At 35.7% G+C, this 144,179-nt stretch overlaps 3 protein-coding genes and 2 long non-coding RNA genes across 7 annotated transcripts; 1 reads left to right on the top strand and 4 right to left on the bottom strand.

Moving 5' to 3' along the window:
• Positions 1 to 7,393: 7,393 nt before the first annotated feature.
• On the bottom strand, positions 7,394 to 9,410 carry LOC135154365 (prostatic spermine-binding protein-like). The gene is made up of 3 exons (XM_064100507.1): positions 9,400 to 9,410; positions 7,695 to 7,920; positions 7,394 to 7,651 (listed from the first exon to the last, which is right to left on the bottom strand). The coding sequence occupies exons 1-3, from the start codon at positions 9,408 to 9,410 to the stop codon at positions 7,394 to 7,396; spliced, it is 495 nt and encodes a 164-aa protein (XP_063956577.1).
• A 180-nt stretch (positions 9,411 to 9,590) lies between these two features.
• LOC135154440 (uncharacterized) lies at positions 9,591 to 18,122 on the bottom strand. 2 transcript variants are annotated; one of them, XR_010293832.1, is made up of 4 exons: positions 17,991 to 18,122; positions 15,481 to 15,607; positions 14,182 to 14,344; positions 9,591 to 10,521 (listed from the first exon to the last, which is right to left on the bottom strand). It is a non-coding gene; the product is annotated as an uncharacterized LOC135154440 (long non-coding RNA). The 2 variants fall into 2 exon arrangements; XR_010293831.1 differs by lacking the exons at positions 15,481 to 15,607; positions 17,991 to 18,122 and adding an exon at positions 14,499 to 14,607.
• A 28,892-nt stretch (positions 18,123 to 47,014) lies between these two features.
• LOC135154441 (uncharacterized) lies at positions 47,015 to 59,907 on the bottom strand. 2 transcript variants are annotated; one of them, XM_064100586.1, is made up of 4 exons: positions 59,828 to 59,907; positions 50,499 to 50,617; positions 48,788 to 48,950; positions 47,015 to 48,088 (listed from the first exon to the last, which is right to left on the bottom strand). In XM_064100586.1, the coding sequence occupies exons 1-4, from the start codon at positions 59,883 to 59,885 to the stop codon at positions 48,006 to 48,008; spliced, it is 423 nt and encodes a 140-aa protein (XP_063956656.1). In that variant the 5' UTR covers positions 59,886 to 59,907; the 3' UTR covers positions 47,015 to 48,005. The 2 variants fall into 2 exon arrangements, 1 of the variants encoding a protein (XP_063956656.1); XR_010293833.1 differs by lacking the exons at positions 50,499 to 50,617; positions 59,828 to 59,907 and adding an exon at positions 53,893 to 53,914.
• An 834-nt stretch (positions 59,908 to 60,741) lies between these two features.
• On the top strand, positions 60,742 to 69,691 carry LOC135154442 (uncharacterized). Its single transcript, XM_064100588.1, has 4 exons — positions 60,742 to 61,059; positions 67,099 to 67,188; positions 68,429 to 68,584; positions 68,957 to 69,691. The coding sequence occupies exons 1-4, from the start codon at positions 60,957 to 60,959 to the stop codon at positions 69,241 to 69,243; spliced, it is 636 nt and encodes a 211-aa protein (XP_063956658.1). The 5' UTR covers positions 60,742 to 60,956; the 3' UTR covers positions 69,244 to 69,691.
• A 20,384-nt stretch (positions 69,692 to 90,075) lies between these two features.
• On the bottom strand, positions 90,076 to 97,579 carry LOC135154443 (uncharacterized). The gene is made up of 3 exons (XR_010293834.1): positions 97,443 to 97,579; positions 91,043 to 91,205; positions 90,076 to 90,352 (listed from the first exon to the last, which is right to left on the bottom strand). It is a non-coding gene; the product is annotated as an uncharacterized LOC135154443 (long non-coding RNA).
• Between the last annotated feature and the right edge of the window lie 46,600 nt (positions 97,580 to 144,179).

The following is a 144,179-nucleotide window of genomic DNA, read 5'->3' on the forward strand; positions in this document are numbered from 1 at the left end:
ACTTCTTCGATTATCTTTGTTATAAAAGAAAAAAAAAGTTCTACGGAGCTGGGGGGTGGGGGGGGGGCACTGCCGTAAATCCGAGCGGTGCACCTATTGTTCAGCGGGCAGGGGGGGGGGGTGATCTACTATGTCAGCCCCTCCCCGCTTGAATAATTGAATAGTATGACGTCACAGATTTATGCCAGTGGGGGACTCATTGATATCTCGTGTTCATTTAAGGGGCTTTTCTTTAATTCCTCTTTCATTCTCTCGGTTTCTCCCCAGCTTGCCGAGTAGACTGGAAGTCACCTCCACAAAGTATATTATTTTTGTATGCTTTGGCTCCTCTGTTTGGCAAAACCAGAATTTCATTCAAAGTGCGAGGAAGAAATATATATATATCAATGCAACTCAAAAGTTGATTAGCATAAGAGAATAAAATTATTATGCCAGTACTGATTCTAATAATAATTAGCGTACAATTCTGATAACAATAATATTGTTGATAAGAATAGAAGCGAAATAAGGACGTTATTAATTGCAAGAGGCCCTACGTTATGACGTGGTTAATACGTCAAGAATACAAGACGCTATTAACTTGAATACGTAATGACCTTTTACTGACCGCACAGAATACCAAACACCTGCGTTGCGGTTGTATAGCAGGTGAATGTTGTTTGTTTTCTTAATGTTCGTATATACATATATACACTGCAGGTTGCGTGCTTAATAGGGTTTTGAAGCATCATTGGCGCATTGAAGCGCGAAAATAAAGGATAAAGCCTTGTAAAGATATACATGTACGTTGGGCGAATTATTCTAGCTTAAAGGTCAAGTCCACCTCAGAAAAAAGTTGTTTTGAATCAACAAAGAAAAATCAGACAAGCATAATGCTGAAAATTTCTTCAAATTCGGATGTAAAATAAGATAGTTATGACATTTTTAAATTTTGCTTATTTTTCACAATATAGTTACAGTATATGCACAATTTAGTCACATGCATATGAGAGAATCGATGATGTCCCTCACTCACTATTTCTTTTATTTTTTTATTGTTTGAATTATACAATATTTCATTTTTTACAGATTTGACAATAATGACCAACTTGACTGAACCATATAGTGTTAAGCAATGGTAACTCCACATGTTCAGTGATAAATAAAACTTTGTTTCACAGGATAATGAGGAGAAAATAAGAATATTTCATATTTCAAATAATAAAAAAAAAAAAAAAAAGGGAGTGAGTGATGTCATCAGTTCCCTCATTTGCATACCCGACCAGGATGTGCATATAACTATTATGTGAAATTAAACGAACATTTAAAATGTCATAACTTTCTTATTTTACATCCGATTTAGATGAAATTTTCAGTGTTATGCTCGTTGGATCTTTCTTTTTTTATTCAAATCAATTTTATGTTGGGGTGGACTTGTCCTTTAAGCAAAAATGAAATCCAAACGGAAGTGTTAAGATTTTTACAGTATATGGTAGTTTGATAAATAGATTCATAAAGGGGGTCTCTCACAGTTTTTCCAGAATGTTTGCTCATCGAGTTTTTATCTCTGTTTTTTTTTTTGTCACCTGGTCTGAAATTGACGCATAACCTAGGACAAGAAACCGGTTGATATGTCATTGTTACGCTACAATAAATATTGCATTGTATCGGCATCAATTATAATAATACAAAAATAGTCGGTCGGCTTTGAGTCGTCGGGCAAGCGCTACCCATAATATTTGTTGTTACATAGAGTCTCAATAAAAAAAAAAAATGAATGAATATTACTGCCCGAAAGTCTGTGGTGTTTGTAGAATTATGATCAGGACATAGTGAGATCAAATGACATCGATAGGTCAAAGGGTCAAATGTTTCGATTTTTTTTTAAATTATACTTCAAGAACTATATGATCCCCATATTTTTACTGCCGAGGACTGTAACCCCCCCCCCCCCGGAAATTTACCCATAGACAACTACCCCGGATAATTACCCCTAGAACGGAGCCTATATTTTATCGTGCCAAGTCGACTTATAAAACGTTACATGTCGACATGGTGGGACATGAAGTGTACAAGTCCAGGCGAGAATCCAAATATCCCGCCATGTTGACACATAACTTTTTATAAATCGTCTTGTCAAGATAAACATCTCGCCATGTTGACACATTGAATTTATTGAATTTATTGAATTTCCACAATCGAAATAAAAGTGTACAAAGTAAGCATTTTAAAATGCAGTGAAGGAGATAACAAAAGTAAAATTACTTATCTAGGTTATCCCCTTACAAAACAACAAGTACACATAAAACATATACAATTATACATTTCAATGTAATACAGCAAAAAATCACTAAGTAAATAATTTACAATTAAACATAATCATGTATATACTCACACAAACACACACACACACCCACGCACACACTTACACTTTATACACATGCAGGAAAATCCTATCTCTTATCGCGCACAAAAAGTGCCTATATCTCCTTTTGAATGAGTTCAATGTTGGTTTTCTCTTATAATTACTTCAATATTGTTCCAAATTTCTGGACCTTTAAAGAAAATAGAAAATTTTGAGCTGTTTGTTCTTGTTTGGGGAAAATGATATTTGCTGGATGATCTTGTATTATAATTGTGAAAATCAGAATTGAATTGAAAATATTTTGAAATTTGAATGGGAATTTTTTTTCTGCAACAAAGATACATAAACATTCCAATGTTATAGAGCTTTAAATCATAAATATTCAAAATCTGTAATTGAAAAAAAGTGGCTTCGAGTGGGCAAGATAAGAGGACTTTGTAATGATACGGACAACCTTTTTCTGCAATAGGAAGAGTCTGTTTATATATGAGCTATTTGAATTACACCAGGCTATATTACAATAGTTTAAATAAGGTAAAATAATTGAACTGTATATAGTCATCAATATAAATTTTGGCAAGAATCATAATCTGTTGATAATACCAACTCCTTTGGAAACTTTGTTACAGACGATACCAATGTGTTCATGCCATGTTAATTTGTTGTCTATTGTCACCCCTAAAAATGTTAATGAAGATACTAATGAGATTTTTTTTATTCCCCATATTTACATGAAATTGAGTATCTAAATGCTTATTCGTAAATATCTTGTAATTTGTTTTTTCAATATTAAGTACTAGTTTATTTACAGATAACCATTTATCTAAAAGTACCAATTCACGATTGAATTTATCGTTTAGTAACTGTGGGTTTGTATGTGACATGAAAACACTGGTATCATCTGCAAACTGAATAAAATCAAGATGACACGATACATTGTATATATCATTCATATAAATAAGAAATAACAACGGGCCTAAAATTGAACCCTGGGGCACTCCACATCTGCTTCATTCTGTTTCGGAAGTAATATTTTTAACATATACAAACTGTTTACGATCAATTAAGTAGCTTTGACACCAATCTAATAACACACCCCTTATACCATAATTACTGAGTTTGTGTAACAAAATAAAATGATCGAGAGTATCAAAGGCTTTTGACAAATCAAGAAATAAACCCAACATAATTTCTTTCTTGTTAAAACAATTGCTAACTTTATGGATGAACTCAAGAAGTGCAGAAGACGTGGAATGCCCCGGTCTAAAACCATACTGATGTTCTGAAATGATATTACAATTTTTAAAGAAAGTCATACAACCTGGAGTAAAAACACTTTTCAAGAATTTTAGAAAAGACAGGAAGAACAGAAATGGGTCTGTAATTACTTACATCATTATGAGCACCACCTTTGAGAACTGGAATTACTTTAGATATTTTCATTTTATCAGGAAATACACCTTTAGCTATAAACATATTGAAGATTTTACAAAGAGGAACACAAATGACATGAATGACACGTTTAACAACAGATATGTGTACATTATCAAAACCAGGACTGGAATTCTTTTTCAATTTACAAACTATTTCAATTATTTCTTTAAAAGTGACAGGCGGAAAAATGTTTTTCACATTGTTCTTTAAGAATGATTGATAATTTACATTAGAATATTGCACATTTCCCCTTAAGTTGTAACCAATGTTGACAAAATATTCATTAAATATGTTAGAGATTGCAGATTCATTTTGAATCAAATTATTATCATGAGAAATTTCTACTATTTTCTTCCTATCTTTCTTTTTTGTACCAAGTATGTCTTGTAAAACATTCCATGTTTTCCGCATGTCACCCATAGCATTATCAAATTTATGTTTATAAAAGTTATGTTTAGCTTTTTTTATGTCATTGTTCAACTTGTTTCGAAACTTCTTATATTTTTCATGTCTATAAGCTGTTCGATTCTGAAGATATTTTCTATATAACTTGAATTTTTTATTGCACATAATACTTAGTTCCTTTGTGATCCATGGTTTATTTTGTTTACTCTTTTTTATTTTTACAGTTTTAATAGGGAAACAATCATGATAACATTCTAAAAATTGATGTAGGAAACAACTGTAACTATGATTTGGATCTTCATTAATAATCCATTTGATATTCTTGAGTTTATCCATAAACCTACCTATATTTACTTCACTAAGGTCACGTTTTTCAAAGGAATATGATTGACTTTTATTCTTTTCTTTTTTACAAATACTGAATATAGGTAAATGATCGCTGATGTCTGCAACCAAAACACCTGACATAATATGTACAAGTTTATCAGTAAAAATATTGTCTAAAAGGGAACTTGTATTATGAGTGGTACGTGTTGGAAAATATATTAACGAATACATAGAATTGATCATGAGAATATCTAAAAATTCGTCAACTGTTGCACTATTAAGGGAATTCATTAGATCGATATTAAAATCCCCAACTAAGAAGAGATCTTTATTTTCTTTATTAACAGATTCTAGAATAACATTCAGCATTCCAAGAAAAATAGGAATAGATTGAACTGGAGGTCTATATATTGAACCAAATACTGTTTTTTGTTATAAGTATTAAATTCAATGAAAATGGATTCTATACAATCATTATTCACATCAAGATCTTTTCTATGTATAAAGTTAAGATCATTACGAATGAAAATCCATACACCACCACCTCTTTTCTTTTCTCTTGATTTTCCAATAAATTTGTACCCACTTATATTAAATGGGATATCATCAGGTTTTAACCAAGTTTCAGAGACTCCTATTGCACAAAATGTAAAATCTAAAATACTAAGTAGAGATAAAAGAGAATCACCATTTGTAAATATACTTCTACAATTTACATGCATGCATGAAAATACATCTCTTAATTCATTCATCTCCAGATTATTAATGCAACTATTGAATTCCTCAGGTAAGTATACATGTAAATCTTTGGCGGGCTCACTATCACAATCTTCATTCAAACTTGGATATAAAAATTGTTTCAATTTAGAGATATTTACGCCATGAACAGATTTGCTTGAACTGACAGAAATAGGCATTTATCCCACAATACACATACATTCACACACCTATATACAAATGTATACAATAAATAGATAAAAGAAATAATAAGTAATTAGTAATAAGTAAGAAAATATGAAAAATAGGAAATAAGAACCAGAAACCTTCAACATACTTAAAAATGATTGCAAGCTATACTTCCGGATCAAACAGAGTTCCAATCTAATACATTACAAAAGTTCAAGGTCTTTGGTAGAGGTGATCATTTTTTTTTTATTTCATGTCCATTTGTAGTCTTGATGGAAGCAAATATCCTGCCGTCCAAAGACCAGGAGGAACTCACTTTTTGGTGCTTAAAAGTTTGTGACAAGAGATGATTGTTGTACTTCGTCATATCCTCCATCACAACTATCCCAGAGTTCTTTAACTTACTACGCTTCTTGATGAATTCATACTTGGTCTTATACGACATAAATTTCACGATGGTTGGACGTGGTTTGTGGGTTTCCTTGGCAGCGCTAGCATATGAGTTTTCATGTGTGGACTGGAGATTCTTTTTTCCAATGCGATGTGAGCGATCGATGTCCTGTGTAGAGATGTGGATACCAATACGTGATGCTACTTCTTGCACGACATTATCGGTGACTTCATTGGCATTTTCCTTTATTCCCAAGATTCTGATGTTGCTTCTCCTGGAGTATTGCTCAAGGTTGTTCAATCGAAGTGACAATTCCTCAACAGATTCTTGCGTAGATTGCATCTTTTCTTGGATTCGTTGGAGATTATTGATTTTATCATTAATTGATGATTCACATTTATGAATAACTTTTTATAAGTCGACTTGGCGAGAAAAAGTATCTCGCCATGTCAAGTCGATGGCATTTTAAAGGCTCCGTACTAGGGGTAATTATCCGGGGTAGTCGTCTATGGATAAATTTCCGGGGGGGGGGGTAACAGTCCTCGGCAGTAAAAATATGGTGATCATATAGTTCTTGAAGTAGTTGTCAGGGGGCGATCGGGATGTTCCCAACATTTCATTGGGGTGCTGCATGTATTATTTTCCATAGGCAGCACCCCAGGCACTCTGGAAGATGTGTAAAAATGGAAAAATGTAACCAAAATGACCTTTATTTTGTAGTGAAACCTTGCTATTCAAGTCTATATCAGCACCCCCAGGTAAAGAAAATCGTTCCCAGGGCCATGCATGTGGGGCGTGTGGATTTACATAAATTATAGAACAGACACGTTGTTAGCAATAGCAATGCGCTAACATATGCCTGGCTACAACCGGTAATGTGGAAGCGATACCTAATGTTACATTAATACATCACTTACACATTGAAATAAATGTTTTGACTTCACAATCCGGAATATGCGATTGGGCTAGCCCTGTTAGCGCTCTGTTAGGCTACCAAAGTTTCTTTGCGACCGGCACTGCTTGATACGACTTTAGAACCGTGACGTCATTTATGAAAAAAATGGCTTTCCATAAGATGATATGGTCTATTTTTCCTGGGTTGACTCCAAACTGCAGGGGTGTGCATTGACTTCTATCGACAGGCAACCATTAACATGATGAAGGATGGACAGCGGTACCCAAACAAAAAGTCTAATCCTCTTCCTGTTCAGTGTGGCCCATCATGATTCAAATCTTATTGGATTGAAAAGACCAACAGCCATTTCCAGCTGGGACTTGGTGGGAACTCGACTCCGGTTGTGAAGAAACACTGAGACAGAAAAGAGGTGGCAGTGTTAATAGGCTTGATTGGAAATCCTGGTACATAATGGATTGTAGATCATCCTTGCTTTAATTAGCAAATAATTTATAGATCAATTCAGATAACCTGAACAAAATACAGAAGCGGCAAACATCCCCCGCATCATCACCATTATCCTACACCTAATCAGCATCCCTATATCGCCACCACCACCATCATCATCACTGTTATCACTATTATCCTCATCATCATCATCATCATCATCATCATCACCATTCTCCTCCTCCTAATAATCATTTTCATCATCCTCCTCGTTGTCATCTCCATCAACCTCATCATCTTCATCATCATCATCATCATCATTATCCCCCTCCCCATCATCATAATCATTGTCACCACCCCCTCCACCACCTCCACCACCATCATCATAATCGAAATCATCATCATAATCCTCCTCCTCACCTTCATCACCATCATTATTATCATCATAATTATCCTCCTTCTCATCATCATCAATATCATCCTTCTCCTCGTCCTCATCATCCTAATCACGTACCATCATCATTGTTGTCATCACCATCACCAACAACAACATCACCACCACCATCAACATGATCATCATCATCTTCATTACCATCAACATCATTTTCATCGTTTTTCTCCTCCTCCTGATTCTCATCACCAACAACACCACCATCATCATCACCATCACCAACAACATCACTATCATCATCATCTTTATCACCATCAGCAACATCATTGTTATCCTCCTCATTACCATCATTATTATCATCATCATAATCAACAACATCACTATTATCATAACAACATCACCATCAACATCATTATCATCATCATCACCACCATCACCTTCATCATCATCATCATTATCATCATCACGCTCCTCCTCCTCATCACCATTATCATTATTATCATCATCATAACCAACACCATCACTATAAGAACAGCACCGTCAGCATCATCATCCTCTTCCTCCTCCTCCTCATCATCATCATTATTATCAACGTCATCATCACCGACAACATCACCATCATCATCAACATCACCAACAACATCATCATCATCATCATCGTCATCATCATCATCATCATCGCTATCATTATCATCATCGTCCTCATTATGACGGAAAATACAGCTACACAGTTGTAAATTTATCCGATGATGGCCATGAAGTAGTAACAAGGAGCATACATTTTTTGACGATTATTTTGAATAAGTGTAAAGTGCTGGTAGATTTGTATTTTGCGATTGATTGTGCACAAACAAGCGTAAAAATCAGACTCACGACTTGTTAGAGTGACAGGCTTAAACAACGTGCTTAAAATTTAAAGCAGCGTTTTTACAGTGTAAAGACAAATCAGACAAACAAAACGCTGACAATTTGATCAGAATCGGACTAGGAATAACAAAGTTATGGCATTTTGATAATTTGCATTATTCCGGTGAAACTGTTCCAGGCATGTCTTCATAAATATTCAATGAGCAACTTAATGATATCATATCCCTACTTGTTTTAGTTTTTTATGTTATTTTAGGAAATTAGGTTTATTCAATTTTTTGTACCAAGAACTAAAAAAAAAAAAGGTAGACACTTGCTTTCTAACTGTACTAGATATTCATCGCTGCAACTTATTTTACTATAGAAGAGTCACATTTTAAACATGTATGAGAAAATGAAACGATTATGATTTCGTGCAATAACAACATAAAAAACAGGAAAGTGGGGATGTGACTTCATCAGTGCACCTAATAAATATTCATGATGACGTGCATATAACTATTTTCACAAAATATTGCTAATTTTTTTAAATTCAATAACTTCATTATTTGTTATCCGATTTTGATGAAATTTTCAGCATTTTCTTTGTGAATTTTAGTCTATTTATTTAGATATAAATATTTTCAGCCCGGACCATCCCTTTAACCCATGACAGGAACCCTATTTAGATGCTTACTCATACTTTAGCAAAAATGAATCGAGTTAAAATTATATCTTAATTGCAGTTCTTTAGCATTACGAACGCGATTTAAAAAAAGTAATAATAAGTTGACTTCATCAAATGCCTGTTGAAATTACCAGAAGTATTTTGTTTGGAGGAAGGTAGGAGATTAACTCTGTCCAGACGGGCACTACACACTGATCTTTCCTCCGACCAAAACAGCATTTGTCTTGGTAGTGATAGGATAAATATCTTTACACTTTTAATCTATGCATTTACTCCGACTAGCATCCCTACACGTCTGACCAAGGCTAATGTGTTAACTACTAACGGAGCCGGCATGGAGAACATCAATGTGTTATATTGCATAAGTTATCATTAAAAAAGGTTTTATTTTAAGCTTACCGTAAACTTTGATTCATATCATTGTTCATATTGATGACAAAAATTAATGAATGAAAAATACTAGCACACACCCAAGAAGGGGAAACAAAACAAAACAAACAAATTCTTGCAGACACGTTCAGGATCTTTGTTATTTAATTAATATAATGGGGAGATTTTTAAAACACGTGCTAGCGTTTTTAATGAAATGAAGATGGTGTTTTCGGTCACTCTGTGTTTCATTATTTGAAGCGTCAAATGAAGATTTTCGGTCGATATTTTCCTTTCTGGGTTTCATTTTTATAACCAAAAACAGACAAAGGAGACAAGTGGAGCCTTGCAATGCTAACTCAATGTCTCAATAATGCCTTTAAAACAAATAACATGAATAAGTGAATAATTGGTTGAATGTAATTGAGACTGCGATTTTTCAAATAATTAATAAATATTTACAGGTTCTTGACCAATGTCTTATGCTTAACTTTGATGTTATTATCCTTATTTTTATGTTTATGTTGTATCGGTAATTTTTTATCCATTAGCTAGTTTACATTTCTTACAATAACTTTGTTTCATAATATTTTAATACCTATTTTTTATTTTGTAAAGCGCATAGAGAGAGGTTTTATCTATTATGCATTTGATCAATCTTAATGATCATTATTTTCATAATTTTTATTATTATTATTATCATTATTATTATTAGTAGTAGTAATTGTGAAATCTATAAAAAGATCATATACAACAAGGAAACGTTATATTCAAGGGAGAACAGAGTCTCCGTGATATCATGGTAATGTATGTATGTATGTATATATATATATATATATATTTATATATATATGCACATATACATACATTTCACTCCTCCAAACAATATTGAATCTCCCCTTACCCTTAAATGATTTTACTAGAAAAGATGATAAAACAAAATATTAATGAAGAGGGATTAAATTCTACGATGATGTCTATTTGCCAGAGGTTCTTCATGCGTAGCAGCAAGTGCACCAACGATGACACTCGAAACAGCAACCACGTTTTGTCTTGTCTCCAGCACTGCGTCTCACAACTGTTAAGTGAAACAATAAACAATGAAAACACGTAATCTAAGGTAAACATAAAAAAAAAGATGCAATATTACAAGAAAACAATTATTTTGTATCAGGCAACAAAAGAGCTCTGGGGAGCGTTTCATGAAATGAATTGTCGGATGTTTTATCCGACAAGTCCCATTTCATCCGACAGTTACCATAGTAACAGTACCTCTCAGCCAATCAAGATCAGAGAAAGATGTCAGATCTGACAACTTGTCGGATGAAAATGTTGATGAAACACTCCCCTGGTTTCATGATTTTGCCCTCATAAGAATGGGAGAAGAAATAAACGTGTCCAATGTGAAATGGGGAGGACGATGATTATGGGATTAAAGTTTAGCACGTGATCGGGAGGTTTACTTCTGCAAATGGATTTAAGTGCCTATCAAAACAAACAAACAAATGATAGCACCCACGATCAATCGGTAAGATTTGTGCTATAGGCACGGATAGCATAATTTGAAGAAAAAAAAACATGTGTTACGAGTTCACATTTTCGACCTTTTCCTCAGATCATCTTTAGTAACTGTTCCTACAGATGATCTGAAATAAAAGGTCGATAGATATTGCAAATATGAACTCATAAAACCTGACTGTATAACGACTATAATGACTCTAGTGTAGACACCAAAATCATATATCCAAGGTGTATTTCTAATGAACTATATTGTATGTTGTTTAGACCCCGTTTATGTAAGCCATCTTGGATTTTCAAACACATTCGACCACTGACTGCTAACTGTTCTTGTTTCTTGCCCTCGTGCATTCCTTGGCGCTTTAAACCAAAGTTTAGACACAAAACTTATATTCCCCAGATATTGAACAAACTATGTCCATTTAAAAGTAACATAAGACATTTTTTTCTCTATCTTTGGAAGCCATCTTGTTATTTTGGACAAATTAAACCACTGGTTGTCCTTGTGATTTGTCCTAATGTATAATTTGACCTTTAAAACCATAGTTTAGACACCAAAATCACATCTCCTAGGCCGATATGAAAATAAGCTATGTCTGCTTTAAGTATCAGCAGCCAATTTAGAATCAATTTTTGGAAACCATCTTGATATTGTTGACCTAATAGGCCACTAACTGTCCTTGTTACTTGTCCTAATGTATTATTCGACACCCTTGAAGCCAGTGATTTAGACACCAATTTCACATTTACCATGCCCGCTTTAAGTATCAGCAGCCAAATTAGAATACATTTTTGGAAACCATCACGGAATTTTGGACATACCAGACCACTGATTGACCTTGTACATGATTGTAATTCATGCTTATATAATATCTGACCCTTGAAACCAGTGGTTTAGAATTCGAAAACAAATTTCTCAGGCCGATATGAAATGAAGGATGTCCGCTCAAAGTATTAGCAGCCATTTCAGAATCTATTTTTGAAAGCCATCTTGGATTTTTGGACATACCAGACAACTAGCCGTCCTTTTAACGCGTCCCAATGTGTTATTTGACCCATTTTACCATGGTACAGACACAAAAATCATAATCCTGGATATTGAGCGAACTATGTCGGTTTTTTTAAAGTAACAACAGCAATTTTAGACTCAATTTTTTGAAGCCAGCTTGAATTTTTTCACAAACTGGACCAATGAATGTCCTTGTAACTTGTTTCAACGTATATTGACCATCGGAACCAAGGTCTAGACACCAAACTCATATCTTCCAGGCGAATATGAAATAGGTCCCTCTTAATTATCAAATCGCAACTTTAAATTCCATTTTTGGAGGCCATTTTGGAATTTTTAATCCACCATATCACTGACTGTCCCTGTAACTTGTTCTAATGTACTACTTTACCCTTATAACCATTGAATATAAATCAAATTAAAGTCATTTAAGTAAGTAATAGATGAATTGTGGATGTTTAGCATATGGTAGCCATTTTTGGCACCATCTTGGATTTTCCCGGTACACTGGAGTGCTTATATTCACTTTTGCCTGTATCAACAAGTAATTATTTTACCCCCGATAGCATGGAATATGAACCAAAATAGGATTCTTGGGTGGATAATGAGTAAGTTTTATCAATTTTTTTCAGTGAATGGACGCCAATTTGAAAATAACCATTTTCCCGGATGCGGATTCTGGTATATTCTTAGTATGTTATTCTCGAGGTAAAATAGTACCAAAAACCGTTGAAAACCCATTTGTTGCAAATAGCTCCGGGTAGGGATATTTTTGGTCGTATATTGACCCGTGTGTTTTTTGGCGGTGAACGTAGTTAGCGAACCTTAAAAAAAGGTGCTTCAATTGTTTAAAGGAAAATGCTAGTTTTGGTAACGATACCAAAATGAGTTCGTACAGAATCCAATGAAATGACCACCAAATAGTATGTTTGCATAAATAAAACGCATGTGCCAAAGGATTCTGGAAGAAATTGTGTAATTGCTGAGAAATCAGCAAATAAGCACAGGATTCGGGTAGAGCGTCGGGCCCGACGCTCAAAGCAATAATTATACACAGTCCCACGTGCGCTTATCTGTGTTGGGGAAGTTCAGTCTGAACATTATTCAGCGTAGATTTCAAGATTTCACAAAGTTCAGTTTATGTAACTGTACCAGATCTAGATCCTCGATGATATACTGACAATTAAGCCTGGTTTTACAGACTTTCTCATGAAATCAGTGTTTACTGCAACTACTGGAATTTCTCTTTAAATGATGATAAAAAGGGTATTACCCGTCAATAACGTAAACTTTAGAAGAATGTGAACAAGAAATATACAAAAAGAGCAAGTAGGGAATAAATAGTCAAGTTTTATTCAATGAAATCTCATTTGCTCACTGGTAAAAGTAAGATGAGAATGAAAACAAAAATAAGATAATGATTATCGGAAATAAAACCCCATATGAAAAGATCATAGGCCATCACAGTATAAACTGCCCAAACTGTGGTAATATCGCAATTAAAATGGATATGAAAAGGACAGATTTCGAATAATCTTTAAGATTATATTGAGAGATGATGCAACATTAATTTTGATATTTTTAGCAAAGATTAGTGTTTTAGTAACGGAATTGATTTGATAAATGTTATATGACTCATTGTACGTATTCGTGTTAATAAGTTATAATCATATTTAATGGTAATTGGAATCACACATTCGTAAATGGACGTATTATAACTAAAACTTCCATGATGCAGTGAATATAACCTTTGGTATAAGCTATACGAAGGGATTGGTCACGGCCAATATCTTGTAAGAATCGATTGAGCGCGGGAGCAGAGCGACCGCGCGAGAAATTGTGCAATTTTAGAATTGAGGCACTTTGAAAACATTCAAAGATAAATCCACACATTAACAGTAGTAGTAACCACTTGATGATTATAAAAATACGTTTTTCTATCTTGAAAAGTGGGAGGTATTGTACATGTCATTCCCCTCTCTAAAAAGTGTGGGGGATGTATCCCCCCATCTCCCCGGGATTTTTACCCTTGAACATAATAATATATTCCATAAATTTTCATTTTCTTTTTGTTTACTTGGTCACTAAAATGTTTTGGGGTCTATGGCTCGAAGCCCCTTTATCTTTACGTCAGTGGGGGAGGGGGGGGGGGGGTGAGACAAACACGAAATAAGAGGCGAAAACTGTGGCATGTAAATAAGGTTATCTTACCTCTTGGAATGTGAGCTGTAGAACCATCGTTTACCAAGTCCAATGCAGTTTGATCGATAGCCTCTTCATCGCCATTGATATCGATAACACGGGCACTCGTGTTCGAAACGAGAGCTACCAGTAGACATACGAAGACAATAACTTTGGGTGACATGTTTGAAATCTATGAAGGATAAAATACCGAAGAAGAATATTACATACATATATACATTTTTCTTTTCTTTCATAACATTGGAAAACATTGACATTATTCGGATACATTTGAATATGTATTGAACAGGTTTAGGATCTCTGTCAAAAGTTCATAATGGACTTACATGTGTACACGTAGCATAAATCTCGACGGAGACTGCTGCGATTGTCTGTTCTTTACCAGTTTGGTGCAGCTACATGAAATGTAAGCTCGAGGTACTATGGCATTATGCATACACTGCAAATCAAATACGAATGTTTTTAACCAAATACGTAAGGGATGAATAATTTCATATGACCATATATGGGAAAAATCAATTATCAGAGTGCAGTCAGTCGAAAACGAATATTGAAAAGACGCCATAACAATGCTTACAAGGCCACATTTGACTTAAAAAAAATTATGGTTCACGTTGGCAGTTGAATTGAATTGAATTTATTTAGACTAGTATAAAAAAGCATGTCTCGGGGAGACGACAAAGGTTAAATAACCCGTACAGGGGTTGCTCCCCGGAAAACCATGCAAAAATGAATATAACATAGACATTTAAAAGCACATACGTAAAACACATAAAATGATTAAACATAAAAAGTATTGGATGGGGAAAAAACGAATCAAGCGAATTTGAAAGATGAGAAAGGGTGTGAATATCAGCAAGAGGTGTGGGAACTGGCACTAGCGTACCTACGGGGGGGGGGGGGGGGCAGAGGAGGCAGACTGCCCCCCTGACGAGTAACAACCCATGCAAGGGACATATCCCTGCCCCCCACCCTGACGAGTCTTAAAGACCTTTTTTTTCTGCTTGTCAATTTTTTTGGCGGACGAATTTGCCCCCCATCGGAACCGAATCAGCTGCAAATTCATCCGAATACACGCATTCAGGTGGTTTCAGGAGTATTCTGTTCTCCCCCCGCGAGTGTGAAAAAATCGGGAGGGATTCGGGAGCGTTCGAATCCACCGAAACCATCTGAATCAGGCCATATTCGGGCAGAATCGATCCGAATTTATCCGGGATACTTCGGGTTTCGTGTAACCCTAGCTAAAACCCTATTTTACGCCGAGCAGAAAGACTTTGGCACAGATTACAAAAGTAAACTGATGCTCACCTAACAATTCGGCAACTTGCAACGTCTCCGATAAACCGACAAGTGGTACGAAACTCACGGAATATGAGAGCATTTGAAGAAAAATTGTCCAGTATATACTTGACCGTATCAAGCCAGTTGATAATACCTGCAGAAATTTCAGAAGAAAAATCAACTGTTCACGTGAAGGTCAAGTAAGAGTCAATAACCACGCGATACAAATATTAATTATTTCGAGTTCGCGAGGGCTGGCACGAAAGCAAAGATTATACTATTGAGCAATATCCTTTGTAGCCTTTGGTGGCGACCTGTTATGCCGCCAGTTTCATAGGAAAACAATCACCCGAAGAGTGATTCGTCTTTGAAATAGAGAAATGGGAATATTTCCAATTTCATTTTCTCACAAATACGTGGGAATTAACACATACCGAAATATTACTCAAAGGCTTGTAATTTGGTATATTATTAGGTGTATTATATGTAATACATTGATGTTAATGCAGTTTATGACATTTTTGTAATGTGTTTTATTATGATCACTGCATGTTTTATACTTATTTCATTTTTTATATTAATGCTTTTGATTGTGAGCTCACTTTGTTAGTCTTCGGACTTTTTGATGAGTATATTTTAATAAAACCGAATTGAATCTGAATTTGAATGAGGAGCAAGATATTTCTAGTCGTTGCCTTTGTGTACGTTTGAACTGAATGTTAGGAATATTTTAGGAATATGATCTATACAAATAGAAAAAAAAGACATTAGGCATCTTTATGACATGGGTTATATGTTATGCGATACGTATAATATCCTTCATATTCCGTTTTATGAATGCAAACCTTACCATCCGAAAAAAATATATATTTTAAAAATAGTAACACAGTGACATGATGCTTATTGCTACTGTCTATTGCTACTTTGATCAGTTGATCGTATATCGTTAAAAAACTAAATTTATCTCATTTTCTCAAATGATGACTGGACAAAATATTACAGGAAATACAAGTTCAATAAAAACATCAAACATAATACACTTTATGCGCTCTTCAGTCATTGTTTGTGTTTGTTTTTATTTCCGTCATAAAAATACATAACAATATATATACGTGTAGAGAGATACAAAGAGTAACATAAACATACATAATAAAATGAATTCTAAACAATACTTAAAAAGGAAAAAGAATGATGCTTGAAATACGTTAAGGAACAAAAGACAAAAGATCAAACTTAAGACAAAAGAAGGTTGAATAACCCAATCATGTTCATCTGCACCAATTATGTGCAGCTGGTTTTCCATGGGAACCAAATAAGAGAGAGAGAGAGTCATTAGGAGAGGACTATGAGAACAGAAAAGAAAAGACAACAAAGGAAAGGAAAGAAGAAACAAAAGAAAAGGTAGAAAAAAGAAAGAAGAAAAGGAGAAAAAAACATATCAGTTTGCTTACTCCCACCCAACTACCCCCTCCCCGAGAAAAAAAATCAAGGTCTCGAATGTGACAACATTGATCTAAAAGAATCTAAGGAAAGTTGATTCATGATTTTGCCCCCCAAATCTTAAAAAAAGGATCGACGCCCCTTTGTATATATATCATATACATATAGTAAAAAAAAACTTGTATCTCTATTAATATACAAAAGTATTGGCCTCGTCGCAATAAAAGGGTTAATACACGAGATTTTGAAATCGCACATAACATGCATAATATGTGTTACTTTTTGCTTGTTTCTTTCTTTAATAAGTTTTTCAATCTCTCTCTATTTAATTATGTTTTAGAAAGATTATATGTTTAAATTGATGTATATTTTATGTTATAATGAGATATGTTTAAGTGGACTTCAGGGAATGGTCGTACGCAGCAAGGGGGAAGGGGGAGGGGGGCACATTCGCGATCTGTTGTTGTGAAAAACATTTTTTTACCTTAACATTTCATGAAAACTATGAAAAATGTGCAAATGTGAGATGTGCACCAAATTTTCGAGTCTTGCCCCCCCCCCCCGGAAATATTATCTGCGTGTGGTCATGCAAAATGGCATGACTGGAAATCCTACATTTTGAAAAGAGCATTTGACAGGGTCAGACTTTACCCCTTTTTCAATATTTTCTTTTATGGCGCCGGTGAAGTGCAAAAAAATGTGCGCCGCTCGGCAGTGTGCCCCCCTTTCGCCAAAAGCTGGATCCGCCTATGGTCCCCCTATAGAAAAATGTGCGTTTGCAACAATTAGTTCTTTCACCTAAATACTTGACAATTAAAAGTTAGTTTTGATAAAAAAAAAGAAATAATGGTATTAAAGGAGAATACTGTATATCCAGCCAACGCTGACACCCTGATGATCACTTAATTTCATTCTTTTGTTATGCTACGGATTTATTTCCCATATTTTCAATTCCATTTACATTTTTTTACTATCTGTCACGTGACCACTGTCAATGTCACATTATCTTGAATTCTCCTTTCTCAAAGAGAACAAATATTATCTTCTTGGTTGGTGCCATCTTGACATAACCAAGCTTTACACTACCAATTGAATACATTTGCGTCCAGAACTGGAGTGGGAAAAATAATTTCGCGGCCGGGTCGGCAGCGGGTGGTCAGTGGTGGCGCGGTGACATATGGGAGTTGTGCGGGTGTGAGTGAGGACGTCGGTGGGCTGGTTCGGCTGTGAACTTCCTCGACCGGCTCATTTTAAAAATAGATTAGCATTTATGAAGACTACACCTGATGGGATCAAATTCATCACTTGAGAGAGTAAAATGGCCTTAATTCTTCTGCCAGTAAAAATATAGTTTTAAAGTGGTGATATATCTTTCCAATTTGGAAAAAAAAAATCAGTTGGTACCCTTTCTAAAAACAGTGTTAGATTGTCAGTCATATTCAATTATTTTCGTCAATTTAAAAATTGAGCTATGGGTTAGCTCGAATGAATATCTTTTGCCTGCTAGTTGTGATTAGGCCTGTGCGACCCAATTATAATTTTCTGTGTCGGGTGTAGGTGGGTTTTGAACAATGGCAAGCTGCCATGTCTTAGCTGGATCAAAGCTGTTGCTTAGATACAGTATATTGCTTAGATACATGTATATATATATATATATATATATTTATATATGTATTTGTTTGTCAGGCTTTAAGAAATCATCTGCATTCACGTAAAAATGGGAAACGAGTCTTTGAAAAAAATCGTCGGGGATGAGTGAAGGGGGGGGGGGGGCTTCGCTCTTAAAATTCTAACTTCCCATTTTCAGTAACTATCAGCGGGCAATTAGTCCTAGCTCAAAAACACACACACTTTGTATTTTCCACATTTCCCTCTGCGCCTTGCTTTTACCTTGTACATTTCGTAAAATAATTCCATTTTATGAGCAATAACGCTGATCACTACGGACGTTTATGGGATGCGTAAATGGTAGATTTTCGAATATTGTTGTAATAAAAAATTCAATCCTTTCATAGAAACGTGGGTATTGATGGACTACTGACCCAGGGCCACTTTTGGCCTTTATACTGCGCCTGAGATGTAAAAGTAGAGGAACGTGATTATGGAACAACCTTCAAGAAGAAATATCTATACTTGATCACGTTGTTCTATTCTTAACCCATAAACCATGGGGGCCGTTTCATAAAGCTGTTTCTATTTTAAGACCGACTTTAAGAACGACTGGTGATCCTTTCTTACGCGCTAAACCATCGCCAATGAACATTTTGGTATGTACCATTTACCACAATAAATGATGACCAGTCGTTCTTAAAGTCGCTCTTAACTTACGAACAGCTTTATGAAACACCCATCTGGAGTCCTATGCTGTTTATATTTGTAAGACGTTATAAATATATATCTGATGTAGATATGAGGATAACTATTCTACAAAATAGACTCAATCATCGTGATCATGTCAGGAGCTCAGCTGTTCTGGTTGTTATCCTGTATTATCGGTAAGAAATCAATGGTATATTTCCTTGTTCGTTTGTCTTACTTATTTCACTATAAAAAATATTATTCAGATTGACAACAATATTGAATGACAGGGCAAGTGTAATAGAACTAGGCTGAATATATTGGTTTGTTTTGGTGAGATTCTTTAATGTAAATTAGCAAGAAGATTTGGGGTGCCCCAAGAGTCAATACTTGGTCTCATTTTTTTTTACATTGATTTATATCCTTCATTAAAAACTTCTCTCTCGTAGCATATATGTTGATGATACAAACATAATAGAACTCTTAATTTTGTAATATTGCGAACACTGAATTAGTAAATGTTTGTCAGTAGTTTAGTGCAAATAAGCTTACATTCAACTGTAAAAGATGTAATTATATCATATTTCGAAACTCATCTAGGCATATTAACTTTGACCATTAACAGGTTAAACTGAATGAAACATTAGTCCCTGAATTGAAACAACAAGGTTTGTGGGAGTTATCGCTAATAGTAGATTAAGCTGGAACTATCATATAAACGAAATTGAAACTGAATATCGAAAAACATTGGTATCATATATCGTTTAAGTTTTCTTTTCTTCCATGAAGTGTATTATTAAACAGTTAGGGCATGTTACAACCGATAATGTCGCACCAACGCATAATGTCGCAGCAACGCATAATGTCGCAGATTGCGACATTATGCCAAGAGCGTCCGACGCATAATGTCGTAGTTTTTCTAACGCGTAACGTCACATGTCGCAACGCATAATGTCGCAGCAAAGTGTCAACAATAAAAAAAAAATCTTTCATGTCCCAAAAGAGGCGCGATAGCTCAGTCGGTAAAACGGGGGTTTCTGATTCCGGTGACATGCATTTGATTCCTAATTGGTGCGTTAGTGTCCCTTGGTAAGGCATAATAGTCATTATGCCTACCAGGTCCCTTGGAGAGGACCTTAAGCCGTCGGTTCTCTTGTTGCTTCCTTACAAGCATTCATGATTTCTTAGCAACCAGGTAAAAGAAAAATCACCATGTACTATAAAGGCAAAAATTTTCGCTCGCGCTTCGCGCTCGAGTCCACATCCACTTCAGAATTTTTCATGCATAGTGCTTGAAAAAGTGCTTAAATTAACCCCTTTTCGGACTGGAATATAAAGTATTTTTAGCTCGCGCTTCGCTCTCGCTTTATATTTTTATGCTTTTTCAGTTCTGATTTTCTTTGCAAAGTGTACATCGATAATTATTACTATTATTGTTTTTACTATTATGAAGTTATATTTATGCATTTGTGTAAAATTAAGTAATGAAACTAAGTTTTGGGGCTGGCCTCACATACAAGCATTGCTTGTTTTCGGCATCCCCTCCGTTTTACTCTAAAATACAAAAAAAAATCATTTAAGGCAGCTTAATGTTATTAATTGTGTTTATTAAATGTATAGGCCTTATTATGTTTTATAAGATGTTATGTTATGTTATATTCTTTATTTTTATGATATGTTCATTATATACAACATTGTGAAACGGAAATAAAATGAACTGATTAAAACATGTATTCAAAATGCCTAAATTCTAAGTCTAAATCTAAAAAAAAAACGCGCACTCAGCACCCAAGTTTATTGAGATACGCAGCTTGTTCTATATATTTATAACGTGCTTGAATTATCAAGTTTCAGATTAGAATATCAAAAAACTTCTGCTCGCATTATTAACATTAATGTAGGAAGATACCTAGTTACCCATCCATTTTACGATTTACAAAACATTAAAAGAGTGTCCTGTTCTTAAATCCGAAATCTATTTTTTTTCGGCTCGCGCTGCCGTCAATTGTGTAGTTATGTAACTCGAGTCCTGAAGAAAATCCCGGTGATTGGACTTATTGGTGATTGGACCCATGGCAACGATGCCAAATGATTGTTAGCCTAAATGGGTTTAGGCAAAGTGATAGCGAACTTATAAACTGAAGTTAGACCAAATTAGACCAAATGAAACGTGGGCGAAATGAGAGTAGACAAAGTAGATATTGGACCAATTGAAACAAAATACAATTAGACTAAATGATAATAAACAAAACGGCTATTAGACCAACTGGCTATTAGACGAGATGGTAATTAGACGAAATGGTTATTGGACTATGTTGACAGTTGTTGACTAACTGAGGGTAGACGAAATTATACCAGACCATGCGATAGTGGGGAAAAAGGCAGTAGACGAAATGGCAATAAACCGAAACATATCCATACAAAGAGTAATCCTGATTTCCAAATTCTCTTTCTCGTGACTCAAAATACTTAGTGAAAGCATATTTTATATCTTATCTGTAGCTCGAGTCCTGAAAAAAATACCGCTGCGACATTATGCGTTGCGACATGTGACATTATGTGTTGACACTTTGCTGCGACATTATGCGTTGTGACATGTGACGTTATGCGTTAGAAAAACTACGACATTATGCGTTGACTGCGAGATTATGCGCCGGACGCTCTTGGCATAATGTCGCAATCTGCGACATTATGCGTTGCTGCGACATTATGCGTTGGTGCGACATTATCGGTTGTAACAGGGCAAACACGTACCAAAGGCTACCTTAAACAATATGTTCCCTTCCAAATAAAATAATGCGTATCATCTGCAGCTAACAATGTGCCGTTTATACACGTTGATTTTTTTTATTCGCATGAGCTGCTGAAAGTCCAAGAAATGAGCAAACTTCAATAATATACATTCTCAAACTTTTTTTCTAAATTTGGTGAGCTTTGTGTACCTATTTCAAATGGCCATACTTTTGATACTCGCTCTAGAAACCAAATGTTTATATAAAAAATATAGAAACATTATCTTTCATCATAATGTTCGGCATACCAGACCTAAAATAGGGAATGATCTTCCTAAGAATATAATAAAGTCCCTGTCCACATCAAGCTTTACACAAAATACAAAAATATGATGTCTGCCTACAATTGAATTTCTATGTCAACACATGTAATTCATATCAAGCCTGTTTCGTAACCATTTCTATAAATAATCTGATAATAACTATTTGCATCGTACATGCTTGTTGTACTAATTTAATCATGTTTATATATCTTGCATCATGCGATGTACTTCATATCCCTACTTTTTTACCTGCTCGCCTCTCTAGTTCCTTTCTTCTCCTTTTTTTTCTATTCCTTTCCCTTCACTCTCAAAACAAATCAGTCAAGATGACTAGCTAATTGGGTCAGCTGGGTGCAACTGCTATTCTAGTCATATTTGACTATTTTCCAGTCATATTTTACTAGAACAAAGTTATTTCTGACTAGTATATGCGCCAGAAATGTGACTACACCTATCAGTTGCACCCAGCTGACCATTGATCTAGTCAATTTGACTGATTTGTTTTAAAATTTGCCCATTCATTTTATTAATTGTAGTTTAGTCATAGAGTTTACTAGGCGTGTAGCACCCGCTTTTTGTTCTTACGCCTTTTGTGCGTATACAAAAAGAGACAGTTTTGAAAAGTCTATCAAAATTTTGTATCAGATTATGATGTCTATATTTTGATGTTAATATATGCTCTGATGTCTAATCTTTTAAATGCTATAAAAAAAAGAGTTTTGTTCATGCTCGAGCGAACAAGAAACGTTTTTGCAGGGGTTAAAAAAAGGCTTGCGCCAAATGGCATCAAATTAGAAAGTATTGATCATCATACTTCTTCCTAGTTTTCATTTTACTTGCTCTCATTTCTTTATTTCTGCATCATTTGTGTTCATATGATTATTGGGTAATATTACATGTTGATTCATGAAGACGATGGGTCCAAAGTCATCAAGGGGTCAAAATATTATATTACATATTTTAATTCTCGCGAAATCTGGCGAGACTCGTGGTTTACAAACCACCTTGTTTCAATTAAATATGTTATCATTAGCATTGAATATTCTTTGATAAGTATTAAAAAAAGAAAAGAAAAAAAAAACATTTTGTCAACCTAAGCAAGGAAATTTTCATTATTAATGGGAAAAGCTTGTAATTTATTCATATCCTTTAATTATGTGTAACAGAGGTTATGGTGCCTTTGAAAAACATGAATCCTATTTTCAAGGGGACATTGATTCCTTGACAAGTTGAATTGTGTGCTTGACAGGACAATGTTAATTCTAACAGAAGGATTCATGTCTTTCAAATGCACCATAGCCTTTGCAGCACATAACAAAAACATATTTGATTAAATAGCAAGCTTTCCTATTAATAATGCAAATTCCCTTACTTGGGTCGACATTTTGTTTTTTAGCTTTAAATATGAAAAAAAAAACATTCACTGCTGAAAGATACCCTATTAAACAAAAACCAGAACAATTCTGTTAAAATTCATTGTTTTGTTTCTATATTATTGATTCGTATATTTTTTATATAAAATTGGATGAAATGTCAATCAGATGAAAATAAATGTATAATTGAATTGAATATCAAGATAACAATACTTAAGTTCATTGCGATTTTATTTTTGTTTACACATTTTAAACGATGTAATATGTAAATACATCTATTAAAAAATCAAATACATCATAATTTGCCCCAACGATTCTCAAAATCATTAGACAAAGTATATTGAAACTTTTCTGCACAAATATTGTTCTTGTGAACTGTAGCTGTAGCATTGAGTTCATGTTTTCCCTTTTTAGAATAATCCGGAACATATTTCAAACACTTTAAAGCATGCCACGTATTTTATGAATTATAAGGTTTGATATACACAACTTGAAGAAAGGGGGGGGGGCTATTTATGGGGTCTTTTTTTCTCGAATATGATCACCCGACCAGATGCGATGGCACAAGCCGACTAGAACATTAATAAGTGCATAGTGACCTGTTATTCTTACCGTCTTCTTTTGAAAGGTGTTCAAAGTATCTCGAATTCTCTAAAGATCGTGTGTGGACAGGAGAGAGAAGACGACGAATGGCACCCAAGGCTGACGTATACCCTTGAAGAACTCAAACCATCTCAACTTTCAAACCTGGCTATCGCCTTGCCTTACGTTTCAACCGCAATGCGAATGACAACATGTGTAACACCAGGTATCGTAAAGCAAGCGGGGGGGGGGGGGTTGGATTGAACGTGACGTTCTTATGATTTGTCTTGCTTTTGGCCCAGTCTCAGTGCAGTCCTGACGAGAAACATCCATTCAGTGCATTGGCGTACAGATGTTTGGGGGTGGACCCCCCATAATCGTTACATAAAGAAAAGAAAGGTGTGATATGACATTATTTTCCTTGGTGTTATTTTTTTAAGTATATAACCATTTTTTTTTGCTTATTCTTGGATGCTTCGCTCCCTTGCAATTTTTAAAGAAATGTATCCCCATACGCCATGTCTGCCCGATCCACATGTTTGGCTTATTACGCTTCTGATCCAGAGATCACGTTTCTTATTACGCTTCTGATCCAGAGATAACGTTTCTTGAAACATATCAGATAATTTACATGTGGCTATGTCGTTTACAATGAAAATAGTTTATTTGAAAAAGGGGTTAAATGACTTAAGGCCATTTCGATTAAATCAAGTCTTTTTATTTCTTCCATAATGTAATATATCCAGGCATACCAATTTTGTCCTTTATGTGAATGATAATTCAACTGTAAAACAAATCTGCCGGTTTTTTGTGGTTTCAATATATACATATTTTCAAATGTAGTCTGTATGGATGAGCATGCAACGTTTACTCCTATTATTAGGTCACCACGCACTGTCACGTTATGAGTATTTTGGTAAAAAGGCATCCTCTAATCTACGAAGTGTAGGGTCTACACTTTTTTATCTTTCCTGCCGGTTAATCACAAAAACACACATTTTTGCACAAACGTGACATTGGTTTTTCTGCACTTTACTCAACATTTTTTTTCAAGATTTTCTTAAAATTGCCAGCGCTTGTTAGTATTAAGACTAATAATACCGTCAAAATTGAAAACAATAAAGACAATAACAAAACTTTATGGCATACAATAAATGACATTCTAGATAAGAAAAAAGATGATTGAGACAATGATAAATTTTTAGAAAATGGTGACCACATCAGAGACCCCAGTGTTATTGCAAACGCATTCAATACATTTTTTACTAATGTTGGTCCAAACCTAGCTTCGAAAATTGTTACCAATGATCATGATTTTTCACAATATTTAGATAACCATAACGAACACTCCTTATTTTTCAACCCTACAAATATTCAGGACATTTTATAAATTGTTTGATCCTTAAAACCCAGTAAATCCAGTGGCCATGATGGGATAAGTGTATATCTACTTAAACAAATAATATTTTTCCTGGCTTCTCCACTTGTACATATTTTCAATCTGTCTCTCTCTCAATATGTTTTTCCTGAATTGCTAAAACTTGCCAAAATTATTCCAATATATAAAAAAGATGACCCATGCCGGATTGTAAACTACCGCCTTATTTCACTGTTACCAAGCATTTCCAAAATACTTGAAAAATTGTTTACAATCGTTTATACTAATTTTTGGACACTAACAAATTATTAATCCCCAATCAATATGGTTTCAGAAAAAAAAACATTCAACCGATTATGCAATTTTACAATTATATGATACAATAACTGATTCACTTTAAAAAAAGGAGCACACTATTGGGGTTTTCATGGATTTATCGAAGGCATTCGATCCAATGGACCATCGTGTATTAATGAGTAAACTAAAGACATATGGAATCAGAGGGATCGTACTATCTTGGTTTAAAGATTATTTAGCTAATAGACGCCAATATGTTAATTTTAAATCCAATTCATCTGATATATGCCCCGTAATATGTGGAGTACCACAGGGTTCAATCATGGGACCTTTATTATTTTTAATATATATGAATGACATTGTGAACACATCACCCTTACTTACATATGTTTTATTCGCAGATGACACCAACATATTTTATTCACACCACAACTTAAACATACTTATTGCATCTCTCAATCAGGAATTAAAAAAAAATTCAATGTGGTTGAAATCAACCAAATTTTCACTTAACATAGATAAAACAAATTTCATGTACTCCAAACAAATTAATTCTAAACATATTTTTCGCGATAATATTTATATCAATGATATACCCGTTAATGAAAAACAAGAAACTAAATTTTTAGGTGAAGTGATCGATGCTACCATAAGTTGGAGTAGTCACATTCGTAATATAAGCATAATGGCAGGAAGAGGCATAGGCATTTTGTATAAATTAAAATATTATATCTCTCAAAGATCGTTACTTATACTCTATAATTCATTTATCTTATCGTATATATCTTATTGTAATATTGTATGAGGAAATAGTAACAAAATCAAAAGCGATTCAATATTGCGCCTTCAAAAGAAAGCACTTCGCATTTGTCATCACTCCCATTATCTCTCTCATACTGATCCTATATTTCATGATTTTAAAACATTGAAGATCTACGATATTCACACTTACTAAACTGCTATTTTTATGTACAAATTTCCCACCGATACTACACCAACACCCCTCCGAAATAGAGACATTCATTCATACCCTACTCGACATTCATCTGACTTTCATTTAACAAACCCAAAAGTAATAATTGCTCACAAAACAATACGGCATCACGGCCCGGATGTTTGGAACAACCTACCGAATGATATCAAACAAGCTTCATCTCTTATATCATTTAAAGCTTCACTAAAGAGGTACCTTTTATCAAAATACTTATAAATTCTCAGCTGCACACGCACTCACTTGCACACACTTCATCTTGCCCCTTTTTCTTCCCCCTTTTCTTTTATTATATTTTAAGCAATATAAGTGACGTCACTTTTAAATAATAAAGACCCGGTATTTTTATTATGGTTTTCATGTAGCCTTCTTTCCACTGGCTGCTATTATTTCAAGCTTGCTGGCCTCTGCATTTAAATTTATTTGTTATTGTTTACATGATTTATGTATATATCTACTTAAAAACTATACAATTGTCACCTTTGTAACTTGAACATTATGTATGTTTGATTTTATATCAATGTTAAAAATTTGTAATTTTGATTTATTAATAAATGCAGAAATACCTGCTTAAAAAAAGGTACCCACACAAACATAGCAATGTATGTGCGCAGCAAAACGTGCAAGTCCGAAACCCTCACCCTTTAATTGATAAATTCGCAAAGTGGTAACCTACGACGCATTTTAATCTCCGGTCGTAATTTGCATTTTTTTTTGCATTTTCGCAAAACGTGATAGATTATGGCGGTGTTATGGAACGCTTGTGGTTGTGTGAGGTGTTAGTCTGTTCTCAATGATAATTTACATGTATTTGTTCACGTTACGTGGAGATTCATATTTTATTTGTTTCGCTTCCCTGAATTGTTGGGTTAAAAAAAAATTACCTTTATACGCAAGCCGTGATAGCGCACCTTAAAAGTTGTAAGCCTTAAGTACCTACCTCCTTGAAAAAAAAAGATAAAAATGTCAGTGGGTTTGGGAAATCCTAAGTCACTTATTATGAACAAGTAAGTAAAATCGCGCATCGTATTAAAGGATACTTCTTCGAAAATAGAACGGCAGATTTTGCGGCAGGGTCATTTATCAAGACTTTTTTTTTAAAGTAAGCATATCACATCATTGTAGTAATAGTTACATTGTCATAATAGTCTGAAATCAATATTTATTATTAAACATCATAATTTCAGGCCACGGTGTACACTCATGCAAATTCAGTTTTCCAGTTTTATTCACAAAAATATCGGGGGGGGGGGGGGGGGTTGACAAAAAAGCAAATTATCAATGATCAAAATGTCACACAATTATTGCAATAAGAATGCCACCTTCCTATCAATAACCCTTTGGGCTTAATTAATTTTTTTAATGAATTTCTTCGGAGTATTTTTTAAATCAATTCTGTATTTCAATTACCACAAATTTATTTCAATTCTATTTTTTAATAAATATTGTTTTTTTTCTTTAAGACACCTTGCATATTCAGTAATCCTCAGCCGAATTAAACAATTATACATATACGTATTATAATGAATCCCCTCGCTTGTCTCTCTTTTGTATTTAGACCCATGCCTAAATGGAGGGACCTGCATCGTAGAGGGCGGTGTTTATCGATGCCTGTGTGCAGGGAATCACGTTGGACAATACTGCCAATGTAAGAACGATTAAATTTATGGTTAATCATATATATGGTCTATGTATAATGCCGAATAGGGTTGGCTAAGCGTCTTTTCATGATAATGATGAAACTATATAATTGTACCTATCGGTTTTTAAGAACGTATTGTTCTTGCCACTCAAAAGGTAATTTTCTTGGCAATCGCTTCGCAGCTTTTTTCGAAAATAGGTGACTCAAAATCAGTGTCGTCCTGGACTACGTCGTTCTGGATAAACGACACATTTGCAATATTTCGTCCGGTCCCGGTCCCAATGATGTGGTGTCCCGGTCCACCAACTTAAGACATTGACCTCTTATCTGTCCATTGTGATTTGACGGACATTGTCAAAAGAGTTGTTGTGTTGTGGAAAGCGTCTGAGAGGTGGATGCTAAAATACGATAAGCAGCCGAACGCCTAATTGCCTCATCAATGCGTGCAGGCTGCGATGTCCCTGCCTGCTAAGACATGCAAGACCGCGAGTTCTTACCGTCGTCTAAGGGGGTTTCCGCTTCCTTAACGCAGAATAAAGTCAAGAATACAGTATGTATAGTAATGTATAGGAAATATCCATAAAATAGAAATTACATCTGATAGGTCTTTGTCTGAATTTGATGAACGATAACAGTAGTTTCGGAGCTACCAAAACATTGAAAAATTTATCTTTTCTTTAGAATACAGGACAAAACTGCTGTTTTGGTTAAACAATTTCCGACAAAGGTTTCCTGTTTGGTCTTTGTCATGAAGGGCATTTGACAATGTATTTTCAAGGTTATTGAAAGCGTTCTGCATTGCAGTGCACAATTTCCAATCGGTGCAATTACGTAGCATTGTATGCTACGTATTAGAATTTTGTTTGTTTTGTTTGCTTGCATTTATTTCTGCGTTCAAAAACACAATACAAAAATATTTACAATTACAATATACAAAATAATTCACAATATAAACAATGTAGTCAAATTACATGATAAATACAAATAAGAGTGTGAGTATAAATTAATCTTTTATAAATGTAAACATATATATATAATGTTATAAATGAACGCAGGAGACCACCATCGTGAGCGGTTAGGCTTGAATTGATGGCGGCCTCATAAAAAGATTCGTGACTTAGATTGATATTTACTGGTCAAGTGGGTGAATTGCAGGTGCAGGTGCTGTATAGCAGTTGAGTAAAATCAGCATGTTAAATAGCGAATGTGGATATTTGAGTGAATGTTTTAATTTGGAGCGAGGGGTTGATAAGATTGAATGATAGTTTTCTTTAGAGTGGCTTTTAATGAGTATATGGTTGAACAAGTTTTAATATTGTTTGGAAGATCATTCCAAATATCTGGACCATGATGTCGAATTGATTTAGAGGCAATTAACAGTCTGGGGTTAGAGAGATGAAAGTTTCCGGATATGCGCGTTGGGTAAGTATGGACAGAACTATTAAATTTAAACATGTTATCAAAAGACGAAGGAGCATATTGTTATATTTAAACATAATTATAGCTATTTGAATAGTATATAAGTCGGCAATTTTTAATGTCTTTTGTTAAAAAAAATTAAGGATCGGTGTGAGCCAAATAATGCGATCCTGTACAAATGCGAATTGCTCTTTTTTGTAATTTAGAAATAGAAGTAAGTTTTGTAGAACCACAATTAGCCCAAACAATGTTACAATATGTTATATACGGGAGTATTAACGAATTATACAATAGAAGTAAAGTTTTATGAGGTAAAATAAATTTCAACTTGGAAATTATTTCAATATTTCTCGAGATACATATAATGATATGGTGCAGATGTTCATTCCAAGACAAAGCTTGATCTATGATGACGCCTAAAAATCTAGAGTGAGTCTTCCGCTCTAATGGTGTACCGTCAATCTGTAAGTGAATTGGAGTATCGGTAATATAAGAATGTTTAAAATGGATGAAGTGGGTCTTTTTTTAGTTCAAGGATAGTTCGTTTGCTTTAAACCACTGTGAAACTTTAATCAATTCAAGATTTAATATGTTGTTTAGGGAAGTTATATTTTTATGAGAAAAAAAGATATTTGTGTCGTCAGCAAATAATACAAATGATAAAATGGAAGATGTGTTGATAATATCATTGACATATAATAAAAATAAAAGCGGGCCTAGAATGGAGCCTTGAGGGACACCACATTGAACTGAAAGTGAACTAGAATCGTTGCCATTAAATGTGACATATTGTTTTCGATTTATTAAATAATCTTTAAACCAAAGGAGTGATTGACCTCGTATACCATAATAATTAAGTTTTGAAAGTAAAATATTATGATTAAGTGTATCGAACGCCTTACTGAGGTCACAAAATATACAAATGACATGCTCTTTGTTAGCTATGGCGTTTGTTATTTTATCGTAAATTTGAATTAAAGCCAAGTTTGTTGAATAATTTTTTCTGAAGCCATATTGATTAGAAATTAATAAATTGTGTTTGTTGATAAATTCATTAAGTCTATTATATACTATTTTCTCGAATATTTTGGATATACTAGGGAGTAGAGATATAGGGCGATAATTGCTTATTTCATGAGGATTGTCTTTTTTTTAAATTGGATTGACTTTGGCGATTTTGAATAAGTCAGGAAATGTACCTTGTGATAGAGATTTATTAAAAACATGACTAAGAGGGTTTGCAAGCGGGTGAATTATTTCTTTTAAAAGAGACATACTAATTTTATCATGCCCATGAGATTTTGAGCTATTAAGAGACCTTGTAATGTTGAGAATTTCTGTGGGGTTCGTAGGGTTTAAGAAAAATGAATGTGGATTAGGTTCGGGGAGATAATCCGTGAAATGCGCATTTTAGTCTGGTCTGTTAGCGAAATTATGTGGACACGGTGGACAAAAGCGTGATTTTTTCTCCAGACCTTTGTTTATGTATAAGAATTAAGAATGGGGTATGCTCCAAAAAATCTGGCTGCAGGAACAGTGAAAAAATGGGTGAAAATGTCAGAATTTATGAGTTTAGATTGGTCTGCTATATAGACTAGCGCTAGTGCAAAACTCAATAGCAGTGCATTATTTTGCATTGGATTAGTTCTTGAATTCAGACCCTATTTGAACAGATCTTCTGTTTGTCCTTGCATCTCAATGCACCAAAATCTGAATGCAGATGCTAACCAAGCCCAAGGGTGGCGGTGGAGGGGGTTGAATGTTGGTGTGTATGTACATATTTTGGTCTTGGGGTAAAGATGTGCAATACACATTTTTTGCATGTGTTGGAAATGGTGTTGCCATGGTAACAGTGTATTATGGCAAAAATAAGGTAAAAATCTTGCAGTTAGAACTACTTCCTCTGTTTTTAACCGATTCTCATGAAATGTGGCACACACATTGGTCTTGAGGTGAAGATGTCTAAGACACATTTTGTGTGTCTTTCAGAAATCTTGTTGCCATGGTAACAACACATTATATGGTGAAAATTGGGAAAAAAACTTACAATTCAAACTGCTTCATCAGATTTCAATCAATTCTCATGAAATTAGGCATACACATTGGTATTGAAGTAAAGATGTACAAGGCACTTTTTGTGTGCGTTTCAGAAATTGTGTTGCCATGGTAACAACATATCATATGGCAATATTTAGGTAAAAAACTTGCAATTTGAACTACTTCATCAGTTTTGAACCAATTCTCGTGAAATTTGGCTCACACATTGGCCTTGGGGTAGAGATGTGCAAGAACCTTTTTTTTTTGCATTTGTCAGAGAGTGCATTGCCAGGGTAGCCACATATGATTGCCAGAAATGCAGGAAAACTCATTGTGGATCAAACTACTTCCCCTGTTTTTAGTCAGTGCTCATAAAAGTTGGAAGAAATATTCATCTTGGGGTAAAGATTCATATTAAATTCTAAATGTCTTCTCTGCATTAAAATGTTCACGCCAGAGTGTGGGGGTACTAATCACCTTCATTAATATTTCTAGGTCTTGGGGGGAGGGGCGGGATTGGTCCTTAAAATCTGACATTGAAATAAAGAAGGTTAAAGGCGGTGGCCATTAGAAACATAAACATGATAAACACTCTTAAAATACGCATCCCCTCAAGGGCATAGGCTGGAGGTACACTGGGTGAATGTGAAACCTTCCGCTGAGGCAGAGGAGTTCCAACACTGGCAAGCAAAACAAAATGTGTACCCCTTCTACTTTCAACAGCTGATTTTCCAAACCTTAGTTCCACCTCCCCAAGATGTGCACCCCTCCCCATACCACTTTTAGTTCTACCTCCCCATGCTCAAACCAGTCTACCTACACCTTTGCCCCTCATGTGTCTTTGCATTTTTAAAGCTAGACATTTTTTTTTTTTTGGGGGGGGGGGTCTTTAGAAAATGACCTCATAAAAGTTAAAAGTTAAAGCTAAAGGATTATGACTAGGAACTTCACCCCCCCCCCGAAAAAATAGGGGGCTGATATATTTTTTGAGCAGAAAATGCCCCCCCCCTTAAAAGGTAAGAAGAGTCCTTTGCACTTCAGACCATTCATTTGAAGTTTAATGCATTCTCATTTGAAAAAAAAAATGTTTACGGTACCCAATTAACCATTGTTTATTTATATTCTCCTACTCAGTCTTTTATTCATATTCATATTCCGTTCCTACTCTTTCTTTTTAACTTTCAAATCACTCTTGATTTTGAGCTTCACCATACCATCTCCTGTTTCCTCTCTCTCCAAGTATATTTTTTTCTGACATATTTTAAAGTGTACATTTAATCGTGCAACTAATTATAGAAATATAAATATATACAAAAAATTTATTTGGACACCGGAAACAATTTTTTTTAAAAAGCAGAATGTTTTAGGCTTTAAATTAATACGCTGAAGTGAAAAGGATTTTTCTCCCACCCCTTTTTTTTTTTGGGGGGGGGGGGTTAAGTTCCTAGTCGTAATAATTTTTTTTTGAATTGGATTGACTTTGGCGATTTTGAATAAGTCAGGAAATGTACCTTGTGATAGAGATTTATTAAAAACATGACTAAGAGGGTTTGCAAGCGGGTGAATTATTTCTTTTAAAAGAGACATACTAATTTTATCATGCCCATGAGATTTTGAGCTATTAAGAGACCTTGTAATGTTGAGAATTTCTGTGGGGTTCGTAGGGTTTAAGAAAAATGAATGTGGATTAGGTTCGGGGAGATAATCCGTGAAATGCGCATTTTAGTCTGGTCTGTTAGCGAAATTATGTGGACACGGTGGACAAAAGCGTGATTTTTTCTCCAGACCTTTGTTTATGTATAAGAATTAAGAATGGGGTATGCTCCAAAAAATCTGGCTGCAGGAACAGTGAAAAAATGGGTGAAAATGTCAGAATTTATGAGTTTAGATTGGTCTGCTATATAGACTAGCGCTAGTGCAAAACTCAATAGCAGTGCATTATTTTGCATTGGATTAGTTCTTGAATTCAGACCCTATTTGAACAGATCTTCTGTTTGTCCTTGCATCTCAATGCACCAAAATCTGAATGCAGATGCTAACCAAGCCCAAGGGTGGCGGTGGAGGGGGTTGAATGTTGGTGTGTATGTACATATTTTGGTCTTGGGGTAAAGATGTGCAATACACATTTTTTGCATGTGTTGGAAATGGTGTTGCCATGGTAACAGTGTATTATGGCAAAAATAAGGTAAAAATCTTGCAGTTAGAACTACTTCCTCTGTTTTTAACCGATTCTCATGAAATGTGGCACACACATTGGTCTTGAGGTGAAGATGTCTAAGACACATTTTGTGTGTCTTTCAGAAATCTTGTTGCCATGGTAACAACACATTATATGGCGAAAATTGGGAAAAAAGTTACAATTCAAACTGCTTCATCAGATTTCAATCAATTCTCATGAAATTAGGCATACACATTGGTATTGAAGTAAAGATGTACAAGGCACTTTTTGTGTGCGTTTCAGAAATTGTGTTGCCATGGTAACAACATATCATATGGCAATATTTAGGTAAAAAACTTGCAATTTGAACTACTTCATCAGTTTTGAACCAATTCTCGTGAAATTTGGCTCACACATTGGCCTTGGGGTAGAGATGTGCAAGAACCTTTTTTTTTTTTGCATTTGTCAGAGAGTGCATTGCCAGGGTAGCCACATATGATTGCCAGAAATGCAGGAAAACTCATTGTGGATCAAACTACTTCCCCTGTTTTTAGTCAGTGCTCATAAAAGTTGGAAGAAATATTCATCTTGGGGTAAAGATTCATATTAAATTCTAAATGTCTTCTCTGCATTAAAATGTTCACGCCAGAGTGTGGGGGTACTAATCACCTTCATTAATATTTCTAGGTCTTGGGGGGAGGGGCGGGATTGGTCCTTAAAATCTGACATTGAAATAAAGAAGGTTAAAGGCGGTGGCCATTAGAAACATAAACATGATAAACACTCTTAAAATACGCATCCCCTCAAGGGCATAGGCTGGAGGTACACTGGGTGAATGTGAAACCTTCCGCTGAGGCAGAGGAGTTCCAACACTGGCAAGCAAAACAAAATGTGTACCCCTTCTACTTTCAACAGCTGATTTTCCAAACCTTAGTTCCACCTCCCCAAGATGTGCACCCCTCCCCATACCACTTTTAGTTCTACCTCCCCATGCTCAAACCAGTCTACCTACACCTTTGCCCCTCATGTGTCTTTGCATTTTTAAAGCTAGACATTTTTTTTTTTGGGGGGGGGTCTTTAGAAAATGACCTCATAAAAGTTAAAAGTTAAAGCTAAAGGATTATGACTAGGAACTTCACCCCCCCCCCGAAAAAATAGGGGGCTGATATATTTTTTGAGCAGAAAATGCCCCCCCCTTAAAAGGTAAGAAGAGTCCTTTGCACTTCAGACCATTCATTTGAAGTTTAATGCATTCTCATTTGAAAAAAAAAATGTTTACGGTACCCAATTAACCATTGTTTATTTATATTCTCCTACTCAGTCTTTTATTCATATTCATATTCCGTTCCTACTCTTTCTTTTTAACTTTCAAATCACTCTTGATTTTGAGCTTCACCATACCATCTCCTGTTTCCTCTCTCTCCAAGTATATTTTTTTCTGACATATTTTAAAGTGTACATTTAATCGTGCAACTAATTATAGAAATATAAATATATACAAAAAATTTATTTGGACACCGGAAACAATTTTTTTTAAAAAGCAGAATGTTTTAGGCTTTAAATTAATACGCTGAAGTGTAAAGGATTTTTCTCCCACCCCTTTTTTTTTGGGGGGGGGGTTAAGTTCCTAGTCGTAATAATTTCCTTTTACTCTTTATGTGGCAATTTTCTAAAGCCCCCTCCCCCCCAAAAAAAAAAAAAAAAAAAAAAAAAAATGGAAGGGGTGGTTTTTTTAAGAGTGTTTAAGTCTAATGGTCATGGCCGTTAACATTCTATATTTCTATGTTGTCAGTTTTTAAGGACCTTCTCCGCCCCCCCAAAAAAGGACCTATAAATATTATTGAAGGTGATTAATACCCTGCGCTATTATATGACGTTATAAAGGGGAATCCAACCCAAATAAACACTTGTTTTAGAGGAAAATGAAAAATCAGACAAGTTTATAAAAAGTTTGAACAATATCGGACAAACCATAAGAAAGTTGTGAATATATAAAAGTTGTAAACATTGGTAATCACTATACCCATGAAGACTTCAAATTGACCGCAGTGTGATGTCATAGTAATGTAAGGCAAGGACCACTCTTCCATGTACTGGAATAATTAATTGGCTACAATTTCCTTTTTTCAAAAGTTTTACTTCAAATTATATCTCGCTCATGAGGACATAAACCATTATACTACCGGGTTTATATTACAGCCCCAATGGAATTGGGGGTTTAGGAGAAAACCAAAAATCCTAATAATTAAGTACTAGTCTTATGGGAAAGTTGTCCTTGCGGCCTCACCCCTTGTCATAATTTACTTACCCAGTTGCCAATTTGAATTCTACATACTAGTAGCCTTAGGGATCTTAATTTTAAAGCAGCCATAACTTTATTTTGCTTGTCCGATTTCTTTCAAACTTTCACCATTCTTATTTTTCTCCTTTTCCATGCACACAACGTTATGACCAAGGCTGGATTCCCTTTTACCACTGAATATGAATCTTTACACAAAATGAATATTTGTGTCAACTTTTATGAGCACAGGCTGAAAACTGAGAAATAGATTGATCCACAATGAGTTTTCCCTATATTTCTAGCTATATGTGGTTACCAAGGCAATGCACTCTCTGACAAATGCAAAAAAAAAAAAAGGTTCTTGCACATCTTTACCTCAAGGCCAATGTGTGAGCCATAATTATTTCATGAGAATTGGTTCAAAACAAAACAAAATGATGAAGTAGTTCAAATGCAAGGTTTTTACCTAAATTTTGCCATATGATATGTTGTTACCATGGCAACACAATTTCTGAAACACACACAAAAAGTGCCTTGTACATCTTTACTTCAATACCAATGTGTGTGCCAAATTTCATGAGAATTGATAGAAAACTGATGAAGCAGTTTGAATTGTAAGTTTTTTCCCCAATTTTCACCAAATGATATGTTGTTACCATGGCAACAAGATTTCTGAAAGACACACAAAATGTGTCTTAGACATCTTCACCTCAAGACCAATGTGTGCGCCAAATTTCATGAGAATCGGATGAAAACAGAGGAAATGGAGATTTTTACCTTATTTTTGCCATAATACACTGTTACCATGGCAACACAATTTCCAACACATGCAAAAACTATGTATTGCACATCATTACCCCAAGACCAAAATATGTACATACACACCAACATTCAACTCCCTCCACCACCACCCTTGGGCTTGGTTAGCATCTGCATTCAGATATTTGGTGCATTGAGATGCAAGGACAAACAGAAGATCTGTTCAAATAGGGTCTGAATTCAAGAACTAAACCAATGCAAAATAATGCACTGCTATTGAGTTTTGCACTAGCGCTAGTCTATATATCAGACCAATCTAAACTCATAAATTCTGACACTTTCACCAATTTTTTCACTGTTCCTGCAGCCAGATTTTTTGGAGCATACCCCATTTTTAATTCTTATACATAAACAAAGGTCTGGAGAAAAAATCATGCTTTTGTCCACCGTGTCCACAAGTAGGGCATTTTTTACGCTAACAGACCGGACTATTTTGGCTATTGATCTTGCTTGCAAGTTCGGGTCCGATATTTGTGAAAAATGAATTGAATGAGTTTGCATGAAGGGAAGAGTCAACTTTGGAACCATTTAAAGTGATATTATCGGTAGGTGGGGGATCTGCATTAGTTCCCATTGCTTCTTTGATGATTTTCCAGGTAGTATAAGTATTTGAGTATTGAGTATTGAGTATTTGATTGAGTGATTATTGTCGACTGAGGGTAAGGAAATTGATATTAAAATCACCAAGAATAAAAGTATGTTTATTTTCATTACCTATTGCATATAAATATTGCCCTAGTTCCTCATAAAACAAATCAAAATTAGAGCCTGGTGGTCTATAAATCAGACCTATGATGATATTTTTAAATCCTGTGTTTTCAATTTCAATGAACAAAGACTCTGCATGTAAGAGTTTCACATCGGAACGGATCTTAAATTTCAGTTTATCAATAATATAGAAGGCCACGCCTCCGCCTCTTTTTCCTTTGCGGTCTGCCCTTATCAACTTATAATTTGGTAAATTAAACAAATCTGGGGAATTATCATGCAACCATGTCTCGCTAATCCCTATAACAGAAAATTTGAAATTATTTAATGTGTGTAAGAGATTTTCAAAATATTCGAAGTTTCTATTGAGACTTCTTAAATTTGCATGTAAAAGGGAAATATGATCGGGATTACTATCAGACATGTTATTAAATTCTTGAGGTGTATAGTATTTGCTGTCATGTGAATTTTCTATGTAATTATCAAGAATAAAAGAGAGGGACTCCATCAAAATTTATATAATGTAAAGTACCTAAGTAAGGGGTCAACTGCAAGGGTGCTTGTGGTGTAGGTGCGTTTGCTAGTGATTGAATGGGTGTTCATGCGTGTCTGTGGTGCAAATGCGCAGTCAATATCAATGTAAATTACATGTACAAAAAGAACAAGACACATCTTGGTCAGCAAAAACATATCGTTGGAAGAGTAGAGCAGAGCTCAACCACCCAAGTACATATAAGATTTGAAATCATTACACAAAAAATATATATATATAAGCGGTCATATGAAAATGAATTAAGAGTATACCCAGAAATATGCCTTAAGATGATGTGAGGGATATTTAATACAAAAGTTAGGTACAAGTCTAGCGAACGATTGAAAAAAAAAATCATATTGTATCAATCAATTTTAAATAGCAGATTCATGCCCAGGGTAGGCCTATCGAATAATCACTTTACTCCTGATTTGGCGAGCATATATTCGTGATAGTCATGCATGTCGGAGTTGCCACGCCTTTTCTGAACAGACACGGGGCTGAACATGTGCTAATTAATAATACACATGGATTATCGGGCTGATTTGGAAATAATTAAATGTATTAAAGCCGGGTGTAAAGCCCACATCAGTCAGTATTCAAATACCTGACCCGTTGGGCGTTTGAGTGAATTAAAAGCAAAAATAGGTGTGCGTTAATCATGCATGAAATAGCCCGCCTTCTCTGATCAGACAACGCATGTACAACAGTACAAGATATCTGGAGATACACTAAATCAACATATTTAACATGGCAATGTTATCGGTAAGGCATATTGAAATTAACCCATGCATATAATAGCGAACATATTAGTTGAATAGATGGAGGTTTGTTCAAGCATGTCTAGCCACACCCTTTCTAGCAAGGTTGCATGCGTGTTTCGATCATGAAGCGAATCTGAGACACACGTAGGCATTGTTAAAATATTGGATAACCACGCCCCTATAATCAAACAGTGTACGTACATAAGGCATGCAGGCACGCGACTGGTGTTAATGTCATACCATGCATGAACAATGGAATTAACCACAATAATTCATTGATTGTCATACAATTGGATTACAAATCGTTTAACATAGTTGGTATCATGAACAATAGAGATAATAAACACCTTCATCTATTGCATGTCAAAGAAATTGGATTACATCGATTAAAATAGTTGAGAAGGTGATCAATGAAGGTGCAATTACCACATGAATACATCAGTTTCATTCAGTGTTGGGGTTTGATTGTCAAGAATCTAGAGGTAATCGAAGTATAAACAGTTTTATATAGATTGGTTACCAATTCGGTGATTACATTATGCATATGATTTTTTTATTATTTTTTTTTAGAGAAAGATACAGAGAGCAATGGATAGTACACGCTTCTCCTTGTATCTAGTCATGGCATTAAAATATTATATTCTTAAAGGGGAATCCAGCCTTGGCCATAAAATGTTGTGTTGGGAAGGAGAAAAATAAAATAAACATAATGGTGAAAGTTCGAAAGAAATCGGTCAAGAAAGTTATAGCTGCTTTAAAATTTAGATCACTAATACTATGTAGATTTCAAATTGGCAACTGGGTAAGTAAATTATGACAAGGGGCAAGGGCAACTTTCCCATAGGCCATGTACTTTATTTTCAGGGATTTGTGGTTTTCTCCTAAGTACCCATTCCCCTGGGGCAGTAATCTAAATATAACCCATGTAGTATATTGTTTTATGTCCTCATGAAAGAAAAATATAATTTGAAATAAAACTTTTGGGAAAAATTACATTTTAGCCATAATATGTATTGGAGTACATGGAAGAGTAGTCCTTGCCTTACATCACTATGCCATCCCATATGCGGCCAATTTTAAGTCTCCATGGGTATAGTGATTACCAATATTTACAACTTTTGATAATTTATAACTTTCTTGTTGTTTGTCCGATATTGTTCAAACTTTCACCTATCAACTTGTCTGATTTTTCTCTTCCTTATAAAAACAAGTTTTTATTTGGGTTGGATTCCCCTTTAAGAAACAGGAAGGGGGATTTAAATGTCATGTTCCTCCTGGGGCTTTTTTTTCCTTTTTCTTTCCCCCTCCCCTTCGATCTATAACTGATATTTGTAAAACATCAACCCAAAAATAAACTTTAACGATGCAATATAGTTTCACATACATCTGCTACTAGGGTTGAGTTAAGTGCAATGCATGAAATCTGTAGATTTCGAGAATAAAAAAATAAAAAATACATGTATTTCCAAAGTGTAGCAGACATTCGGTTTGTATGAAAAGTACTTAATAATATTGATATCTGATGTACTTGACTTAGTGCTTAGTTATGATTTGAAATATCTAAAATATTGAAAATTAGTACATTAATGTATATTTTGGATTATTTTATTTATGTATTTTTTTTCTCCCAACATTTGTTTGCTAAAGAAAATATGGCTACTTGCTATTTCAAAAAACTTCAAAACAAGCAGAATGTCATCAATTTAACGATTGACTGGTTGCATTAATCTGTGTTAAGGTTCTCTGGGAAAATTAACCATTAATATCTCGTGGTTATTTATATATTTTATTCACTGTTTCTCTCTCTCTCTCTATTGTTTTCCAGCTTGCCGAGTAGACTGGAACATGCATCGTCCAATAGGCAAGTTATTTTATGATGCGTTCCGCCACCTTGGTGGAAAAACAAGACTGTCATTCAAAATGCGAGGACGTAACTCATATATATCAATCAAACTCGAAAGTGAATGGCATGCCGTTTTTGGTAAGTGATACAGCATAACAGAAGCATATTATCGAATAGATCTGTTTCTACTTATACAATAATAATTATGAAAATAGTAACGGAATCATGGCGTCATTTACTGCAAAACGTAATGAACCTTTTTATACGTCACGAATTCAAGACGTCATTAATTTCAATACGTACCATCTGCTTGCTACGTCATTAAATCGTGACGTCAGTACACGCATTTATGAACAAGTTGGCTTTCCATAAAAAAGGGGCCCATTTTATAAAACTTGTTATGATAACAAATTCGCATTTAAAGTTAAAAGCTACTAAAATATTTCAGTCTGATAGAAAATTTCCTAGATTTTTTTTCCAAACTGCAGGGATATGCACTGGGTTTGCCACGTTCCGATACACTACCATAACTATGATGAAAGACCTGGTGTGGAGCCGAAGCAAAAGGTCTGATCCTCTCTCCCTTCGGTCCGGCACATCAAGATTCGACTCGTATTGGATTGAAAAGACCGATAGCCATTTTCAGCTGGGACTTGGTGGGAACTCGACTCCTGTTGTGAAGATACCATGGGGCAAACAAGAGGTCATGACGAAAATTGGCTTGAGTGTCAGCCGTGATACAGAGTGGAGAGTAGATCACCCTTGCTTTCATTAGCAAGATACACAACCGGCGAACATCACCCGTATCATCATCATCATCCTGTTCCTTATCAGCATCCTCATGTCACCACCACCACCATCACCATCATTATAATCATTATCATCATCATAGTCATCACAACCACCATCATCATCACCATTATCACCACCATCTGGAAACACAGCTATATATACAGCTGTACATTTACCCGTTGATGGCCGTGATGTATTAGCATGGAACATACATCATTATTATTATCACGATCACCAATAAGAACATCATCATCATCATCATCATCACCATCATCACCATCATCACCACCATCGTCATTATTATGATTAGAAACACACCCGTTCATGTCCGTGATGTATTAGCAAGGAACATATCTTTTTTTAACGATTGGTAGGAATAAGTGTAAAGTATTCGTGGATTATTATTTTGCGATTGATAGTGCATAAACAAGCGTGGTTAACAGTCCCACGATTGATCAATCGATGCTGATTATGATGACGCTGATCCAGATAAAAAAAAAAAAAAAAAAACGAAATGCATCTTGCTTCACGAAAATGAAAAAAAAGGATAAAAATAGAAAAAAAGAAAAAATAATTAAAATAGAAATTTAAGAAATGAATAAGTAAAGAAGTAAAGAAAGAAAGAAAGAAAGAAAGGAGGGGGAAAAGAAAGATAAAATAAAGTAAGATTTACTTTTTAAATTTTGTGGAGGGAGGGGGGCATTGCATGGCACATACCGAGTCTGGCTATTATGTTACGGATCCTTTTTGGGTGTTTCATAAAGTTGTTCGTAAAGTTAAGTCCTAGTTCCAACTGTCACGATTCGCCACGATGTAAACGGCGTACTTAATCGTAGTGATCTCATGAGATCGTATAAGATCATATCAGGTCAGTCGTGGCAATCGAATTGATCGTAGACAAAATTTGAATGGTTTGCATATTTTTGCGATCAACGGGAACGAGGTGTTATAGAAACAATTTAACGCACGACGTTGACATGTTCTTGGATGCTCATTCATGTACAAATGAATATATCGTTAACACAAGAAAGGATCACCAGGTCTTAAGGGGCTTTCACAATTGATCGTACGATCGTTTTAAGATCATTTGGTCACAATAGAAATTGCACACGATCGCAACGGTTGTTAGATGTCGCACCACCAATTGTGAACGGGACTTTACAAAGAGTTGCAATTGATCTGATTAGACACATCTATGGACAGCCAGGAATGTCAAAATCTAAACTGCATTCTTTTATTGGAAATGCAGTGTGTTTACAAAGGACACCTTTCAAATTTCCTGAAGAAAACATGACATTGATGGATTTCCATGGAGTTGAGGCTGGTTGGGTCCATCGTAACTCTTTGTAAGACGGGGCCAGGCGTGTGTCGAATCTGTCGTAAGGTACAAACAGGTTTATGAAATACCAACCAACTCAGACTTGATATCATTACATGCATGCAGGTGCACTAAAAACCCCGGTGTTCATTTAATAAAACCAGCCCCGGAATCTATATATGTCCACACCAGAGAAGTGTTAAACAACACCGGTTTTGGTATCACCAGATATGTGTTTATATAACACCAATTAGTATCAAAACAGCATCGGTTTGATAAAAAAATGGCGTTGTTTCAATATTTCCCTGGTGTGGACATAGATTCCGGGCCGGTGTTAAATCAACACCGGAGTTTTTGCAGTGTGGTGTTAGTGCATCAAGTAAAAGCAGTTGTAAACTTATGGGGTATATTGCAAGAAACCCGCAATCGATTGCAAACAAAATTTAGGTACTAGAATCAGTCACGTTTCTTTCAATTAATTCCGAATTTCAATTAATTGCATTTCCGCTTTTTTATCTCAAGTATACATTTATATTTGCTTCAGTTCGGATTATTCTATATCATAGAAAGTTGCAACTAAAATTTGCAGTCAATTGCAAATATTTTCCTAAAATACACCCTTTGTGTCGAGTACTGTGGAGGTATACTTATTTTATCGTTAGTTTAAAAATCTATTTAATTACTAACCTAAGGTCAACTCTACTATATTGTACGTAATGGCACGGGTTATCGAAGGATGCCTAATTTAGCCCGTGCTAATTTTTGCCCACTTGGCTAACAACCCCCGTGGGCTAAGTTATCCCATCGGGCAAGAGGGAATGAGCAAGCATAGTACACATGTAGGATATATTGGCAAAAAACATGCTTATTGAACATTTACCGTAGTTCTTCAGAACCAACGACGACCCCCGATTCTTTTTCATATTTTGAGTATGAATCGTAGATATGATTTAACGTCTCATTTGACCCTCACTTATATCATGATCATGACGTCATCAAAATGGCGTCGGAACTCAAAATATTCATTTTGCGTGTTATGACATTATCATAATTATGCAAATTTGGCTCTAGCTCCGTGAATAATGGTCAATTTTCGCCACATTTTAGATATGTTGTAGCTTAGGCATGTTAGGTCTAACTCTATTTGGATTTGTACCTTTATTTTTTATTTGATGAACGGATCATCCTTAAAAATTGCAATTAGTGGCATGTCATTTTTGCTCATTTTGCGTGTAATCTCTATGGGAGATGACTTTTTCCTCAAAACTGGATTCTTCATTCCTCTATTTCGTGAGCCATATATCCACTTTTGCTTCTTAGTTTTCCTTGAGCTTTATGTTGTAGCTTAGACTCTAAGCTTTTCAAAAAGTTGCCTTCATTTTCGAAATAGCTGCCAGGAATATGCCCGTATTTCACTTGCAAACTTGGATTTGAGATTCTCGTATTTTGCATACCTGTAAGATCTATGGGAAATATTGTAGCTCAATCGGTTAGGCGTCAGACTTGCATCTCATTCAGGCACGGGTTCGAGTCCGAGGGTGAACATGAGTATTTTTTTTTCTTTTTTTAATATCTCACATTTGATTCTTTATAACAATTCCAATGAATAAAAGCTAAAATTTTGCAAAATGAAATAGATTATAATCACTTTTTTTTCATATCATACCAATCTATTATATTATAATTTTTATTCTATCTAATCTATCCGCTATCTACATGTATGCTTTATATCAATATCCATATATATTTTTTATCTATCCATCTATTTGTCCGTCTATCTCCCTATCTGTCTATTGATTTTCTAACTATCTATATTATATCTATCTGTTTAAATATGTATGTGTATATATTTATCTTTCGATCTAATATATATTTATCTGTTTAAATAATTATGTATGTTTATCTATCTATCTATCTTCTATCAATCTATCCACCCATCCATCTGTCTATTTATTTTCTATCTATATTACATCTATCTGTTCAAATATGTATATCTGTTTATCTTACAATCTATTATCAATTGGTCTGTTAAATAATTATGTTTATTTGTCACAAGTCTTATCTATCTGATATCTACCTATTTATTTATTTAACATGATCTTCTATCTGTCTATCTATCTACATGTATCTATCTGTATGTCTATCTATATATGTATCGATCTATTTTCTTTCTATCTATTTTTTTTTTAACAAGTGCACACCTAGTTACCAATAATGCATATAGCATTTCCATTTATTTGAAAGCAGGATAAAAGAGCATTGTAGATTAAATGCCTTGCTCACGGGCATAGGTGCCGCGGCCGGGGATCTATATATCTATCTATCGATCTATCCATCATTATATATATATGTATCTATCTGTCTGTCTATCTGTATATGTACCTATGTATGTATCTGTCTCTGAATCTTTGTGTAAATCAAATATGATGTCATAATCTCCGTCATCATCATCATCATCGTGATCATCATAATTCTCATCAATCATCATCCTCATCATCATAATTTTTATCATCAATCATTTTCTTTCTTTCTATCTATCTATCTATATATCCATCTATCTATCTATTTATCCAATGTCTTTATGTTTCAATAACAATCTGTCTATCTATCTAATACCTATTCATCTGTGTATATCTCTTTATCTATCTATACAGTGCGTATCAATAAAAACGGGACAATTTTGAAAAGTCTATACATTTTTTTTGTGAAATTATGATGTGTATTTGTTTATGTTAGAAGATGTTCTTAAGTCTTATCTTTCAAATTAAAAACAAGTTTCGTTCATGCATGAGCAAACACAAAACGTTTTTGTCAGGGGTTCCAAAAAAAAGGTTGGCGCCAAAGTGCAGAAAATGAGAAAAATATCGATCATCACACTTTTATCTAATCACCAGCCTCCTCTTAACATTTTCATTTTCTTTGCCATGATTTTTTAATTATGCTGTCAAAATATATTTACAAATATACATGCATTGATTTACCTGACCCAGGGAAGGAATTAACAGGAAATGATTCATGTTTTTTAAAGGCACCATAACCTTTGTAGCACAAAATGAAATGATTTTGATAAACTACAAGCCATCCCATTAACAAAGCCCAATCTCCTTACCTGGGTTAACAATTTTATGAAGGAATGTTCAGTATTAAAATATATCATATTTAGATAAAATAATAATCAATAGTTTTGTAAAAAAAAATTTCAGAATAATTCAAAAAAATTATGACAAAGGTAATGAGAAGGTTAAGAGGAGTCTGCTGATTGGCAAGAAGTCTAATGATCAATATTTTCTAATTTTCTGCGATTTTGGCACAAGCCCTTAACAAAAACGTTCCGTGTTCGCTCAATCATGAACGAAACTCGTTTTTCTAATGGCATTTGGAAGATGAGACCTACGAGCAGCTATTAACATAAGAATATAGACATTATGATTCCAAACAATATTTTGATAAACTTTTGAAAACTGTCCCGTTTTATTGATACGCACTGTATATAATATATCTGTCTGTCAGTCTATCCACCTTCTATTAGTATATCCACCTATCATTTATCTATCCATTCATCCATCTATGTAATTATCTATCTTATATGTATCTGTTTAAATATGTATGTCTATCTATCTGTCTATTTATCTTTCAATCTATATCTGTTTAAATAATCCGAATTAAAATCTAATTATTAATTGCATTTATCGTTATAAAAACAAGAAAAAAAATCCAACCGGTGTGATGGAATGCCACATTTTTATGCATATTGCTAATATCCGTATCGCGATATTTCTTTCATGTACAGTTTTTTTTTTTTTTTTTTTTTAAGAAGAGACAAAATGATTCGGGTTTAATGATATTATTTACTTACAGTTTAATGACTTAACGAGTACGCATTTCCAAACATAAATTATTGTAGGCTATTATTCAGCTAATATCATCGAATACCTGTTGAAATTACCAGGAGTATCTCGGTCGGAGGAAAGTATAAACACACACACCCAATAAGGAGGAAACAAAACAAAACAAATTCTTGCAGACACGTTAAAGATATAATTGATTGGAAAAAAATTATTTGATAAATCCAAAGGGGGAGGTTAATATATATATATATAACACGTGCTAGTGTAATGGATGAAATGAAGATGGTGTTTCCGGTCACCCTATGTTTCATTATTTGAAGCGTCAAACGAAGATTTTCGGGCGATATTTTTCTTTTCTTGGCTTCATTTTTATAATAAGAAACAGACACGGGATACAAGTGGAACCTGGGAAAGGTAACTCAATGTCTTATTAATGCCATTAAACAAAAAAGAAAATAATTAATTGAATGTAATTGAGACTCCGATTTTTGGTATGGTTAATAAATATTTACAGGTTCTTGACAAATGTATTATGATTAACTTTGATTTGAATATTCTGTCTTATGGTGTATTAGTAATTTCTATCCATTAGCTAGTTTGCATTTCTTACAATTACTTTGTTTCATACTATTTTGATACACAGAGAGAAGGGTTTTATCTGTTATGCATTTAATTAATCATTATTATTATTATTGTTATTATTGACTGTAAACTCCATAAAAACATGTACAACAGTGAAACTTTACATTCAAGGGAGAACAGCGTCTCAGTAATATCATGGTAATGTATATATATATATATATATATATATATATATATATATATATATATATAATGCATACATTCATTTCACTCTCCTCTAAATATTTAATTGTTGACCTTTCCCATACCCTTCGTGATTTTACTAGAAAATTTGATTAAAAAAGATATAAAAAAGTGATTTAATTCCACGATGATGTCTATTTGCCAGAGGTTCTTCAGGCGTAGCAGCAATAGCACCCAGTATTACACGAGGTGCAGCAAGGACTGCCTATCATGTATCCAGCACTGCGTTTCACAGCTGTAAGTGAAACAGTAAACAATGAAAACACGTAACCTAAGGTAAACATTTTCATAAAAAGATGCAATGATACAAGAACAGAAATATTTATTATACAAGGCAACAAAAGAAATCTGGTTTCATGATTTTGTTGCAGACGAATGGGTGCCAAAATAAACGTGTCCAATGTGAAAGTGGGAGGGCGATATATATTTTGGGCAATTATTATCCAATCGAGCAAATTTATTACCCAATTATTAGTTTATATCACCCCATTTGGACAGATTTTAAATAATAGTTGTGAGGACAGTATGTTGCCCAATGATGGTTAAAAATTGGGCCATTTTTGTCCAACCTTTTTAGGCATGTTAAGAGTATAAAATTGTCCATGTTTCATGAGTTCACAATATCGAACTTTTCTTTCAGATCATCTTCAGTAAATGTTCCTACAGATGATCTGAAATAAAAAGTCAATAATTGCAAATTTAAACTCTCCTATTTATTCGGAGTTTTATTCGTATCATGGATATTGAAATAATATTGAGAAGTACTAATATCATATTTCATCATTCTTTTTGTTTCCATGGTCGTCAAAATTGTTTGGGGTCTATTGTTCCAAGCCCCTTAATCTTTAGGTCAGTGAGAGGGGGGGGGGGGGGGGTGGTTGTAAAACAAACACGAAATTGGGGGGAAAAACTGTGGCATGCAAATATGGCTTACCTCTGGGAATGTGAGCTGTCAAATCGTCGTTCACCAAGTCCATTGCAGTTTTATCGATAGCCTCTTGATCGCCATTTGTATCGATCACACGAGCACTCGTGATCGAAACGAAAGCTACCAGGATACAAACGAAGACAATAGCTCTGGAAGACATGCTTGAAACCTAGGAAGGAATAAATACAAATAGAAAATAAGGTTATAAATCAGAGAATGAACAAAAAAAAGTTGAGAGGGAAATAATATAAAATGGAATAGGGAGAAATCACAAAACTCAGAATACAAGGAGAAAAAAGTTTACCACTAATGGGAAGAAAAGAAGACGAACACGTTAAGAATAAAAGCAAGAAATTCAGAAAGAAAGATAAAAAGAGGGAGATGAAGATTAGAAAGAAAGCAGAAAAATACTAATGACATGTGAAAAGGCATTAAAAAATAAAAAGGGAGAACAATCATAATCATGTGGTTTACACCACTCGATTCAAAATGCGCATGCGCTGTACGGGTTTCCGCCCTAAAATTTATCATGAAGCGAATAATCACTGAAAAGCATAAGGGCTCTAAGTAGTTTACGCCCCTACGTGCGCCCAACGATCCACAGAGATTCAAGAAGCATAAGGGCGCTAACTTTTCAGTCGACTGTATTATCTGGAATTGCTTATATGTTCTCGTAATTTCTTAAAATGAATTTAAAGACATCTTTTAGTTTTCTTGTGTGAAAAATAGAGGAACTAATCAACGATAACATTGGGAAATTTGTCTTCAAACATTGCTCACAAACTCTAAATGCGATTTTGTCGAAATCGTTTTTGCGTGCGTGAAATCAGTTAACGTCACTATGCATTCTCAGGCGACGATATGTTATTGGAATATTCGAAAGACCCTAGTAAATGATTTGTTATTTGTATTCGGAAGGAATCGGTCCCACTTTATTCGGGAGAATTCGGGTTTGGTGTAGGAGACTAACCCGCCCCCTTTTTCCACTTTGCTGTGACTGGATGTAGAATTTGTTGATGAGGTAATGTTAATCTGCCCAAAGGTAGCAACATACCTTGGCGAGAGGTCATCTGCTCGGAATTCCAGAAAATTACGTCTACTCGTCCATTTCGAGGCCATTTTGTAAACAAATATTTTTTTTTCTTCAAATGTCTTGTTTTTCAGTATAGACACTCATGAATGCAGTTAAAATATTTTTTGTAAGAAAGGTGTGATATTTGCTTACTTAGATATGCAATTGATATATTTGAAATATGTTGCACATTTTGCGACAAACAAGAGAAAAGAAAATGGCTGCACGGGGGGGGGGGGGGGGGTGGGCTGGTTTGCTCCTTTTGCGACGGGGCAGGTCCGCCCCACTTTTATTTACATATAGACCCATACGCCTACAAAAATATTAATACAAACATGACATGACATGCAAGTATATCGGTATATTTTGTTTTCCACAAACCAATCAAAATACAAAGCATAACTCAATTGAAAACAGTATCAATGATTAGAAAAGTAAATATAAACAAATACAATCTTGAGCGTTACATTTAAAGTTGGTGGATCTAAACTAAAGTAAAGCAAGAGCTTGTTGTGAATATGCCCTTAAAAATAAATACGCAATTATAAATTAACAGCTGGGAATGAAATATAAGCTTGGAGAAAGTAACATAACTGCACAAGGACGAAACAAATGTGGAACAAAGAACTGGGACACACAGGTTACCTGACAATTCAAAGAGAAGAAAAACACAGAAGACCCGTCTATCGTGGGGGAAGAAGAGCATGTTTTGACGTATAACATGAACAACAGAGTAGATTGTTCCGTCGCAAGGGAACCTGCAGCTGTAAATATGAATACATGCAATGTGTTTACATGGCAGACGGAGGCAGGTGCGGATCCAGGGGGGCACAGGGGGCACGTGCCCCCCCCCCCCCCCCTTGAGAAGAAAGACCGAGGTGTGCCCCCACCCCCTTTGAAATTGAAGACCCTTTTTTTTTTGCTTGTCAATTTTTTCCAGTTTACAAATTATCCTTAAGTTCCGGTTGAAGCCTTTTTTTTTTTTGGCTTGTCAAAATTTTCCTCCAAAAAATTTGCCCCCCCCCCCTTTGGAAAATCCTGGATCCGCCCCTGGACGGAGAGACAGAAAGAGAGCGACCGGTAGACAAGAAAATAGTAACAAAGGAAGCAAACATGAAAAAATATTTATAATATGTTAATAATACATGGTAAAATTTCCCTGACAACCGGAAGTCCATAACACTCCTTTTGACCGTCCTAAGAACTGGCCTGTACACACAAGCAAAAGTAGGTTAATAAAAATATGTGCTATATCATGATAACTTTCATAGATTATCGAACGAGAAGTCGTTGTTGTTCCAATATAAAAAAAAAAATGTTTGGCGTGTTTGAACACTTCATTTTGTTTCATATATCACTGTTTTTCCCTATGGGCGAACTTGCCCCGCCTAATCGGCGAACTTGCCCCAGGGTGGAGCAGGTTCGCCCTGCAGTGAACATTTTCTTGACGGCCCATTTTTGCCAAAACCATAGGCTATGCATGGAGCTATTAAAATAGCTCCATGGGCTATGCATGTCCTCTCCGCAAATAAGGAATAAGGTAAATGTTACTTGACCTTTATACATCCTAAAGCACGACCTTCCTGCTAAAGAAATTACGATTCTAGAAGAGCGTGGAGGGGGGGGGGGGGAGTGGTGGGCTCGCCCCGCTCTCCCCTAACTCTCAACTAAAGATACAGGGTAGTAGTTGCAGCAAACAATTATTTCATGAGTCTTTTAAATCAAGGTTAATTGCCAAAATATTATATAACAGCAAGATCTGGTACGGTTATGTAAACTTATCTTTGTAAAATCATGAAATCTTAGCTCAAGAACGATAATTCTGATGATCACCAACACGAGAAAATCATATTTTGGACAGTGTATTATCAATGCTTCGACAAAAATAACAATAGTCAGTTCTTGTATAGCGCATAATACATTATGAATAACGTCTCCAAAGTAGGCTCTCCTAAAGGACTTGAATATTATTACCCCGGCTTTAGCTGGGCTACCTAGGCGCTCAAGCATTCAAGGAATTTCCTCCTATACCGGGTACCCATTTACCTCACCCGGGTTGGGTGTAGCACAATGTGGATAAATTTCTTGCTGAAGGGAATTACGCCATGGCTGGGATTCGAACCTACGACCCTCTGTTTCAAAGTCAGAAGACTAATCCACTAGGCCACTACGCTCCCGACACTACCCGACATTTGATGGAATTATGTGCTTATTTTTCTTATTTATCAGCAATTACACATTTTCTTCGAGAGCTATTAGGCACATATAATTTTTTTTCTTTATACATAACTTTTGTGGTAATTTCATTGGATTCTGGTCGAACTAATTTTTTTACATTCTTACCAAAACTGACATTTTTTCTTTAAACCCTTTCTGACGCCGAGCAGAAAGACTTTGGCCAAAACTACAAAAATACACCAATGTTCACCTAAAAAATCGGCAACTTGCAGTAAAAGACAGCGGTTCGATTGGTACCGAACTCACGGAAAATGAGAGTCAGTATACCTGACATTATCGAGCCAGTTAATTAATACCGGCAGAAATTTTTAGAAGAAAAAAACTCTTCACATTAAGGTCTAGTTTCAGTCAACAATCACGCGATACAATATTAATTATTTCGAGGTCGCGAGGGCTGGCACAAAGCAAAGATAATACTACACCAGTGGCGGACCATGACCCGGACATGCCGGATGAGACAAAGAATACAGTGCCCCTCCAATCATTTGTCTCCTTCGGGGCACGGTCCGCCACTGTACTACACTGTAAAAAATATTGGGTAAATTTTTTACCACCACGAGAGTAATTATGTGTCCAACTAATTTTGGGAAGTATTTTACACAATGCGGGAAGCCTATTGTCCAGAAAGGTTGAAACAATAGGCAGCAATTACTTTAGAATGGGCAAAATTTTCATCACACTGGATAAATAAAAATGCCCAAAAGAAATGCCAAATATTGGTTCGACACATAATTAACCTCATGGAGCATTTTTACCCAATATTTCTTAGAGTGTATTGAGCAATCACATTGCTCTCAAATATAGGCCTAGTATCAATTGAAAATGTATTAGGCCTACTGCGTAATGTCCACGGTGATGTAAATGATAGAGTGATAACGAACTGTAAATCAATTCGTGCTGCTCCCAGATTATAAAAGAAGTAAACAAAAATATACAAGTGTTATGTAGCCATTGGCGGCGACATGTGATGCCGCCAGTTTTATGGGAAAACCGAAGAGTGATTCGTCTTGAAATAGAGTTTCGGGAATATTTCCAATTTCATTTGCTCACAAAAAATGGAAATTTAATGAACACATGACGAAGTATAACTCAAAGCCTCTTAATTTGGTATACTTATCTAAAAGGAGCAAAACATTTCTAGTCGTTGCCTTTGTCTTCATGTACGTTTGAACTGAATGTTAGGAATATGATACATAAACAAAGACAAAAGGGCATTAGAGAGCTATATGATACAGATTTAATGCTATGCGGTCCCTATATATGCATGCAAACCTCCGCATCCAAACAAATATTAATAAAAATAATGGTGACACAGTGACATGATGTTGATTTATTTTTGACCAACTATTTATTGTTACTTTGATTGCATGTCGTCAAAAACTAAATGAATCTCATTTTCTCAAATGTTGACAGCGCAAAATATTACAGAAAATACAAGGTCAATAAAACATCAAACATAATGCATTTTATGCACTATTCAGTAATCAACCTTTACTTGACGATTTAAAGTAAGTTTTGATTGTTTTTTAAATGATATATAGTTTTAAAGGAGAATTCTGTATATCCAGCCAACGCTAACACCCTAATGACTATTTTTTTTATTATTTCATTTATGCTCCGGATTTCTTTCCCATATTTTCAATTCCATTAACTTTTTTTACTATCTGCATCGCGACCACTGTCGACGTCACATTTTATATTTTCCTTTCTTTCTTTTTCCTTTCCGTTGATGTATTTCTTTTTTTCCCCATGATAATATTACCACCTTTGTCAATATAACGTGAATGATTTGCACTCTTACTACGTCCGGTGAGCTCTCTTATCTTATTACGCATAAGCTGATGATTTTTCTATTCCAGACTTTCCGGTTTCTCACATTGTTTGGTGTAATGTTTTTTTTTTTCCTTTCAACATGAATGTATTTATGATATATCTATCAAGTTCTTTATATCTACCGTCGTCGATTTTTGCCTTTCTCTGCATTTCCATTTATTCCAAAATGTCATCTGCCATCCATTCTTGTATATAGTATTACATGGTATTACAAAAGACACCAGCATGTCTGTAGCACTCTAGATTATGCCCTCTTAAAAGCCCCCTCACACCTGATCGAATGTAGGCGGACGAAGGGTGACAAATGGGAAAATACACGAATTGCACGCGAATTCAACGAATTCAAAATAAAAATTTCCGTCAAATAGTCCAGGATAGGCCCCATAGAAAAGGGGTTGAACCTTGTTTTATTAGAAATACAATGTTTTTTGATGGTTTCTTGTCAATTCGAGGGTGCTGATTCCGAATCTGAATGATGCCACTCTTGTAACCTTGAGCATTTTCCGCAAATTGGCAAAATCCAATATGGCCGCCAAATATGCAAATTACCCATGAAAATCATAAAATTGCCCACACATTAACTATAAAAGCATATAGTTGTTGTGCAGAAGTGAAATACTCGTTGTAAAAACGATATTTGACAAAATGTTTATTTTATTGATATTCAAAATGGCCATCATAAGCCCCTGTATAGTTTATTATGTAGGATATGAATGGGGAAAAATAATTTTAAAACAAGAGCACTATTTATTGCATGTGATTCTGACCTACGAGTCTGAAAACATCATTATTAACAAAACTATGTCATCTGTATTCTATTTAATGTGATAAATGTTGTATTATGATATTCAAAATGGCTGCCATAGACCCCTTATACTGTGTACAATATATAACAGGGGACAAATAATTTTCTCAACAATTGAATTTGCTTAAATATAAAACGCCAATAATTGCGAAATATTAGTGTAACAATGTCTGACAACATGACTTCTAACGAGACATATCACTTCCCTTGCCATTTCGGGAATAATGCTGTATCTTGACATTCAAAATGGCTGCCATAGGCCCTTTCTGTATTATGAGCAAAGTGAATGAAGAAACCAATTTTCACAAGAGTAAGAACAATAAAATAAATGTAATTATAATCTACGAGTGAAATATTATCTGAAAACATGTTTTCTAGTGAAATATATCATTTCATTTTTCATGCAAAAGATAAATGCTGTATTATGAAATTCAAAATGGCCCCTATGGACCCTTAGAGCATTATCTACAATGGAAATGGGGACAAATAATTTTGTAAGAATTAGGATTTGCCTGATTATGAAATCCATATAATTCTGTTGTATGAGGAAAATATTGTTTGAAAACGTGATTTTTATGAAATATATAGCATTTCCTCTTCCACGTAGTTAATACATACTACTGTGTTTTGACTTTCAATATGGCCGCTACAAGCCCTAACTAAATGATGTAAAATGTGTATAAAGAAACTAATTTTCACCTGAATGAGAACCAAAAACCGCACGTAACTATTGTGATGTTTAGGTAATTGTCTTGAACATTACTTCTAACTAAATACATCACATATTGGTCAAGAAGGTGATAAATGCCTTACTTTGACATTCAAAATGGCTGCTATTTAGGACCCCAAGGCATTATGTACATTGTAACTGGGGACAGATAATTTTGACAAAGATTTTTGCTATAAAAAGTGTTTAATTTTGATGTTAGTGTATTGTCTAAACCCAATTATTTCTAACGAAATATATCATAGCTTGTACCATAAAGGTGATGAATGCTGCATTTTGAAATAGAAAATGGCCGCCATAGTCCCCTATCGTAATATGTAAAATTTGAATTGAGAAAGATAATTTCCACAAAAAAGCATATTGCAGCCATTTTGAATGTTAAAATATAGCGTTTGTCACCTAAATAAAATAAGAAATTATCTATTTCGTTAGAAATCATATTTTTAGACAATATTTCACTCATGCATGCAACACCATTTAGTCAAGCAAAGCCAAATTCTGTTAAAATTATATGTTCCCATTCACATTGTACATAATATGCCTACCGTTAGGGCCTGTAGCGGCCATTTTCACTTTCAAAATACATTATTTACTACCTACCTGGCAGAATAAATGATATATCTTGTTAGAAATTGTGTTTTCAGACAATATTTTACTCTTATATTACAATTACATGCATTTTATGGTGCTGACTCCTGTGAAAATTGGTTTCCAAGATCGATTGTACAAAATACAGTCATGTCTTTGGCGGCCATTTTGAAAGTCAAAATTCAATATTTAACAGAAACATGAAACCGAATAATATATTTCGTAGAAAATTATATTATGCAGTATTCCGTTAATTTACAACAAAAACATGCATTTTAGCGCTCACCTTGTGATTGTTATTGTCCTCTCTAACATTGTACATAATTAGGGCCTTTGGCGGCCATTTTAAATATCAAAATAAAGGATTTATCACATACATGGCATACATTAAATAATACATTTTGTTAACAATATGTTTTTAGTCATTATTCCACTCGTTTATCTTAACAAAATGTATTTTAGTGTTCACTCTTGTGATTTTTTTGTCCCCATCCACATTGTACATAATAGTGTTAGGGTTTTTGGAGGCCATTTATAATTTTTTTTTAAATAGATATAGATCATTACAGACCATCGAATCGATATTGCATTTAATGTGGATTATTAGTGGATCTCTGGCAATTGATTCCATGGGTCAAATCACCTCTCCAGCAGAAACCATTTCGCATGCGTTGATTATGTACACAGCATGTATACGTCTGAACAAGGAGTTACCTTGGTCTGAACACGTACACAAACGATATGCCTCTAGTACACAATGTAATGGGCATTATGCTTTACTTTCCCCAGAAATGGGGGATTAGATTCGAATTTCCGGGGGGACCACTTCCATTGATGAGTGGATACCAGGCACGACCATGCGGTTTCGAAAAGCACCCTAAACAAGGACAGCAAGGCTTTTCCAGATTATGAAAATGCATCTCTTAACAAGTATTTAGCTTGTGAAACCCTACAAGTATTAAAAACATATCCTCCTTTTCAGTACTTTAAACATCGTTTTGACACCCTTATAACGTTACATAGGCCTATACGTAACGTACTTGCCCACTCTTTCCCTTTTTACGCGTGGTCGCGCCTGGTATCCACTCTTCAATGGAAGTGGGCCCCCCCGGGCGGCCTTTCGAGCTCTGGGAGGAACCAAATGTGGCTTTGTAAAGCCGTCCTTAATCGGATATATCGCTGTTACCATAGTAGCAACCATAATTTTGCACACGAAACGCAGATTGAATGTTTCCGTTTCAGATGCGAAAGGAAAAAAAAAATATCATGTCACACAATTTGCATCGCAAGACAGAGTTTTACGACCATGACGACGGGCCCAAAAGTCTCTTCCAAAATCAACTACCGTCGCAAATAAGCGTTTGCGTTCTCCAACGAAAGGTCGGGAACTGCAGCCGAAGGCAAACGAAGGGTTGATATAACCAAATAAGACGAACGAACAGTGAACAATGGTTTGAGATGGCGTGCGATTAGAAACGAAGACGAGGGAATAGATCGGGCGTTCTTGTAAATTTTTGTCATCGTGTTGCTTCGTTTGGGTTCTTTCGAGATCGGTCCAATTTGGCAAAAGCGCGATGAGGTACTATGCGGGACAATGACACACGAACGATAAACAAACGATTACCGCAGACTAAATAAGAGATGCGAATTCAAACAGTTGACCAACGATTGTTCAATTCGTCGAGAAATTTTAAACATGTTCAAAATTTCCTTGCGAATTTCAATAATCGCACCTGTAAGTTCAGAAGATGTACGAACCCAAACACGAGGGGTAAATATGATTTACTATCAGTTACCATTGTAAAAGTTTTTTTTTTTAATGTCTTTCGCCGAGCATCGCAATGCATATTTCAGGCAATTCGGTTAGGTGTGCATGGTGTGAGGGGGCCTTAAAGCCATTTTATCCACATTGCTCTTTTATCATACATAAATGAGAACGCTTAATGCATTGTGCATACCACTGTGTGGACTTGTAAACAAAAATCTACGTTCTGTGACTGAACAGACAGTTGTACCACCAACACCCACAAGAACAATGCACTCTATTGCTGCCCAAAATCTTTACCCTGGTCGGGGCCTTTCGTCGGAGTGCTATCAACCGGGTCTGTTGAATTCCGTGATGCAGTTTAGCGTCATACCAAGGACCCCGAATGTGTAATACGTCCTTATTTCAGATTTAGATTTATAATCAGCAGAAATGACATAAATATTGATACAAATCATTTTCATACATTTATAACAAATATTTACGAAACAAATCATTATCGCCCTACACTGTAAAAAAAAAAACCTGATTTTACATAAAAAACCCAGAAGATTTTGCAAAAAGCAATAACAGAATCATTCTGTAAATTCATAAAACATGAATTTTTCTACAATTTAACAGAACAGGTATGTTTAAAAAGGCGAAAGGGCTGTTTTATTTAAGGAAATGTGTAAGACTCCATACACCAAATACCAATTTCCTTTAGGATTACGCAATCTGGTAAGATTACGGGTGTTCTCGAGACTCTGCTGCAGGAACTTCTTTTATTTTAAAGGTCAAGTCCACCCAAAAAAATGTTGATTTGAATAAATAGAGAAAAATCCAACTAGAATAACACTGAAAATTTCATCAAAATTTGATGTAAAATAAGAAAGTTATGACATTTTAAAGTGTCACTTATTTTGTCACAAAACAGTGATCTGTACAATTCAGTGACATCCAAATGAGACAGTCGATGATGTCCTCCACTCACTATTTCTTTTGTTTTTATTGTTTGAATGTTTGAATTATTGTAGTGTAGTGTAGAAATAATGTAGGGATTGAATTTATGGTAATACAACTTAAAAAAAAGGTTTTACTTACAAATTTACCCTTTCTTTTAAAGTACTCTCTCCTGTGTTTACAAGATTTTGAATTCAAAATTAGAAAATAAGGATTAAATTGGTTTGTACATTCAGAAATCTAACCAAAGTCAATTTAAACTGCACCCCCCCCCCTCCACACAAACCACTAAAAAAATACGCTAGGCCGCGGTGGGATTCGCCCACATGACCCTCTAATTGCAAAGCGAGAGAAGAAACCGTTACACCCTGATGTTTCCATAGAAAAAAAAACCTCTTAGACTCATTTAAAAAAAAAAGTATTTTCCAAACTCTCTATTTTAAACATCATATTTCATCTTTGGATAACACTATATTATATAAGATACATATTTATTTTTAATCCATTATGTAATAATACTAAGCAATAACCTCTGCTTATAATGTACATGTGTACCGCTTAATCTTTATTTTATGAGAAGTCTCTAAGCATGCTAGCAGAGTAGCTGCTAATTGGTTTACGTTTCATTTTAGGAACTGCTAGCACCAGTGGTGTACAAATGGGGGGGGGGGGGCTGGTTTACATTTGCCCCCTCCCCAAAAACACACACACACGCAAAGAAAATGAAAGAAGAAAAGGAATGAGAGAAGTGTGAAAATATAATTCACTGACTATTATGTGAAGATATATCACAAAATTTCATTTTTCAAATAAAAATAACGAATTTTTAGCTCGCTTGCTTCAATCACTAGCAACTTTATTAAAAATAAATGTTACTCCACTCCTCGCCCCTCAAACCTTTTTGCTCATTACGACAGTGGCTAGCACCACCCTGCCAACGGTGAAAAAGAGCATATGGATATAACCTCTTTCCTAGAAGGTAATGTAAGCTTGCAGAATTAATCATGTCCATCAAAAATTAAGCTTAAACCCTATCTGACGCCGAGCAGAAATTACAAAAGTAAACAGCTACTCACCTAACAATTCGGCAACTTGCAACTTCTCTGATAAACCGATGAGTGGTACCAAATTCATGGAATATGAGCGTATTTAAAGAGAAATTGTCCTGTATACTTAACCGTATCAAGCCAGTCGATAATACCAGCAAAAATTTTAAAAGAAAATCAACTCTCCACGTGAAGGTCAATTTTGAGTCAACAACCACGCGATACAAAATATTAATTATATCGAGGTCGCAAGGGCTGGCACGAAAGCAAAGTTTATACTATAGAGCAATCAAATTGCTATGAAATATAATATCAATTATTTGAAAGTGTATTACTGGATAATATACATGGGGATAAAAAGGATAGAGTGATAACGAAATACAAATTAATTCATGTAGCTCCCAATTAAAAAAAAGTACTAAATAATGTAAAAGTGTAATGTAGCCTTTGGTGGTGACCTGTGATGCCGCCAGTTTCATGGGAAACCCGAAGAGTGATTCGTCTTTGAAATAGGGAATTGGGAATATTTCCAATTTCATTTGCTCACAAAAAACGTGGAAATTAACACATGCATGCCATGACGAAATGTAACTTAAAGTCTCGTAATTTGGTGTATTATTGGTTGTATTATATGTAATACATTAATGTTAATGCATTTCATATGTGTTTTATCATGATCACTGCATGTTTTATACTTATTTTATCTTTTAGTAGTTATAGTATAGAGGTCATACCTATTTTTGGGGGGCACTGATAGAGCTCATACCAATTTAGGTGACCTTTGACCCGGTCGACCATGGGGCCCGGGTCAGCCACGACCTTTGGCTAGGTCAGCCTTTAACCACATGACATTTGACCCGGACGGCCTGACCCAGACTTCCGGTCAGCCATGACGTCACCATGAAATGGTGTTACGCCATAGCTACGCAACCACCAAGTAGCTTCATGCAAATATGGACGCAAATGTGGACGCAAATGCTTCGAAAATGCCGTCTAGAATTTTACGTTTATAATGTTGTATGATATCGTATGTATTTTGTTGGAGTTGGATAAATAATTGAAACTCGAAAGGAGAACAATTTGAACAATTCTGATGTCATAATTTGGACAAAGTGGACGTTATTCAAGACTGGATTCTGAGCATACCCCGTCGGATCTAATGCTACAGTCCCATCGGTATCATTTTGCTGCATGCGTATATTCGTACGGACAGTTTTTACTGGTACTGACAATGAACTTTTATTCAATGATCATCCTATATGGTACGTGCATATTGATTTTATTATCATATTTACTACTTTTATTGTGACCAGTACTTCACATTCCGGGAATTTGGAATTATGTCTTTGAAAACGAATGCTCATAATGGCGAGCCAGTTTCATCTGATTTCAAATATAAACTACCAAAACATTTGACCAAACGAAGTATTTCAACAGCAGTGAAATACCTATATGCATCAAGTACTCACAATGAGAATGATATTATTGACCAGAATACGGCTTTGACAGAGGAACTTTGAAAGATATACCCATCTCTTAACAAGCATATATGTCGGCATTTTATTCTCATCGATCATCATGATCATGGCAGCCATGATGTCCTTGAACTTGAAAACGGCAGTTGTCATGTAATACCTATTAGACAACAAGGCCGTCCAGATTCCACACATTCCACCATCTCTATTGAATCTGAATTATCTCACTTAAAGGCGCAATTAGAGTCTATTGGAAAGAGTGTTGATACCCTCATTCAAAACGCTAAATCAGTGAATTCTGATAATAAGAAAGGATCACCTACTTGCGATTTCTCACAAGATCCTTTTGAAGAGAACAATACATTAAGAGACAACCCTATTAAAACACACGATTTTCAATGTGGTACGTCTTTTGATCACCAGTTAGCAGATTATCGTAGCAAACAAAACCAACAATATGAGTTGAAAAGTCGCTCTGCACCCCATCAACAAAGGGCGAATTCTTCTCGCAACATTGATGTCTTGTTGATAGGGGACTCTATGTTAAAGAAAATTGATCCATCTAAACTATCTAGGCGATTAAATGTGTCTTGTAAATCATTTCCTGGGGCAAAAATTCAGGATGTATCGGAGAAAGTCATCCAGCTAACTAAGAAAGATGCAGTTAAGGAAGTTATAATACATCTTGGAACAAACAATATAAATTCAGATGATGAGGATCAAATTCTCACTTAAATCTCATCACTTTGCGAGGAAATTCTCACGAAGACCGAAGTTAGTGCGATCACACTGTCTAGCATCATACATCGTAACCAAGAATCTCATACTCAGTGGAGTAAGATCGACGCGGTTAACGCATGGCTAAAACTTCTGACCAATGAGAGAGGATGGAATATGATCGACAATAGCGCCATCTATCCCGATATTCACCTTCAACAGGACGGTGTTCACCTCAACGGAGCCGGTGTCATCGAACTTGCGAAAAAACATCATTCGCCACCTACGACGGAGTTCAGCGAAATTAGCTGATCGATATTCCCCAGATTATCGACGAAGCAACCATCAACGGAAAGCAAGAGATCGAATCTTCCCCCGAGACTGGATGGATTCCCTAAACACAGCGAGGAGACTACTAAACCCGAACTCTTACTAGAAGATAATGAAATTAAAACTCAACCAGCAACTACAAATGAACCAAATGTTTTACCTTTAATGCAGATATTGAATTTTTAAATAAAGCTGATGATGTGAACAACAAGCCAAAATGTAACAGTAAAACATTATTTCTAGTGGATGGTAAAGTTCCCCCATTACCAAAATGAGCGAAATTTCTTCTGCTAAACATTCGTGGTCTCGTAAATTAAATGGACAATCTTCGTCATTTATTGTTTGATAACCAAGTTGAACTTTTATGCTTAAATGAAACGTTTTGCGACGAGACAATCGGTGACAATGAACTTCTCATAGAAGGTATGCGGATCGAACGCAGAGATCGAAATCGTCCAGGCGGAGGCGTTGCTATATATTACAGAATTCTTGACTTATTTCAGAGGACATGATTTAGAAGACTCCTCCCTTGAAATGATCTGTTTGCAAATTCAACTTCCATTCCAAAAGAGTATTATTGTATTTTGTATTTACAGACCTCAACATGTAATATAACATTTTTTGATAGGTTTGAGACAATACTAGACTATGTGACTTGTCCTCGTTCATCAATAAGTGAAATATTTGTTTTGGGTGACATTAACTGTGACTACTCGAATTCCAACTGATACTCAAATAATTTTCGCAAATTGGATTTTCTTATGAAATCATATAACTTTTCGCAGATCATCGATTTACCTACCCGTGTAACTGATAGAAGCGAAACTCTTATTGACACTATCTTTACTACCAATGTTGATACTTATTTTACGTAATAATAAATCATGATCAAGTGAGTCAAAAGCTTTGCTTAAATCAACTATCGTTGAACATGGTTGCATATTGACATCGATAAGTGATCACTATATGGTGTACGTTATTCGAAAACCACATTCCACGGCACATGTGTAAAAATAACAAAAAGTTTTGAATTACAGATTTTTTAAGCACATTGATTCTGAAGAATTTCAGTATCTATTATCTCAAGCCACATGGGATGTTCTCAATGATACTAAAAATGTTGATGACTACTGGGCTAAATGGAAGACTATTTTCATATCAATAGCTCACTCTCTTGCCCCTGTTAAAAAGGTTAGGGTGAGAAATAATCCCGATCCTAGGATCGACTCCAATATTCGTAAATTAATGTACAAAAGAGATAAGGTATATAAAACTTGTTTGCTAATGAAGCAGAAGTTGAATAGCTCAAATGAACATGAATATAATGTTCTTTGGACCTCCTACAAATCTTTGAGGAATGTAGTCAACATTTCTTTGAGAAATAGTAAGAGTCAATATTTTAAGTCACAGATTAAGTCTAACTCGAATGATTACAAAAGTATGTGGAAATGCATACGTCATCTGATCCCTAAACTACGTGTTGCACTCCCAAGTGCCTTACATATTAACGGTCAAACTTATCAAGATGACGTTAGCATATCCAGTGCCTTTAATGATTACATTATTAATCTTAATGCAAGAGAACAGCTACCAAATGTTACCAACGTTGATCCAGGTAACCGTTCTTCAATATTATCCAATAGTCACCTTAATATGTGTGCTTCTACCTTGGGTGTTTTTTAATTTGACCAAATTGATTGTGATTTTGTTAAAAATTAACTTCAACTTTAGATATTTCTAAAGCAACCGGGGTAAATGAAATAAGTGTAAAATTAGTTAAAAGTGCCGGAAATGAAATTATTACGTTCCTCACTGAATTGATAAATTTATAATTCAATTGTGGCACCTTTCCTGATGAATGGAAACAGGCAAAGGTGCTCCCCTTGTTTAAGAAAGGAGATGTAAATTCGATGACCAATTACCGTCCGATATCGATACTTCCCGCTGTCAGTAAAATTATCGAACGAATAGTACACAAACAACTTTATGACTTTGTAATTGCACATGATGTTTTAACAGAAGTACAGTTCGGGTTCAGACCATGTTACTCGACGACCTCAGCACTAGGCGCACTTACTGAGTCATGGCTAAAAGCCATCGATGAAGGACTGGTAGTTGGTGCTCTTTTTATAGATCTGAGGCGTGCATTCGACACGGTAGATACATCTTTAATGTTAAATAAACTAGAGCTTATAGGATTGTCCCCTACTGCATTGTCGTGGTTTAATTCATACCTATCAAATAGAAAGCAACATGTTGTAATTAGACAATCTAATTCTGATCAACTTATTTTAAATCAGGGCGTACCTCAAGGGTCGATACTGGGACCCCTCTTATTTTTTATATACATCAATGACAAGGTAAAAGTGGTAAAGAATGGGAGTCTTATAATGTACGCCAATTATACTACTTTGTATTGTACAGGTTCTTCCCTTAATGAAATTCAAATAAAATTACATGAAGACCTAAATAACATCCATCATTGGATAGTTAATAATAAATTAGGTTTAAATGTAGACAAAACTAAATTAATCCTTATTGGAAGTAAACCAAAAATAAATTATTTTGTAGTTGAAGGCATCTCTTTAACATATGACGGGACAGAGATAGAGCATTGCTCCAGTATAAAATGTCTCGGAGTAGTTATTGACCAGAACCTTATGTGGAATGATCATGTTAACTCTGTTTGCAAAAAAGTATTTGCGGGTCTGGCAATGGTAAAACGAATCCGTCCATTTATATACAATGACACTATACAATTATTATATAATTGTTTAATCCAATCGCAAATGGACTATTGCTGCGAGATTTGGGGGAAACCGTTCAAAAACGCAGACCAACAAAATCATTAAACTTAAAAAACGGGCTGCGAGACTTATTCTAAATTGCAACATGTACACTCCTTCTAAAAATATGTTTACGGAGTTAAATTGGTTACCATTTAATCAACGTGTCAAGTATTTCAGATGTGTCTTCATGTATAAATGCATTCACAACTTATCTGCTGACTACTTTGGCAAGTTTTTTCGCCAACTTGGTGAATTTCACAAAATTAACACCCGACAATCAGCAAGAGGCGATCTCGTACTCCCTAAATGTCGCACAGAATACCGTAAAAACGCATTATTCTATGACGGCCCTTCCCTATATAATAACCTACCAACTGAAATAAGATCTCAAATTAGCCTTGCATCATTTAAATTTCATTTGAAGAAGCATTTAGCATTAGCTAATCATGACCCATAAGCATTCTTCTTTTAGAGCTGTACCTCATTAACTTACGTAATTAACATTCGGTCCTCTATTTTGATTCTTCTGTTCGACTCACAACTTCAGCTTACTTTCTTAATTTTACAGATTTTGGCTAATTGTAATTGTAACAATACACGTCTTATTACTTTCACGTCATCTGCTTTTTAAATAATTGTACTTTTATTGTCAATTGTATGTTTCATTATTTCCTTCACATGTACTTACTAATTTATTTATGCCTCTATTATGTTAGGATGTTGCTATGTAAATGAATTGTTATAACTGTTATATTATGCTATGTACACTGTCACAGGGCCCCATGGGAGACCAACACATTGTTGAATGGGCTTCCTTGTTTTTAAATAAATAAATAAATTAGAATGGAATAAATGTCATCCCAGGGAATTACCCTTATTGCACCATATCGGTATTGCACCACCATTGCGTAATCGTCATCGCCACGTATTGGTGACTTTCGGTCGACCTTATCACACAATGCAGCGACGTTGCACCGCACGGGTATTTTTAGCATATGATACGATGCACAAAAAAAGAAGTATGATTTCTATACAGTTTCCTATATAAAAAAGTGAAAAGTTATCTTTCTCTGCCTACCAGCAGATATGTCAAGTGCCTCGCGGATCACGAAGCGATCACCCCATGCACGGCCAATACGCGTCATTGAACTTGGGATATCCGGGGTCAATGCTATTGGAAAGGTAAAAGCCGACTCTCTCTGCCTACCAGCAGATATGTCAAGTGCCTTGCGGTTCACGAAGCGATCACCCCATGCACGGCCAACACGCGTCATTGAACTTGGGATATCCGGGGTCAATGCTATTGGAAAGGTGAAAGCCGACTCTCTCTGCCTACCAGCAGATATGTCAAGTGCCTCGCGGTTCATGAAGCGATCACCCCATACAAGGCCAACGCGCGTCATTGAACTTGGGATATCCGGGGTCAATGCTATTGGAAAGGTGAAAGCCGACTCTCTCTGCCTACCAGCAGGGTTGTCAAACGAATCGATTTTTATGGGCGCTAGCGTGCAGAGGTTTGTCAATTTTTTTTATTTATTTATATAAAAGAATGAATAGGATACATTCGGCGTGGAAGGGGTATAAAAGTTGGAGAAAACGGTTGATGTATCCACAGAAACCAAGGGCAAACCCCCTATGAAAGGCTCCTTTACCTCTGTTAACATTATGGTTATATACACCACCCTCCGTTTGTTTCCATCATAACCCTGCCTGCACCTGCCCGCAAACGTCACACAATTATTGCAGTAAGAATGCCACCTTCCTATCAATATCTCTTGGGGCTTTATTAAACTAAAAAATAGTGAATTTCTTCGGAGCATTTTATTAATCGAATCTGTATTTCAATTCCAACAAATTTATTTCAGTTTTATCTTATTTTATTAATTTTATGTTTATTTAAGACACCTTGCATATTCAGTAATCTTCAGCCGAAATAAACAATTCTTCATACGTATTATAATGAATCCCCTTGCTTGTCTTTTTTATTCAGACCCATGCCTAAATGGAAGGACCTGCATCGTAGAGGGCGGTGTTTATCGATGCCTGTGTGCAGGGAATCATGTTGGACAATACTGCCAATGTAAGAACGATTAAATCTATGGATAATCATATATAGGGTCTAGGTATAATGCCGAATAGGGTTGGCTAAGCGTCTTTTCATGATAATGATAAAACAATATAATTGTAGCCATCGGTTTTTAAGAACATATTGTTCTTGCCACTCAATAGGACATTTTTTAGCAATCGCTTCGCAGCCTTTTTCGAAAATAGGTGACTCAATCCTGGACTCCGTCGTCCTGGATAAACGACAAATTTGCAATATTTCGTCCCGTCTGAATATCAAGACGACGTGATGATGATACAACAATATAATTGTAACCATCGGTTTTTTAGGACACAAAATCAGTGTCGTCCTGTGTTTCATCAACATTTGTGTCCGACAAGTTGTCAGTTCTGACATCTTTCCTTGATGTTCATTGGCTAAGAAGCACTGTTACTATGGCAACTGTCGGATAAAACAGGACTTGTCGAGTAACACGTCTGGCGAGTCCTTTCATGAAACATTCCCCAGGACTCTGTCGTCCTGGATAAACGACAAATTTACAATCTATCGTCCGGTCCCGGTCCCAATGATGTAGTGTCCCGGTCCACCAACTTAGGACAATGACCTCTTATCTGTCCATTGTGATTTGATGGACATTGTCAAAAGAGTTGTTGTGTTGTGGAAAGCGTCTGAGAGGTGGATGCTAAAATAAGATAAGCAGCCGAACGTCTAATTGCCTCGCCAATGCGTGCAGGCTGCGATGTCCGTGCCTGCAAAGACATGCAAGACCGCGAGTTGTTACCGTCGTCTAAGTGAGTTTCCGCTTCCTCAACGCGGAACAAATTTGAGAATACAGCAAAGTGTATTAAAAATATCAATCAAATGGAAATGACATCTGAGAGGCCTTTGTCTGACCTTGTTGAACGATAACAGTAGTTTCGGAGCTACCAAAACATTGAAAAAGGGATATTTTCTTTAGAGTACAGGGCAAAACTGCTGTTTTTATTCAGCAATTTCTGACAAAGGTTTCCTGTTTGGTCTTTGTCATGAAGGGCCTTTGACAATGCATTTTCAAGGTTATTGAAAGCGTTCTGCATTGCAGTGCACAATTTCCAATCGGTGCAATCACGTAGCATTGTATGCTACGTATTAGAATCCAACGATTGACTGGTTGCATTAATCTGTGTTAAGGTTCTCTGGGAAAATTAGCCATTAATATCTCGTGGTTATTTAGGGACTTTATTCCCTGTTTCTCTCTCTCTCTGTTGTTTTCCAGCTTGCCGAGTAAGATGGAACATGCATCGTCCAACAGGCAAGTTATTTTACGACGCGTTCCGCCCCGTTGGTGGAAAAACAAGACTGTCATTCAAAATGCGAGGACGTAACTCATATATATCAATCAAACTCGAAAGTGAATGGTATGCCATTTTTGGTAAGTGATACAGCATAACAGAAGCATATTATCGTAATAGAACTGTTTTTACTTATACAAGTCGTAACTTTGATAATGATAATAATTATGAAAATAGTAACGGAATCATGGCGTCATTAACTGCAAAACGTAATGAATTTTTATATACGTCACGAATTCAAATCGTCATTAACTGCAATACGTACCGATCTGCTTGCTACGTCATTAAATCGTGACGTCAGTACACGCATTTATGAACAAGTTGGCTTTCCATAAGAAAAGGGGCCCATTTTATTAAACTTGTTATGATAACAAATTCGCATTTAAAGTTAAAACCTACTAAAATCTTTCAGTCTGATAGAAAATTTCCTACATTTTTTTCCCAAACTGCAGGGATATGCACTGGGTTTGCCACGTTTCGATACGCTACCATAACTATGATGAAAGACCTGGTGTGGAGCCGAAGCAAAAGGTCTGATCCTCTCTCCCTTCGGTCCGGCACATCAAGATTCGACTCGTATTGGATTGAAAAGACCGATAGCCATTTTCAGCTGGGACTTGGTGGGAACTCGACTCCTGTTGTGAAGATACCATGGGGCAAACAAGAGGTCATGACGACAATTGGCTTGAGTGTCAGTCGTGATACAGAGTGGAGAGCAGATCACCCTTGCTTTCATTAGCAATATACACAACCGGCGAACATCACCCGTATCATCATCATCATCCTCTTCCTCATCAGCATCCTCATGTCACCACCACCACCATCACCATCATTATGATCATTTCATCATCATCATCGTCATCACAACTACCATCATCATCACCATTATCACCACCATCTGGAAACCCAGCTATACAGCTGTACATTTACCCGTTGATGGCCGTGATGTATTAGCATGGAACATACATCATTATTATAATCACGATCACCAATAAGAACATCATCATCATCATCACCATCATCACCACCATCGTCATTATTATGATTAGAAACACACCCGTTGATGTCCGTGATGTATTAGCAAGGAACATATCTTTTTTAACGATTGGTAGGAAAAAGTGTAAAGTATTCGTGGATTATTTTTTTTGCGATTGATAGTGCATAAACAAGCGTGGTAAACAGTCCCACGATTGATCAATCGATGATGATTATGATGACGCTGATCCAGATGAAAAAAAAAAAGGAAAAAAAAACGAAAGCATCTTCCTTCACGAAAATGAAAAAAAGGATAAAAAAAGAACAAAAGAAAAAATAATTAAAGTAGAAATCAAGAAATGAATAAGTAAAGAAGGAAAGAAAGAAAGAAAGAAAGAAAGAAAGAAAGAAAGAAAGAAAGAAAGAAAGAAAGAAAGAAAGAAAGAAAGAAAGAAAGAAAGAAAGAAAGAAAGAAAGAAAGAAAGAAAGAAAGAAAGGAGGGGAAAAAGAAAGATAAAAGAAAGTAAGATTTACTTTTCTAATTTTGTGGAGGGAGGGGGGCATTGCATGGCACATACCGAGTCTGGCTATTATGTTACGGATCCTTTTTGGGTGTTTCATAAAGCTGTTCGTAAAGTTAAGTCCTAGTTCCAACTGTCACGATTCGCCACGATGTAAACGGCGTACTTAATCGTAGTGATCTCATGAGATCGTATAAGATCATATCAGGTCAGTCGTGGCAATCGAATTGATCGTAGACAAAATTTGAATGGTTTGCATATTTTTGCGATCAGTTACGGAAGGCCACTCGTGACTTTCGTAAAGGATCGCACGACAACGGGAACGATGTGTTATAGAAACAATTTAACGCACGACGTTGACATGTACTTGGATGCTCATTCATGTACAAATTAATATATCGTTAACACAAGAAAGGATCACCAGGTCTTAAGGGGCTTTCACAATTGATCGTGCGATCGTTTTAAGATCATTTGGTCACAATAGAAATTGCACACAATCGCAACGGTTGTTAGATGTCGCACCACCAATTGTGAACGGAACTTTACAAAGAGTTGCCATTGATCTGATTAGACACATCTATGGACAGCCAGGAATGTCAAAATCTAAACTGCATTCTTTTATTGGAAATGCAGTGTGTTTACAAAGGACACCTTTCAAATTTCCTGAAGAAAACATGACATTGATGGATTTCCATGGAGTTGAGGCTGATTGGGTCCATCGTAACTCTTTGTAAGACGGGGCCAGGCGTGTGTCGAATCTGTCGTAAGGTACAAACAGGTTTATGAAATACCAACCAACTCAGACTTGATATCATTACATGCATGCAGGTGCACTAAAAACCCCGGTGTTCATTTAATAAAACCAGCCCCGGAATCTATATATGTCCGCACCAGAGAAGTGTTAAACAACACCGGTTTTGGTATCACCAGATATGTGTTTATATAACACCAATTAGTATCAAAACAGCATCGGTTTGATTGAAAAATGGTGTTGTTTCAATACTTCCCTGGTGTGGACATAGATTCCGGGCCGGTGTTAAATCAACACCGGAGTTTTTGCAGTGTGGTGTTAGTGCATCAAGTAAAAGCAGTTGTAAACTTATGGGGTATATTGCAAGAAACCCGCAATCGATTGCTAACAAAATTTAGGTACTAAAATCAGTCACGTTTCTTTCAATTAATTCCGAATTTCAATTAATTGCATTTCCGCTTTTTTATCTCAAGTATACATTTATATTTGCTTCAGTTCGGATTAATCTATATCATAGAAAGTTGCAACTAAAATTTGCAGTCAATTGCAAATATTTTCCTGAAATACACCCTTTCTGTCGAGTACTGTGGAGGTATACTTATTTTATCGTTAGTTTAAAAATATATTTAATTACTAACCTAAGGTCAACTCTACTATATTGTACATAATGGCACGGGTTCTCGAAGGATGGCTAATTTAGCCCGTGCTAATTTTGGCCCACTTGGCTAACTACCCCCCGTGGGCTAAGTTAGCCCACCGATCATGAGGGAATGAGAAAGCATTAAAGTTTTCAGCACGCGTGCGCACGAATTCTTTCCATAGTACACATGTAGGATATATTGGCAAAAAACATGCTTATTGAAAATTTACCGTAGTTCTTCAGAACCAACGACGACCCCCGATTCTTTTTCATATTTTGAGTATGAATCGTAGATATGATTTAACGTCTCATTTGACCCTCACTTATATCATGATCATGACGTCATCAAAATGGCGTCGGAACTCAAAATATTCATTTTGCGTGTTATGACATTATCATAATTATGCAAATTTGGCTCTAGCTCCGTGAATAATGGTCAATTTTCGCCACATTTTAGATATGTTGTAGCTTAGGCATGTTAGGTCTAACTCTTTTTCGATTTGTACCTTTAATTTTTATTTGATGAACGGATCATCCTTAAAAATTGCAATTAGAGGCATGCCATTTTTGCTCATTTTGCGTGTAATCTCTATGGGAGATGACTTTTTCCTCAAAACTGGATTCTTCATTCCTCTATTTCGTGAGCCATATCTCCACTTTTGCTTTATAGTTTTCCTTGAGCTTTATGTTGTAGCTTAGACTCTAAGCTTTTCAAAAAGTTGCCTTCATTTTCGAAATAGCTGCCAGGAATATGCCCGTATTTCACTTGCAAACTTGGATTTGAGATTCTCGTATTTTGCATACCTGTAAGATCTATGGGAAATATTGTAGCTCAATCGGTTAGGCGTCAGACTTTTATCTCATTCAGGCACGGGTTCGAGTCCGAGGGTGAACACGAATATTTTTTTTTTCTTTTTTTAATATCTCACATTTGATTCTTTATAACAATGCCAATAAATAAAAGCTAAAATTTTGCAAAATGAAGTTGATTATAATCACTTTTTTCATATCGTACCAATCTATCATATTATAATTTATATTCTATCTAATCTATCCGCTATCTACATGTATGCTATATATCAATATCCATATATATATATATATTTTATCTATCCATCTATCTGTCTGTCTATCTCTCTATCTGTCTATTTATTTTCTAACTATCTATCTTATATCTATCTGTTTAAATATGTCTGTGTATCTATTTATCTTTCGATCTTATATCTATTTATATGTTTGAATAATTATGTATGTTTATCTATCTTTCTATCTATATATCTATCTTCTATCAATCTGTCCACCCATCCATCTATTTATTTTCTATCTATATTATATATATCTGTTTAAATATGTATGTCTGTTTATCTTTCAATCTATTATCAATTGGTCTGTTAAATAATTATGTTTATTTGTCAAAAGTCTTATCTATCTAATATCTACCTATTTATTTATCTAACATGATCTTCTATCTCTCTGTCTATCTATCTATATGTATATCTATCTATATATGTATCGATCTATTTTCTTTCTATCTATCTATCTTTATATCGATCTATCCATCATTATATATATTTATCTATTTGTCTGTCTATCTGTGTATGTACATACGTATGTATCTGTCTCTGAATCTTTGTGTAAATCAAATATGTCATAATCACCGTCATCATCATCATCGTGATCATCATAATTCTCATCAATCATCATCCTCATCATCATAATTTTTATCATCAATCATTATCTTTCTTTCTATCCATCTATCTATCTATATATCTATCTATCTATCTATCTATCTATCTATCTATCTATCCATCTATCTATCTATCTATCTATCTATCTATCTATTTGTCCAATGTCTTTATGTTTCAATAACAATCTGTCCATCTATCTAATACCTTTTTATCTGTTTATATCTCTTTATCTATCTATACAGTGCGTATCAATAAAAATTTTGAAAAGTCTATACATTTTATTGTGAAATTATGATGTGTATTTGTTTATGTTAGCAGATGCTCTTAAGTCTTATCTTTAAAAATAAAAACAATTTTCGTTCATGCTTGAGCGAACACGAAACGTTTTTTGTCAGGGGTTCCAAAAAAAAGGTTTGCGCCAAATTGCAAAAAAATGAGAAAATATCGATCATCACACTTTTATCTAATCACCAGCCTCCTTTTAACATTTTCATTTTCTTTGCCATGATTTTTGAATTATGCTGTCAAAATATATTTGCAAATATACATGCATTGATTTACTTGAGCCAGGGAAGGAATTAAAATGAAATGATTCATGTTTTTTAAAGGCACCATAACCTTTGTAGCACAAAATGAAGTGATTTTGATAAATTACAAGCCATCCCATCAACAAAGCCCAATCCCCTTACCTGGGTTAACAATTTTATGAAGGAATGTTCAGTATTGAAATATATCATATAAAAAAAATTATAGTAATCAATAGTTTTGTAAATGAAATTTGACAGAATAATTTAAAAAAAATTTGACAAATATAATGAAAAGGTTAAGAGGAGTCTGCTCATTGGCAAGAAGTTTTATGATCTTCTTCTTCTTCTTCTTCCTCCGCTTATATCGGAGATCAACAGCAAGGTGCTGCATAAAGAGTGTCCATCAGCAGTTAATGATTACAGAGAGGAAAGAGATGTAATACGGCTAATATGGAGTTTATAATGGAAAGTCAATGTAAGCAAAATAAGCACATCATTATGTTGGGAGGTGAGGTAAAGAGAGCAAGGGAGTAACACCGCTCTTGTGAATGCATCTCCTTTGGTTGTATCATAGAGGGAGTAGATTTCATCTGGCAGGCGTTTACTTCTAAGCTTATTGCAGAATTCTTGTCTGTGAGTGTCTAGGTGAACACATGTTGCTATAATGTGGACAATATCTTCTGCTTCTTTCTTGCAGAGCCTGCATTCGACTATTGTGGTCTTCTTTATTTTAACAAGTCTTGTTTGCACTGGATATGTCTGGTTTAGTAGATGTGCTCTGACAATTACTGCTTGCCTGAGAAATCTCGAGCTGCCACAGCGGGGATACAAGTGGTAGGGGTTCCGAATGTTGATGGAGGTCAAGAATGAGAGCGTTTTCTTTGCTTGGATTGCCTCCATGGTTTCAAGTATGACCACATTGTTTACTGCCGTTTTTACTGTTTTCTTCCATTGGCAGTAAGGAATTGGGTCCAGTGTAAGTGACTGAAGATCTGGTAGGTTATACTTCAAAAGGATAGTTTGCCAGGCTCTGATTGTGACCGTTTGCTTGGAGAGGGCATGAAGAAAGGTGCGATATTCGAAGCGTTCGTGAGGGAGGTCAAGTAACTGTCCTATCAACTGAAGCTTCACAACGTCCACTTGCGCACTGATAGGTATTAGTCCAGTCAAAAGGTGTACCGATTCATCAGCTACAGACTTCGGTAGGCCAAGAATCTGCTTGAACAGTTGAAGCTGTGACTGGTTGAGTCTCTTTAACATACCCTTTGTAAAGTTAATGACCGCGGCTCCAAAGAGCATGCGGGGGACACAGTACACTCTCCATAATGTTGCGCAGTGTTGTGGCAGGAGGCCACCTGTATATGCACCAGCTCCAGTGAGAGCATAAAAGGTTTTGAGACCTTTTGTAATCATGTCCTCAGTTGGATCTCTCCTTGTGCTAGTTTTTATAATGCCAAGATGAGGATGCATTTGTGCAGTTTGCACTGGGTGCTCTCCCAGATGCCAGGCATATTGCTGTGAGGTATGTTTACTATCGTTGAAGGCATCTCCTTTGGGTTAGGGTTAGGGTTAGGGTTAGGGTTAGGGCTTGCATAAAATGCAGAAGAGGACGTGCTGACGTGCTGACGTGCTGACGTGACTCTCCCGATCGGATCAATTTTTTGGAGAAAATTTCATCCTTTTGACAGAAATTTTTTACTTTTCTTCTGGAAGTTGATTTCATGTGCATATACTCTTGTAATTGAGATTCAGAGACTGCATGGGTGAGTTGGATTTTACGAGTTTAGGTAGCATTTAAGATTTGGGCTTTAACTGCACTCTAGTACTAATTCACGCACACACGTGGCGGAATTTAAAATTCCCGCCTCTCCCACCGCACCCAATATGGCGTCGACTTCCGCTCCGGAAGTCGACCCTTTTGACATGGACGAGGATGTCCGGACTGTCACGTATAAAAAACGCCAAAATAAACGCAAACGTGAAGGAAGTCTGGCAGTAGAATCTATCTCGCTCAGAGCGGACTCCTCTTCCAGCGATTCTGAATCACGAAATACTGATTACAAAACCCCCTCTCCTAACCGCAGCACTTTCATTCATAGCACCAATCATCTGAAAACTCTAATTGTCCCAATCGACAAGAAAAAATCATTGAAGAATGTAAACCCAAAAGATATTGCGAAGTCAATTAAAGAATGTGTTGGTTTGTCTCCTATTGAGCGGATCAACCATGTGTACGCTGGAATTCTAGTCCAATGTAAAAACGAAAAACAACAGCGAAGCCGACAGCAAATCCAGTCAATTGGTAATATTCCGGTAAAAGTCCAAAAGAAAGCTGTTGGCGCTAAAGGAATAATCTCAGGAATCCCTATAGATATGACAGATAAAGAAATAGAAGAAGAATTGCAACACCAAAATGTAATAGCAGCAAAAAGAAAGATGTCAAAAAGAACTGGAAATAATGAAAACGATTACCAACCCGTTTTCGTCCCAACTAGGAGTGTTATTTTAACATTTAATAAGCAACTTCCAGAAAATATTACAATGTGTTTTCAATCATTTAAAGTTGCACTTTATATTCCGCCAGTATCTAGGTGTTACAGATGCCAAATGTTTGGGCACACAGTTGTTCAATGTAGATCTAACTTGAGATGTGTAAGATGTGGAGAACCACACTCTTTCAATGAATGTCCAAGAAAAGACAATCCAGGCTGCCCAAACTGCGGAGAAGCACACTCCGCTGCCTACAACGGATGTAAAGAAGCAAAAAAGGCGAAGCAAGTTCAGAGAATTAAATATGAAAGTAAATTAACATACGCTCAAGCTACGAAAGTTTGGGGCGAAAGGCAAAACCAATCTGTTCCTAACTCAAATACAATCCCAGAACAGGTTCACCAAGATCCCCCACAACAGGGCTCTCATCGACCTCATCAACCAATTAGGCCTTCCGAACTCCAATCCAATAGAGCTCCCCCATCCAACAGCGCCCCCCCCCCCCAACCCAAACTTCAAGTAGATCTATACCCACACCTTACGAAGCACCGAGGAAAGTTCCATCTAGCACATACTTGAACCCCCAGAGTCTAGATATTGAAAATGATGTGAACGACCCCCCAACAGAGATGTTACCAACAACAGAAGCATGTGAGATGTTGATAATTTCCATAGTTGAATTATTGAAATCTTTTTACAAAGATATAAGTGAAAAGAATATCATTCACCTAATTAAGGTGTCATCAGAAAGACTTATACTCAGGGGCTCAGGCCCAGTTCAGCCTGACGACCAGAGCTAGTTCTATTACATCATTATTGGCTGTGCTTTCCATTATTCAGTGGAACGCACAAGGTCTACCAGCTCATGGAGCTGAGCTCTTGAAATTTGTCAATAGCAAAAATAAAACAAATGAAATAGTCCATCTTATTTGTGTACAAGAAACGTGGTTTAATGACAATATTAATTTATACTTTCCAGAATATACCTGTATCCCCAAAAATAGACAATCCCAACATCGAGGTGGATGTGCAATATACATTCATGATTCAATTCAATATGCCTACCCCTCAATAGAAACGGACCTAGAACTACAAATACTAGATATATATATTGAAGGTCTTACTTGTAGAATTGTTAATTTTTATAATCCATGTAAACAACTAAACGATGATATAGCTAAAGAAATCAAACTGAGTATACTAGACCACGGCAATTATATAATAGTAGGAGATTTTAATTCTCACAACACCCTGTGGGGAGGTGAAAGAACAGACCATAATGGGAAAATTATTGAAAATCTTATTAATGACACATATATGGTTCTTTTGAATGATGGATCTGCCACAAGAATGGACCCGAGGAATGCCAAAACATCAGCTTTAGATCTCTCAATAACTTCACCTTCTTTAGCTGGCAAATGCGAGTGGTCCACATCGCCAACCCAGTTCGGCAGTGATCATTATCCAATTTTTATTGATATAACTCTCGACAAATTACTGAATAATAATAAATTTATGCAAAAAGAAAAAGAGGATATCAGATGGCCTTTTCGAACTATGAACTGGGCACTTTTTTCAGTTGAATGTGAAAAGGTTTTTAAGCATGCAGAAAACACTGAAGAAAATCCAGCTGAATTATATGGTAAGTTTGTAGACAAAATCACTGGGGTGTTAAATAAAATTTCCCCCAAAAAGAAAAAACAACAGCGTAAGCCGATCCCTTGGTGGAATAAAGAGTGTTCGGATAAAATTAAGGAGAGAAATAAAGCCAAAAGGAAATTAAACCGAACAATATCTATTGAAAATGTGAATAATTTTTTGAAAAAGAAGGCGGAAGCGCAGAAAATTCTCCGTCGAAGTGAACAGCAATACTGGAATAATTTTTGTAAGAACCTTAATCGATTTGTCCCAGAATCCACTATTTGGAAGTGCATTAAAAGACTTAACGGTATACAATCCCATCCCAAGAGAATCCCAGTATTGAAAGACAAAGATACAATTGTCCAATCTGACCAAGACAAGGCAGATTTGTTTGGGAGATTCTTTCACACGATTTTTACCAAAAAAGCAACGGATTTCACTGAAAACAAGCAGAAATCTATTTTCGAACAACATAAACAGAGGGAAAATAATAGACCAGAGGAAATAAACTCGCATGTCCTGAATGAGGAATTAAGTATTACAGAACTTAATAGAGCTATCGAAAAGAAAGGAAATTCTGCTCCGGGTAAGGATAAAATACCTTACATAGTATACCAAAACCTTCCTCTCGTAGCAAAAGAGTACTTACTTTTGCTCTTCAATTCGATTTTGGAATCTCAACAAATCCCATCCCAGCTTAAGCACTCAATAATGATCCCAATTTTAAAACATAATGGAAACGCAAGTGATACCTCATCATATCGGCCCATAGCATTATCATCATGCTTGATAAAAATCATGGAAACCATGATCAAGTCAAGGCTCGATTGGTTCCTCGAAAAACATGAAATATTACCATCCTTCATGAACGGTTTCAGAAGAAACCGGAGTGTCATAGATAGTATAGTGAACCTTGAGAACGACATTCAAAAGAGTATAAATAACAAGGAACATACATTTATGAGGCGCCGAATGTACCAATATTATATAGAACAATTATTTGTTATATAATCATTATTTATTAAATAATAACTATTATATATATATAATTTATATTTTATTTGTAAATAACTACTATTATATAAAATATCATTTCTAATTATTTATATATAATTCCAAGTAATACTTCATTATTTGTAAATAATAATAGTTCGACATTCCATTATTTATAAATAATGATTATTTGTTTTTCATTATTTATAAATAATGATTATTTGTTTTTCATTATTTACAAATAATGATTATTTGTTTTTCATTATTTATAAATAATGATTATTTGTTTTTCATTATTTATAAATAATGATTATTTGTTTTTCATTATTTACAAATAATGATTATTTGTTTTTCATTATTTATAAATAATGATTATTTGTTTTTCATTATTTATAAATAATGATTATTTGTTTTTCATTATTTATAAATAATGATTATTTGTTTTTCATTATTTACAAATAATGATTATTTGTTTTTCATTATTTACAAATAATGATTATTTGTTTTTCATTATTTATAAATAATGATTATTTGTTTTTCATTATTTATAAATAATGATTATTTGTTAAATAATGAAAACGTCTACTTCATTATTTATAAATAATCATTATTTATAAACAATTTTTACAGTTTGCCATTATATACAAATAATCATTATTTATATACAAATAACTATTATTTATTAAATAATGCGATTATTTATTAAATAATGCCATTATATATTAAATAATGGAAAACTCGCTATAACATGCAAATGTGGGACCGCCCATGATATGAATATTCATGATGCGATTTCCTTTTTCGTGATTTTTCTTCACAAATTTTTGTCCATTTCCTCTTCATAATGACATTTCTTGAAGCAATTTTCTAGGGATATGGTCTGATTGTAATATTCTTCATTTTCTATATAACTTCGTCTTCGTAGAAATATCAAAAAGTGTAATTTTATTCGATTTTTCCTACAGTTCACAATCCCCATAGGCGCGCGTGTATCGTAGGGACAACCGGTGAATCGACGGAGTGCTCTTCATCGAAATACTACGTTGGTTGGTCCCCGGAAGTGGCGGGCGGAATTTAGCCCGAATCCTCGATGGAAGTCGATCAAGTGCATATGAGCTGAGAGAGTGAAATATCAGTGTACTGCTCTAAAGAGCCTGGCACATTGATTTATGTATACTTTCATTTTCATTATTTTTATCTCATTATCAACATGGCCTTACGCAGAATTTTTTCCAGGGGGACCGGGGCCGGAGCATGACGCGCGTAAACTTTCTCAAAAAAATCTTGAAAGCGAGACAGCCACGGGACCAAGCCCAAATGACAAGCTTGGTCGCTTCGCTGTCTCGCTTTCAACTTGAGAACGTTTACACGCGTCTGCCCCCACCCCCCGAAAGAAATTCTGTGAACGGCCATGCTCAAAAGAGCATATGGCACATTGATTTATATGTACTTTTCATTTTCATTATTTTTATCACATTATCATCATGGCCTTACACAGAATTTTTACCGGGGGGGGGAGCAGCTAGGACGCGCGTAAAGTTTCTCAAAAAAATCTTGAAAGCGAGACAGCGACGCGACCAAGCTCAAATAACAAGCTTGGTCGCTTCGCTTTTTCAAGATTTTTATGATAAAGTTCACGCGCGTCCTGCTCCCCCCACCCCCCCCCCCCCCGGAAAAAATTATGCGTAAGGCCATGATGATAATGAGATAAAAATAATGAAAATGAAGTATACATAAATCAATGTGCCAGGCTCTTTAGAGCATGGCCGTATACAAAATTTCTTTCGGAGGAGGGGGGGGGGGGGGGGAAGCAGACGCGTAAACTTTCTCAAGTTGAAAGCGACACAGCGAAGCGACCAAGCTTGTCATTTGGGCACTTTTTGGAGTTTGAAAAGTGAAATACGAAGGCTTTCGTGCACACTTTTGGTGAATTTTGTGATAATTTTCAATAGAAAAATAAGTTTTTAAAAAATTAGGGGTCATCATGCCCCCGTATTGTCGTTGCGAGCATTTTGGGGCCAGGGTGAAATCGCCCCAAACGCCTCAAACAGACACTCCAAAATGTATTTGAAGTGCATTATTAGAACTGAAACTTATCTCTACACCAGGAAAAATTAACTTAACAAAAAAAGCAACAAGAAATATTTATAAAAAGTAGAAGGGCCTGTACAATTAAGTACACTGATATTTCACTCTCTCAGCTCATATGCACTTGATCGACTTCCATCGAGGATTCAGGCTAAATTCCGCCCGCCACTTCCGGGGACCAACCAACGTAGTATTTCGATGAAGAGCACTCCGTCGATTCACCGGTTGTCCCTACGATACACGCGCGCCTATGGGGATTGTGAACTGTAGGAAAAATCGAATAAAATTACACTTTTTGATATTTCTACGAAGACGAAGTTATATAGAAAATGAAGAATATTACAATCAGACCATATCCCTAGAAAATTGCTTCAAGAAATGTCATTATGAAGAGGAAATGGACAAAAATTTGTGAAGAAAAATCACGAAAAAGGAAATCGCATCATGAATATTCATATCATGGGCGGTCCCACATTTGCATGTTATAGCGAGTTTTCCATTATTTAATATATAATGGCATTATTTAATAAATAATCGCATTATTTAATAAATAATAGTTATTTGTATATAAATAATGATTATTTGTATATAATGGCAAACTGTAAAAATTGTTTATAAATAATGATTATTTATAAATAATGGGATATTGAAACAAAATTATTATTTATAAATAATGAAGTAGATATTTCATTATTTAACAAATAATCTTTATTTATAAATAATGGAAAACTCGAACATTAAATAATGATTATTTATAAATAATGAGAATAATGGTGCACTCGAAAAATTTATTTATAAATAATGAAGTAGACGTTTTCATTATTTAACAAATAATCATTATTTATAAATAATGGAAAACTCAACAAATTATTTATAAATAATGAAAAACAAATAATCATTATTTATAAATAATGAAATACAAATAATCATTATTTGTAAATAATGAAAAACAAATAATCATTATTTATAAATAATGAAAAACAAATAATCATTATTTATAAATAATGAAAAACAAATAATCATTATTTATAAATAATGAAAAACAAATAATCATTATTTATAAATAATGAAAAACAAATAATCATTATTTGTAAATAATGAAAAACAAATAATCATTATTTATAAATAATGAAAAACAAATAATCATTATTTATAAATAATGAAAAACAAATAATCATTATTTGTAAATAATGAAAAACAAATAATCATTATTTATAAATAATGAAAAACAAATAATCATTATTTATAAATAATGGAATGTCGAACTATTATTATTTACAAATAATGAAGTATTACTTGGAATTATATATAAATAATTAGAAATGATATTTTATATAATAGTAGTTATTTACAAATAAAATGTAAATTATATATATATAATAGTTATTATTTAATAAATAATGATTATATAACAAATAATTGTTCTATATAATATTGGTACATTCGGCGCCTCATATACATTAGCTATCTTTTTGGACATAAACAAAGCATATGATACGATATGGATAGAAGGCCTAATTCGTAAATTGAATGAAATAGGTATACAAGGTAACCTGCTTAGTTTTCTCCACAACTTTTTGAAAGGCCGCACTTTATAAAGTACGTGTTGATAAGCAATTATCAAAAGAATTCAAGATGGAAAGAGGTCTCCCCCAAGGTAGTATCCTCAGTCCCACACTTTTTAACATTATGTTACATGATATCCCTACAGGTCCCTCGATTAAAATTTCACTGTATGCCGATGACTGTGCAATATGGATCTCTGGCAGCAACATCCCTTTCATTACCAAGAAAATACAAAATTATCTGAATGTTCTATATGATTGGTTCTCCTCATGGGGCCTCCAGCTTTCCCAAAAGAAGACTGTCCCCATACTTTTTACTAAGAGCAGAAAATTATCTGAGATAAATCTTACTATAAATAGCATACCTTTAAAATGTGAAGATTCGCATCGATTTTTAGGAATAATTTTTGATAAGAAACTTACCTGGACTCAACATATAGAGAACATTGCAACCAGATGTAAGAAAAAAATGAATATCCTCAGATGTTTAACTGGTACGTCATGGGGAAGCTCTTCTAAGTCTCTATTGATGATATATAGATCCTATATCCGATCCCTCCTGGACTACGGATGTGAGGCATACGATAGTGCTTCAGAAAGTGTTAAGAAAACTTTAGACTCAATACAATACCAATCTTTAAGGATATGTGCAGGTGCACTTCCACTTACCTCTTTAGCATCTCTACAAGTAGAAATGGGAGAAACTCCACTAGATCTCAGAAGACAACAGCTAGCTCATAAATTCAAACATAGTATAGAACTTCAACCTAAGCATCCTCTTTTCTCAAGCTTACAACCTTGCTGGCAATATCAGTATATGGAAGGTAAGAATTGCAATAAACCTTTCGGGTATCGAACAGCAAATTCGAATAATTACTTATGTATAGAAAAATTTTAACCCATAAATTTTCCCCCTTGGCTACTAACGGAACCAGTTATATCAACGGAACTGACAAACAAGGTAAGTAAATCAGATAATCCATTTTTTTTGCTACAAACAAGCTTAGAATGTATTAACACGAAATGGAATAATCAGCTCCACATTTTAACTGATGGATCCAAAACACCCAAGGAAAGGCGCAGTTCTGCAGCATTTTGCGTTCCAGCATTATCTTATCAACAATCAAAGAGATTGTCAGATGGTACTTCTATTTACAGGACCGAACTGGCAGGTATCATGCTGGCCCTTAATTGGCTACAACAGTTATATAACATCTATGTAGGTACTGTTATTTTCACAGACTCCTTAAGTGCTTTACTGGCATTAAAGAATAACAAAGAAGAAAATTTCATTTCGGAAATACTATTAAGTTTGTCCCATCTAAAATTTAAAAATATTGATGTTAGTTTTGAATGGATCCCCTCCCACTGTGGAATAATGGGTAATGAACGTGCCGATTTTCACGCCAAAGCAGCTCTCAATAAACCCATAGAAATAACAAATCACTTATGTACGTCCGAAGTGAATAACATTTTAAAAATAATTTATTTTAATCAATGGCAGTCCAGATGGCAAAACTCCCCTAATACCCACTTTAAAGTAATCCAAAGGTCGGTCTTACAAACACCGACTTGCTCATTAGAACGAGCAAGAGAAAAGATATTTCGTCGACTCCGATTAGGTCATATAGGACTAAATGAAGATCTCTGGCGAATGAAAATACACCCAACGGGACAGTGCAATTCATGTCCGGAGAAAGAAACAATTGAACACTACATTGTAAAATGCCCTAAGTATATAATTGAAAGGTCGATGCTTCTTGTCGAGGCAGACATCGCCGATCCCGAGGAAATCCTTAGGCTCCTGAATTCTTGGGACCCAGGTGTCCAAAATGCACTGGTTCGTTTCGTTCAAAGAACGAAACGCTTCCAAAAAGAATAATTCGATAGCAGGAAAGTTTTTTTTTTTTTTTTTTTTTTTCCGTGAAGGAAAGGGAGAAATATATCTGATATAGTATAAATATATTTGATTAGTATGTAATTACTTATTTGTTCATATAGGTACATATGTATGTATTTGTGTATATATATATGTCATTTATATGAGTATGATGACCACATGAGACGATGGTTATTGTTCTGTTTGTTTTAGAATAAGATGTATTTCTCTTCTCTCTGGGTTATATTCCTTGTATTCAGTAGAGCTCATTATCATTTTGAAAAAAGAGAAAAAGAGAAGAAAAAAGAAGAGAAAAGAGAAAAAACTGAGAAAGACAAAGGAAATAAAGAAAAAATAAAAGGGAAAAGAAAGGAAAAGGAAAGGAAGGAGGAAAAAGGAAAAGAAAAAAAAGAAGAAAATGGAAGGAAGAGGAGAAGAAATGAAAGGAAAAAGAATAAAGATGAAGAAATGGAAAAAAAAATGTATATGCATGTGTGTGTATATACATATATTTTATTTTTATTTATTTTTTTTTACTAACTCGATCATATCCATCTTACTTACAACCTTGATTTAAAAATGCACCATTTCATTTATTAAAGCCCTCATTTTGGATGCCCCCATAAATTTCGAATAATCCGAACCTCCCCATATCAAATTTTATATTTTCTCTTTACAAAACAAAACAGACATACATGTATTTGATTGGTAATTATATGCGAGATCATTTCACGGGAAAAGTTTATTGCTCTATTTCTTTTCCGAGTTTCAAGACTATAGAGTATCCCAAAGGGAGCCCCCTGTCTACACCGGAGAGACAGGACGATGTCTGGACGGTGTCGTTAGAAGGGACGGGATCATGCGGTAACCTGTAAGATACGATAGCCTTTATAATGATAAAAATCATTATTAAAAAACAAAAAACAAAAACAAACAAAGAAAGGAGAGGAACGATTATAAAGGACACGTCAAAGAAAAGAAAGAAATAATAATTGACCAAACGAGTTGGCGGTAACAGTCAAATATGACTGGTCGCCATTAATTTCCAACAAACAACAACAATGATGCAGCTTTTGGATTGATTGATTCTGTATTTCCATTCTTTTGTATAGTTGTTTGTGACATCAAGCGTAGATTGTAGTTCACTTGGTGAATTACTTAGAAGGGCTACATCATCAGCAAGGACTAGAAGACCAGGATATCGACCTAGTAGATTACAGCCAAGATTCCTGCTGCGTAGACGTTTGATGAGTGCATCAATTAATGTAATGTAGAGGAGTGGAGATAAAACTCCCCTTGCCTTACTCCTTGACAGATTGGAAAGGGCTCACTTGCTACATCATTCCAAAGGACTTGACTCTGAAGATCTTTGTACAGAGACTGGATCATATTAAGATGTACAGGGTGGATATTTGTGGCCCCTAGCTTATGGAAAAGACCCTGATGCCAAACTTTGTCAAAAGCTTTTTCAGCATCTAGGAGTGCAACAAAAGTGGGGGTTTTGTTTGCAGAATTAAGTTCAATTATGAGTTCAAGACAACATGAGGTCAGGATGCAGGAGTGATGTTTTTGGAAACCAAACTGGAGTTCATCTGGAATATTGTTTTTACAGAGCACTTTTTAAAAATCAATTTGTAAATCACACAAAATAATGAAAGTTCGATTTCCGAGATGAAATATGTTTTGTATATTGCCTTCTAAACTTGATATTTAAACTCCATATTGAAAAAAATATGAAATCACCTAACAGGCAATGCACTCGCGAAGCGCGAGCGAAAATTTTATACAGTCACATGAAATATTCTTTATATTTTCCAGGTCTTCCCCTCGTCTTTTTTTATTCACTCGTCTTCCTCCTCTTTTTTTTTCTCCTCTCTTTCCCTCCTTTTTTTTTCTTTCTTTCCTCTTTTTTTTCCTTTTTTTCTCCGCCAGTAGGGGGGCCCCCTGGATCCGCCTATGCATAATAAATATGTATGTCAGTCTATCTATATTCTATTAGTAAATCCACATATCATTTATCTATCCATTCATCCATCTTTCTAATAATCTATCTTATATGAATCTGTTTAAATATGTATGTCTATCTGTCTGTCTATTTATTTTTCAATCTATACCTGTTTAAATAATTGTATATGTTTATCTATCGACGACAGACATCCTAATTCATCCGCATCTAGTTCACACCAACGGCGCTTTGATGGCGCTTTAAAGCGGCGTGCAAAGCGGCGGCAAAGCGTAACAAAGCTTAATTAAAGCGTAAAGACCGTAATAGAGCACGAGAAAGTTTTGAGCAATTCGGGACATTCGGCAAGAGCGCCAAATTTTTTTAAACTGTTTAAAAATTTGAAGCGATCTGTCACGGATTGCGTAACGGGGAGAGCGTATTAAAGCTTATCAAATCGTCACAAAGCTTAACAAAGTCGTAGGAAAGCTTAACAGAGTTTAAGAGAGCTTGTTTCAAAGCGGTGACCCCACTTAGAATATAATAAAATGAAATAAATAGAAAAACTCTGTTGAAAACTTTAAGTTTTCCACAAATTTTTTTCTATTTTTTTTTTTTTTTATATTTCATTTTTTTATTTTATAATGTTTTATATTTTATTTTCTTTTGTTTTATTTTCTCTGTTACAATAATGGTTATTTATCTCACATATAAAATTGATTTTCTGACTAATTTTTTAATTAGTAAGAAAATCAATTTGTAATAATTTTACCAAAAATTGCGTATTTTAAAGATCTTGTATCGCACATATCTAAATGTCAAATTCTGCAACTTGCTTCCTTTAAATTTTCACTCCTGATTTACAATAGTAGTATTATCTGATATTTCATGGGTAAAAAATCAATAAAGTCTGTATTTATATTTTAACAAGCAGATGAAATACATAACAACAACAATAACATCAATAATAATAATAATAACATCTTCACAAGTACACATAATACAAACATTATTTCAAACTTATATTAAAAATAAACAAAGTGTGCATATGGGAGAGTGTTCTTATTTTCAGACACAAACGTCTTTATCTTCATCATCTGCTTATGACGATATCTGAGCCACTCCTTTCTTAACTCAATCAGGAAGTACCACCCCAGCCATTCTTTGTTGCCAGTCAACAGCACCCACTGGAGAGACGAAGTATTCTCTGATATGATCTTTCTGATGTCTGGCATCCACAGTGGCGAGGTTCCCCCATGCAGGGGGTTGCAGAACATCTTCCCAGTGAGGTCCATCTCTCCAGGCCCCTGGTGCGAAGTTGTGCTCTTCATCTTCGTGGTCCACCGCATTGGCTGCCAGCACCACCCTCTTCCCCAGCAGGTTGTGGAGCACCACAGCAGTCTCCACCAAATCTCTGACGTTATCTACCTTCTGTTCCAGTGTTCCCAACAGGCACCGGAACCTGTTGGCCATGATGCCAAAGGCATTCTCCACCACCATTCTCCCCCTTGAGATCCTGTAGTTGCAGATCCTCTGTTCATCTGTCATCTACTGTATGGCTTCATCATGTAGCTCTTCAGGGCAAAAGCATCGTCACCCAGGATGAAGTAGGGAATATCAGGCTGATTTTTTCCAGGGAGAGGGCATGGTGGGGGCAGCCCTATGGACCCATCTTCTAGGCATTCGAAGAGCTCAGAGTCTGTGAATATCTGGGAGTCAGACATGTGTCCTTTACCTCCCAGCTCAATCCAGACTAACTTGTACTCTGCATCTACCAATGCCAGCAGTGGTATAGAGAAGAACCCCTTGTAGTTGTGGTAGAGACTGCCTGTGTTTGCTTGCTTCTTAATGGCTATGTGCTTTCCATCCAAGGCACCAATTGCATGGGGGATATTCCATCTCTGTTCAAACTGCTGGGCTAGGGTGCTTCATGCTTCAGGGGTGGTAGGTATATTGAAGACCTCATCTTTATACGCCTCTACAATGGCACTGCACACTCCTGGAATCAACTCTGATATGGTTGAGATACCACATCTGAAACCATATGCCAGTGATCTGTAGTTGTCCCCAGTGGCCAGATGTCTCAAGGTGATTGCCAGTTTGAGGCCAGCTTACAAAGGGTGCCTGTAGTTAGTCTCTTGCTTCTGGATGACTGGTGCCACTCTCGCAAGGATCTCATCGAACACCTGAGTGGTCACTCTAGTGAAGTTTGTGAATGCAACAGGGTCCTCTAACCTCAGCTGTGTGTCCAAGAGGATAGTGTACTGGCCTGGTGTAGCAGCACCTGATGAATGGTCTTCTTCCTCCTTCTGGTAGTTCAATCTCCTTTTGTCTTTTGCTGTTCTTCCTCTCTCTCCTCTGCCTCGAGGGCTAGGATGTAGTTATATATAGCAGAGAGACAAAGGTCATGTCTACATCATAAGATGGTTCATACTCTGGTAAATATTGAACTTCCATATCTTATTCTTCTGCCAAAGATGCAATGATTTTGTGTATCTGCTGCATCTTTATATATACTCTGGATCAGAGGCGGGATGCAATCAGAATCTCGAATTTTGTCATTGCGTAACAGAGCTTTACAGAGTCTATTAATGCACAAGAGAGCTTGATAATCGTATCAGAGCGTTATTTAAAGCGTGATAAGCGCATCAAAGCTTATCAAAGAGTAATAAAGCATATCAAAGCGTGATTTAAAGCGTAATAAATCCTGATCAATCGGCATCAAAGCGTGAGAAGCCGTAGCGATTCGGGAAATAATTTGTCGCCCAAAGCGGAACGAACTACGTATCAGAGCGTACCAGAGCTTTTTAGAGCATAACATATCTGAGGAAAAGTAAACAAAAATGACGCCGAAATGATCGCCGATTTAAAGCGCGGCATTCGCCGTTGGTGTGAACTTAGCATTATTAATTGTATTTACCGTCATAAAAACAAGAAAAAAAAATCAAAACCGGTGTGATGGAATGCCACATTTTTATGTATATTGCTAATATCCGTATTGCGATATTTCTTTCATGTACAGTTTGTATTTTTTTTTGTAGTTTAAGAAGAGATAAAATGAATCGGGTTTAATGATATTATTTAATCACAGTTCCGAACGAGTGCGCATTTCCAAACATAACTTATTGTAGGCTATTATTCAGCTAATTCCATCGAATACTTGTTAAAATTACTAAGAGTATCTCGGTCGGAGGAAGGTATAAAAAATACACACACACAGCCAAGAAGTACAAACAAAACAAAACAAATTATTGCAGACACGTTCAAGTTATTATTGATTGAAAAAATTGTTATTTGATAAATCCCATGGGAGAGATTCATGTATATATAACACGTGCTAGTATATTGGATGAAATGAAGATGGTGTTTCCGGTCACCCTATGTTACATTATTTGAAGCGTCAAACGAACATTTTCGGGCGATATTTTCTTTTCTTGGCTTCATTTGTATAACAAGAAACAGACCCAGGATACAAGTGGAACCTTGCAAAGCTAACTCAATATCTTATTAATGCCATTAAAACAAATTAGTAAATAATTGATTGAATATAATCGAGACTCCGATTTTTCGTATAATTAATAAATCTCTACAGGTTCTTGACAAATGTATTATGCTTAAGTTTGATTTGAATATTCTGTATTATGTTGTATAAGTAATTTCTATCCATTAGCTAGTTTGCATTTCTTACAATTACTTTGTTTCATACTATTTTGATACACAGAGAGAAGGGTTTTATCTATTATGCATTAAATCAATCATTATTATCATTATTATTATTATTATGATTATTATTATTAACTCCATAAAAACATCATGTACAACAAGGAAACTTTACATTCAAGGTTTCAACGTCTCAGCAATATATTGGTAATGTATAATATATATATATATATATATATATATATATATATATATATATACAATGCAAACATCCATTTCACTCTCCTCTAAATATTCAATCGTTGACCTTACCCATACCCTTCATGATTTTACTAGAAAATTTGATTAAAAAAGATATAAAAAAGTGATTAAATTCCACGATGATGTATATTTGCCAGAGGTTCTTCAGGCGTAGCAGCAATAGCACCCATTACTACACGAGGTGCAGCAATCATTGCCTGTCCTGTATCCAGCACTGCGTTTCACAGCTGTAAGTGAAACAATAAACAATGAAAACACGTAATCTAAGAAATATTTTCATAAAAGATGCAATGATACAAGAACATACATATTTATTATACAAGTCAACAAAACAACTCTGGTTTCATGATTTTGTTTCAGACGAATGGGTGCCAAAATAAACGTGTCCAATGTGTAAGTGGGAGGGCGATATATTTTCTGGGCAATTAATATCCAATCGAGCAAATTTATTACCCAATTATTAGTTTATATCACCCAATTGGGACAGATTTTAAATAATAGTTGTGAGGACAGTATGTTGCCCAATGATGGTAAAAATTGTGCCTTTTTTGTCCAACCTTTTTAGGCATGTTAAGAGTACAAAAATCTCCATGCTTCATGAGTTCAGAATATCGACCTTTTCTTTCAGATCATCTTCAGTTCCGACAGATGATCTTAAATAAAAAGTCGATAATTGCAAATTTGAACTCTTAAAACTTGTATTTATTCGGAGTTTTATTCGTATCATGGATATTGAAATAATATTGAGAAGTACTAATATCATATTTCATCATTCTTTTTGTTTCCATAGTCGTCAAAATTGTTTGGGGTCTATTGTTCCAAGCCCCTTTATCTTTAGGTCAGTGAGGGAGGGGGGGGGGTTGTAAAACAAACACGAAATTGGGGAGAAAAAAATGGGGCATGCAAATAAGGTTTACCTCTGAGAATGTGAGCTGCCAAATTGTCGTTCACCAAGTCCATTGCATTTTTTTCGATAGCCTCTTGATCGCCATTGGTATCGATCACACGAGCACTCGTGATCGAAACGAAAGCTACCAGAATACAAACGAAGACAATAGCTCTGGAAGACATGCTTGAAACCTATGAAGGAAAAAATACAAATAGAACATTAGGTTATATACCAGAGAATGAACAACATAGAAAAAAAAAGTTGAGAGGAAAATAATATAAATGGGAATAGGGAGAAGTCACAAAACTCAGAATACAAGGAGAAAAATGTTTACCCCTAATGGGAAGAAAAGAAGGCGAACACGTTAAAAATAAAATGAAGAATAATAGCAAGAAATTCAGAAAGAAAGACAGAAAGGCAGAAAGATAAAAAGAGTGAGATGAAGATTAGAAAGAAAGCAGAAAAATACAGATGACCTGTGAAAAGGTTCAAAAAAAAAAGATAACGGAACAATCATAATCATGTGGTTTACTCTACTCGATTCAATATTTTCTCGTAATTTCTTGATATGAATTTAAAGACATCTTTAAGTTTTCTTGTGTGAAAAATTAAAGGAAATAATCAACGATAACATTGCAAAATTTATCTTCAAACATTGCCCACAAACTCTTAATGCGATTTTCTCGAAATCGTTTTTGCGCGCGTGAAATCAGTTTACGTCACTATGTTTCTCAGGCGACGATATGTAATTGGAATATTCAAAAGACCCTAGTAAATGATTTCTGATTGTCGGATGTGATAATTAATTTACATTAAAACATTTTATTTTTAATAAAGGGGGAAGCTGATTTCGTGGGGGTGCTGCCTATGGAAAATAATACTCCCAGCACCCCCGCTTACCAGGTCCATGGGAATTCAGGTCTGTGTTTCTGTTTATGAAAACAAGAAAAGCAAATCGCAACACGCTTTCCGCTCTGTGATTTTATTTTTGCACTATCGCGCCGCAAACATCAACATTGAGGTCGGCTCTATGATTTACTTTTCGTTCATCAATATTAAAGAGCGCTTACGTCAATGGAAAAGTTTAAAGCGCCATATTTGATAATTATCTTTATTTAATCTAATCTAATCTTTATCTAATCCACTGGGCCACTACGCTCCCGACATTTGATGGAATTTTGGACATGTTTGGAGTGTGAATGTGTGTTTTGGTGTGTGAGTGTGTGTATGCTTGCGTGTGGGTAATGTTCCTGTTGTGATCTTTAAAATACCTTGTATTTTTTTTTCTTCTCATAGTTATTCCATGTTTGAGTAAAATATCATATGCAGGGGCCCCTGATTACAAGCTGTGCTTCTTTGGGGTCCCAAAACCTGTCATTTGTTTCAGTTCTTTATAATGTAACCATTTATTTTGTTTGTACTTTGTTCTCCTTTGACTGGTTTGAATAAATTCAATAAAAAAAAAATTAATAAAAAAAATTAAAAAAGAATTATGTGCTTATGTTTCTTATTCCTCAGCAATTACACATTTTCTTCGAGAGCTATTGGGCACTTTTTTTCTTTATACATACAATTCAGTGGTAATTTTATTGGATTCTGTTCGAACTAATTTTTTACATTGTTAACACAACTGACATTTTTTTCTTTAAACCCTATCTGACGCCAAAATTACACAAATACACCAATGCTCACCTAAAAAATCGCAACTTGCAGTAAGAAACAGCGGATCGATTGGTACCAAACTCACGGAATATGAGAGTCAGTATACCTGACCTTATCGAGCCAGTTGATTAATACCGGCAGAAAATTTTAGAAGAAAAAAATATATTCACATTAAAGGAGAATGAAACCTTTGGAACAAGATAGCTTGTGTGAAAACAGAAAAATCAAAGAAACAGATCAATGAAAGTTTGAGAAAAATCGGATAAATAATGAGAAAGTTATGAGCATTTGAATATTGCGATCACTAATGCTATGGAGATCCTCACATTGGCAATGCAACAAGGATGTGTGATGTCACTTGTGAACAACTCTCTCCATTACTTTAGCGTATATTTCACTTAAACCGCCTCTTTTATCACATCTATCAGTAGATCATGCGTTCTTTCTATAGGGGGCAAATAACACAGATTTTTTTAAAAATACACCATAGATAAAGAATTTGTATCACCATAAGAAAAAGCAAAAAGAGACATTTTGGGGATATTCTATAGTCCATCAAAGGGAAAGTTGTTCACATGTGACATCACACATCCTTGTTGCATTGCCAACGGGAGGATATCCATAGAATTAGTGATTGCAATATTCAAATGCTCATAACTTTCTCATTATTTGTCCGATTTGTCTCAAACGTTCTTTGTTCTTATTCTTTGATTTTTCTGTTTCGACACAAGCCTACTTGTTTCAAAGGTTTGATTCCCCTTTAAGGTAAAGTTTCAGTCAACAATCACGCGATACAATATTATTTCGAGGTCGCGAGGGCTGGCACAAAGCAAAGATTATACTACAGTAACTGCACTGTAAAACATATTGGGTAAATTTTTTACCACCACGAGAGTAATTATGTGTCCAACTAATTTTGGGAAGTATTTTACACAATGCGGGAAGCATATTGTCCAGAAAGGTTGAAACAATAGGCAGCAATTACTTTAGAATGGGCAAAATTTTCATCACACTGGATAAATAAAAATGCCCAAAAGAAATGCCAAATGTTGGTTCGACACATGTAACTAACCCCATGGAGCATTTTTACCCAATATTTTTTAGAGTGTATTGAGCAATCACATTGCTCTCAAATATAGGCCTAGTTTCAATTAAAAATGAAAGTGTATTAGGCCTACTGCATAATGTCCACGGTGATGTAAAGGATAGAGTGATAACGAAATGTAAATCAATTCATGCTGCTCCCAGATTATAAAAGAAGTTAAACAAAATATACAAGTGTTATGTAGCCATTGGCGGCGACCTGTGATGCCGCCAGTTTCATGGGAAAACCGAAGAGTGATTCGTCTTGAAATAGAGAATCGGGAATATTTCCAATTTCATTTGCTCACAAAGAATGGAAATTTAATGAACACATGCCGAAATATAACCCAAAGCCTCTTAATTTTGTGTATTTATTTAAAAGGAGCAAGACATTTCTAGTCGTTGCCTTTGTCTACATGTACGCTTGAACTGAATGTTAGCAATATGATACATAAACAAAGACAAAAGGGCATTAGACAGCTATATAATACAGGTTTAATGCTATGCGATCCCTATATATGCAAGCAAACCTCCGCATCCAAAAAATATTAATGAAAATAATGGTGACACAGTGACATGATGTTATTTTTTATTTTATTTGACCAACTATTTATTGATACTTTGATTGCATGTCGTCAAAAACTAAATGAATCTCATTTTCTCAAATGTTGACAGCGCAAAACATTACAGAAAATACAAGGTCAATAAAACATCAAACATAATGCACTTTATGCGCTCTTCAGTAATCAACCTGTACTTAACGATTTAAAGTAAGCTTTGATTATTTTTTTTAATAATATATAGTTTTAAGGAGATTACTGTATATCCAGCCAACGCTAACACCCTAATGACCGTTTGATTTAATTCTTTCATTTACGCTCCGGATTTCTTTCCCATATTTTCAATTCCATTAACCTTTTTTTTTAAATATCTGCCACGTGACCACTGTTGACGTCACATTTTATATTTTCCTTTATTTCTTTTTCTTTCCGTTCTTGTATTTTTTTTTCCCATGATAATGTTACCATCTTTGTAAATATAACGTGAAGGATTTGCACTCTTACTACGTCCGGTGAGCTCTCTTATCTTATTACGCAGAAGCTGATGATTTATATTCCAGACTTTCCGGTTCCTCACGTTGTTTGGTGTCAATATTTATCGCCCTACATTGTAAAAAAAAAACTGATTTTACAGAAAAAATGGGAAAAGGCTGTTTTATTTAAGGAAATTTGTAAGACTCCATACACCAAATACCAATTTCCTGTAAGATTACGCAATCTATTAAGATTACGGGAGTTCTTGAGACTCTGCTGCAGGAACTTCTTTTATTTTAAAGGTCAAGTCCACCCCCGAAAAATGTTGATTTGAATAAATAAAGAAACATCCAGCTAGAATAACGCTGACAATTTCATCAAAATCGGATGTAAAATGGAAAGTTACGAGTTTTTAAGTTTTGCTTAATTTGTCACAAAACAGTGATCTGTACAATTTAGTGACATCCAATGAGACAGTCGATGATGTCCTTCACTCACTATTTCTTTTGTTTTTTATTGTTTGAATTATACAATATTTCATTTTTTACATATTTGACAATAAGGACCAACTTGAGTGAACCATTTAATATTAAACAATGTTAATTCCACAGGTTCAGGGAGGAATTTATTGTTTTTTCACTTGACAATGAGGAGAAAATTAGAATATTTCATATAATAAAATAAAAAATAAATAGTGAGTGAATGACGTCATCAGTCTCCTCATTTGCATACCAACCAGGGTGTGCATATAACTGTTTTGTAAAATTAAGCAAAGCTTTAAAATGTCATAACTTTCTTATTTTACAACCGATTTTGATACAATTTTCAGTGCTTTGCTTATTGGATTTTTCTTTTTCAGTTCAAATCATATTTTTGTTGGGGTAGACTTGTCCTTTAAGGATGAATTTTCTAACAGTGTACAAAATCTTGAATAAACATCTGTTACCTATAAACAAACATGCAATCGGAAAATAGTAATGCACCTTTTAGCAGGATACATCATCACAACTTGAACTTATACTAAGCCATAGCACATACATGTATATAGACCGACCCGTGTAGAGATATATAAGGGACGGAATTTATGGTAATACAACTTAAAAAAAAAGGTTTTACTTACACATTTACACTTCTTTTAAAGGACTCTCTCCTGTGATTACAAGATTTTAAATTCAAAATTAGAAAATAAAGATTAAATTGGTTTGTACATTCAGAAATCTAACCAAAGTCAAGTTCAACTGCACCCCCCCCCCCTCCACACAAACCATACAAAAAATACGCTAGACCTCTGTGGGATTCGACCAAATGACCCTCTGATTGCAAAGCGAGAGCAGAAACACCCTGATGTTTCCATAGAAAAAAAACCTCCTAGACTTATTTGGAAAAAAAAGGATTTTCTAAACTCTCTATTTTAAAGATCATATTTTATCTTTGGACAACAGTATATTGTATAAGATACATATTTATTTCCAATCCATTATTTAATAATAATAAGCAATATACTCTGCTTATAATGTACATTTGTACCGCTTAATCTTTATTTTATGAGAAGTCTCTGAGCATGCTAGCACAGTAGCTGCTAATTGGTTTACGTTTCATTCTAAGAACTGCGAGCACCAGTGGTGTACAAATGGGGGGTTACATTTGCCCCCTCCCTAAAACACACACACACATGCCAAGAAAATGAAAGAAGAAAAGGAACTCACTGACTATTATGTGAAAATAAATCACAAAATTTAATTTTTCAAATAAAAATAAAAATTTTTTTGCTCGTTTGCTTCAATCACTGGCAACTTTATTAAAAATAAATGTTACGCCACACCTTGCCCCTTAAACGTTTTTGCTCATTACGACAGTGGCTAGCACCACCTGCCAACAGTGAAAAAGAGCAAATGGATATTCCACAACAACCTCTTTCTCAGAAGGTATTGCAAGCTTGCAAAATTAAGCATGTCCTTTTGAAAAATTAAATTTCTAAAGTGTACCTTAGGCAGCGTCCACCGGCGGATATAGGGGGGGGGGGGGGTAGGAGTGTACGCGCACCTCGGTCTGCCTGAATATAACATTAATAAAACAAAGGAGTGAGGGATCAAACTCGAACACCCCTCCCTGTTAACGAGAGTTGCGCAAGCAGAACAGTGGCGGATCTACGGGTGGGGGGGGGGGGGTATCACGTCGCAGCTCATCGTCATGGGTCAAATCAACTTGTCCCTCCCCTCCCTCATAGCAGAAAGCTAGATCTGACACTGGTGTTAGCACTTTCATTTCATTTTTTATTTATTTCCACAAAATTAAAATATATACAAAGCATTACACAAATACATTTGAAAATAGTGGTGGACCAAATGGAAGCTCATCAGACTTGTTTCGATGGCCCAGAATAACATTAATAAGGGTACATAGTACGTAATACATAAAACATAATACGTACAATCATAAAATACAAATGGCACAAGATAGGACAGGAAAGAAGAAGGAAAAAAAGCAGTGCGGCTAAGATTATTTGTCAAGAGAAGGGGGTTGCTGAATGTAAAATAAGTGCCGTTTGTAATTAAAATTTTACATGTCTTTGCTGTCTGAAGTTTAACAGATAGATTGTTCACCAGTATAGGGCCCTGATATGATACTTAAAAATGAACTGAAACTTACCAGATTATTGGTATGAACTGGAGTAACGTAGTATCTTAAAATTGCTGATTCTTTAGTTCCCCAAAAATATTGAAGCTCTTCGCTGAAACGACAACGTGTTCAATCTAATGCAACATCTAAACGCCTATACAGCCTATAATGTTCAGGCGTAGGCGTCATTACAAAAAATTTACACGCATCGGCGGACAAACACTTAATGAGGTATGATGTCATATTTTGATTAACATACAGCCAATAAAAACCCATTGCTGACCGTGCCATGATAAATATTCATTAACGTATCACGCGTTGACCTCATACCTATCACGTGTTGACCTCGTTTGCTAACAAGTATTAACCAATCAACGAGTATAGCGCCGGGGGGTAGGTTCATGATTATGCATATGCATATTAGCTAGCAGCTATGGTTGGCCATTCCCGCCAAAACGCATGCCAAAACCATACGCGTGCAAGTCAGAACGTACGCATGGTTCTTTCATAACGTAGGCATGGATCTGCCATAACGTACGTATGGTCTTGACAGAACGTACGTATGGACATTTTCTATTATACTTCTATGACATTCTTAACGTACGTATGGTTTTGGCACAACATACGCGTGGTTCTATCATTACGTACGCGTGGTTCTGTCATTACATACGCGTGGTTCCCGGAAAAATAATTAACTCATAGACCAAACCACGCGTACGTAATGACAGAAGCACGCGTACGTTATGCCAAAACAACGCGTATGTAATGACAGAACCACGCGTACGTTATGCAATAACCATGCGTGCGTAGTGACAAGACCACGCGTACGTAATTCAGTTTATTTCAGTACAACAGTCGTACAACCAATGAGAAAGCTTGTTGTATAATTGAACGTATGAAGCTAAATTCGATCCCGCCATTCTTTCAATTGCAACCTGCTGAGCATGCTTGCCCGTTCTTGCTCACAATGATAGTGAAAATCGTCGAGTAGCAACAGTAATGATACTACAATAATGATAATAATGATGATAATAATAGTTATCCAATTTCGTGATTCTCAAAATTTGATATTTTTTCCCAGATCTTTACAAAAAATCATATGAAGGGTTTGAAACTCAGCATTTCATTCATAAATAATTGACAAGAAAAGGTAGATTAGAATAGCAGTAGGCAACTAGTTAGTTGCTATCACATTATAATAAAAGAATAATTATTTGAATAATTATCAGTAAATCAGATCATGTGGCATTCTTTTCATTCATATTTTCAGGCTGAGGTATACTGATAAGGTAACCACTTGTACTATCCTGAAATGTTTTTTTCACTTTGAAGCTTGCCACATTTTTAGATCTGATTTGTGGTTCTATGACAATTACCCCCCGGACAACTACCCCCGGACTATTACCCCCCGGACAATTACCCCCCGGACAACTACCCCCCGGAGTACAAAATAATTTACAAGTGTTATGTAGACATTGGCGGCGACCTGCGATGCCGCCAGTTTCATGGGAAAACCGAAGAGTGATTTGTCTTGAAATAGAGAATCGGGAATATTTCCAATTTCATTTGCTCACAAAAAATGGAAATTCAATGAACACATGACGAAATATAACTCAAAGCTTCTTAATTTGGTGTATTTATTTAAAAGGAGCAAGACATTTCTAGTCGTTGCCTTTGTCTACATGTACGCTTGAACTGAATGTTAGGAATATGATACATAAACAAAGACAAAAGGGCATTAGACAGCTATATGATACAGGTTTAATGCTATGCGGTCCCTATATATGCATGCAAACCTCCGCATCCAAAAATATTAATAAAAAAAATGGTGACACAGTGACATGATGTAAATTTTTTTTTGGACCAATTATTTATTGCTAATTTGATTGCATGTCGTCAAAAACTAAATGAATCTCATTTTCTCAAATATTGACAGCGCAAAATATTACAGAAAATAAAAGGTCAATAAAACATCAAACATAATGCACTTTATGCGCTCTTCAGTAATCAACCTGTACTTAACGATTTAAAGTAAGCTTTGATTATTTTTTTAATAATATATAGTTTTAAAGGAGAATACTGTATATCCAGCCAACGCTAACACCCTAATGACCATTTTATTTCATTCTTTCATTTACGCTCCGAATTTCTTTCCCCTATTTTCAATTCCATTAACCTTTTTTTACTATTTGCCACGTGACCACGACATAACATTTTATGTTTTCCTTTCTTTCTTTTTCCTTTCCGTTGATGTATTTCTTTTTTTTTCCATGATAATGTTACCATCTTTGTCAATATAACGTGAAGGATTTTCACTCTTACTACATCCGGTGAGCTCTCTTATCTTATTACGCATAAGCTGATAATTTGTATTCCAGACTTTCCGGTTCCTCACATTGTTTGGTGTAATGTTTTTTTTTCCTTTCAACATGAATGTATTTATGATATATATCTATCAAGTTCTTTATATCTATCGTCGTCGACTTTTGCCTTTCTCTGCATTTCCATTTATTCCAAAATGTAATCTGCCATCCATTCTTGTATTTAGTATTACATGGTATTACAGAAGGAACCAACATGTCTGTAGCACTCTAGATAATGTCCTCTTAAAGCCATTTTGTCCACATTGCTCTTTTATCATACTTAACATAAATGAGAACGTTTAATGCATTGTGAATACCAATGTGTGGACTTTAAAAAAAAATAATACGTTCTGTGACTGAACAGACAGTGTTGTACCACCAACACCCACACGAACAATTCACTCTGTTGCTGCCCAAAGCTTCACCGTAGCCCTGGTAGGGGCCCTTCGTCGGAGTGCTATCAACCGGGTCAGTTGAACTCCGGGATGCAGTTTAACGTCATACCCAGGACCCCGAATGTGTAATACGTCTTTATTTCAGATTTAGATTTATATCCAGCAGAAATGACATAAATATTGATACAAATCATTTTCATACATTTATAACAAATATTTACGAAACAAATCATTATCGCCCTACACTTTAAAAAAACCCTGATTTTACAGGAAAAAAAAAGTTTTTGCAGTAAGCAATAACAGAATCATTCTGTAAATCATAAAACATGAATTTTTCTACAATTTAACAGAACAGGTCTGTTTAAAAAGGGGAAAAGGCTGTTTTATTCAAGGAAATTTGTAAGACTCCATACACCAAATACCAATTTCCTGTAAGATTACGCAATCTGGTAAGATTACGGGTGTTCTCGAGACTCTGCTGCAGGAACTTCTTTTATTTTAAAGGTCAAGTCCACCCCCGAAAAATGTTGATTTGAATAAACAGAGAAACATCCAACTAGAATAACGCTTAAAATTTCATCAAAATCGGATTTAGAATATAAAAGTTACGAGTTTTCAAGATTCGCTTAATTTGTCACAAAGCAGTGATCTGTACAATTTAGTGACATCCAAATGAGACAGTCGATGATGTCCTTCACTCACTATTTATTTTGTTTGAATTATACAATATTTCATTTTTTTACATATTTGACAATAAGGACCAACTTGAGTGAACTATACAGAATTTGCATTGGATTTGTTCATGAAATCACATTGTAAAGAAATTATGACATGTACTTACATAACGTTGCGTAATTTCAGAACCGGGTACCCAGGTGTCACAAATTTTGTCTGAAAACTCATGAAACTTAAAAAAAAAGTAATATAATGACGCGGCACCACCTTTCACGTTGTGGATTTATCGCGAAAATTTTTGCCCCCCCCCCCCACCGCCTTTTTAGGGTTAAATCAGATTGCACATCATGATGGGTTTTTACTGGTATTCATTCTGCAACCCATATTTCAAAGACTATCCATCATATCTGACATTGATTTTTACCTGTGGCTGCATGTTAGTCTCTGCATTTCTTCAAATGTAGCCAAATATTCTGCTACAAGTTCATCAGATGGGCCATTGGCACTTTTCTTATTGTAGGAGACCGGCAAGCCCTGGCTTTGAAGTTCCTAGTCTATCCTTCTCCAGCTGCAATATCTGGTCAGTTGAGGACTTCGGGGCTTTGTGTCAGGAGTGGTCTTGGTAGTGGCGGTGGCAATGGTGATGGCAGTGGCAGAAGCAGACTTGGTGGTGGTGGTGGCATTAGCAGCACTGATGGTGGTGGCAGCAGTGGTGGTGGTGACTGCAATTGCAGCATTGTTGATGGTGGTATACGCCTCATCACGACCAACATTTGCTCCTGCTGCCACGCCGCTGGTCTCCGTCTATTATGTTTTAAGTAGAATAAACATTAAAACATTTGATTATTAACACATCAACTTCAGAACACCATTATATTGATCATAAAACTTGTAGATATAGCAGTCAAAGCATAAAATGAACTTCCACAGAAGAGTACATGTACCTTCTTGTAATAAAATTTTAGACCACCTTGAGGATGTTATGCTCAAAGCAAGGTTTTTATTTGACAATGGTCAAAGAGGAACATGGATTTAAACGTCAGAATACAACTCTTATCATTGGTCGGTCAATCGTATTGTAAAATACTCCATTCAGATATATGTTGACCAACTATTTTTTGTTGAAACACATATGTCTTTGTTATCAATCTTGTAGGGTATAGAGTGCATTCTAATTCTATAGTTATCAGTGTTGTATGCCGAGGCCGGCCTCGGGACCAGAATTTGCGTGCACGGCCTCGAAGCCCGATGTTTCGGCCTCGTCGCTCATGTCTTGATGTCTCGGCTCCGAGGTCCATCATCAACGTCATGTGCAATTTCTAATGCACACATGTCTAATAAGGAAATCACAATTCTGTGATATAGAAATTCAAATTGCATAGGTGATACATGTAAGTATGAATCGGCGCTTGGGCTGTAACAGTGAAGGTGAATTTAGACTCCCCCACTATTATTAGAACTAGATTCTACCCCCCTCGCTGTATATATAATATAGCCATATATATTTTGCCTTTTTTTTATTTATTCTTTTTATTTATTCATTTATTTTCATTTTTTTTAATTCATTTTTTTTTTCCTTGGGGGGGGGGGGGGGGGGGGTCAATGGTCAATTGAATTCAACAAAAACACGCAGATTTTTTTTAGCGGTTTCTGTCTCGGCTGACCCGGCCTCGGATACAACACTAATAGTTATGCATTTAGTTATAAGTGATGATTCACACATAGAAGTGTTGTATTGTCTAAATTTAAAATAAATATATATATAACATGGTCTATTGAGAGACACAATCCTGACGTCGATGCATAAACTGTAAGCTCAAAAAAGCAAAAGTTGCCTCGGTATCGATCAGCCACTTTGCTTTCAATTTTGAAAGCAGGAGAACGAACGCGACATAACTTTCACCTTTTTTTGAGCTTGTACTTTATGCATCGACGTTAGTATTGTGTCTCTCGATAGATCTTCATCCATGTAATCGAGGCACATGCATAATTTTCCCCCCCTTTAATTTGGGGTGATATGGTGACCACAATACTACCCCATTTGTCTGCCAACTATTTCGCGGACGACTCCTGGGCTGCAGCCCGTACAGCGGACCGCAGTTGCCTGGGTTAGTCAAAATCTACCACAAAATCAGATTTTGTATAGAGTCTAGATCCAGAACTAAGTAATATCCTCTAAAAAAAGGCCAAAATATTTGCTAACTCACAGCTTAAACAAAAAAAAAATTGCCTTTTTTTATTACTGTCTGGCCAAAAAACTTGTTATACTCGCAAGCCACCCACCCCCCCCCCCCCCTTGAAAACTATAAGAAAAAAAATCCCTCACAGATACAGAGAACAATATTTGTGTTAGTCACCCCCCCCCAAAAAAAAAAAAAAAAAAAAAAAAACATGCCCAAGCCGAGGCCAAACATGAGCGTGAACACCAATCGACACCCATCCATGCTTCTCGAGACTTGACTGTATTTTTGTCGCCCACAACAACCCAAGCCACAAAAAAAATAAAGGCTCACTCTCACACAACTGTTCAAATATCACACTGACTTAATTAGGTAATTAAAGACTAAAGTCCGAAAGTCAGAAGAAAGACAGATGCAACTCAAGTCGCAACGCCGCTCATTCGAGCTCCACCCCACACACACCAGCACTACTGCCGTGTACTACGCCGAAGCTCCGGGATAGCGACCACTCGGCATCTCGATGATGCCTCCACGATATCCCCGGGCAAAATGCAAGTTTATCTCGTAGAAAACGATGGAAATAAGATATGTATTATCAATCTCATCCTTTCGGAAGTGATTTATTTATTACTTTATCAAATGATGTAATAATCGAATAAATACGATACTTAGAAAGTACTTACATCTCCGATTCAAATTTTACGTAAATTCTGTCACCATCAAAATTTTCTCGCAGACGACGTGTGTGAAGAAAAAACCGGCCGCAAGCTGCATATCAGGCTCGTTCGCGAACTATTTTTCATTTATTTATTTTCATTTACGATAACAATTTGTCATTGCTTTCATGAAACGGATATTTGCAACTGACAAGTTGCATTCGCAATAAGAAGATTTGCCATAGATATGGGAGATGTTACAATTGGGCCCCTGGTGATATCCTACATGGTAAAAAGAAACAGAATTGAACTTTGAAAGAATTTTCTTATTACTTTAAAAGTATGCCCCCATTCTCTCTCTCTCTCCCTTTTAATATGCAGCGCGTTAGGACACACTTGCAATCATAATAAATTTAGAATAGTTACGATCAATAAACATTTTTTTGCATGTGTGCTGATTTTTAGGTGGTCTGTCTATGACAGATTACCTCTTAATTTCGTAAGAATTTTCTTTCTTTATTATTTATTTATTATTTACATCATCTACGCGTCATTTTGTAAAACTCTCAATTTGATCATATCAACAAAACAGATCATCAATAATCAATCATATTTACATCACATAAACTTTAGGTCAAAGGTCATCTGTCAATGTCATCGAAGGTCATGTAAAGGTCATGACGCGCGCGTACGCGCGTGTCAAAGCTAAACAAATTCTCAAAATGGCCTAAAAAACGTTTCAGGTCATTTAAGGCATTTCAAAAATTTGCGCACGCACACGTATGCGCGCGCGTTTCCGCGCGTAACGCCTTAACGCAACGCAGAAACAAAGTTTTTATATCATTGCATTGATAATATAATTATGAGCAATTTGATACCTTGGTCAACCTTCTATGACCATTAATAACGAAATTAACACCCATTAAAGTTTGCAGCACGTGTGCGCGAGAGATCTCACTATAGGCCTTAAATGGGCAAAAACATGCCTAATGAAAATTCACTGTAGCTCTTTAAATAGTCCTTTGACCCCCATTTTTTTTCATATATCGATAGAGTATGAGTTGTAGATTTGATTTTATGTCACCATTGTCCCTCAATTATATTATGACGTCATCAAAATGGCGTCGGAAGTCAAAATATCAATTTTGCTTGTTGTGACGTCATAATAATTATGCAAATTTGGCTCTAACTCCGTGAATATAGGTCAATTTTCGCCCAATTTTCGATATGATGTAGCTTAGGTCTTACTCTTTCTAAGTCTATGCCTTTATTTTCTTTTCAATGAAGGGATCCTCCCGAAAAATTGCAAATAATAAAGGCATGTCATTTATACTCATTTTGCGTGTAATCTCTATGGGACATGACTTTTTCTCAAAACTAGATTCTACATTCCTCTATTTTGTGGGCCATATCTCAATTTTTTCTCTTCAGTTATCCCTGAGCTTTTAGTATGTTGTAGCTGAGATTCTACGCTTTTGAAAATAAACCTCCATTTTTTAATCAGATGCCGGAATTATGCCCGTTTTTCGCTTGCAAAATTGGATTTGTAATTCTCAAATTTGCTTACGTGTAATCTCTATGGAGAATATCATGGCTGAATGGATAACGCACTTGACTGCGTTCTTGGGGGCGCAGGTTCGAGTCCTGGGGTAAACAACATGATTTTTTTTTTCTTTTTACCACCTGGTAAATGATCCTTTATGGCAATTGAATTGTATAAAAGTTAAAATTTAGCACGATGAAACAGATTATAATTTTTTTTTTCATATGACATGTATTGCCATATATTAAAGAGACATTTTTTACAGTGCTTTATCATCTCCCGTCTTTCACAAGTATTCTATCCATAATAAACATTCCGTTGTCATCATGATGATCATATTGATCTGCATGAACATGGTAATAGTGATCATGATGGCGAGAATAAGGGAAGACCACCTAATTCGTCCGCATGACGAATTAAAATCTAGTTTAATTATATTTTTCTTTGAGGGGGATCTTATGTCGAGACCTCCGTTTGCTATTCAAATTACACTGAGCAAAGACATGTCATTCGAAGGTTTTGTTTTCTTTTAGTCAACCCTATTAATAAACTTGTTAAAACCCTTAATAGAATGTAAGAAATAAAGTAATGGTACAAAATAACAGTGTTTTTCACCCTTTTATTAGAATTTGTTACGAAAAATTGAATCCTCCGCATAGTTGAAAGGGAAGTTCACCCTGACAAAAATTTATTGTCAAAAAGAAGCTGCTGAAAACTGCTTATCTAATAAACGAGAGCCAATGGAGTACATTAGAAAGTCAAAAAGGGGCCTAAGCTTTCGATCCTAGCAGAATCTTCGTCGGAGGCAAAATAACAAACATATAAAGTGGAACAACCTTAATATAGACCACAAACAAGCTACAGCAACACTAGAAACAAGGAGACAAAAGGGGCATTAGTGAGTAGAGAAGACCAATCAGGTTAGTGAAGGGGATGAAAGAAAAGGAGTAGGCAGACACAAAGGGAAGTTAGTGTAAGTAAGGCCAAGAGGGATTAAGATAATGAGGCAGGCAGCATCAAACAGGATCTGGAACAAAACAGTGATAGAGGGATGAATAACTAGAGAATTAGTGAGAGGTGGGTCAAACAGGTTACAAAGAAAGGCATAATAAACTGGTGCATAAGAGTGGGGGAAAAAGGAAAAGAATGGGGAAAAACTGATAATGTGCAAAAGACATATAAGTATATATGATAAAGCATTAAACAAACTAAGAGAAGAAGGTAAGTGTTACACTTACCTTCTTCTCTCAGTTTTTTTAATGCTTTATCATATATGTATTTTGCACATTATCAGTTGTTCCCCATTCTTTTCCTTTTTTCCCGACGAAGATTCTGCTAGGATCGAAAGCTTAGGCCCCTTTTTGACTTTCTAAAAATTTATTGTAAAAACTAACACGAGATTAGTAATAATAAAAGTTACTGAAGGTTACAGAAAACTCCATCAAAGAATGAATAGTTATTTCAATTTCAATTATATGATTTGTGACGTCATATGCGAGCTGCCTGCCGGACACATAATAAAGGGAAAGGATCGCTACAAAGGACATTTTACATGTTTTATAAATGAAGATTTGACCACCCTACGCTATTCTGTGTTCATGGCTGCAAAGAAAGCTCCACGAGTAATAAGTGCATCAACTAGGCAAGGGAAATAATTTGCAAAATGGATGATGGTACCTTCAAAGCTATAAGAACCCCTGATGATCCCTATAAAGTTGGACTGAACGAAATCGACTACAGAGATTTTATGCTCCATATTGTAAATTAATTAAGCAGTTGTTGTCAGGGAAACTTCAAATTACTTATGGAATCTGAAGACTTAAATTTTGAAGTTTCTTCTTACGCCTTAAGCCCAGATTTAATTGATAATGTCCTCGGGTGACATATTGCAAATTCATTTAGTATGACTCATGTTAACATTAGATCACTGAATAAATTTTTTGATGGATTATCCTTATTTTATGATAATTTGGATTCGAAGTTTGATATCATTGCTCTACCAGAGGTCTGGAATGTATCTAACAACGCGTTACTTGGCTAAGCTGGATACAATCTTGAGGTTAAGTGTAAAACAGGTAATATGAGGGGAGGAGGAGTGGGAGCTTACATCAATTCATATTTAAGATATGTTGTTTATAATTTTGATGTGGCAAATACAGAAAGTCTTTGGCTTGAAACAAGCATCAAGAAAAAAAGATTCATTATGGGCATAATATATCGTAGACCAAACACTGAAATCAGTGAATTTGAAAATAGCTTGCTTGATGTTCTGTCAACTTTAAAGCTTGATAAGGTAAAGTGCATTTTGACTGGTGCTTTTAATATTGACTTTTTAAATGATCATCAAAATATTGAACAATTCAAAACTACTTTGCAATATTTTGGTTTAAAACAACTTATTACAACTCCCACCAGAGTTACAAGACTAACTTCTTCCTTGATTGATCGTATATACACAAATGTTTGTACTTTTAAAACTCATGCAGGTGTAATAAAAACAGATTTGTCAGATCATTTTTCCTATATTTGTAGTTTTTTAACATTGCAACTTTAAAGGTAAACAAAAGGGAAATGAGGGAATGACTTTCCGCAGTTATAAGAATTATGATCAAGACAAGTTTCAGAGAGATTTAGCAGAAGTTATATGAGATATTATCTCTAGACAAAAAGATGTGAACAAAGCATATCTCATGTTTTTAAAGTTGTTTAGTAAAATATGTGATAAGCATGCACCGATAGTGTCACAATAATCTTATCAAAAGAAACACTCTGCCAAAAATCCATGAATTACAAAAGGTATATTGAAATCTATAAAGAGGAAACAAAAACTTTTTTTTCTCAGTATAAAAGATCAAATTTTGACACTCAAGATGGAAATACATATAAAAGAAACAGGAACAACCTAACCTCAATAAAAAAAATGCAAAACGCAAGTATTATTGTGATCTTTTTACAGAAAATTAAAACGATACCCGGAAAACTTGGCAGACGATTAATGAGTTATTGTGCGGTCAAAATAACTCCGCAAAAAGTATAAATTTAAACAAATTACTGGTTGATTACAACGGTATGAACAGAATGATAGTAGATGACTATGGAATTGCTTCTGAATTTAATAATTTTTTACTGGTATAAGGCCAAGTCTGGGAAACAAAATACCTCTAAGTGGTACTGACTGTACGACATATTTAGAACCTAAAGTATGTAAATCTTTCTTTTGGACGCCAGTGACGAAAGCTGATATTGAGAAGCACCTCCTAGCCCTAGGTGAGAAAAAGGCATGTGGTTATGATGATATACCAAGTCGGTTAATTAGAGATGCAAGGGGGAATATTAGTGCTCCGTTGTGTTAGTTATATGTTCAATTTGTCTCTCCAAGAAGGTAAATTCCCAAGTGCTTTAAAAATTGCTAAAGTAACACCGATTTATAAAAAAGGATCAAAGGAGATTCCAGGAAATTATAGACCTATTTCTGTATTACCTATAATATTGGCAATAATATTTGAAAAAATTTGTTAATGATAGGTTGATGAGATTTCTAGAGGGTAACAATGTATTGCAAAAAAATCAATATGGCTTCAGGAAGAAATATAATACAAAATTATCAGTTGTCAATTTATGAAATGCCCTCCTGTAATCATTAGATGGAGGGAAAATAATGTTATGAGTTTTTATTGATTTTCAAAAGGTATTTGACTCCATCAACCATAATATTCTAATTAAAAATTGGTCTCATTATGGAATACGCAGAATTGCGCTCCAATGGTAGTTTGATTATTTAAGCAACATGTCTCAGTTTGTTAAATACAAAGACGTCTTGTCTCCGCACGTGAAAGATTATTGTGGTGTTCCACATGGATCAGTTCTTGGTCCAACTCTCTTTCTTATATATATATATATCAATGATTTGCCAAACTCGACATCCTTCTTTAACTTCAGGTTATTCGCAGACGACTCAAATTTGTTCTACACCTTTAAGGCTGGAGAGACAGATATCGATATGAATGAAGTAAATGTGGAGTTGAATATTAAGGTGCAACAATGGTGTTATTCCAACAAAGTTACAATCAATCTTAGTAAATCTAATTATATGATAATTAAGCAAAAGACGGTTAGTAAACGTAACAGTTTTTCCTTGATATAGCAGGGACCACACTGTTTGAGGTGAATGATTTATCTTTTGTTGGACTGCAAATTGATAAGCACCTCACGTGGGACGCGCATATAAAAATTGTAAACAGAATAATCCGCTCAAAAGTAGGTATCTTGTTCAGACTCAGGCACTTTGTTCCAAGAAGCATTTTGTTATTGTTATATAATACATTTATACAACCACACCTGTCGTATGGCATCGAGGTGTGGGGGAGCACCTATAAATTGAAATTGTATTTTCTTGGCCCAAAAAATGGCAATGAGAGCTATAACCTTTAACCAAATAGGTGCCCACTCTGATCCCCTATTCAAGGCATTGAATATTTTGAATGTATATAAAATTCACTTCCTCTCCATTTCAACATTCGTCTATGATTAATTGCATGGTATGTTACCACACTATAAAATTGAGTACTGTCAGATTATAGACCATAGATATGCTGTAAGGAGTAAAGATGCTGATCAATTATATCTTCCAATATGCAGAACCACACAGGGCCAGTTTTCAATTTCTTCATGGGATCAAAAACTTGGAATTGTATACCAAATTATATAAAGGAAAGGAGATCAAGGAACACTTTCAGAAAGGAATTATTGGCTTACCTAAATACAACCAACCCTCTAATTTAATTCTGACAAGAGAATATAAAATATTTCAATAGAATATAAGGGTATTCTAGATAAATCTCTAATACTAATTATATGTTTTATAGAACGTGGTGATTTTTCAAACAACTTGTATAATATTATTCACTGGTCACACGTATTTATTTTATGTAAAAATACCAAAGATTTGAAGAAATCAGTCTCGACTAGCACTTGTGCTACCTTCTGGTTCCCTCTTTACAACAACATTCAACCATATACGTACCTTTTTGCCTAATTATCAATATTGGAAACTGTGACTGGGATTTAAAAAAATGTTAAAACATTTGTTTTAGGTTTATACACGCACGTCACATTTTATGTATTCAGATTTATCGTTTGTATTCTCATTTTATCATTTATAATGTTAGCAATTACATCTGTATACTAAAATAGTTACGTTTGTGATGTGATGTTGTTACCGTTGTTGTTATTGTTGTTATGAATAATAAATAAACTCAAACTCAAACTCAAACATCGTAAGGCCGAAAAATAATGGAATGCCATTTTCTCAGAAAATTAAACAAATACGTTTACTGTACCCTTGCAATATCAACAAACAAATCATTTCACACCGTTTCTAAGAAGAAAAGAATAATTCATTATGAACTATTTAATTGAAATTATTTATTTCATATTACATAGCATATGGGGCTCCTGCTCGTTTATGACGTCACAAATTCATACCTTGGAATTTTCCAAGTTAATTAATTTTCCTCTAACCTTCATTATTATTTTTAATCATTTTTTTTTCTGAAACTAACTTTTATTCAGGGCAAATGTTAACGTTGCTGGCTTTCCATAGTTATTGCTGATCGGATCAATTGCTACTTCTTGTAAGACGGAGCTCAGAAGGCAATGAATGATTTATTTTCGTTTATTGTAACCCATTGTGATACGGTGCACTGATCTTGGAGCTTATAACGACTAGCTAAAATGCAGACGGCTCCGGAGACGGCTATACGCCATGTAATGACGACTGTTGCCACGTAGGTTATCGAAGTACAAACAGGCAAACAGAAGACAACTACACTCTTTCTCTATTTCTTAGATAAATTTGATAATGCTTACCCAATCAGGAATGGAAGATGGCTTGCGTTATGAGGCTGGATTCGGTCACGTCAGAAGACGGCGCGGCGGTGGCATCATCCATGGCGCCGGGCATGGCGCACATATATTGCATTGCGAACGTTCAGTGAATGCATTGCGTTGAGCTCACCATACTTTCGTAAAAGCTATATATACACACACACACACACACACTTATCCGCTGTGGACGCACGTCACGTGATCCGCAAATATCATCAGTCAAGTCACTCACACTAGTACGAGGTTCGTATATACACTGCTCAAAAAAGTTAAGGACCACTTTTTAATGTGTGTATACAATTTTCAAACCGGGTGTTGTATTTCTAGAAATACCCGAATATGGCTGTCTTGAATCTCCTCAAACACCCTGTAACAATTTCACACATGGGTGGTTTCAGTTGTTGCATGATGTCTCTCGCATTATTGCATATCCTGAAAAGTGGGCCCATTGTGAAGTGGTACAAATGTGGATTCAAATGCATTTTCTGTCTTTAGTCTCTACAATCAACAAATTGCTGACAACAGCAATGCCAAGATACAGCTGTCCAGGATGCCATAAAACACAATGAAATCAATTTCACACATGCAGTTCTTTCATGATGTCTCTGGCATCATTGCAGTGGGCCATAAGACAAGTGTCTTCCAAAGCATTTTCCGTCTTTAGTCTGTACAATCAACAACTTGCCTACAACAGCAATGCCAAGACACCACCTAAGTGAAACAGATGTAGCCAGAGCCCTAGGGATGCTGGAAGCTGGCCTCAGTCAGCGAAGAGTAGCCAGAATGATGGGCGTGTCACACAGTGTCATTAGCAGAGCAAATCAAAGACACCGAGAGACAGGGCTATACTCCGAGAGACCCCGCAGTGGCCGACCAGTTTCGACAACCCCTAGAGATGATCGCTACTTGACGAATCTCAGCCTCCGCAACCGTTTTCACAGTGCACGCCGCCTCAACAATGACTTCGCTGCAGCAACTGGAGTGATTGTTTCCACTCAAACAATCCGTAACCGACTTCACAGAGCCAATATGCATGCCAGACGGCCAGCTCAGTGTGTCCCACTCACCCCTGCTCACAGAAGAATTCGTCTCAACTGGGCCCGGGAGCATGTCAGATGGACCAGACAGCAATGGCGTAGAGTTCTGTTCACAGATGAGAGCAGATTTTCCCTTGACCACAATGATGGACGTTCGAGAGTCTGGAGGCGACCAGGAGAGAGATTTGCAGACCCCTGTATTGCAGAACATGACCGTTATGGGGGAGGCAGCGTCTTGGTGTGGGGAGGCATCACCTACGCCAACCGTACTCGTCTCTACGTGGTCCCAGGGGGAGCAATGACAGGAGTGAGGTACAGGGATGAGGTCCTTGAACCTATAGTGGTGCCATTTGCAGAAAATGTGGGACAAAACATCATTTTCATGGATGACAATGCCCGTGCCCACCGAGCTAGGGTGGTGACCGAGTTCCTTGAGGGCCAGGGGATTGAGCGTATGGAGTGGCCAGCGAGGTCCCCGGACTTAAACCCGATAGAGCACGTCTGGGACATGATGGGGAGGAGTCTCGAGCAGCTCGAAGCCCATCCACTTGGACTGCAGCAGCTGGGTGTGGCTCTGGAGGCTGCATGGGATGCACTGGACGTCAGAGACATCAATCGCCTCATCAGCTCCATGAGACAGCGCTGTGAAGCCGTTATTGCTGCAGGAGGTGGTCACACTCGTTACTGAACTGCCTGAAAGACACTCAGACATTCGTTTTTACCACTTCATGTCGGTAGCTGATACCCCTCGGGGCCCACTTTTCAGGATGTGCAGTGATGCGAGAGACATTGTGCAACAACTGAAACCACCCTTGCGTGAAATTGATTACAGCGTGTTTAAGGACATTTAGGACAGTTGTACTGAGGTATTTCCAGAAATAAAACACCTTGTATAAAATCTTTATGTACGTTTTAAAAAGTGGTCCTTAACTTTTTTTGAGTAGTGTATATACGAACCTCGTACACCGGACCGTGTTTGACCGTAGATTTCGAAGTAGTCGGCAAACATCGCTTCATTGCTGAAGTAATATTTGCCGAAGCTCCTTCTCGCTACGCACCGGGGCTCTTTCCGGTAATTAGCAATACATTAAAAAAGTAAAAAAGTAAAAAGGTATAATAATCGGTCAAAAAGAGCAAATTTCGCTTACCTCGGCCTGGAAAGTGTCTTCGCTTGTCTCTTCTACGGAAATACAAGGAAGCCCGTTGGTGGCGCTAATAAATTTCACAACCTTGATTCAGCTCCTCGGTAATTTCATAACCGTGTCCAAATTCTTTGAATGCGCTATTCTTATGATTACTTGACTAATTATGGGCACAATTAAATGGAATACCTTCATAAACATAATTCAAGATTATTATTGGCGATGATAACACTTTATTGCAAATAATTTAAAACGATGACTAATAAACAAAAAAAAAAAAAAAAATATACGTACCTGGAACGAAACCAGCGGTACAAAGCTATAACAAACGATACGGTCTGCCGAAGTCTATACGACGAAAAGATTGGTCACTTTACGGACTTCGCGTAGTGCTTTGCGTCGATTTGTGTGTAAAATAAGTTAGGTGCCTAGTCTTGGCCCTTGTCATGTCTTTGATATGAATATAAATCGCGCGCCCTCTTTAAGGCCAAAAATTGATGTTGTCGTTCATCCACAATCGTACTGCCGCGCGATCGTCAAGAGCAAGAAAAGACGAGGAACAGAGGGGAATAGAGTACTCAAATAAGTCTCCAAATTGACTTCATACGGATTGGTAAGTGAAATGAAATAATTTTATGGAATATTGATATATTTAGCAATATCGATTCGGCTATATGCATACAATTAGTTAATCTGGTCTCCAGGAATCTCCAAATTCTGTGGAAGGATCAGCTCATAGAGTGAGTTGCATGCGACATGCCTTGATTTTACCGTGCACGGCGGCAGCATTGCAACCATGGGTGCAGTCAAGTATAATTATGCTTCAACACAGCACAGGCGTACAGTTTACGAGGTAGGAAGTGCCTTGTCACGTGACATGTGCTCATCTGTAGAACGTTGCACATAGTCTGCAGATGCGGTGCAGCGATGTATTCTTGAAACAACTCAAGTATTGGGACAATTTAATATCGTACAGGATTTACTTTTTTTTCGTTTTTTGGGGTAAATATTTTTTTTTTGTTCAGCCTTGCTTGAAGACATGCAGCTATTGTCTATAGGAAGGGCTTTGTGAAAAAGCTTCGCAACTTTTCCCATTTATCATCATTAATAGAGGAAGAAACATATTGGAATATTTAGTTTTCATTTTATTTGTATCTGAATAAAAAAAACATATCATGCATATTACGCACATTAAATATAAATTAGAATACATATTATGCATATTGTGAAAAACCTGAATGTCCTCAGATCCGTATGTTCTCGTCCAAATCATGACATCTCCCACAATAAAGTGGATTACATTTAAAATATGCTTTATTAAGCACAACATTCATGAAAAAGGCATACATCAGAATTACATGGATTGTAATTATTATAGTATGTGACCTTACGAATTTGGTTAAAATGGTATTGTCGTCCTACGTTGGCCCATAATTTCATTATTAACGTTGTTCCTTTTAGTATTCCGTCACCAATTAATATTTATTTTTACCATTATCATTGTTATCATAAGTATTATAATCGTCCCTATCTTTATGTTTATTATAATAATTCTCAACACAATCAATCGCAGGTTAAGGAAAAGTTTCTTACTTTACATAATCAAGAAAATATCAGTGATTAACTTCCCTCGGGTGGTAGAAATGCGGACACGAAAGATTGTACATAAGGCAACAGATAATTTTCAGAAACTTATATGTGTGCTTCGTGAGGTAAAATAAGCTTGACGGAGTATATGACTTCGTACAAAGGTGAGCCATAAATCACTACAAATTAAACTAAACCATTCAAGATCATTTATACACGCGCATTTGGTTCAAAATACTAACTAGTAACCAATCAGAAGTGTATATTTATTATCCGTCGCAAAAGCCTCGGGGTCAATGTAAAAAATATAAAGTAATTCAGATGAGAATGGCAAAGAATCTTAAAAGAGCAGAAGAATGAGAAGTTTCAGGAAAGGAAACAAGAGAAAAACATTTCGGGGAAGTAACAAGAACAAATAAGTATAAAAGGAAGAGTTAAGACCAGAAAAAACTTCGAAGTAATCAAGAAAAGGTTATTGAACTGTTGAAGAGCATACTTTTCATTTCTCAACGGAAAATAATAGTAAACACTTAATCTTTTTAATACTGAATTATTATTATTTCCATAGGTTTTGAACAGATTTGTACAGTTCAAGTATGCAACGGGTTGTAATAATTCCCTTTAAAATAATATTTTTTCATTTTTGTGTACAATAATTATGTTGCCATTTTACCGATCCACTAGGAGTGATCCACTGGTCGAATCAGGAATTTTAGTTTTCTTGAAAAGCTGGAAACCCTGGTTGGGTTAAGCCTGCCGTTAACTAAGCTCGATCGTATACATTCCTATTAGCGTTAGTTTACAGAAAAATATAAAACTTTATTGTTTTTCCCCCAAACCTTCATAAATCCCCTGAAACGAACTTTATTACCTCATTATATAAGTTACCTATTAAAATAACTCCACAGTACATGTATAATTCAGTTAGATATAAGGTTGCTTTCTAAAAAGAGTTTAATAAAGTCGCTGTAAACAGACTGCATTTCCAATAAAAGGATGCAGTTTGGATTTTGACATTCCAGACTTGTCATAGTTGTGCATGATCATATCAATTGCAACTCTTTGTAAAGCCCCGTACACAAGTGATGGTGCGACATCTTACAACCATTGCGATTGTGTGTAACTTATATTGTGACGAAATAGTCGTACAACGATCGCGCGCACGAGCAATTGTGAAAGCCCCTTAAGACGGGGTTCTGGTGATCCTTTTTTGTGCTAACGATATTTTCCTTTGAATATGACTGAACATCTAAGACCTTGTTCCCGTCTTGCGTTCGATTGTTTCTATATTTGCCACCTTTCGCAATCCTCACGGACGCTAATATTATGGTCCCCTAACACAAAGATTAACGCTTAATCATACACTTGATTTTTAAGATTTATTGTACATTATAGTCACTAGAATCAAACGTAGAGAACTGCTCTACAATCAATGCTAAGTTTTGTGTTACAGGGGGTTACAGGCCCTACAGATCAGCCTTTCGTGTGCAAAATTCTTTCCCGCGACACCCGCACCATACATACATGTACATTACGACTGATGGCTGGAGATATTCGAAATGCAGGACCAAAAATAGATTATGACATGGATAAGAAAGTGGTTTTTAAACAAATCGAGTACATATTGAGTGAGGAAAAAGGTACTGAACTAAGGCTTAGATATAGATCATTACAGTCTATCGAATCGATATTGCATTTAATGTGGATTATTGGTGGATCTCTGGCAATTGATTCAATGGGTCAAATCACCTCTCAAGCCGAAAGCATTTCGCATGCATTGATATCGCATGCATTTCACAGCATTTCTTTTGTTTACTCCTACACAAACGATATCCCTCTAGCACACTTTGTAATGGGCATTATGCTTTACTTTCCCCAGAAATGGGGAATTAGATTCGAATTCCCGGGGGGACCACTTCCATTGATGAGTGGATACCAGGCACGACCATGCGGTATCAAAAAGCACCCTAAACAAGGGAAGCTTTTCCAGATTATGAAAATGCATCTCTTAACAAGTATTTAGCTTCTGATACCCTACGAGTATTGAAAACATATCCTCCTTTTTTAGTATTTTAACATCGTTTTGACACCCTTATAACGTTACATAGGCCTATACGTAACGTACTTGCCCACTCTTTCCCGTTTTACGCGTGGTCGCGCCTGGTATCCATTCTTCAATGGAAGTGGGCCCCTCAGGCGGCCTCTCGAGCTCTGGAAGGAACCAAATGTGGCTTTGGAAAGTCGGTCTAAATCGAATATATCGCTGTTACCATAGTAGTAACCAGAATTTTGCACACGAAACGCAGATTGAATGTTTCCGTTCCAGATGCGAAACGAAAAAAAAATTCATGTCACACAATTTGCATTGCAGGACAGAGTTTTACGACCATGACGACGGGCCCAAAAGTATCTTCCAAAATCAACTACCGTCGCAAATAAGCGTTGGCGTCCTCCAACGAAAGGTCGGGAATACCTGGTTCCCGCTGTCGTCCGATTCTTTACGAAAGTCACGAGTGGCCTTATGTAACTGATCGCAAAAATATGCGAACCACTCAAATTTTGTCTACGATCGATTCGATTGCCACGACTGACCTGATACGATCTTATACGATGTGATGAGATCACTACAATTACTCCACGATGATGACGCCGTTTAAATCGTGGCGAATCGTGACAGTTGGAACTAGGTCTTAAACTTAACAGCTTTATGAAACACCAGCAAAGGACCTGTAGCCAGGTTCGGAACGTGCCAATGCCCCCTTTCTCCACAAAATTTGAATAATAAATCTTACTTTCTTTTTATCTTTCTTTTCCCCCTCCTTTCTTTCTTTCTTTCCTTCTTCACTTATTCATTTCTTGATTTCTACTTTAATTATTTATTTCTTTTTTTCTTTTATTCTCCTTTTTTTATTTTCGTGAAGCAAGATGCATTTCGATTTTCTGTTTTTTTTTTGTTTTATTATCTGGATCAGCGTCATCATAATCAGCATCGATTGATCAATCGTGGGACTGTTTACCACGCTTGATTATGCACTATCAATCACAAAAAAAAATTATCCACGAATACTTTACACTTATTCCTACCAATCGTTAAAAAGATATGTTCCTTAATAATACATCACGGACATCAACGGGTGTGTTTCTAATCATAATAATGACGATGGTGGTGATGATGGTGATGATGATGATGATGTTCTTGTTGGTGATCGTGATAATTATAATGATGTATGTTCCATGCTAATACATCACGGCCATCAACGGGTAAATGTACAGCTGTATAGCTGTGTTTCCAGATGGTGGTGATAATGGTGATGATGATGATGGTGGTGATGATGACGAGGATGCTGATGATAATGATTATAATGATGGTGATGGTGGTGGTGGTGACATTAAGAAGAAGAGGATGATGATGATAATGATGATACGGGTGATGATGATACGGGTGATGTTCGCCAATTGTGTATCTTGTGCAGATATATCTGAATAGGCCTCTCCCAATTTTTGCTAATGAAAGCAAGGGTGATCTACTCTCCACTCTGTATCACGGCTGACACTCAAGCCAATTTTCGTCATGATCTCTTGTTTGCCCCATGGTATCTTCACAACAGGAGTCGAGTTCCCTCCAAGTCCCAGCTGAAAATGGCTATCGGTTTTTTCAATCCAATACGAGTCGAATCTTGATGTGCCGCACCGAAGGGAGAGAGGATCAGACCTTTTGCTTCGGCTCCACACCAGGTCTTTCATCATAGTTATGGTAGCGTATCGAAACGTGGCAGAACCGTTGCATATCCCTGCAGTTTGGAAAAAAAAATCTAGGAAATATACTATCAGACTGAAAGATTTTAGTAGCTTTTAACTTTAAATGCGAATTTGTTATCATAACAAGTTTTATAAAATGGGCCCCTTTTCTTATGTAAAGACAACTTTTTGGCTTAAATGCGTGTACTGACGTCACGATTTAATGACGTAGCAAGCAGACTGGTACGTATTGAAGTTAATGACGTCTTGAATTCGTGACGTATAAAAAAGTTCATAACGTATTGCAATTAATGACGCCATGATTCCGTTAATATTTTTATAATTGTTATCTTTATCAAAGTTACGACTGGTATGCTGTATCACTTACCAAAAATGGCATACCATTCACTTTCGAGTTTGATTGATATATATGAGTTACGTCCTCGCATTCTGAATGACAATCTTGTTTTACCCCCAAGGGGGCGCAACGCGTCGTAAAATAACTTGCCTATTGGACGATGCATGTTCCAGTCTACTCGGCACGCTGGAAAACAACAGAGAGAGAGAGAGAAAGAGGGAATAACATTTTTAAATAACCACGATATATTAATGGCTACTTTTTACAAAGAACCTTATAATACATAGCATACAATGCTACGTAATTGCAATGCAGAACGCTTTCAATAACCTTGAAAATACATTGTCAAAGGCCTTTCATGACAAAGACCAAACAGGAAACCTTTGTCAGAAATTGTTTAACCAAAACAGCAGTTTTGTCCTGTACTCTGAAGTAAAGACCTTTTTTCAATGTTATCGTTCATCAAATTCAGACCAAGACCTATCAGATGTAATTTTCATTTGATGGATATTTTCAATACACTTTGCTGTATTCTTGAATTTGTTCTGCGTCGAGGAACCAGAAACTCCCTTAGACGACAGTAACAACTCGCGGTCTTGCATATTTATGCAGGCACGGACATCGCAGCCTGCACGCATTGACTAGGCAGTTAGGCTTTCTGCTGCTTAGCGTATTTTAGCATCCACTTCCCAGACGTTTTCCACAACACAACAACTCCTTCGACAATGTCCGTCAAATCAAAATGGACAGATAAGAGGTCATTATCCTAAGTTGGTGGACCGGGACAGCACATCATCTTAAGATTGTGACCGGACGAAAGATTGCAAATATGTCGTTAATCCCGGACGACGGAGCCCGGACGACGGAGCCAGGACGACACTGCTTTGAGTCGCCTTTTGAGGCTGCGAAGTGAATGCTAAAATGGCCTATTGACTGATAAGAACAATACGAACTTTACAACCGACAGGTATATTGCTTTATCATTATCATGAAATGGCGCCTTTCCCACCCTATTGGGCATTATACATAGACCCTATTATGATAGATTGAATCGTTCTTACATTGGCAGTATTGCCCAACGTGATACCCTGCACACACGCATCGATAAACACCTCCATCTCGGAAGCGGGCCCCTCCATTTAGGCATGGGTCTGAATGCAAAAGAAAGACAAGCGAGGGGTTTCATTATAATACGTATTTGTTTCGACTGAAGATTACTGAACATGCTGAATATGCAAGGTGTCTTAAAGAGAACAGAGGAGAACAATATTGAATGAAATTAATTGAACTGAAATGAATTTGTGGTAATTGAAATATAGAATTGATTTATAAAATACTCCGAGGTAAATACTTATTTTTTTTAATTAAACTCCAAGGGATATTAATAGGAAAATGCCATTCTTACAGCAATAATTATGTGACGTTCTGACCATTGATAATTTGCTTCATTGTCAAGAAAAAGAGCCCCGGTAGTTTTGTGAATAAAACTGGAAAATTGATTTGGGGGTCCATCCCCAAACATCTGTACGTCAATGCACATAATAAATGTTTCTCGTAAGGATTGTACTGACACTGTTTTAAAAGCAAGAAAAATCACGAGAACGTCACCTTCAATATAGTCGCCCCCTCCCCGCTTGCTTTACGATACCTGGTGTTACACATGTTGTCATTCGCATTGCTGTTGAAACGTAAGGCAAGGCGATAGTCATGTTTGAAAGTTGAGATGGTTTGAGTTCTTCTTGGGTATACGCTAGCCTTGGGTGCCATTCGTCGTCTTCTCTCTCCTGTCCACACACGATCTTCAGAGAATTCGAGATACTCTGAACACCTATCAAAAGAAGACGGTAAGGATAACAGGTTAATATGCACTTACTAATGTTTTAGTCGGCTTGTGCCATCGCATCTGGTCGGGTGATCACATTTGATAAAAGGTCCCCATAAATCCTCCCAACGCGTTGTACATTTACTTATATATGTGTATACTAAAACCTCACAATTCATAAAAGCTTTGTCATGTTTTAAAGTATTTTACATGTTTTGAGGTTTGGTCAAAGAGGGAGTGGCATTAGTTCGATGCTACATTACACAAGAACAATTTTAGTGCAGAGAAATTTCAATATACGTCTTGTAATGATCTTGAGAATTGTTGGAGAACATTATTATGTATTTGATATTTAAAAGGGGGAAGGTGTTTATTTCTTTATCTTACCATGCTTACTAACCTTTATGGGCATGATTTCAGTTTTTGTTTATGTTAGTATTGTTAAATATCATGTTTTTAAATGTCTCATTTACTGTTTCGAGGTCGAATTTCTTTTTTTTCTAATTTCACGAACATAACTTCAGGTCAGGTGACTTGAAGTGTCCTGACTTGAGGTCATTTCACAGGTGTGCATTTCCATTGCTGTATATAAATATATATATGTATATATTCATGTATATTGCATCATTTCAAATGTGTAAAAAGGGAGAGAATAGAATCAAAATACAATTAGGTCTTGTCATGATAATATTCAATTCATTACAATCAAACATTTATTTTCTTCTGATTGAAATTTCATCCAATTTCATTTAAAATATACATATATTAATATTAAAATATATATATTAATGATATACTTATAAAATGAATGAATGAAAATAAAAGTGTAATTTTGTATATAGAAGAAAAGGCGTAAGAACAGAAAGCGGGTGCCTGTGTCGTGATACTCCTGTTAAACTACATGCCTAAACGACATTTAATTAAACGAAGGGGCGAAAAAACACTTTTAAAACAAATCAGTCAAATTGACTAAATCAGTGGTCAGCTAGGTACAATAATATTTTTCATAGTGAAATAAATAAGATAAACAAAGAAAGATGCCATTGATTTCTTACCGAGAATGCAGGATAAAAAGCAGAACAGTTTTGTTCCTGACATGATCATGATGATTGAGTCTATTTTGAAAAAAAAAGTTACCTCATATCTGCACCAGGTTATATATTTATAACGTCTTACAAATATGAACAGCGTAGGACTCAAGGTGGATGTTTGATAAAGCTGTTAAGAGCGTCTTTTAAGAACGACTGGTAATCATTTCTTGTGGCAAATGGTATATACCAAAATGATCATTGGCGATGGTTTAGCGCGTAAGAAAGGATCACAAGTCGTTCATAAAGTCGCTCTTAAAATACGAACAGCTTTATGAAGCGGTCCCAGGGTTTCTGGGTTAGAAAAGAACAACGTGATCAAGTACAGATGTTTTTTTCTTGAAGTTTGTTCCATAATCACGTTCCTTTACTTTTATATCTCACGCGCAGTAGAAACGCCAGAAGTGGCCATTGGTCAGTAATCCATCAATATTTTTTCTATGGAATGGTTGAATTCTCCTGTGTCATAACAATATTCGATATTTCACTATTTACGCTGACCATAAACGTCCATAGTGATCAGCGGTATTGCTCATAAAATTGAATTATTTTACGAGGTGTACACGGTACAAGCAAGGGCTTAGAGGAAAATGTAGAAAATATGAAGTGCGTGTTTTTAGAGCTTGGCCTAATTGCCTGCTGATCGGTTACTGATAATTGGTAGTTAGAATTTTACATTTTGAGAGCGAACCCCCCAACCCCCCCCCCCCCCCCAATCTATTCATCACCGGCGAATCGTTTCCCATTGTTACGTAAATGCAAGTGATTTAAGCCTGACTAACAATATATATATATATATATAACGATATTACATTCCGCGTGTTGAACATAGATGAGATAAAAGAGGCAAAGGGGGTAATGCATTGTACTATTTCCAAGTCCAAATTTTCGACGTAAATCTCACGTCTTCTCTGTTGGAACTAGTACAATAAATTACCTCTTTACCTCTTATATATATATACATATATATATCCACTTGATATTGCCATTTGTACTTCAAATATTCCTGACAGGAGAATGGGTAATGAGAAATGAGAAGGAACAAATTGAAAATACTCAACCTAGACAAATTGCTTGAATATTAGTTTACCACAATATACCATGAGCATCAATCAAAATGTACCGTTTTCTAGACAGGGGACTCCAACGTTTGTCATGAAATAATGTGTGAAAGTAAAAAAAAAAAAAAGTTGTGGTTGGTAGCGGTGAGGCCCAGGTTCCCCCTGGATTCGCCTATGTAGGGCTGAAAATGACTAGACATGCTATAGGGTTTATTTCATTACATGTTCCGCCCGGTGTCTATTACGTTTCTTAATATTTATGTGATGATGATTGTTTCAAAAACACATTTGATTACGTATACATTCGGAGAAACAGTAAACATAGCTCTATAGAGCTTTAGTTGAACCACAACTATTAGCCCAAGTCAAAAAAGAATCGGATCATATCGCTAGAGACCCCATTCGCTCTCGGCCCTTCTTGCTGGCATAGCGGGACGAATCTTGACTACGAATAAAACGAGGTGAGTTTGAGTCCCAACTAATGTTTAATCATCAAATATATTATGTGTTTTACTTTACGTATTTTTAAATATCTATGGTATATTCATTTTTGCATGCTTTTTTATACTTGTCTGTATAAATCAATTCAATTCAACTGCCAATGTGAGCCAGAAAAATAGTCATGTTAATCAGGGAAGTCTGAACTATGTGAAGGTGGACGTCAATTAGTTTGGTAATGTTCTTTTAATGAATGGCCCTTTTTGTTCTTATTAAAATGATTTATATTCTGTAGACCTAACCCTTAAACCCTTACTCGAAAACTAATTCATAATTTTTTTTTTTTTTCTTTGAAAACTGTAGAATACAGGTATTTGATATTAACAAAAAATTAATTTACCAATATTTACATGTATATTAAAGAGCATACGATGCCAATAAAAAGTGAAATGGGGCTTTGTAGCCATTGTTATGGCGTCTTTTCAATATTCGTATTCGACTGACCGCACTAAGATAATTAATTTTTCCCATAGATGGCCATATGGAATTATTCAACCCTTACGTATCTGGTTAAAAATATTCGTATTTGATTTGCAATGTATGCACAATGCCTTAATCCACCAAGCTTACAGTACGTGTAGCTGCATCCAAAAGTATACAATTGCAACATCCTCCGTGTAGATTATATGCTTGGTGTAGATGTAAGTCCATTATGAACTTTTGACAAAGATCCTAAACCTGTTTAATACCTACTGTATTCAAATATATCCGAATAATGTCAACGTTTTATAACGTTATGAAAGAAAAGAAAAAATATAATATTATATTCTTCTTCGATATTTTCTCCTCCATAGGTTTCAAACATGTCACCCAAAGTTATTGTCTCGTTTCGATCACGAGTGCTCATGTTATCGATATCAATGGCGATGAAGAGGCTATCGATCAAACTGCATTGGACTTGGTGAACGATGGTTCTACAGCTCACATTCCAAGAGGAAAGATAACCTTATTTGCATGCGCCACAGTTTTCGCCCCTAATTTCGTGTTTGTGTCACCCCTCCTTCCCCCCCCCCTCCGCCACTGACGTAAAGATAGAGGGGCTCTGAGCCGAGCCATAGACCCCAAAGCATTTAAAAAACACATTTTTAAAATCAATAAATGGTTAATGCTACTGTTAATGTGTGGATTTATCTTTAAATGCTTTCAAGGTGCTTCAATAGGTCTAATTTTGCACTCAATCGATTCTTACAAGTTATTGGCTGTGATAAATCCCTACGTTTAGCTTATACCAAAGGTTATATCCACTGCATCATGGGACTTTAGTTATAATACGTTCATTTACAAATGTGTGATTCCAATGACGTTTAAATATGATTATAACTTATTAGGACGAATCAAAATATCCTTTAAATACACTATCGCGAATACGGGGGTCATCTGCATGGTATCATTGTGGAAGAGGGGAATTTTGATTAAAAAATATTTGGCCTACCGTATTCTTCAAGTTAAGATACGATGAGACACTTATAACATTGATCAAATCAATGCCTTTAATAAAACACTAATCCTTGCTCAAAATACCAAATGTTGCATCATCTCCCAATATAATCTTGAAGATTCTAAGTCTGTCCTTTTCTTATACAATTTCATTGTGGTATTACTACTTTCTGTGACCTGTGATGGCCTATGATCATTTGATATGACACCCTTTATATTCCTGATAATTATGAACCTACTTCTCATCTCACTTTAACCAGTGAGCAAATGAGTTTTCATTGAACAAAACTCGACTTTTCATCCCTATTTGCTCTTTTTATATTTTTGTGTTCACATTCTTCTAATGTTTACGTTATCGACGAATAATAACCTATCATCATAATTTTAAACAACTTTTTTAAGGGTCGCTTACTACGAGCTTTCGATTATCTGCGACTGCAACATAGCACTAGTTGACCGGAAGTGGTGCCACCGCTCGTTCAGTATCACGCTCGTACATTGATGAAAAAAGTTTCGATTTCAGTCGTCGTCCCCATACCAGGCCACAGCATAGACCAGCGTGTTAGCGAGTGGGCCGTTAGCCGATGCTCGGCTTAGTGAGAACGCGATAACAGAGGCATAATCCACATACGCGCCGCGTTCGCGCAGCATGTAGGTCGGGTCTTTGACTTGTGCACGCCATTCCGGAGACTCTGTAGATTGGTTTGAGCCAGTTCGTAAATCAAAGAAAGGGGTTGAGCCGGATCGTAAAAAAATTAATCAAATTTGGGATTGGTCTCTGACGGCAATTTATATCACTCTAATTTAGAGAGTACCTCAAGGTTGTAGAAGTAAAATTTAAGGACATTTATTTTTCTTAAAACCGATTAATACAGATAAGAGTTTATTGACTTAGCTATTTGTGAAATATTATTTAATCAAAAAAAAAAACTACAAGAAGTCGTTATTGCCGTTGTGTATGTGTGTGGGGGGGACACTTACACTTACTAGACGCTAGATCACTATAATGAGTTAGTAATATTGTTCATTCTTATGAATGTTGCGCCATTAACACATCACTCTATTTGGTTACGGAAAGTGTTTCATTCATTTTGAATGACGTGTTTTGCATAAAGAAAAGTTTTTGAAACCGGACGGAACATTTAATGAACTACACTCTCTCGTCAATTTCGGACCTACCTATAGGCGAATTCAATTCATCACCGGAAACAGTAAAATAGCCCTAATCCTTCCGCCAGTTTAATATAGTACCAAAGTTGCTGATATTTCTTCCCCATTTTGGCACAGTAATTTCAGTATTCAGCCTCCATAGAATCAGTGTTAGATGGCAATCATAATCATTATTCACACACTTTTTCAATCAGCTATATTAAAATTTAAAAATGATGGTTGGCTGGAATGAATCTTTTGCCATCTTATTGTTAATCGGCCCGTGTAACCTCGGTTATTCAAAAGAATCAACATGGACTTGACAAACGTGTTAGTCAGGCTTCGAGAAATAACCTGCATTCACGTAACAATCAATACGAAACGAGTGTTTGAATTAAACTATCAAGGATGAGTGAATTAGAGGGAGGGGGCATCGCAAAAAAAAAAAACTTTGCGCTGTCTTTCAGAAACTGCAAGCGGAGATTAGGTCAAGCTCTTAAAAATATCTCACTCCATATTTTCTTCATTTTCCTCCGGTTCTCGCTTTTACTTTGTGTATTTTACGAGCAAGACACCGACAACTTCCGCACGTTTATGGTTGTTGTAAATATGAAATAAATGGTGAAATTTTGAATATTGTGGTAATAAAGTTCAATTTTTTTATTTCAACCCTTCTATAGAAATGGTATTGATGCATTTATAGTGCGCCCTAGATAAAAAGAGAAATACAAAATGAAGGAACGTGATTTAGGATCAAACTTCAAGAAGAAACATCTATACTTGATCACGTACTTATTCTCTTAACCCAGAAACCCTGGAGTCCTATGAGAGACCTTAGAATTATATAACTTGATGTGGATATGAGGATTTTTTTCTAACGAGATTTCATCATGACTGGAGCTCAACTGTTCTGCCTTTTATCCTGCATTCTCGGTGAGAAATCAATTGCATGTTTGATTCTTTATTTCTCTAATTAATTTCAACATGAAGAATATTTTTCAGATTGGCAGCAATTTTGAAAGGCGAATTCAGCCAACAGATTTTGGGTGCCCCAAGGGTCATTACTTGGACCCCTTCTTTTTATTTTGTCTAATGATGATTTACTTCAAAGATACTACAAGGAGAAGATCAGACACTTCGACGACTTTTTGAAACGCTCGATTAACGCTTCTGGGGAAGGGCGCCCAACAGCGTTGAATAAGTAAACCATCGCACATCGGCACGCTGCTGCATATAGGGAAAATGAGAGAGGGCTCAAGGGTGGTGCATGGGAATAATTCCACCTTTTAATACCCCAAAACCTATTAAATATATTCATTCTAGATTTACGGGAAAATGAATAAAAAATCTAAAAAAAGTAAAAATCGTTTATTCTTTATCCCCTTCATGATTACTCTCATACGGTTTGTACACAACCATGTCGCGATATGCAAAGGTAAAAATGTGTACGCGTTGAAAATGTGTCTCCTTACTACTGTATAGGCCTACCACTGTACATTGTTATTTGTAAAACACGCGCCTTCCACCCTGTTACACCCACAAATGTAATAACGCCCACGAATGTAATAACACTTTACCCACAAATGTAATAACGCCCACAAATGTAATAACACTTTACCCACAAATGTAATAATTTCACCCACAAATGTAATAATGCACTTTACCCACAAATGTAATAATTTTTGATCGCCCACAAATGTAATAATGACTTTACCCACAAATGTAATAAATTTGAAGGGATTTTTGCCGAATTCGTTCTAAACTAAAATCCTGTAGTAATGCGTTTATATAGCGATTGACCTATTGTAATAGGTCCATGATATAGTACGAAAGTGCAAAGTCTTTTTTCCAGACCCGGTTAATTAAAAAATTATAATGTAAGTCCAAAGTCTTTTTTACAGACCCGGTTGTTTGAAAAATTATAATATAATTCCAAAGTCTTTTTCCAGACCCGGTTGATTCAAAAATTATAATATAAGTCCAAAGTCTTTTTTCCAGACCTGGTTTTTTCAAAAATTATAATATAATTCCAAAGTCTTTTTTCCAGACCCGGTTGTTTAAAAAATCATGATATAAGTCTAAAGTCATTTTTCCAGACCCGGTTGTTTCAAAAATTATGATATAAGTCCAAAGTCTTTTTTCCAGACCCGGTTGTTTCAAAAATTGTGATATAAGTCCAAAGTCTTTTTTTCCAGACCCTGTTGTTAAAAAATTATAATAATATAAGTCCAAAGTCTTTTTTCCTGACCCGGTTGTTTCAAAAATTATAATATTAGTCCAAACTAAGATACGATAATGATATTCCAGTGGAATGGAAATGAGAATTGAGCTTAGTCTTTTCTCCAGACCCAGTTAATCGAGACTGGTGGAATTAATGTCTTTGTTTTTGTGTTAACTTATATGGCGCATATTGTGAATATATGTGCTGAGAGTAAATTGAGAATCAAGCATAGTCTTTTCTCCAGACCTAGTAACTAAAAACTAAAACCGTATAGTAATGCGTTCATATAGCACAAAGTGCAAAAGTTTTTTTTCCAGACCCGGTTCATTAAAAAATGATAATATAAGTCAAAGTCTTTTTTCCAGACCCGGTTGTTTAATAAATTATAATATAAGTCCGAACGAAGATACGATAATGATATTCCAGTGGAATAAAATTTTGTTGTTTAGCTTATACGGCGCGTATCATCCAGTGGTGAATATTTTGGCCAATGAAAATAAGAATCAAGCTTAGTCTTTTCTCAAGACCCAGTTAATTAAAACTGGTGGAATAAATGTCTTTGTTGTTGTTTTGACTTAAACGGCGCTCATTGTGAATATATGCGCTAAGAGTAAATTGTGAATATATGCGCTAAGAGTAAATTGAGAATCAAGCGTAGTTTTTTCTCCAGACCCAGTTACTTAAAACTAAAAACTAAAACCCTTTACCCACAAATGTAATAATTTCACCCCACAAATGTAATAATGCACTTTACCCACATATGTAATAATTTTTGATCGCCCACAAATGTAATAATGATTTTACCCACATATGTTACAAAATTTGAAGGGATTTTTGGCAAATCTGTTCTAAAATAAAACCCTATTGCAATGCGTTCATATGGTGCAAAGTCACAGTCTTTTTTTCTCTAGAACCGGTTATATAAAACATTTAAACAATCTTCCAAATAAAGATCCCAAAATTAATTCTTCTTATTGTTGAATAACACAGAAGTTTATCGAAGTCTTTCCTCCAGACCCAAATGTTTCAAATAGCAAATAATAAATAATAATAATAAAAAAAAAAGACCCCACGATTTTATTAATGTTGAACAAAATGTAAATATAGCATAGTGTTTTCTCCAGACCCAGTTATAAAAAAATATCATTCAAAAAAACAAAAGAACAACAACAACAACAACCAAAAACAGACCCCGCAATCTTTTCAACATTGAATAGCATGTGTGTGTGTGTATTTGAGTATTGTCAGACGTGTATCAATAAGATATGATTATTTACGTCTGGGACCGACCTTTAACGTCACCATCCGAAACACGTGACAAGGGCTCGAACCTCTGCATCAATTAATAACTTTCCCACATAGCTTGGATTACAGGTGCACGCCACAACGCCCAGTTAGTATCAAAATATGGTGTAGTCTTTGTTCCAGCCCCGATTATTTCACAATTGCATATCATAAAGAACACTATTAACAAAAACCCCACTATCTCACTGATGTTGAATAACTTGAAAATATAACGTAGTTTTTTTTAGACCCAGTTATTTCAAAATAACAAATCATAGAAAAGATATATAATAATAATAAAACAAAAGCCCCACAGTCTTATTGTTGTTGAATAACATAGAAATATAGCGTAGTCTTTCCTCCAGACCCACTTATTTCAAAATTACAAATCATTTTTTAAAGAGTCAACGAGAAACAAAGACCCCCACTATCTTATTAATGTTAAATAACATGGGAATATAGCGTAGTCTTTCATCCAGACCCAGATCTTTCAAATAACAAATGAATAATAATAATAATAAATTGATAATAATAATAAAAACAACGGCCCACGATCATATTCATGTTGAATAGCATGGAAATATAGCGTGGTCTTTTCTCCAGACCCAGTTATAAAAATCATTAAAAAACACAACAACAACAACAACAAAACAAAGACCCTGCAATCTTATCAATATTGAATAGCATGGAAATATCGTGTAGCCTTTGCTCCAGACCCAGTTATTTCAAAATAGGAAATTATAAGAAACAATAAAAACAAACAAACAGTATCAGTAAAGACCCCACAATATCATTGATGTAGAATAACGTTGTTATCTTGGATTTTAAGGCGCGTATCATATGAATATATCTACGCCTATGATTAATTTGTCGTCGTTGTGGTATGCGTTATCACATGATTTTTATAGTTTGGCTTAATTTGTATTTTTAAGAGAACTGGGTGTGGGGTAAAGACAACACTCTAAACCCAAGCATTTTAACTGGGTTTAATTTTGAAGATTGGTCTTAGATTTGAAGTATTTCTAAATTCATTTTTAAATAACTGTGTCTGGAGGAAAGAGTACGTTTTAAATCTCGTCTTTTTTATATATTTGTTTATTTTTTAAATAACCGGGTTTAGACGAAAGACTAAGCATAATACTCGTGTTATTCCACAGGAATAGGAATATGACAAAGTTTTTAAGATTTGTTAAATTGTTTTAAAGGACTGGGTCTGGAATAAAGACAACGCTCTAAACATGTGCTTTTCTACATGGTCTTAATTTGGAGGATTGTTGGTTCTTAGATTCGTTGTTGGGGGTTGGATTTTTTTATAGTTTTTTTATTCTTGAAATAACTGTGTCTGGAGGAAATTCTACAATCGATCTTCATGTTATTCCACAGTAATTAGATTAGTGGGTATTCGTTTTAGAATATTTGTAAAAACTATTTTATTTTTTCAAATAATAACCAAGTCTTGAGAAAAGATGATTGCTTTACCCATGCATTATTACAATGTTTTGTAGGGGTCTTAGTATTATTTAAAAAAAAATGGGAGTGGGGTATTTTTTTCTGGGTGTAACTTTTGAAAATTAGTCTTAGATTTGAAGTATTTCTAAATTCATTTTTAAATAACTGTGTCTGGAGGAAAGAGTACGTTTTAAATCTCGTCTTATTCCACAAGAATAAGAATATGATAGGGTCTTACGTTAGAAGATTTTTTTGTAATTTTTTCAATGATTAGGTCTGGAATAAAGACAACGCTTTTAACCTCTCTTTAAAAAAGGTTCTTAGGTTGAATGATTGCTTGGTCTTAGATTTGTAGTTTATCTATTATTACTATTTGCGTTTGAAATTATTACTATTTGCGTTTTGAAAAAAAAAAACTGGGTCTGGCTGAGTCTTTATACTGTTTTTGTTGTTGTATTGTTATTCATAATTTTGGAATAACAGGGTTAAGAGAAGAGACTAAGCTCAATTTTCATTTTTATTCCACTGGAATATCATTATGGTATCTTAGTTTGGACTTATATTATGATTTTTTAAATAACCGGGTCTGGAAAAAAGACTTTGGACGTATAGTATAATTTTTGAAACAACCGGGTCTGGAAAAAAGGCTTTGGACTTGTATTATAATTTTCTACTCAAACGGGTCTGGAAAAAAGACTTTGAGTTATATTATACTTTTTGAATTAACCGGGTCTGGAAAAAAGACTGCACTTTTGTGTTATATGAACGCATTACTATAGGGTTTTAGTTTTTAGTTTTAGGTAAACGGGTCTGGAGAAAAGATTACGCTTGGTTCTGAATTTACTCTGAGCGCATATATTCACAATATGCGCCATATAAGTTCAAACAACAACAAAGACATTTATTCCTCCAGCTTTAATTAACTGGGTCTGGAGAAAAGACTGAGCTCGATTCTCATTTTTATTCCACTTGAATATCATTATCGTATCTTAGTTTGGACTTGTATTATAATTTTTGAAATAACCGGGTCTGGAAAAAAGACTTTAGACTTATGTTATATGTTTTTAAACAACCGGGTCTGGAAAAAAAGACTTTGGACTTATATTATAATTTTTGAAACAACCGGGTCTGGAAAAAAGACTTTGGACTTATATTATAATTTTGTAAACAACCGGGTCTAAAAAAAAGACTTTGGACTCATATTATAATTTTTGAAATATCCAGGTCTGGAAAAAAGATTTTGGACTTATATTATAATTTGAATCAACCGGGTCTGGAAAAAAGACTTTGGACTTTTGTGCTATATCATGGACCTATTACGGTTCCATGACAATTGCTCCGCCGACATTTGCTCCGCCGACAATTGCTACGCAAAATACGACAACTGCTCCGCCGACAATTGCTCCGGACAGTTGCTCCGCCGACAGTTGCTCCGTCGACACTTGCTCCGCCGATATGTGCTCCGTCGACACTTGCTCCACCGATATTTGCTCCGCCGATATTTGCTCCGCCGACATCTGCTCCGCCGACATCTGGTCCGCCAAAAATTGCTCCGCCGACAATTGCTCCGCCGATAATTGCTCCGCCGACATCTGCTCCGATTATACGACAATTGCTCCGCCGATAATTGCTCCGCCGACATCTGCTCCGCCGTAAATTGCTCCGATAATGCGACAATTATTTATTTATTTTTTATTCGTACTTTCATACGAATAACAATTGTAGCACAGGCTGAAGGCGTCAATTTACCATGGAGCATAGCTCCATGAATTTACAAAGTAAACTTAAACTATGCTTGCATGATATATTACATGTCATACACAGGGGCCGCGGAACGGTTTTCAAAGTGAGGGCTGAGTCAAAAGTGGGGGGCTGTCCATGCTAAAAATCACAATCATATGGTCATTCTTACGTTTTTTGTACACGGCTTTGGAAAATTGGGGGGCTAAAGCCCCCCGACTCCGCGGCCCCTGATACATGCATATACAAAGAAATAGAAAAAAAGGGGTAAGCACAAGGATAGATATTCTTGATGCTTATTCATGGTGGGGGGGGGGGGAGCATTTGTGTAAGTTTTATTACGTGCCTGGCGATTAGAATGGAAAAAAAAAACGCGTTTTCATGTAATTATTATAACCATATAGCTCCATGTTATAACAGTAGAAACAAATTAGACATACCCCATTCTTAGCGTCAAAATCGCTCAGACTGGCGAAATATGCTCCGAAGTGGAGACATTTGCTCCAGGTGAAATTCAACGGTATACCCCACCTTATTTTGTCGAAAACCTGTACTGTAGTCACGCAAAATGTTTACTGTCGGCAAATTTTGTGCCACACAAACATGACCAAGACATTCAGTAAGTAAAAATTAATATTCAAGAAAATACCAACTTGTGAAAGGCTACATGTCGTGTCACCTTCTCGGCACACCCCTCCACTCTGGTTTCCATATCCTCTCGTACACACAGTGCTCTCAGTCTGGTCTCCACATCCACATCATGTCATACACACCGTATGTTTTTAGATTATGATAATACTGTATATAATAGTGAGTTGGTTTTTTGTTTTATGTTGATCATGATTGTTTTCTTCACTGATAGAAAAAAGGATAATTAAATTTTAAAAAATAATCCAAAAATAAAATCCATATGTTCTGTTTTATATAGTTATTAGTCAAGGTTACTTTAGTTCGCATTAGTTCTCATTGTTTATACGTTCTAATTCTTATGCATTATTCCGATTGATATTGTACTTTAAATTTGACTATGTATTGTTACTTTGATTTTGCTGTGCTTTGTGAATGGAAAATGAATAAATCTTAATCTAAATCTAAATATGGTCCGCCAATAGTCGAATTATATTCATTATGATGTTATAATGTAAGTAACAATTTGTTGTTGATGGGGGATATAATTTTACACATAGTTTCAAAAAAAAAAAAATCAATCAAACAAGATTTTCTTCTATAAATGATATACCTTCATGTGTATATGGCCGCCTATGTATTTTCCAAGAATGAACTATATGAGAAGAAAACGTGTGTTCATGTACTTATTATCATTATCATTGTACCACCATTATCATCATCAGCATCATTATCATTGTCGTCGTCGTTTTGCCTATGCGGAAATCAAACAAACATGATTGTGAAAAGGGTTATGGAGGGAAAGAGAGAGAGAGAGAGAGAGAGAGAGAGAGAAAGAGGGGGAGTGAGTGAGAGCTTGAGGAAAAAAGGAGGTGTATGACTTATTATTTCTGAATATCGCGATTTCTGTTTATTCATGGGATTGAAATAGAAGGATAACAAGTTCTTGTCATTATCATTTTTTTATTTGATTTACTGATCAGAACATGAGATAAATGAAATCATGAAGACTTTACGTTCTCGACAGTTTTATTAACGTTTTCCAACCAAAACTACACTTTAATGACTGCAAACACCTTCATTTTCACACACTCGCAACTATGGAAACAGTATACATGTAATTGAGAGTAGTGTCATTTTCAAAACCTTTCTTAGCTGCAAGGAATACTGACACTGGCGTAAATCCGTGTTGATGGGTATTATCTTTTTATACCCCATGATGGCTTAATGGTTTTATTAGAGATTACATTAAAAAAATTTTGACATTCCATCTTAATCCCTTCCCAAAGACCCCAACATTGATGAATTGGAAGAAACAGGGGTTTCTCTTCAATGTTATAATAAGGACATCTAATAAGTATTTCGTTTGGAAATGGTGAAATGGCTCTTTATTTGCATTTTATGATTCAATAATATTGTTTTATTTGTTAAGCGGTATTTTAGGAAGAATTTTCGCCAATAAAACAATTATCTCTTGTGATTTTTTTTTCATTTCTTTCGTAAAAAGTGGGGGGATGTTTGTACAGGCCATCCCCCCCTCCTCGAAAAGTGGGGGGAATATCCCCCCCATCCCCCCGGGATTTACGCCAGTGAATACTGAATCTCTTTTTCACAATGTGCATCTGAATGCACAATGCCTGTGTTTCTAACATGTACCCAAATTACCAAATAACACATGTTAAGATCTAATGAATCAGCAAAATAATCCACATTCTATCATGGTCAGCAGGCATAACAGCCTATATACTCTTCAATACTTCAAGAACAGTTTGTCGAAAGAAATAACACAAAGAAAAAGAAATATACAGAATTGTAACTCTGGTAAATATATCAAAAATATTCAATTAACGCATCGTGCTCTCATTTCTTTTACGAGATATCTCCCCCCCCCCCCCCGAGATATGCTTCTTGTTTACAATTAAAAAAAGGCGTATAAATGTCCCCTTTCCATGTCAATAACAGCTCGTGCTTTGTGCTCGCATTATAAATTCAGTGAGATGCGTATTGGGTTTCATTAATTTGTAACTATATTATTGCTGGTATATATATTATTGTCTTTTAAAAATAACATTATTTGTTTAGACGTAATGAGAGAGATACATACATATATTCATTTATTATAATATATTTATATTGTCGCTATTGCACAGAATAGAACAAAAATACAACCGAAGTCTAGTTTTATAGTAACTCACCAGTAGCGTAATGAGCCAACAACAAAAAATGGAGGGGGCGAGACAAGGATGACATTTATTTTCCTTTCCTTTATTCTTTTGTTTTTCATTGGTAGGGAGAATGGGGGGATCCGTGACCCCTAGCACGCCCCTCCCCCATCTGTACGCCAGTGATGATCATACTTTCGTTTGAAACAAATTGAAGGAAAAAAAGTGCAAGGGTAGATAAGGCCGAAGACGTAAATAAAAATTATTGATAAAAATATTAATAATTATAATACTGATAAATATACAATAAATCAAGCGGTCACGAAAAAAAATTAACAACGTGAAAGAACAAAACGAGAAAGAGAGAGAGAGAGAGCCCGCGCGAATGTATGGTGTATAAGTTGCTGGAAAGCAGAAGAGATATTGTGTCCAGCACCCCCCCCCCCCCCAAATTCTCTCCCCGCTCAAGACCGGAGTGAAACCAATGATAATAATATATGAACAAAAATCCAGATTCACAATTTCAATGGGGAGTGTGTCATTCCCCTTCTCCTTTACAATTTGTCAAGTGGCAGCGGCAGGGAGAACAATTTGTTTTGTTTTTTAAGCAGAAAGCTGTGATGATAGGGGGAGAATGAAATAAATAAAACATTAACGAATAACAAGAACAAAGCAACGACAAAACAATTTGTATCAGGATGAATTTCTTATCATTTAACATAGATCAACTTGGAGAAATAAGATGTTCATGCAATTGTCGTATAATCGGAGCAGATGTCGGCGGAGCAAATATCGGCGGAGCAATTGTCGCGGAGCAATTGTCGTATAATCGGAGCAGATGTCGGCGGAGCAATTATCGGCGGAGCAATTGTCGGCGGAGCAATTTTCGGCGGAGCAGATGTCGGCGGAGCACATGTCGGCGGAGCAAATATCGGCGGAGCAAATATCGGCGGAGCAAGTGTCGACGGAGCAAATATCGGCGGAGCAAGTGTCGACGGAGCACATATCGGCGGAGCAAGTATCGACGGAGCAACTGTCGGCGGAGCAATTGTCCGGAGCAATTGTCGGCGGAGCAATTGTCTTATTTTGCGTAGCAATTGTCGGCGGAGCAGATGTCGGCGGAGCAATTGTCGGGTCACCCCTATTACAATAGGTCCATTGCTATATGAACGCATTACTACAGGATTTTAGTTTAGAACGGATTCGCCAAAAATCCCTTCAAATTTATTACATTTGTGGGTGAAGTCATTATTACATTTGTGGGCGATCAAAAATTATTACATTTGTGGGTAAAGTGCATTATTACATTTGTGGGTGAAATTATTACATTTGTGGGTAAAGTGTTATTACATTTGTGGGCGTTATTACATTTGTGGGTAAAGTGTTATTACATTTGTGGGCGTTATTACATTTGTTGGTGCAACACCCCCCCCCCTCTCTCTAGCTCCCTCTCTCATTTATTTTCAAACCATTCTATTTACGTAATGAATTTCGTTCATCACCTACATTGTTAGAAAATCTATCCTTAAAATAAAAAAGTTCCTGCAGCAGAGTCTCGAGAACAGCTGTAATCTTTCCAGATTGCGTAATCTTACATTATATCTTGTAAAATTACATGAAATTGGTATGTGGTGTATGGAACCTTACAAACTTCCTTAAATATTTTCCCCTTTTTAAACTTACCTGTTCTGTTAAATTGTAGAAAAATTCCTGTTTTATGAATTTACAGAATGATTATGTTACTGCTTTCGGCAAAATCTTGTTTTTCTGTAAATCAGGGTTTTTATCAGTGTACCCGTAATCCGGTCGTACAATGTGCCGTCACTAGACCACATTCTTCGCCGTCATGCAGCAACATGTAACTTTAATCCATGATATCCAACTTTCATGTAAATAGTAAACTTGTTATAAAGATTAACGCTGCATTTTTAGTACATATTTCCCACTTGGCACAAATGTTCCTTGAATCAAAAGAAAAAGATTTATCCCTCAAAGAGACACGCTGTATCTATGCAAATATGCAAGAAAGGAGCGGGAAGCGGTGCACAAGAGAGTATTCGAGCATAGTTCCGCCTTTCACTCTCCACCGCGCTTGCGCAGGCCCGCAGCAAGTGGTTGGGGTGCAAGTTTGAACCTCCCGTATAGTCTAGGGTCCTGTCATACTTAATGCTCGCAAAGTTGAACTTGCTCGGCAATGGAAAATACTTTTACTTGTATGTGTGTGTGTAAGAGTGTTCGTCTTGTATTCGTGTAATGACAATAAAACTATAATTTACTTGCGAAATTGATCATAAATGTCGTGTATACAATTCATTGGGTCTGGGAACAAACTACGTAGAAATCGTATGTGTTGAGATTTCATGAATTAACAAGATAATAACATAATTTGTATATTTTTTTAACCTGGAACGCTTGCAGTCTAATTGTTTTGGGAATTGTAGGGAATTTAATGGTAGAAAAGTGAGGTTTTTTTGCAGTTTTTAGTTTTATTTGGGGAAAGTAAGTCGTTTGGCAAAGAAATCATTTTAGTTACTGTTTCGGGAAGTTTTTTTGTATACGGAGAACCAAATGTTGCAATTATAGGTGTGTGTTTTGATGCTTCAAGTTCCTTCTTGGCATGATCTGACCAATGCGGTGATGCATTTCAACCACACGCAACTAGACATTTAGATGCGACTCTAAATCATACTTAAATATTTGGAAAACACCCCCACTTGCGTTGGCAGAAGCCGACTAAACAGTGTATAAAAAACCTGCTAAACTTACCGTCTTATTTTGAAAGGTGTTCAAAGTATCTCGAATTCTCTAAATATCGTGTGCGGAAAGGGAAGAGAAGACGACGACTGGTACCCAAGGCTAGCGTATACCCTAAAAGAACTCAAACCATCTCAACTTTCAAACCTGGCTATCGCCTTGCCGTACGTTTCAACCGCAATGCGAATGACAACATGTGTAACACCAGGTATCGTAAAACATGCGGGGAGAGGCGACTGGATTAAAGGTGATGTTCTCGTGATTTTTCTTGCATTTGACTCGGTGTCAGTACAGTCCTTACGAGAAACATTTATTATGTGCATTGAAGTACAGATGTTTAGGGGTAGACCTCCCCCCCAACAAAAAAATATATGTATAAATAAATAAAAATTGTTACGACTTATGCAAAAAAGGGAAGGTGTAATATGATATTTTCTTAATGTTAAAAAGTTATATATAAGCATCATGTTTACATATTATTCTTAAAGCTACGCTCGCTTGTTATTTTTATGGAAATTTATCGTCAACCGCCATGGTGCCCGGTTAAAAATGGCAGAGGTAAAATCAGCATTTTTCCTTTGCTATTTTTACCTCTGCTATTTTTACCTTTGCCATTTTTACGTCGGCCATGTTTACCTCTGCTATTTTTACCTTTGCAATTTTTACACCGAACCTACGCCATGTCTGACCCATCAATATGGTTGGCTCGTTACGTGTTTTTTTTTCATCCAGAGATCAAGTTTTGTGAAACATCTGACATTATTTACATACATCTATGCCAGCATACTTTTCGACAATAGTTTTTAAATTCACACGGCAGGGTCATGTATCAATATACTTTTTCCCTCAGTATCTATATATTATTATATATAGGATAGGGTTATATATGTGCAGTGGCGTAACAGGTGGGGGCAGGGGGGCAAGCTGGCCCTGGTGGAGTTCACTGGGAAAATAAAAAACGGGAAAAAGGGAGAGAAAGAAAGAAAGGGAAAGGAAAGAAAAAAAGAGGAACGGGGAAAAGGAAAGGGAAAGCGGAAAAGGAAAGGGGAAATAAACTAAAAAATAACATAAAAAGGGAAAACAGAAAAACGGGGAAAAGAAGGAAAAAAGAACATGTGAGAAAAAACAATTCTACCAGATATACAAATACAATAGCATGATTAGTAAGACAGAAAAATAAATTAAAGATGACAAAAAGGCAAACAAAAGCGGGAAATGGAGGTAGAATGGAATGAGCCATTATCTAAATTGGAAAATAAAAAAAGGGACAAGATAAAACTACCGAGCTGCCGAGGATTGACGATAATTATCATCATAAACGTGCTAAATCTCCCAATTGCGTTTAAGCACTGGCGTACCGGGGGGGGGGGGGGGCTGGTTCCACAGCCAAGGGGAAATAAAAGAAAATAAAGGAGGCAGCGAAATGATGTGAATGAAGAAAAATATATGACATGATATTTGCTATGATGTAAAAATCTATCACATAATTAGAATTCCATTTCAAAATGCAATTTTTCTTTCTAACTCGCTGGCGACTGTTTACAAATTTTCCCCGGACCCACCCACATAGCACTGTTGTATGGATGAGTTTAGACCATGTCCCCCAAAGGTTCTACAACCAAACAAACAAACAAAAAAGGAGGAAAAACAGAAAAGCAAAGGAAAAGTGAATTATATTTTTCTGAAGATTACGTCAAAATCTATTTTCATGTTAGATTCTCATGAAAAGATTTTTTTTTTATCTCGCTCGCTTCGCTCTCTCGGTACTTATATCAAGCTACTTCTTGCCACACGCGCCGTACTGGGCCCCCTCGAGCACAGAGCTTCGTCCTGATGCGTACAATCATAACAAAAATCCTATTCACCGTAGCGTACAAATGAAAAAAGAGAGGGAGCTGAAATATATTATCTTTTATTAACATTATGTCAAAATCTATCACAAAATTTGATATTTGTTATAATAATATTCTTTTGCGAAAAGCCCTGCATAAAAAACAGCCTTTGTTAAAAAAATAGGTGGATCAAAACAGAAGTGTAGTTCTGGACTCTGGACAAATACTTGCAATTGTTTGGTCCGGTCCAAAGCTTAATTGACGATGTGCATTTTGCGTTCATCGACTTTCGACAATGATATCTAATCTGTGATTTGACTTTTCAAAGGAATCGGTTCGTTGTATAAAGCGTCTGTGAGGTGGATGCTAAAGTACCCACAGCAGCAGAACGTCTATGCGTGCAGGCTGCGATACCCGTGCGTGTAAAGACATGCACGACTGCGAGTTGCTATCACCGTCTTAAGGCGACCGCACACCTTACGATTGGTCTGCGACTCAATTTTGGAATAAAACGTAGTAGAATTTCATGCTAATATTGAGACTTGGAATATCTTACTGTGTAATGTTTGAAATCGTCGTACGAATACCTACTTTCAATCATGTCAATGACTATGCTACCATCCTTCTTAGAATAAAAGCAAATTTAATATCTAGTCGTAATGACGTCATAGCAGTCGTATGGTTGACTACGATTTGAAACTAATTTGGCCTTTACTCCAAAATAAAGGTTTGCAATCTTTAAAAATGGTTATATTAGTGTTCTCTCATTAATTTTAACCTAAATTAAAATGATATTTTCCATTCACATTTTCAGAAAGTGAGCAAAATGCGATTTGTTCCAAAATCAGATCACGAACAGTCGTAATGTGTGCGGTGGCCTGTACAGAGTTTCGGCTCCCTCGACGCAGAGCTTGGAGGCTTTGTCGAAATTTTGTGAACAGGAACAGGAGATTCGTCGTTAGTTTTGGAGGTGACGGAAAATTGCAAATAAAACTGATGTTTCGATTCACCAAATTTTGGACAAAGACTTTTCTTGGTTGGGCTTTGGTATGAAGAGCATTTGACAATGCTCTTGCTCTATATATTTGAAAGCATTCTGTGTCGCGTGCGAAAACTTGTTTGTGTAAAAATCGAAAATACCGTGGTTGCATTTTCTTCTTTTTAAAGGATGGGCATGATCGGGGGCCATTGATATCACGTGTTCATTTAATTTGATTTTTTTCTTTATTCTCTCTTTCACTCTCTCGGTTTTTCTCCCAGCTTGCAGAGTGAAAGGGAACAAGTATCCGAGAGGTGTTCTTTTTTTCAACACTTTGGCTCCACTTGTTGGCAAAACCAAACTTTCATTCAAATTGCGAGGAAGCATTGGATATATAACAATGCAGCTCGAAAAATAAATATTATGCCATTTTTGGTAAGTGTGTAGCATAAAACAAGCTCATTATTATGATAGTTTTTGAAAATCGTGACGTCATTAACTGCAATACGCAGTGATATGTTGACTGTACCAGAGGTACATGTAGATCAATGGTGATATTGTGACCATTGACCTTGATTTAAAATACTTTGTCATTAAATAACCTTTTTGTTGCAACTGCTTTCTTTTACCTTTAAAAACCTGCTTGATCCGTCTTAAAACCGTGACGTTAGTACAAGCATTCATTGGCTTTCGCTACAATCCAACCAATCCATCTACATAGAATACCGACATAATGACGTCATAAAAAAACTTTGTAGCATTTCGTCTTTTTTTTATACGATATTTTCTCCTTAAAGTGATTGGTTAACATTGGTTTGACTTTAAAAAAATCTGAGCTAGAAGGTCACACTTGTCACCTGTGTCTGTGATATGTTATAAAAATGAAGCCCAGAAAAAATTGCGTTCGAAAATAATTATTTAGTGCTTCATAAATTGAAATATAAAGTGACCGAAAACACCATCTTAATTTCATCCCATACACTTATGTGTACTATTTAGGCGTCTATAAGACGCCTATTTACAAAATCGGGGTTTGCCATGTAGTTTTAGCTTTTCATTCTCAATAATGGTTGTTTTCAGGGTTTATTAGTTCTAATGCATGCACTTGTACACATGTTTCATCTTGGTTTGAGAATTTTTTAAATCGGCTGCTTACAAAGTTAAACAATACCTTTAAGCTAGCGGATCGATGTTTCCAATGCATACACTAGCGTACCTAAGGGGGGGGCGGCAGATGGTCCCCCATGAAGAGTCACAACTCATGCAGGGGACGTACCCCTGCCCCCCCCCCCTGACGAGTCACAACTGATCCAGGGGACGCCCCCCCCCCCCCCCCTTGAGAAGCAAAATTGATGTATAATGTAAATATGCAAAGAAAACCAACGTGTACCCCTCTTTTGAACTTGAAGACCTTTTTTTGCTTGTCAATTCTTTTTCTCCAAAAAATTTGCCCCCCTTTTGGAAAATCCTGCAGGGTTATGCTTTGGCTCGCCCGGGTTTCGATACGCTGCCATAAGCTTGATGAAGGATTATGACTTTCAAGGAAGGAAAACTTCTGGTCCTTTCCGTGTTCAGTGCGGCCCATCGGGATTCGATTCTTATTGGATTGAAGAGACGGACCACCATGCCGAGATGGGACTTGGTGGGAATTCGATGCCGGTTTTGAAGACGCAATGGGACAGACAAGAAGCCGATGTGTGAATCCCGGTACAGAATGGATAGTAGACCATCCCTGCATTCATTAGCAAACAATATATAAGCCTATTCCATATCAGAAAGGTTACTCTCATTTGGACAGTTAATTTGAGGTCACATGGGCCTAACTACAACTGGCAAGCAAAAAATATTCATTCGACCCAACCCATTCTCAATTTTTAAATTTGGTATTGCTGATTGACAAAAATGAATGAATATGATTGACAATCTGACAATTGACACTGATTCTAGGGAGGGTTCCTACTAAACTTCCTTTTTTCCAAATTGGAAAGATATATCACCACTATGGAACTATATTTTTACTGACGGAAGAATTAGGGCCATTTTACTATCTCAAGTGATGAATTTGTGTGTGTGTGTATGTATTTGAGTTTTGTCAGACGTGTATCAATCAGATATGATTATTTACGTCTGGGACCGACCTTTAACGTCACCTTCCGAAAGACGTGACCGGGGATCAAACCTCGAACCTCTGCATCAATTTGTAACTTCCCCGCATAGCTTGGACTACAGGCGCACGCCACAACGCCAAGAAATTTGATCCCGTCAGGTGTAGTCTTCATAAATGCTGATTTATTTTTAAATGAGCCGGTCGAGGTACCCTTTTCTGGTCAGATATGGAATGTCAGACATTTATCCACTGGTCATCTGGTAATAAACATTCGACCCTCGAATTTCCTCCTTATTTTTTATGAATTCTTTTAAAGTGCCACTTTAACACACGAGTCTATGGGAAATGAATTAGGCATGTGATACCTTGACACAGAAATTCAACACGAACGCTGCGCGAAAGGCGCGAAAGCGCGCATTACTACATGAACCCTTGACCTTCGCTTCACACGGAGCGTGTGTATGCCGCGACACACAAACTATTTCACATGCACAGCATGCTAACAAACAGTCATCTTGACGCGCACGGCAGACATTCACAATACATATATTAAAATTCACCCGCATCATATACCGCAATGTAGAGAGGGGGGGGGGGGGGGACAGGGTAACTATTTGTTTTACCTATGAAGGGTTTTTAAATTACAATAATGACGGAATTATATTTTCCAAAAAAAAACACGATTTAAATTGATATGACTGAAGAAAGAAATTCAATGCTATTTGAGACAATACTTTCGTTTCAAAACATGAATCAGAGACAAAACGCCTAGCGATTTCAAAGTGTGGATGTTCACATAATTGTGTTGCAACTTCTGCCAAATCCTACCCCTAATACATGTAAGTGTTTTTTAATGTAAAAAATGCGGATTTATATTTTTGCCAAAAGAGAAAATATTACAGAAGTCAACACCGCTTGAGATTTTACAGTACCAACAACCGAAGCAAACATGGGTTAACCCTGCAAGAGTCATATTTTTCACAATGCTTTTGCATGG

Source organism: Lytechinus pictus, chromosome 6 (assembly GCF_037042905.1).
Source record: "Lytechinus pictus isolate F3 Inbred chromosome 6, Lp3.0, whole genome shotgun sequence".
Classification (NCBI taxonomy): Eukaryota; Metazoa; Echinodermata; class Echinoidea; order Temnopleuroida; family Toxopneustidae; genus Lytechinus; species Lytechinus pictus.

Bases quoted from the DNA above. Each gene is read 5' to 3' on its own strand.
- LOC135154365 (XM_064100507.1), bottom strand. The intron at 7,652-7,694 runs GTTGGTGATGGT...GTACGTGATTAG, and splicing joins ATGGTGGTGGTGATGTTGTT to GATGATGAGGACGAGGAGAA.
- LOC135154441 (XM_064100586.1), bottom strand. From the start codon at position 59,885: ATGAATTTGGTACCACTCATCGGTTTATCAGAGAAGTTGCAAGTTGCC. The intron at 48,951-50,498 runs GTAACCTGTGTG...ATTCCTTCCTAG, and splicing joins TCTTCTCTTTGAATTGTCAG to GTTTCAAGCATGTCTTCCAG. The intron at 48,089-48,787 runs GTAAGCCATATT...TTTCACTTACAG, and splicing joins GACAGCTCACATTCCCAGAG to CTGTGAAACGCAGTGCTGGA.
- LOC135154442 (XM_064100588.1), top strand. From the start codon at position 60,957: ATGCTACAGTCCCATCGGTATCATTTTGCTGCATGCGTATATTCGTAC. The intron at 61,060-67,098 runs GTACGTGCATAT...TTTTTTATTCAG, and splicing joins TTCAATGATCATCCTATATG to ACCCATGCCTAAATGGAAGG. The intron at 68,585-68,956 runs GTAAGTGATACA...CCCAAACTGCAG, and splicing joins TGAATGGTATGCCATTTTTG to GGATATGCACTGGGTTTGCC.